This window comes from Pteropus medius, unplaced genomic scaffold (assembly GCF_902729225.1).
Source record: "Pteropus medius unplaced genomic scaffold, Ma_sr-lr_union100, whole genome shotgun sequence".
NCBI classification, from domain to species: Eukaryota; Metazoa; Chordata; class Mammalia; order Chiroptera; family Pteropodidae; genus Pteropus; species Pteropus medius.
Window position 1 is genome coordinate 9,036,982 of NW_024350926.1, and position 144,179 is coordinate 9,181,160.

Genomic DNA, 144,179 nt, shown 5'->3' on the forward strand with positions numbered 1-144,179 from the left:
GCCTTTCTATTTTTACCGTTTAATACTTACTAGATAAATAGCTCGCATAATAAAACTCTTCTATTTTCCTAAGAACGAGCAAAAGTACACAGCTTTGTAATGCTTCCAGTTCTCTTCTTTAGTCTGAGTAACATTTGTAAATTGACCTTGGAAATGGTATTTTTAGTAAAATTTCAAGAAAAGTAAGCTGCATCCTTTGGCTTTTGTAATTATTAAAAACACAGAATGATTAAGTCTGCTTCTTCCAAGAAACTTTACATTACCTATGAGGGTATGGGAATAGCAAACATTCCTACTGGCAATTGAAATTGTTTTTAATGTAAAAAACATGTGCAAATGTCTGTTCTCAAAACACTTCTGAAAAATATGCAAATGTCTTAGGTCTCAAAATATTAAGGTTGTCCATTTCCCTCCTATTTCCCAAATGCCTACTTATTTTCTTTCATGTCTGGGTAATATTCTAAACCTTAGTTTGTTATTAAATTAAATTAAGATCAAAGTTAATTCCCCTTTGTTTCACATTCAGAATCCTATTATGGTACATTCAAATTTAATGTCTTCATATTCAAGGATACAAACAGAACAATGTATGATCCATTTAAGTTTATCTTTTTAGGAAAACAAATTTTTAAAAGCTAGCACTTGATTCAGTGAATACTTGTGCTGTTCATATATTCATAATGATTCTCCGTAAAAATCAGTTTTATGTTATGCATATCTTGCTATAAAGTAATCTTATATACATTATTCTCAAGCTTTGCACTGATTACAACCTTTGATTTAAAAAATAATCATTGTATCATAATCCCAAGGGTTGAAACAAAACTAATTCTAATATGAATGCTTTAAAGAATTTTTTTCTATCAAAACTGGCTAAAAGCAATCAAGCAGATAGTCATTAAAGGATATTTAATTAATTCATTCCCTCCTTTTAATGCATGTGAAATACGTGTTTGATAAACAAAGGAAATCAAATAAAATTATTATTTTATCCTTTGCTTAATTGTTTATGCATGTGAATGGCTCATTGAATTGACTGAAATGATCCGCTTCGTTACACAGCTCACGTATGGGTTTAGCCTTTAGTAATTTAATTTTAAGTACATATCGTCTCGTATAAGAATTTTAACATTTACCATCTATTCAATTCTTACAACCTTCTTGTGAGACAAATAAGAGCATGACTATAAGTTCTTTTGTTAGATGACATCAGAGAAGATAAGTGGACCTATATGAGGTTATACAGCTATTAATGAGAAGCCATTAAATAAACTTCAACTCCCACCTTCTCAGAAGAGCATTTGGTCGATGGGTAGAATTGGACACTGAATAGGAAGTAAAAGCACCTTTATGCTCATGAAAGAGAACAAGAGACTAGGGAATAAAACCAACTTGTCCAATATAAATAGAGCATTGAAAGTTAAAAATTGTAAAATTGACATATAAGAGGAACCAGAAGAAGGAAAGGGTCCTTGGCCCTAGCAAGATTTGACTGATGGTTGATGGCATTAGCATATATAAACATATTGTGTAAAATCCTCTCTCTTTCCCTCTCTCTGTGTTCTGTCTTTTATCTGACTATTCATCCATCTATCATCTATCATCTATCATCATCTCTCTATCTATCCACCCATCTCTTACTTACCTACCTGTCAACCTCCTTTGTCACAGAATTTTTAAACCAGCATTTCCCCTCTTTCTCGGCTCTGTTTGACTTAATAACAAATAACGAAAAAGCTGGTGTAAAAAAGAGGACCGATGGGAGAAAAAGTTGACACAGTCTTGGAAATTGAAAATAAGATCATCAGCCTCTGACTAATAAGGAGAATAAATGTTAATTTTACAAGTTGAATCATAAATTCCCTTCGGTGTGAAGCAAATCGGAAAAAAATGCGATACTTTTAATAGCTTAACCAGCTGTGAACTGAAGTCCATGCAGTACACGCGGAATTTATTTTTTATATTTTTTTCAGCACAAGCAAGGACTTCATTCCCCATATCCACTCATGGCAATTGTTCGGCTCATTTTTGGCAGGTTGTAGACACGATGTTTCCAAGTCACCAAGTGGCTCATCTCATTCATATAATGAAGACTATTAAGCATTCAAAAACAAAATCGCATATCAAATGGATTGAAAAATACAAAGAGTGTAGGATGAAGTGGGAAGCCACTAAATTACTATCCACCAGCTTTTCTATTTATTGCCCATGTGAACTAAATTGAACAATTCCGGTTGTTTTAGGGCTTCTGATAGATACAAGATAACCTTCCTCTCCATCACTCTCTCCAGCTGAATATTTCCTCGTTTTCTACTATCGTTGCTACTGGTGATGGCAGAGGAAAGAAAAGGCCAGTTAATGGCAGTTTTCGAGGCGCCCAAAAGCCCACATCCGGACCCACTGACTTTTTTGTCCACTTGAACTTTTAAACAATTTTTAATAAAATAGCCCTTATTAAAGGTGGTGGAATTAGAGGTCTCAATGATAGAACACTTCAGAAAATAGTTTTTTAGGCATGAGTTATCCTGGTGTTTGATTCATTTCTTCCTATACCTTTGTGCCTGTAACTAGAGACGCAAAGGATTTTGTTTATTTGCTTGCCAGTTTTGGGGAGCAAGAATGTCAATGTTATCGGTCTCTAGTTGCCTCAATTGAAAAACATCATTCTTTTCAACGTACTTGAGTAATTGAGCCTCAAAAAAAGATAAAAAAAGGCATTCTGGGTTGCTAACCTGAATGCATTTTAAGTTGTGGTTAGGACAGTTATTTGGTGTTCTAATTTCCTTGTCATAAGTTTTTAGGGTTTCCTTTGATGATTACACTGGGATAAATAAAAATCAGCCTTAGTATTTTTAAACACATATACCCAAATGACTACTTATTGGTAGCATAAAATTAAAAATTTCATTTTCAGATGAAATTGACATGGATACTCCTTTTTCTCAAGAAACAAAATTCATCTAAAGTAACTAAAAGTGATACTCATGACTTTTTAATTATTTGGATCGTTTTCAATTTAGGCTGGACATTTACAATGAAAGAATTAATTTATTCCTGATCTACATGTATGAGATTAATGTATTTTATTAAATCTCAAAAGTATTATTTATATTTATTTTAATGCTTGCACATCAAAATAAGTAACTGGTAAGGAGAAAACTAAATATTGGAAAGTATAGTGCTTAGGTACTTACTTTTGTCCAAGCTCCCTTTAGGTATAGTATATATCCTAAATGCAATAGAGGGTGAAATAATATATATTTAATAAAGGAAGAAGCTTGGTTTGCATGGTCAAGTGTGAGGAACTATCGCTTAAACATCTAATTTCAGATTCTGTATGTTCCTTGTCTCTTTTACAAATCATGACAGTGATTAATGTGATGATCAATACCTTTTAAAGACGGTGAATATAAACTTAAAGAGATTTAAGTGAACTCTTTAAGGTATTATACTTTATAAGTAGTAAAAATTTACTCTTCTAAAGATGGTAAGAAACTCACAAAGAAAAAAAAATAATAAAGGACTAGACAAGAGAGAGGTTTCCAGAGACGTAAATAGAATGGCCATTTAATTTATTATTCAAACAAGAATATTTTTAAGAACAAAAGGGGAAGCCATTTATAATTACATAGGGACCTAGGTACAAACTGGGACCCTCCTGGGCAAAATAGGACATATTCTAACTCTAGACATAGGACGCCAGAAAGACAAGACATGCCATGATATGAATTTAAATGGGTTCAAAAGAAAACACATCATTTGAGATCAATTAAGTAGTTAATTTGTCTTAATGCAAAATGTGTGTGTGTGTGTGTGTGTGTGTGTGTGTGTGTGTGTGTTTCTCTCTCGAGCTTACCAGGAACTAGATACTTCACTAGTGGTTGAGGTTTTGACAATGACTAAGAAAGACATGGTTCCTATCTTCTTCAGAGATCTTGCAGGCAAATGGGAGGGGCAGGCAAGAGAAGAAGAGACAAGCACAAGTAAGACAATGAAGTAAATACAAAGGTGATACCTCCTATGAAGGAAAGACTGCAACTACATCCCTTTGAAGGAGAGACAATTAAGCCTTTTGTACCCTCATGTTAATAGGTCATTGTCTCAAGTCTGGGAGAGGGGGCGAGTAGGGAAGAAACATCTCCATGGAAGTCTCTTTGGCAAATCCTCCACCAGCAAAAAGATTATGACTCGCTGAAGGCCCAGGTGATGGTTGGCCTTTTTAGCAGTATTTTTAAATCAAGGTGTATACATTGTTTTGTAGACATTATGTTATTGTACACTTAATAGACTATATTATATAGACTAGACTATACTTTACAAGCACTGGGGAAACAAAGGATTCGTGTGATGTTTATTGGGCTAGTTGCTTTACTGCTGGGCTCTGGAATGGAGCCCACAGTATCCCTGATGTGTGCCTGGGCAAGCAGAGCTGAAGGACAGGGGCACCGACACCATTCGCTGCAAGGGTCACATATTCTTGATTATTTATTTTTTTCTTTCAGATCTGCTGTAGAATAAACATATACAGCATTTTTAGTTATGATATTTCATAAAAGTTACCTATAAATGCCGATTTTAGGATGACAGAGCTTTTGAAGGTAGGTATAATTTCTTTTGGGGAGTATGTGATCCATCATTCAATAATGATCTATTGAGAAATTTTTGTACGAGAACCAATGATTGAATATTTTAAGTAATGCAGAGATTTCTTTAAGCATTTTATAACCCGGCTTTGAGACATTTTTTAAGTTATTAATTTTGCACATAATTGGATGTTAAATCAGTATTTGATAAAATTTAGTAGTTTTCTTAAAGAAAGAAAAATCTTTCAAATTTCCATATTGACACAAATTAGTTTTCTTATAATATTTTTAATATGTTCAAACTAAAATTAGGTTTCCGTATACATATAATTGATCAAAATTGAGTGGAAATAGTTATAAAAATGGTCATGATCCACAATGTGTTTATATTAATTTTAAATTATTGTTAGATGTAACCAGAATAACAAAATCATCAAACATCTCTGAACTCCTAGCAGCCTGGAAAAATCTAAATGGAGGAAAAGGAAGTTACTTTACTGCCATAAAAATAAATAAAATAAAAATTCAGGAAAAGAAAAACAATCACACACAAAAGATAGAGACATGCTATAGATGAAGAATGGGCCATTGGGACTAACCGAAGAGAAAGGGGTATAGCTCATGAGGGAAGGGCAGAGCTGGAGACAGGAGTAAGGCATGTTTTGGCAAAATGTAGATCATTCTATTAGAAACTTTGGTTTCAGACTTGTGTGAATATAACTACAGGACCCCCAAATAATAGTACAAATGGTCACTTGATCCTTTGCACACAGTACGTTACACAAATTTATATGAATAACCACAAATCAATATATCCACATTCACATTTACTGAACTTCTGTGTTTGTATAATCTTAGGTAATAAAATACTCTCACTATGTTTTCTCTGAATACGACAGTCCGCTGAGTTCGCATTTGCTTTCTCTTCGAAGATTCTCGACCGGCTACCGATAAGCTAGATCCTTAAACGCTTCCGGATTTTCACTCTTTGGAAAATGCATTCAATTTCTTCCCACTTTTGACACTGACATTAGGTCAGTCCACCTCTGCAAGCATTGTGTTGAAATGGCCGTCTTCATATATTCCTCATTGTTGTTCTTCGGTGAAATTGTCACTTGAGGGTCAAATTAGAGCTCATTCAACCGGAGCCAACGCAGTGACAGTAATCAGCCTCAGGTCATTTCCTCCACTTGAGAATTTTCAGGGCAGGCACTTGTAGGGCATTTCTTACTTTTACAAAGCGTTACTGTCTATTGGTTACATTGTGTAATGATTCTGAGTTCAGGTTTGCAATTTTATAAATTTATAGTTTCTAGTTGTTAGTATTTATTTGTTTTTCACCCTTGACCCCAGGTTTTCTTTGTTACCAAAATATTTATTCTTTTTAATTTTTTTTGGTATTTAATTTTATTGGATCAATTTATTAACCAACTCAGATCATAGCATTTTAGTTCATATATCTTCCTTAATTTAGAACAAGTTTCTCATGAAATTTACCATTGGAGCATGTATGCAAGCATTCTACATAAATATTCCTGGAATAAACATCAGTCTTTTTGTGCATTCTAGAATAGTAAGAGCTAAAGAACACAGTCCTTTGAAATAGATCACTATTAACAATGAAGGGACAGACCTCGTGAGTATAAGAAGTTATTTTTTTAGATTCCTCTTTACATGAAGAACAGAAAACTACGTATATTTTAAAATTTGAAGAATTTAACTCTAAAAAATCTTTTTTAAGGAAAACAATGCTTCAAAATTTTAATCTTATATATGCTTTACCATTTTAAATTTGCACACAACTATGCTGCTTTAAGTCTTCAAGGGCATTATAAATGAGTAATTATTCTATTACTAAGGACAGAATTCATCAACATGGAAATAGATTTTCTTTTTAGACATTTGAAATTCTGAATGTACAGATGAATGGTATCACTTTAGTTCAATGGATTGCAGATATGAACTTCAAAGTTTATATATATTGAATAATTTAGTCCTGACAGTAGCATTGAACATAGTTAATTGATCATAGTTGGGTGCCTGGAAATGATAATTCGTGGTCTATAGTTCATTAATCTGTAAATATGTAGAGACTAAAATATCTGTGTCAGTGGAGAGTTTGATTAAAGACTAAATTAAGAATCTACTCACCATTTCCAGTCCTGGCCTCATGTCCCTCCCTACCCAGCAGAGACACATGGCTGACCCCTTCATTGCTCTCAGGACATTTCCCTGCCCTGCTGTCACTAAACCTCCAGATCGATCTCAAGGTTTCTCTTGAAAAATGCAGGAGTGATGAGGTAGAAAATAACTAGGTAGGTCACCTGGATAGGAGACCATATCCTTCTCAACATTCTACAGGTATCGGAAATATAACAAGCTTAAATCGTAACTCATCACCCTCAGTTCCCCAAATCTACTCCTGTTAAGAAAAGTTCTTAGTACTCCCATGTCCATCGTCGCATTATTTACAATAGCCAAGATGTGAAAGTGACCTAAGTGTCCACTGATAAATGAATGGATAAAGAAGATGTGGTATGTTTGTGTGTGTGTGGGTTCATACACACACACACACATATATGTATATATAATGGAATATTATATAACAGTGAAAAGGAATGAAATCTTGCTGTTTGAAACCATGTGGATGGATCTAGAGGGCATTATGCTTAGTAAAATAAGTCAAACAGAAAAAGATAAATACCATATGATTTTACTTATATGTGGGATCTATGAATGAATGAATGAATGAATGAATAAAACAAAAAGACTCATAGAAATAAAGACCAAAGGGACAGTTGCCAGCGGGGCAGAGGAGGGGGGATGGGTAAAAAAGGTGAAGAGGAGTATAGTCAATAATATTGTGATAAGCTTACACAGCGACGGATGATGACTAGAATTGGTGTGGTGATCCCATTGTAAGGTGTAAAAATGTCCAATCACTATACTACACATGTGAAGTTGATGTAACTAATATAAGATTGTATACCAACTATAATTGAATTAAACAAGCGAAAGATAATAATTCTTAGCTAACCCAAGGCACAATTTTAGGAAATTCTTCAATTCCCTCTCACTCTAGACCCAGAAACAATTCATCGCTTATCCTACTGATTTTAGCTCCTACACACATATCTAAGTGTATGTTCCTTCTCTACCCCACCACCTCGCCCCTCATACCAACACTTTATCATGTCTTGCCTAAACCATTGGGTTTCTGAGTTCACCGCTTTCAGCTTGGTTTTTTTTTTCACAGTTATTAAAGCATTTCAGTTTAAAGTTAAAGCATTTCAACAACTTTCCATTATTCTTAGAATAAATATCAACCTCAGTATGCAAAAATCTATGACTTACTTATAACTTGAATCTGCTTAATTTTTCTACTTAAATCTGCCTCATTTTTCTGCACTGTCTAATAGCATAGTAACAAGAACTCTATGACCTCTTCCATAAATACTATTATTCTATGCTGTTATTTATGTTTTGTCCCATACATAGATTCTCTGCTCCAATACATTTGGGTTAGTTACCAATTAGTAAGGGGTATCTTTGCCTCCAGGTATTTTTCCCCTCACCTCTATATTTGGCATATTTCCTTACTCTATACTCTATCACTCCTTTTCTTCTTAATACTCATCACATTATTCTATCCATCCCAATCGATATTTGTCAAATATATCAGGTCTACTATACTAACGGAATTGAGAAACACTGATAGCCTGTACTTGATACGTTTCCTTTCAACTTGAAGAATGTATGTTGCTTCTCCTTCTAGAGTACAGAGGGAATTCTAATCTTGTGTGTCAGAAGTCATGGGACAACAGGGTACCCGTAGCTGTATCTCTTCGCATTTGGTGGCGTACTTTCTCAATTCCTTTTGTAGTCTCCTAATTTCCTTCAAATGACATTGGTACATGGTTAAGTCACCGAAAGTCAAAGAACAGAAGTAAATTAAAATTTTTCTTTTTTCTTTCTTTCTTTTTTTTTCTTTTTTATGGCAGGCAACTCCCTACCAGAAGGAAAGTTATTATCTGTAAGAAACTTTTTTGTAGCATTTAGATAGTTTTCAGTGCATGTTAAAACATTCATATTGCTCGCTGTCTTCTGAATTAATGTCACTGGTAAAATCTTATGAAACATAGTATCAAATGCTTTGCTAAAATAACGGTATACATGTTACTGCATTTCAATTCACCTGCTAATCTCATAACTCTATTAAAAACACAATCTGTTTTTCCTGGTATAAAGTATTCTTTATAAAAGTCTCCTTTTTATTCTTATGATTACATTAGATTGATATGTTTATAGATATTATCTCTTTATATCTGCTATAATATTATTCTGCTTAAGGTATTTATAAACCATTGCTTTCTGACTTGAAACAGTTTTAGAGATTTTCTTTGAGATTTTAAGTATCTAGATGATTCAGTTGTAATTTTTACAAAGCAATTTTCTTTTAAATTTACCTACTTGTTTTTGTAATTTTTCGCCTATGTTGGTATTTGAAAGATACAAAGTAAATATTTTTTGAGACAAAGTAAATATTTTTTGAGAATAATAAAATGGCATCTATCCTATGACAGTAATGAGTAAATACGCTGGGTATGTTATGCATATAGGAGAGCATCTTTCCTTAAAGAAACAATACAATGCATTATAATTTCTTGCATTCTCTTTTTTCTCATCCTAGTTAGAAAAATCTGTTGTCTAGACTTTTGTTTCACACACTTGCTTAAGTTTTAATTTTATCAATAGCTTTTAACTTGCATATCAAGTCTGTCAAATAGGATAAATGAAAACCTTGCACAGAAAATGGGGGGGAAAAGGTAAGTAAAACATTAAAAAAAAAATTGTGTCACCAGATTTAGAGCATTCCTTGGTGAACGGGACTGTCCAAGTTTCATAGGAGACCTCGAATGTGACAATGATTATACATCACTGATTAGAAATGATGCTTATTAGTGAATGAGCCAATCTATATATAGTTACTATTTCTGTATGCCACTTTAAACATATGACTATCTAATATGACTAATGATGCTATGAACAATTGTCATGTGTCTTATAAAGTCTTGTTTAGATTAAATTTTCCTTGTGAATGGAAGTTTTTAGACAAGAACCTTAGCCCTACGTTTTACTCTCATTCAGGAATTAAGCAGATAGGAAACCATGAAAACATCACTCTCCAGTTCAGACTCATAAGCAGAGCTAGATACATGCAGTAGATGCATGCCCTCATATAATTTCTACTTCTTTTTATAATTTCTACTTCTATAATTTCTATAATTTCTATAATTTCTACTTCTTTTCATAATGGTGGCAAAGTCATCATGTATTAATCTATAACAAATTTGGGGAGTTTTGTTTGGATGATTTAAAAGCATTTTCTTCCAAACTCCTATAAAAATAGAGACTATAAATTGGTTGCCATGAATTGGCCATGGCAGCACTTTTTTTTTTTAATGAAAATTTTCATTGTCAATGGATTTTATGCAGAACCTTTAGAGGGTGTTCAAATTGCCAGCAGTCAATTTAACCATGCTAATCTTTATACCTGAGGGCCTAATTCTTAGAAAAGCACTTGGCATGTTTTCATAGACTACTCATAATAATTACATGGATAAACCGTGGGTTCTAGTTGTCTGTATTATAATCACCTCATTTTATGTTTTGGAAAATGGAAAGAAAAGTTACTTTCCCCAATTACACACCATGTACCCACATACAAATAGCCATAATCTTTTGGAAGAAGGTTCTGAGCATCCAGCTGAAATGAATAAATATTTCTTTATTAAAGATAATATTAAAAATAGAGTGTATACATTTGAACTGAGTCCGGCTATAAACATTGTTCCATTTAACCATTGTATACAATTGTTTATGGTTTTACAAGATATACATAGTTACCATAGCAACAACTCAGAATAAGCATGGAATAAAACTTATTCTACTCCAGCAAAATATGTAGCACACATTATATGTTGAAGTTGAGTTTTTATCTTACTTTCCCAAGAATTGTTCCATAAATCATGGCTGGTCTGTTAAAATTTATTATCTTAAAACGAAAATATAGTCCAATGGTCAAATAGATTAACCAAAAAGAATATACTTAAACCACTTTATACAAATAATGCCCCAAATAGCTGAGGAAAGGTGTTACAATCTATATGATTATGTATTTTTTTCCCTTACTATTCTCTAATTATTGCAATGGAAAATTCAAGTTGCTTCTAGTCTAAACCCTGATTCAGTATCATAAATATGCTTGTTTTCCAGAAGACATAAAAATAGATTTATTATTTAATTTTTTAAATCCATAAAATGTTATTGAGTGTCTATTTTGGTCCAATTGCTATTAAAAGAATAGAGAATTCAGAGAAAAATAAAACTATGTATATGTACTTAAAAAGATAAGGACCTGATCTACCTTATTCATTTTGTTTCTTTTATAAAATAAAAAGATAAACTGCCTCGGAGATATTTCTTGCTTTTCTTAAAAACTTTTTTCTTACTGTCATTTTTTATTTTGTATTAATATACATACATCTCAAAATATTTACTTGTGCATATATATTTAAGAGTATGTTCCTTATTTGGTTAATAATCAAATTTCGTGATAAATTACATTTGCAGATTATAGAACAAGTACATTTACTTTTATGGGACCTAGAAAATATTTCATTGTGGATAATGCATCAGTTCATTACACTAAGATAACAAATCTTTACTTTCATCTAAAGGATACAAGGCACGACACCCACAAAAGAGGTATAAGACATAATCTCTGATCACAAGAATCTTACAAGAAAGCAGGGAAAAATAAGATAACACAATATGCCTACAAATAATAAAAATCTAAAAGCGTGTGTGTTGAGAACTACAGAAATATAATGGGCATAAATGCTATCGGCTAGAAGAAACAGAAGGACTTTTCCCAGAAGATGATGGTAAAAGGCAACAACCTGGTGTTACTGCCCTCGATCTCCAAGAATATGTAGTATTTGGTTGCTTAGTGATTTGTAACTCTAGCTAAACATTAGAATCAACTGGTAAATTAAAAAAAAAAAAGATTCCTAAGATCCATCCCACAACAATGACACCAAGTCTGGAGTCACAAAGAGGTAGTTTTTAAGGTCCTCAGTTCACTCTAAGACACAGACCACGTGGAGAACCACCAAGGTATACACAGAACATAAACACACTCTAGAAGAAACAATATTTGCAAGGAACAGAGAAGGAAAAATTAATACAGCACATTGTGTTAAAAATTAGATGAATTTTGAGGCTGAAGATAGAGTACTAAAATAAATTTATTCAAAAGACCATGGATTTTAAGGGCAGTTGGCAAATAAGGGGAAGAAGATGAAGTAGGAGGAAGAAAAGGAGAAAAGAAAAATTAGTCATATTTCATATCCTCTGTAACATTTTGTTTGCTATTTTATATCTTATATTGTAAGCTGAATCCTAGTGAAATGCTATTTTCATTCAACCTTCTGTATTTAACACTCTCGTGACATTTAATACTTTTTCATATCTCCATAGCATCTGATCCTATGACTAATTGTGACTCATTTATACAATATTCTAGTAACATAGAATGTAAGTATTCTTAAGGAAAAGATAATTCATTCACAGGATATACCTTAGAAGTATCTTAACTGCGTTTTAAATTTTATAGTTTGACATTTCAACGAAGTGGCTAGCAACCTTGGACATGCAGTATTCTCATAGGTTGGCTTTCTTTAGAGTTCTAGAATAGACTGAAAGTAGCCGTGAGGCCTGGCCCTCTTAGAGAAAGATGCAGTGAGCCCTCCCATTTGAAAGCCTCTCAGCGAAGCTCCATTCTGATCAAAAGTCACTTAGTGCTTAGTTAACAACCAGCCAACTTCCTGCTAAACACTGGGTTTTTTGTTTTTGTTTTTTCTTTCGTGGGTGTAAAATACTCAATATGATACATATCATCCAGTTCTGATACTAAAAAGGATGTTCCATGCAAGTTTGTGAAACAGTTAAATGGGCCTTCACAACCTTCCATGAAGCTAATCTGATCTTCAGAGATATCAAAACACTTCAGATTGAAATCAATTCGTGTGACCTTATTTGCTTAAGAACTTTGCTTTTTTTCATACAACATGTACGATGTTGCTTTACTTCTCACTTTAAAATATTTCATTTGAGATCGTGATTACTCTTTGTTAAATAAAATTGGTTTAAGCGTGACACAGTGTGATCTAAACATTAAAAGAGCCATAAATTGACGTTTTCTAAGGGAAAACAACATGTGAGTATTGCATTTCTTAAAATTATGCTCACTCGAATTTGGCGATTATGAGTTTCAATATTTTATATAAATATGTAATTACCTATAATTATATATATAATAGACTTTTAAAAGTACCTTTGAGATAAATAACAACCCTTTAAGATAAAGTGATTTTCACTGTTTTCAGTTCTATTGCTGGGTTTACATAAGAATGTGTCTTTAACTTGAGTGCTAAAAATCATGAAGAGATTGAATTTTCAGTGGAGTTACTGGCAGAGGATATGATACTTTAAGCATTATAGTCAAAGATCCTAAACATAATTTAAACACAAAATCTTTCCTTCCTTGCTTTTCTCTGTCAGTAATAGTTAGTATACATTTTAAAAGAATACGCAATTTGATCAGTTAATTGATTTTTAGGATCTTTAATTTCACCTTTATCCTTACTCTTTCAAAGATTTCCTTCACATTATATACATTTCAACAGCACATAAAAAGGCAACATTTTGCTTATTTTAAAGACAATTATTTCAGTAAAACAGTGTTAAGGCTTTGCAGATCCAGAATCCAAGCCACATGGTATCACTTTGAATCCAATTTAGACAAGTTTCACTAATCTCACCCTGCCTAAAAGAACTATAAATATTAAGCTGTGACTAAAAGCTCTTTGTGATGTTCCTTTCTCCCCTTCAGTTAATTTGCAACAGCTTTTACATCTGGCAGGTGACTCGATCCAGGATCCACCAAATAATTCTCAATTCTTCAAACTCCATACACCTTTTTTTCAGTCATCAATAATCATATTTTGTGTTTACTTTTGGTCTTTTTTTCCAAATATTACCAAGCATGTAAAAAATATCATCCCTTTTCACAATCCCCTGATTTTATTTTTTAGTGTACAATTTTGATTCTTTTCATTTTAGAGATAATAGAATGACAAAATAGCCAAATATCTGTCTCTGTGCTCAGAAGAACAAGGGGCTAAGGGTGACTTTTGACCCCTAGGTAGAATGTTGAGTAACTTTATCTTGGTTGTGCATATGGCAAAAAAAAAGAAAAAGAAAAAAAAAGTAACTGGATATCAGAGAATGTGAGAATGGGCCGTAAGATTCAAAAAGCCATTCACCTTATGTTTTCTGGTTGAATGAATTCTTCTTTAGGCTGGACTATTGGTGAAGATATTTTGTAAAATTAAGTTGCTATGTTTAAATTTCCAATTGCCCTTTTATAAAAGCAGCATTAATTTATGGCATTGGTGCATTAGATTATTATGGGCTTTGCCATTATCATAATCACAATTAATAAAGGTATCACTCTATCATATTTATCCAAACTGTTTTCTACAAACTGCATACAGTGGGTCATTTTTTTCCCATAGTCCATTGATAATTAGGTTGCGGCATTTAGCTTTAAGATGCATGTTTGCATAATTCCTTCCTTCATGTTTACTAGTCAATTCAATTCTTCATCCCTTTCTAAATTGATGCAACTACAATCCAAACAGATAAGCATTTTCACTTTCCTGTCTAAAATCCTGATGTTTCAACAGACTCAAATGTCACAATAACTCCTAACAATATAGGTAAGCTATTCTAAAATGTGTTGCTGATTCCGGTTGATATAAGGTTCACTATTTAATGTTAAAGAATTAAATAGTGAACCTTAATTGTGATCTTTAACAATTCTTGTTAAAGAATTAAATAATGAACCTTAATTGCGATCATTCCTTCATTTTTCAGAAGAATGAGTTACTAATGTAGCATGTTAATATAACTACTGTCCCTGGTAATTCTACCAAAAAAAAAAAAAAATTTAAGGTACAGGTTTTGCTTAGTGGTGACAGTGTAATTTAATAGTAAAACTTTTAATCTTCTTGGTTTTCTTTGTGATATGACTCTGGATTTTTGGAGAAAGCCTCCCTTGATCTATTTCTGGCCATGAAGGCATCTAGATCAGTAGTCCTGGAAAAGAACACCCACATTTTCAGATCTTCAAAAAGCACACATCAGTGTGGTGAAGGCATGCTCTCCAGAAGAACAAAGGAAGGACACTACAGAGAGCACCTGATTGTAGCAGATCAGAGGGACAGCATTTGACCCCAGTTGAAAAAAAAAAAGGGGAAAAAAAAGAAAGAGAAAAGTCGAATAAATAAAAACACCGTGATCAAACTGCAAACGGTTGCCGAGTGATGGATGCGTTCACCGAGTATTTGTTTTGCTGTGTGTTCCCAATGTTTGACATATTCTGAAAGGAGCATAAAATATCCAAAGTTCATCTTTAAGCTATGTAGTTTTGTGACTGCCACAAGGTTTCACTCGCGCCGTTAAATTTACTGAAAGCGTTGAAGGAAAAGAAATCTTGGGGAGCCACAGATGTTTGCAGTTTTCTGTTTGCAGACTCGAAGACTTGCGACTGGCTATTTAACACATATATGACTTAAGTTGATGATTATTTTCATATACGCTTTCAATCAGTATTGCATATAATTAGAAGGAGATTCGTAATTCCTTTGACTTGTTTCGGGTTAGGTCAAATAGTTATGCTCTATATTTTTTACTGGTGATCTTTAAAAAGATTTTCTCCTACGATTTTTTCTACGGTTTCATTTCTCCCATCTCATTAGTCCCTTACTGTCAACCTTAGTTAATATCATTGCTTTGGGGGAAATGTCCTAATTATCTTGTACACAGAACATATTGGATAGGTTAACATTTCGGGTGCACAGTTATAATAGGCTTGAGTATCTATGAAGGCACATTTAATTGCAATGAAAAGTTAAAACCGATCCTTAAATATATTGATCTTTTGATGGACCTCATTTGAAAAATTTGACGCAAATATTTTATACTTTGACATAGGAGGGTCTCCTAATACAAAACAAACCTATTAGAAGAAACACATAAAACTTAGAAACAAAAGGGGAAGATGCCTAACACTGAATTTTCCAGTGAGAACGCTACAAAACTATTCAATATTAGTTAATTTACCAAAATGATTACTTCTTAATATACACAGACATCGATTTGGGAAATCCAGGTTATTAACTGATACATAGTGGTTTAGTGTTGCATATTCGAGTTGATGGTTTATTTCAGTGATTTTCTTTATTTGAATTCACTGGAAACAATTGATTTGAATGAGGCCAGACGACAGATATTTAATGACTCTCCTTATAATCAGAGGCTAGGATTTCCAAATGTCTAGTCAGGGATACAATTAATTTCTTTAACATAAATTTTTAGTTTAATATATATATATATATATATATATATATTATTATTATTATGGAAAGAATTCTTACAAAATAGGTAACTGCCAGTGTTTAAAATTTTAATTTTAAACTGGGACCCTGTGAACTAAAAATAGTTTAGCTCTCAATCTGCGGCATCAGTGAAATAACATGCAAGTATAGTGAGGATGGAAACCTAAGACTCTGAGAACAGAGAAATATAACCAGGGAGCATGTGTTTGACAAAAATCCATAGGAACTAGGGGTTTTACATTTCACTCAATTCCATTATATTCAGTTCAACAAACCTTTGTGAAACACTATACTGTGGGAGATACAAAGGTGGCTGTCAGAGTCACCATTTTTTTAAATTTACCTCTTGCGGACGATATGTGAAGCGGGGAGGGGGTCGGGGGGGGCGGGGAGTAGTGGGAAGTAACAGCTCATCGCTGCATTGCCCACTGGGCCTAAGGAACATGTAGGTACTTTTACTGTATCTTCTCACTACTAAGATATGAGGAAGTCTGGCATCTCTACAACATGAATAGGACAAGTACTTTGAGTAGCTGCCTGCCTGGAATCTGCAATTCAATAGTCTTAGGAAGCGAGGCTAGTAACACAAGTGTTTAAAGCAGCCGGGTAGAAGCCACTATATATGGAAACACTCATTCCTGGTCTTGACTCCTGCCTTGCCCCAAGATGTGAGTTTTGGGGCAAGTCCCTTAAGCTCTTTAGGTCTTGGCTTTCTCACTTGAAGTATAAAAGATGGCTGATATCCAACTGCTTTTGACCTGGAAAATATGCAGTTCCTTTTGGTTCAACTTAGAAAATGAAGAGGTTTAAATTCAAGGTCACTTTCGAGATGATCTTCAGATACTTGAAGAGATTGCATTTGGAGGAGAGTTGAGAGAGCATCAGGTTAAGAGATCATTGAACACAGGTGGAGAATGAAAATGAGAAAGGAGTCTTTGAGAAAAGAACTGGTGAAAATGGAAACCTGAAGTCTTGAAAAATTGGAGAAAATTTTATGAATTCTATAGTCTGGTCTCATAGGGGTATCTCTGGCCTGTATGAACGAGATTCATATAGAAAAAGCAAAAAACAAAAAAACAGGAATAATTATAGAACAAAATCTAAATCGCTTTCACATGGTTCAAATGAAGAGAAGAAAACCTGATTCTAGCAATATCAGCATATAATTCATGATAACTTGGAGCTTAGCTTAGCAGTATGGAACATGAAGAGCGAGGCAGAACTTCTCAAGGGGACTTGTGAGTTCTTCCAATTTGCATATCTCATTGAGAGCTTTAAAAAAATAGAGGTTCTAGTAGATTTGAGTCACTCAAACAACTTGACATAAGTAAGCTCATGCCTTCTTAAAAATGGCACAAAACTAAGGAAAAGTGTATATAGATGAGTCCCCCGTCTCAGTGGGGTGATCTACATAAGATCTAGCTCTAATGAGGTAACATAATTAGCTTCCCCTAGCACAGCAGTCCCCAATGTTTTTGGCACCAGGGACCGGCGCTCCTATGAGAATTTAATGCCTGACGATCTGAGGTGGATCTGAGGCGGTGATGCCAGCACTGGGAGCAGCTGCAAATACAGATGAAGCTTTGCTCACTCTCCTGCTGCTCACCTCCTGCTGTGCAGTCTATGGACTGGTACCGGTCCACAGCCTGGGGGTTGGGGACCTCTGGCTTAGCATAGAGCTTAAACAGCAAGAGTAGAATCTTCAGTGATGAAAAACAATTTTGTTTGCTTTGTTCTTTGACTGTTTTTGATTTAAGCATGTCTAAAACACATTTCGATACAACGGTATAAAACACTTTTTATAAAACAATGTCTTGGCAATGAGAACAAGCCTGTTGGAAATGATAGGAAATTGCAGTCAAGAAATTCCATTCTCTTCTATTACCAGCATAGAGTTGAACCTTGCCTGTTCCTTACAACCTGAGCAGGCATTGCATAGAAACCGTTGCTTGAGACATACTTAAGCATTTGCTTTCGGTAACTTTGCTTTCAGATATTCCATATGCTGGAACGTTTTGATTTTGTCTTGACACAAGTAAAAAGAAAATCCTAAATCAAAGCAGCCCTAGTCCCCCAGTTCTTTGGGGTTCTTACCAATCTGCCTCATCTACAAATAAGAATCGGCTCCCAATGAGATGCGTTCTAGGGTTTAAAAGAGTGTCCCTTGTTTAGGCAGTTGGGAGAGGGTAGGGATGTGATCTGTCAAAAAACATGGGCTTCGTACATTATTATACAAATTTAAAATTTATTCCAGGATCAAAGGAAAGTAGAGGAGAGGGCCATGAAAGCATAAGTAAAGCCAACGACATAATTTTGTCTGCCAGGAAGACCACTGCTAGGAGTATATACAATGGTTTTGATTGAGGTGTAGTAAGGATTAACGTTGAGAATATTTGGGGATATTACAAACAGATTAGCAGAAAAAAAGTCTTTGAATCAATTGCATATAATATGAAAACAAAGGAAGAGAGAAAGCCAGTCATCTGAAGAGCTGTGCAAAGAACACTACAAGTAGATTTAGCATTTTTGAGTAATAGAGTAAAAGCATGGCTACGGATATTAAATGAAGAGAAGAGAAGCAGGCCTCATAAGGAAAACTTAATGAAAGCCTTGCAAAGAGTTCTGAATTTTATTATTTCTTAGACAGAAAGACACGATGGGGCTTTAAGCAGAGAAGTAATACGATCCCATTTGTGTTTCAAGAAAAATGCTCTTCTCTGAGTCAAAGAATGAGAAGACCATGGACCATGGGCGGGAGAGTGAAGGAATGGGCAGAGAGTTTAGGGGCCTTTCAGTGAAGATACTGGCTTGAGTGTAGTTCTGAGAAAACCCAACACTTTGACGCTCTATAGAGCAAGAGAAGTCAGAAGAAGAAATACTCAAAGCTGAGAAGCAGCCAGTGAAGTCATCAAAAAACCACAAGAATGAGGGAAGGACACCAGCGGGGAAAAAAAAGTTTGACTTAAGTGCTTAAAGAAAGGCCTCCCCTTCTCTTTAATTTTATGATTAAAATGTTTTATTTTATTGTTAAAATTCAACCTATATCTGAGAGGCAGAATGCATGAATCCTTAAATCATAACACATTTGTGACAATATAATCACAGGATTTTAGAGCATAATCATACAGAAGGAGCAAAATCCAATACATATTGATGGCTATAACATGAAGCTTAATAGTGTGAGCAGCAGTTTGAGAGCTAAATTGATTCAAAAATTTCCCCAAGCCTCAACGTATTACCATAAACAAGTTATAATTCTTTAAATTGAATCCTTTTTAAAGAACACTATATTGTAAAATAGGGAGGATTGATAACAGCTAAGATTAGCTATGGAAACCAGTGAATCTAGTCTGAACGCCATGCTCCTTATCTCAGAAATGGAGACACAACCCTCCATCTGCAGCACCTCCTGGAGGAATTTCAGTCTCCATGGAGACTGCCTTCATTTCAGTCAGTCAATTAGAGGTGGAAGGTATTCCATTTGCAGTCACCTAAGCCATACAGTCCACCTATTTTTTTTTTTCCTTTCTTTCAGCCAAATGATATCGTCTTATCTAAGAGGGGGAAAAAATCTGAGTATCGTGGTCATTTGATTTGAGCTTGTTCTGTCCTAGTTACTCTTTTTCCTTTGTTTCAAATGGCAGCATTCTCTAAATCAGATAAAGAACTGTGTCATTATGCTATCATCCTTGAAAGCTCCCTAATTGTAGCTTTTCTTCCCAAATCACTGAAATAAAACATCTATTTCTACTCTAAATATTAATTTATTTCCAGTTACACTTATTATTTTATTTACTTAGGTGATAGTACTTTCGACTATTTTTCAGGGGTAACACTATAGCATAGGGAACTATTTTCTAAACAGCAGGACATTTTCACAAAAGACAATGAAAACTATACAGCTTAGAAGTTACCCTTGTTCTTTACTACTTCCATATTTTCCCCCTAAGGACATAAAAGACTGCTGTTATTGCTTTTGTTTTATATTTAGTCACTGCAGAAGAAAAAAAAAGTCACATTGAATGTGATTAGATCTAATTAATTCCTGATTAGAGCAATTACGATTTGTATAAAATGAACAGAGATAACGAAACAATAAAAAACAACATAAAACTATTTAGCAGGAATAATTTACTGCTGAGCTTCTGTTATTATATTTTGCTTTTTATCTTTGTTCTTCAGAAATGTAAAACCTGGTAGTATTTGTTTATAATCAGAAATGTTTGTGGTTGCAGATGACAACAGCCCGATTCAAATAGATGTCAGCTGGAAAAAGAACTTAATGTAGAACTTATCTGGAGAGTTTACGAAGCTGGCTTCAGGCATGGCTGAATCAGGGGCTCTTGTATCACTGAGTCTTCCTTTCTCTATTCGTCTATGCTTCTCCCAAAGTCTTGCTCAAATCTAAGGCAGGTTATTCCCTAGAGTGCCATTATGCCTAAAATCACCTTCAAGCTTACATTTTAAACTTTCAGTGACCGCAAATAGTTTTAGAATATTGTAAAGTACTTTTTAGACTGGTTTACATCATGCATTCAGTCAGTCCTAAAGTAACTACTGTGGCCCTATTTACACGCTGTGGTGATTGTTCCAAGTGGCTTTTATGACTACCTTTGGGGTAGGGGGATAGTCAGCAGATGCAACGTGAATGACATGGACTTAAAAAATAAGAGGAAAGTTTCCTTAAGAGAAGTTGGGTTACTCTTACTAACAGAAGAGGAAATGGGTGAAGAGCAGAGAGAAATTGGAGAGGTTCATGCAAACCTCCCAATTCCTTGACTTTTCTGTTCTCCTAACTTTCCTCTCCATTTGATGTTTTTTTTTATTTATTTTTTATTTTTTTTTTATTTTTTATCTTCAACATGACATTTTATTCCTTAGAAGAGTTCTCCACATGAGATTTTGAATATTCGGTCTTTACACACAACCAACCATCTTCCTAACATTTCCAAACTTCTCACCCTTAACATATTCGTTTTTGTTTCCTCTCCATTCGCTGTCCCCTTCACCAGCTCCCTCGGACCTCATGTACCTTTCTTGGATTCTGAATTCAATCCTATGTCTTAAAGGCCACCAAGAATGCTCTTGCTGGCCTTTAAGACATAGATATTGCAATTCAGAATTTGCGGTCTCATGGTGAACCCTGAGCAAGTCCAGAGAAAGGCAGGAGAGGAGGCTCTTTTATGGACGTGGGAGGGACTGTTGTAAAGGAAGAGTCCATTGGAGGAAACAGAAAGTTCGAAGTAGAGTGACTTTTCATTGGCTGAGTCATGGCAGCTTCCCATTGGCTGAGCTGTTTCTGGTCCTGCTGCGCTGGTGAAGCAGGGTCACCTCCTGTCTGAGATGCAGGGTTTGTCTCTTCCTGTGGTGTCAGCACTGTGGGCTGAGTGACACATGAGTGAGAATTCTCTTGTCTAGCCTTCTGACTCCATTTAAAATGAGGTCTCTGCTTATTAATTTTTACACTCTCAGTGGCATTTTTGGTTTCATTGTCTTCTATTCTTTCCCAATTCCTACCTCTCCAGTCTCAATCAAGATTAGGACATTGGCTTCTCCTGTTTCTCCTCCTGGGTGCTGATCACTACTCAGCTGAAAAAGTTGTTAAAAACACTGCCAGTTTCCCTACGCATGCATGCCAGCCACCTTCGAATGGGTCTTCTCTCCTATTGAGCAATTTTTTTTTTCACTTTTGTTTGGACACTATTTTAAACAATTTATCTTCAAGACACTCCCATGAGCATCCATCTTAGACTAAATTGCAATACAGACATGCAAGTGTTCCAAATCATACGCCCTCAACCTTTTTCCTGCTGATTTCAACAAATAAGCATCTTCAACCAAAAAAGTATTTTTTTCCACCTTTCAAAGGCTGATCCCTCAAAAATATTTTTCTTCTCCTTGTTCTCTTAATGTCACATATTCTCTTACAACTTAAGATCGATTATGTTCCTTTCAGCCTTCAAATTTATCCTCCTATTACTATTCCTTCTATGATCAGACAGTTCTATGGTGAATAGTCTGTAGTTTTTATTTCAATTTCTGACCATGTCTCCTAGTAATGTGACTCTGGTTTCTGTACTTTTTCCTGTAACTACAATTTCCATGCTCCCAATAATGCCTAATGGCAGCAATATTTTCCAATATGCAAAATTCGAAACAACGATTTCATTACTTCTCCATATCAATGATGCTAAACATCAAATGACACGGCAACTCCTGTTAACCATAGGTCTTTAACATATTTGGCGCCTAATATCTTCTCAAATGTGACGTGAGATTTTTTTTTTTTGGCATGTGAATTTTCGCATCGAAGATGCTACTGATATCACAGGGCCTCCCAGGGGAGGGATGGGACAGCCAGAGGACTTGTGCAGAGAACAAGAATGCCATTTGTCAGGGGGAGGCCGCCGATTCTGGGCTGTTTCATGGCAGAATTTGACTTACTAAGATTAATATGGGGAAACATCACAAGAGAGTTCTAGGAAGCTTAGTAGCCCAGGCAAGAGCCAATGAAGCTCAAAGAAGAGTTAATATGGGTGTGATCACAGCACTTCTCTGTACAGCTTTGCTCACCTTGTCTTGCATATCCTATAGGGTGCTTCTAAAACTTTTAAAGGTCAAACAAAGCACTCTTTAATCTGGCCCACACCTATCCACTACTCTTCTTAGCACGATAAAAGACTTTGTGTTTAAATACTAAAGAACTGTTTGTACACCCATGATTATGTTAAGCTCTCGATCCTAATATCCTGCACTTTATGCTTCAACAAGAAGACTTGGTTATATATTCATGGAAAAACTCCTCTGTGCCTTTGCATCTTCTGTTTCTTCTGCCAAAATGTCTGGAAACCTCTGGTTTTTCTTCACGTACTCTTTATTTGTGAGTTATCCCCTCATCTCTTCTAGTTAGATGCAGGTGGTTGGTCTTTGGCGTTCTCTCTAACTATTTGTCTTATCTCTGTTTCGGCTGCATCTATGTGAGCTTTCTACGAAGAGACAAGTTAACTGTCCAGACCTTAGCAATGAATGTGGAGACACCACTGCCTCAGAAACATGACAGAGTAGGCATGAAAAGAGCTGGCTTAGGAATACTTTGTATTTAAGCTAGAAAACCCCTTTTGATGAGCCATCCTGGTACTTCACCATGACTTTGGGAAAGTGGCTTCATATGTATAGCAAACAAAAGAGTTCTGAGACGGACAAATTTGTGTTTTCTTTCTTAAGGCTAGAATCTATTCCCCATTATAAAGAATGAAGATGCCAGAAACTCATTTTCTCACAATCCATTGCAAGTAGGGCATTCACATGTGATCTAATTTTGGTCGATTTGATCTAAAAGGAAGTTTGTTGGAAGGCTCCTCCAAAGGATTTTCTTCCTAACACAAAGACACACAGAGGCACAGGGGCTCATCAACCAGATGTGATTTCGTTTCCATATGATGCTTGAAACTGCTGCAGACACCTTTAACAATGTTTTTAGCGCTAGCCATTTAGAGAATGAAAAGCGGTAAATAGAAAGAGCCCTGTCTCTTTGAGACAGTGTTGAAAAATTGAGCCTACAGTCTTCTTATCAGATGACATGGTAAATAATATTCATTGCTATTTCTAATTATATATTTTGGTGCCCTGTGACAGAAGGTTCTGAATTGATAAGAGCTCTGAGCCATAACATTGGGAATTTAGGCCTAACGAATGTGGGCTGACCAAAACAGATGATAACACTAGTGAGAAAAATTGCTCCTTCTTTAATATTTCCCCATCCCAGGGCCCCAGTCATTAAAGTTGGGTGATGCCTGCGCTATGCCTAATAACTGAAGTGGTCTCTACATTAGACAGTTTTCTGTCTCCATCTCGTGTGTTCCTCCATCATTTAAAAATAACTGAGCAATGAAGAAAAAAAAACATATAAAGCAGCCAAAATACGTATTCTTAGCAGCAAAACTGTAGGGCAGTATCAACAACAGTCAAAGGGAACAGAATTCCTCGCTGATCTGAACATATTTTTGATGTCACCTACCTTGAAGAGACGATAATAAAGTTTGATTGTTTGAATCAAATAAGCATCCCATGGTATGAAAGGTTGAATTGCACAGAAGAAATGATATTAGTTATAATTAATTAATTAAAAATAGTTCTTGAGCATCTATTATGTTATAAGCTTGGCACTAGGTATTATGGATACAAAGGTGAACAAGACAGGCATTTCTTGTCCTCCTGGAACTCATATTTCAGTGGAGTTGGCATTATGGGTGTAGGAAATTGGTGATGACAATAACCATGGGAACAACACAATTTCAGATGGTGATCGCTATGAAGAAACCAAAAGGAGGTAAAGGAATGGGAAGGGCTGGGCTGGAGTCACTTTATTTAGATGTTTGACAGTGGCCTCCCTGAGCAGGTGATACATGCGTTAAGCACTGTGAAGGAACAACCCTTTAAAAAGACTGGGGGAAAAAGGAATTCCAGGCAAAGAAAGGAGTATGTACTGACGCCCTATGGCGAGATTTACTCAGGGTGTTGGAGGGATAGAAAGAAGAATGTAGTGAATAATAATAATAAAAAAAAAACTTATATGATGTCAAGAAAGTAAACATGAACCGTTACGTGAAGTCTCCTAATGCTAATTGATAATGAGTAGTTCAAATTCCATTCTAATTTCTTGGGAAGTCATTGCAGAGTTTTAAGCAGTAGGGAGAAATATTCTGGCTCAGGCTTTGGGAAGAAATCTCTCGCTGCTCCACAAAATACAAACTCGACGGATACTCCTGGGAGAGAGAGGCTCAGAGTGGAAGACAGAAAACATAGCAAAAGCCCAGTTGAGAAATGATGTTGGTTTGAACTTGGGAAGTCAATAGTAGAGATATTCAGTTATTGGATATTTGAAGTAAAACGGAAATAACTGCTGAACAAAAGATGCCAAGTTGAGGCCTGGATGTGGCGGTGGTTGTTTTTATTGTTGTTGTTTATGGACAGATGAAGCCACGTGGCAAAGTCTTGTTACTGTTGTTGAGTGTGTGTGTGTGTGGATGTGTGTGTGTGTATTTTGCATATATGTGTTTAAATACAGTCTCTGACCACTTTGCCTCATTTAGTGACTTTCATGTTGCCCCTGCTAGTTAGGAAGCAGATGAATAAATACCTCATGAAGAGTGGGCAGAGATGGAGTATGGGGTAGGCAGTACTATTTTCCTGAGTTAGTCATTAAGAGCAATTAGAAATGAGCCTGTGAACCCGTCTGAGGATGAACGAAGAAGCCTAGACTTTTAATTTGAGCAACAGGTGATATTATTTGAAATGAGCAGAATGGAGACATCAAGAGTGCTGTTAAACCACATTGAATTTGAAATATTTATCAGACCTATATGTAGTGATAACAAGTTGTCAGTTTGAAATTAAAGTCTGGTCTTCAGGTGAGAGGTAAGGGCTAGAAGGTTGAAGATGCAAATTTGAAAAGCTGTCAGCTCAAGAAGAAACTGACTTTTATAGAAAATAACTTAAATGAAATTATATTTTTTTATATGTTTGTTCTAAGCTTCTTCTCATTCTGGAATATATTACCCAGCCTGAGACACATCTACATAAACAACACATTATTGAACTTCAAAGTGAATTTTTAGTTTAAAACATTTTTTATGTACTAAAATGCATGATGTCTACTAAAAATACTAAGATTCTAAATATGATGACCACTAAAAATTTCAAATAAATAATTTTATTGAGAACATGTATTTAATTCTTAGGACTATAAATACAATGAAAATGTAAATTACATTAGCTATATAATCTTTATATTTCAAGAGTTGAATAGTGTTACCCTTTATTTTGTTTTATGTTATATGAAAGTCTGTATTTCTTCAATTCTATAAATGTAAGCAATAGAATATTCCCATGCTGCTAATGGAGCTTGAAATTAGGGCAGCAGCTTGTGTATTGCCATCATGATGATATCAGCAATTCACATGAAAAATGAAACATAACCAACACAACTTCTACAGCCACAAAGAATAGTCAGCTCTCTACATCTGAATCGGCTGACCATGTACAGTAATGGATGGTGTGGGGCAAGAAAACATCTTTTCAAGGCTTTGCAAAACCAATGGCAAGTTTGTTAACGAAGAACCTCGCAAAGCTTTGCCCACAGTAAAAAATTTCCATTTGACTCCAAAGTCCATAAGGTAAAGTTTAATATAAGTTCTATACATCACTCTAGGAAGTAGAGTTTGGTAATTACGGTATTTGATAAATTCTACTTATAAAAACATTAATTTTTTCCAACAAGAATTACATTTTCATTATGAATTATCAATTGTTCTATATTTAATTCCTAAAAATACATGTGATAACTCAATCTCAACCAAGGTATACTATTGTATACCTATACAACATAAATAATCAAAATTTAAAAAAGTAACCCAATATTCCAGAGCCAAGAAGATCTGTGTTTGACATGAACTGTGTATATGACTTTACATTAAAATTTCTCTAATTTTTAAAGATGCCATTAGTGAAGGTAAGAAACTTTTTTTTTTTTTGATAGAAAAATAAATCTGTTAGGACTATGCCTAAGGTGGTAGGGCATTTCTTCATCAGATATAGAGTATGAGTTTAAGATATTGAAATGGAATTCAGGTCCTGAAGATAGAAAGAGAGAGTCATAGGAAATTCACCTTGAGACTTCCTTTCTGATGCTGTTCAGTCTCTGTCTACATTGCGTAGTGGTTTCATTAATACCTCCCGCCATATCTCTTTCTCTCTCTGTGTCTTCTGTCAGATTAGCAAGATATAATGTCAGAAAAGAATCATCAGATTACTTGGCATTTCAGAATAACATTTCATATTCACAGAATAATTCTCTAATTCCTTGGATAACATAGTGTCCAGAAAATCTACAAGAACTCTGTAAGTGATCTGAAAGTTTAATGATCCTACTTGAAAATCAATTCGAAAGTAAATTCACACATGAAATTTATATAAAATGCAGGTACGAAGTCACTTTCCTTAAATTTTAGATAACAGAATATTTTTAAAGCTGTGACAAATGCTGTATGACAGAAGTTCAGGAAAAAAAGCAAAACTGTACCGTAAATATTGTCCAAATAAATTTTTCCACTTATCAAGCAAGTATTGAAGCAAACATTTTAGAAATGCTAAAGAGGAGATAGCTGCTTTATGGAGAATTTTTATATTGGTAAAGAGTATGATATTGAGAGGTTGTTAAAGTAATCTATGAGCATTTGGCCAAACAATGTGACAGCTGTCATTTGCTTTCTTCGAGAGATCCTTCTTCAGGATTTTTGGTTTCTGTCGATACTTAGGTTAGATTCTGTTCCCTCCTTGCACTTCAGTTACCATATATTTAGTCAATGTGGGCTGTATGTACTAGAATTTAATCTTTTTATTTCGCCTGGGTTGGCTGCTCACCAAAAATGTCTAGCGATACTCCTAGTTGCTTCCCATACCTTGGCTATTGTGAATGATGCCACAATGAACATGGGGTGCAGATATCTCTTTGAGATAGTGATTTCATTTCCTCCTCCAAAAGAGGAATTGCTGCATCCTATGGTAGTTCTATTTTTAATTTTTTAAGAAACCTCCATGCTGTTTTCTATGGTGGTTGCACCAACGTACATTCCCACCAACAGTGCACGAAGGTTTCCTTTCCTCCACATCCTCGCCAGCACTTGTCATCTTGTCTTTTTAATGATAAGCATTCTAACAGGTGTGCGATGATACCTCGTTACGGTTTCATTTGCATTTCCCTGATGATTAGCGATGCTGAGCATCAGTTCAGGTACCCAGTAGCCATTTAAATGTCTTCTTTAGAAAGATATTTATTCAGGTCCTTTACCCATTTTTAAAATTATTATTATTATTTATATATTTTTGCTATTGAGTTGTATGAGCTCTTTATATATTTTGGATATTAACCCCTTATCACATATGTGGTTTGCAAATATTTTCTTCTATTCCATAGACTGCCTTTTCATTACACTGATTATTTCTTTCACTGTGCAGTAGTCTCACTTGTTATTTTTCCTTTTGTGGCTTATGCTTTTGGTGTCATATCCAAAAAATTGTTGCCAACAAAGATCAAAGAGTTTTTTCCTATGTTTTCTTTTATGGTTTCAGGTCTTACGTTTAAATATTTAGTCCAGTTTGAGTTAATTTTTGTGACTGGTATAAGACAAGGGTTCAATTTCATACTTTTTCAATGTGGACCTCTAGTTTCCAAACATTATTTATTTGAGAGACTATTCTTTCCTCACTGAGTATTCCACAGATGACATCCAAATTAAAAAGAAAGAAGTAAAATGGTCTGTTTGCAGATGATATAATCTTATAAACAAAAAGCCATAAAAGACCACCAAAACCCACTAAAACTAATAAATGAATCCAGTGGAGTTGTAGAATACAAATATCAACATACAAAAATCAGGTGCATTTCTATACACTCATAACGAACTACTAAAAAAAAAAATAAAGAAACGATATTATTTACAATAGCATCAAAACAATAAAATATTTAAGAATAAATTTAACCAAGGAAGTGAAACACTCAAATATAGAAAATTATAAAACTTTGATGAAAGAAATTAAAGTCACAAACAAATGGAAAGAAAGCCTGTGTTCATGGGTTGGAAGAATTAATACTGTTAAAATTTCCATACTCCCCAAAGCCTTCTATAGAGTCAATGAAGTCCCCATTAAAAATTCAACAGCTTTTTTCACAGAGATAGAAAAAGCAACCTTAAAATTTATATGAACCACAAAAGACTCCAAGTAACTAAAACAATTTCAATAAGAGCAAGGCCGGGGGCATCGTACTTCCTGATTTCAATTTATATTACAAAGCTATAATAATCAAAACAGTATGTTACTGGTGTAAAAACAGACGCTCAGATCAATGGAACAGAACTGTGACAGCTCAGAAACAAACACATCCACATACAGTCAACTAATCAAGAATACTCAATGGGAAAAGGATAGACTCTTCAATTAAAGGTCTTTTTCTCTGTTTTCTTTATTTTTAGTTTTTCTTTCTGGTTCTCCCTGCTAGCTAATTAGCAGGCATTTAATAAATTCTTCTGGCTTGAGTTAAATAAGTTCCATATGAAAGTGTCAGAAATAAATGCTTACGTTACACAGTAGACCAAGTGTGAGCATTTCTTAATGATAAATCTACCCAGTCTCCAGATGCAAGTTGCTCACCTGGACTTACAGTGATTTGGGTAGAATCATATTAACGGCAACAGTTAAAGTGATAGACTATAAAGTATTTTACCTGTGAAGGCATGACTAATGGCTCTATAAACGTGTTCATCTTTCAAATGACATTTTTCTTCATTTCTGTGAGTCAGGTTAAAGCAATATTCAATACGCATTTTATAAAGTATTTAGAAAAACAAAATTTGTGATCGAGGAAGCGTTTGATTTCCTAAAACACTACTTTGTTCATCAAGGGTCTCCATTCTGTGCTATCATTTTTATTGAATTGTCACTCAAAACACTTAATATACATATATATATATATATACATATATATGTATATATATATATGTATATTTGTTGGTTTTAGTGGAAGAAAAAAGCTCAATTGATTCTGCACCCTTTAAACTCAGAAGATTACAGCAATTACTCCTCAATTTATTACACTATGTAACTCCTTAAATCTTGCCACCTAACCAAACCTTAAAGCTCAAAACCATTATTTCTTTCTCTTTCCTTGAATAATAAAATAACAATAAAATATAAGAGCAAGAATGAATAAGGTAAAATTGGTTATTCAAGATATCTTCTAACATACCTTAGTCAAGGCAAAAGTACTTCTTCCTATTTGCTATTTTACATTATAGAAATTAATCTTCAATGCCTTTCAATATCCTGTTCATTCACATCAGCAAATAGATTTCTAGCCCTGTAACTACTCTAACAAAATTCAATTATAGCTATTTTTATTTGCCATGTAATTTTTTATATATTTTACCTATTTTGTCTTCCTCGTTTATGTTCAACTTAGTTTTTCTCTCTATGATAATTATATAATTTCACTATTTTGACTTTTCTTTCAAGTAGTTTTAATTTCTCATTATTCATCTTATTTTATATATATATTTTCACAGTTGTCTCTCCAAATTGTCATACATATTACATTTTGTATCGCTGCCTTACTTTATCCAGATTGTCTTTTTAGTGTCTTTTTTTTTTTCCTGAAAAGACTTCCTCCCCACATTTTACAATAGTTATTTGCCAACAACTGTGATTATATCTTCATACAGGTATGTAATTTTAAATATAATGTGAGATGAAGAGGTGCAGTCTCTTCTAAAAGCTTGGATTAATGTAGTGGTCGGTAGAGAATCAGTCCTCATGCAAACATCTTACCCAGATAGACTTTTATTCTTTTATTATTTTTTTAATTAAAGTATAGTTGACATTTGATATTATGTTTCAGGCATACAACGTAATGATTCAACGTTTATATACCTCACCAAGTGATCGCCCTAAGTCGAGTAACCATCTGTCACCATAAAAAGCCATTACGATATTATTGACTGTATTCCCTGTGCTGTTCTTTACACCCCAGTCACTTACAGGGGTGGGTTGTGAGGGGACGGGCAAAAAGGGTAAAGAAGATTGAGAGGTACGAATTGCCAGACAGACTCTTTTAAAAGATGGAAGGTAGATCGCTATGTCAGAGAGCTTACCACACAGTAGGATATTGGGAAAGTCCAAATGCAGCATGAGCGCGTTATGTGGGAAATGGACATACTTAACTTAATCTGAATTATCCATTCACTGAGGTTTTTATAAGTGTCCTGTTAACTAATAGCAGGGTTTGATACACTGTGCGTGAGTGATTCCCATCACTCACCTCAACAGCAGTAAATGTATCATGCAGCTTTATAAATTTATATTGTCTGAATCTTAAGGCAGACATGTGGTTATTCAGAATTGGGTAAAGAGTTTTATCAAAGTCTCTAATATCCAAGGTCACTTATGATTTATAGTATGACAAGAAGCAGAATTTGAATATTTTCAAACCTCTTATCAACTCCCCTAACTTTTCAAGGAGATATTGCATATTGCTTTTTCCTCTCCTTTCCTTTTCTGCTCCCCCATCCCTAACTTGCTGCTCGCCCCTCTTTAAAAGACTCTCTGATACTACTTGTATTCCATCGTGCCTTAAAAGTCTAACCAAAAACGAGATGATGATTCTCCTCTCTCTTCTCTCACCTTAATGGTAAATACCTATATTTTACAAGAAACACTGTCACAGGAACACTACTTGTTTCTCATACCGGAGTCCTTGATTGTTTTCTATGTACAACGTTGTCTCTCTCTATGCTGTACTTACACATCCATACAACACAGGCCATCTTATTTCATTTATGATCCAGAGAAAGGAAAGGAACGAGTCAATGGCACAGTTAGAGTGCTGGGGGAAACCGGCTCACAGAATCAATGGGCAGCCAGGCTTCGAGTGTAACCTGTAAAATCTGATAGATAAAGATCAGGAAAGGACAACTAGGTTAGAGAAGGGCCACCTCCTTTAATTGAAGCCAACAACTCATTACCGATAAGATTAAGGTGCCTCCCAGAAGTCATTAATAAATGTAAATGAAGATGGAAATTTTAAAATTTTAATATGAAAAGGGAGTATGTTAAAATGAGAAAGAAGATATAATAACAGGTGCAAACTCCATGATGATGATCATCAAAGAGCCTAGGGGGGAAAACAGAAGTTGAGGAAGAAGAAGAACATATTAATATTTCCCTAGCACCATCCCTAAGATGAGTACCCGCTGGTTCTAAATAACCAGAAGTATCCTCAAATCGGGAGTATCTACTTCATGAGACTACCACAGTTGATTAGAATCGCCCTCATGTCAGTCCTCATAAACTGATTCTTTATTTACCAAGCAACTAAATATTTGGGGGAGAGGGGGGAAGAAAATCTTGAAATAGCTTATCTGAAAAGCAATTCACTGACTGATATTGATGTTTCTTTTAAATGTGCTTAGTGTAGTCAATTCATCACTGACTTTCACTGTATAAATCTGTCGTCTCCTGAATAAATGAACACATGCTTATTTATAGTGAACGTGGTGATCAGGACCCAACCAGAGAGGCTATGTAAGTACAAAGCTGAGACGGAGTGGAAATACAAATTTCTTTTTCTTCTCTGTCAACATTAACTCCATACTTTCTAACACTCAAATGCTGTCTATTTTTAAGTACTTTTTTTTGCCTCAAAAAGATGCTATGAATAGTAAGTAGTATTAGGGATAACAATACCTTGAAATATGTGAAAAACTATATAGAAGCAAGGCATTGTAATTGTTCATATATTTAACATTGGGAAATATAATAAAATTGAGTAACGGCAAATATGCACAATGATGCACAATCTACATATACAGGCGTCTTGAATCTACCCTGGAGTAGCACCCCAGGGAGTTTTGGAACCCTGATCATGAAACTTCACAACATGAAAGAAAACTTGAAGAAATGTAAAGGATTTTTTAGAAAAGAAAGACCACCCTCGATTCTTATCTAAGAGAAGACAAAGGAGGCAGAAGCTTGGAAAATTTAGATTCCCATTAACAAAATGTTCACTAGAGGTTCCGCCTCCTTCCCTTTGTTTCCTGTGCTCTCTGCATTCATCAAGCTCCATGACTCTTCCCTTCATCTTTCTATAAGAGAGTTTAGGGACCATCTCGAATGTATGACCTGTGAATACGATTAACTTATTTCACTCGTTGCTGTATCTGCAGAAACTATTAAATACATTTTTTTAAAGCACAAAGTTCAATTAATATTTGTGAACCGATGCCTAAATCAATCCAGTCATGGTGTCATAGCCAACACCTTTCATTCTGATGCTTTGTAGTCGCTCTTGAAGATCAAAAGAAACAAGCGAACGTGTGTTTGCACAGCGGTTGAGAAAGAAAGATCATGTTGGTTTGTTAGCAAATAAGTGGTCACTTTTTTCCCCCTTATAATCTGTTTTCTCTCCTAAACATCCTTAGTTACCACAGAGTGGGTAAGATAAAGTAGATTATTTAGGTAACGCCACTTATAGATTTATTTTCAATACCATATTTTGCCTTTGAAATAAATTGGTAGGAATAAAATTACAGAATAAAATAACAGCACTTGCATTACATTACTTTCTTTGAATGGAAAGATAACAACGTATCTACACAATTTTATAGATTTATTCTATTTTCTAGAGGCCCAACATTGGGCATGTCATTTAGTTTCATCACTTATAAAATCGGGCTATTAATATGACCTATTTTCCACTGCTGGCAAGTTCATTAAATAAGACGAACTCGGTGCATATAAACCATATCAATCAAGGGTTGGCATGGAGTAAGAACTTAATAACTATTATCCACTCTAGAATTATTTTTTGTATTTGTTTCATAAGATAAAATCAGTTGGACGACAGGATTACTGGTATTGTCTCCATATTTATCGTCTCCATAATCTGTACTTTCTAACTGCACATGGATTATTTTTGTAATAAAAAATGAAGCTATTTTAATTTGGAGACGAATGACTATATTTTGTGAGGTATGCTACTGAATTTTGCGTAGTTACTATTTTACTTGAATGAAGGGTCATTTTTGCTTCCACCATAACCACTATCCTGAACATTAAGCCTTCTCTGTATAAAAGTTGTTCATCTCAGTCTCCTTTGCTTCATTAGAGTTATCACTTAATTTTTTTTCAAAACATCTAAATTTACCAAATTTCTACTGAAGATTTTTGTGAGTAAATACGCAACTTCTATAGGTTACTCTCCTCTTTTGTCCTTGATAATTACTAAACATAGTAATTAGAACATTCACATTTGATGCAAAAGTATTCTATTACTGAATTATGAGCTATCACAGGAGAAATGGACGTAATTACTAAGTTATTTTGAATTCTTGAAGTTCCGTAGCAAAAATAATTGCAGGCCTTTTGGGGGCCAGGACTTCTCATTATCCTTCTTTATATTCCCAGCCTCTAGCGCAGTGCATGATAAATGAAGTATTTAAATAGAATTAGCCAAGAAAGCTCTCATTTCTACGGTGCTTTACAGCAAAATAAGATTGGATGAGTCGAAGGAAAAATGTCAAAATGAAACCATTCATTCATTCCATTTCTCACATATCTTCGTTGTGTCAGAAGTCAGAGGTAGGGTTAGGAACAGAAGTAAAAACAAAAACAAAAACTATATATGCTTCAGTTTGGGGCCTACCACGAAAGGTTTGTGGCATTAAATACTTTAGGAAAAACTAATATAATATAAAGAACATTATATTAGTTCTTCCGAAAGTATTTAAAGATATTTCCTATATAATAGGTGTTGCTGTGTCTCTATTTAAAAAAGAAAAGAAAAAAAAAGGGTAATATAATTGTAGGTGAATTCAGAAATTGATGGAGTAATGACGAGATTTGTACAAAAACCTGTGATTTTGTTTGTATGCGTGGCTGTTTTATCAGGATGGGCCTCATGAGTAACGTTAAGAATTCAGAACGTAGTTTTAAGGGCTTATATATCTCGGGGACTATACAGAAGGGAAAGAAGAAGCCTGGCCTCTCGGATGACGAGTACTGCCCGGCCAGCAAGAGCGAACGACAGGCATTTGCCAGCTCATGATAAACACTGCGAAAGGTCCCCAACTAGCAGTATTGTTTCTTCATGATAAATTCACTCTATCCTTCCTACTCGAGCTTGGGAACATTACCAAACTCAAAGGGAGGATGAGTGGAAGGATCACTCCTGAGCTCCCACCCATTTCCTGTTGCTAAGGAAACCACTCCCTTTGTACATGCTCAGAATAGCAGGTTCCTTTGAATCCTGCCTTTCAAGCTCTATTTTTTTTTTTAAGCGAACGTATAGATATATAACCCATATTTTGAAATGGACACCAATTTATTGTTTGTTTCTACTGTTTGGTGAAGATGTCTCACCAGTTAAAGGATGATTTATACTTGCAGATAAAAATGCTGGAGCAGACAACTTCTTTGGGTTGTTTTCTGTACTGTAAAATCTACAGAGCATTCCAATCCACAAATGAGTCGGTACATCTAAGATATCACTGTGGCCTGTAAATATGTATTGCTTAGCATTGGCTCAAGTAATTTATAATTTTGATATGTGATGGGACTGGGAACAATCATACTTAATTACTCCATAGTGACACTTATTATACATTAAAATAGTTGCTGAGAGATCCTTCGCTGAGACAATATGCATCCTCTTTCTTTCGCGTAAAAATATTGTAAAATTTCCCCAAATTTGCTTGTTTAACATGTTGTGGAAGAACTGGCTCAAATACTAGATTTCAATAAATTGGCTTTCAAAGATAAAAGATGAGAATTAGAGTTCTATTAAACCACAGTGATTGCTGTGTATATTCGCCAGCCATTAGCAACAGCATGTGTGGACACTGGCCATAAATACTGGCTGATTTCATAACTTGGATGGTAAATGCTATAATTATATGTTGTAATTCACATTATACAACTGAGAATCATAGCCCAGTCTGCAGCTTTATTACCACATTCTCATTAATGTCCTGTTTATTTGAGATCTTCCAAAGAATTCCTTTGAGCACCCATCATGATATTTTTAATCGTACTCTTTATATCTCTTCAAAATGTTTTGGTCCTGTCTGACACACTTTGATGTGCATGATGCCCTGAAACCATAGATTACAAACCCAAATTACATCACCGCAAAGTTAAAATGGTTTTGATTACTGTATCTATAAAATAATTTCCTTCACTTCGTTATGTCTATTCAGTGATTATAGCTTCTAATTGTTTCAATTTCAGTTCTAGATAAAAGTATACTCCTAAGCATTGAATTGGCTTATTTAATTGACTTCTACAATTGTGTACTATTATGCTTACTTATTTGACTTGTCTAATGCTTGCATTCTAACAGCCATTGACATAATGCCACATTCCCTGCAGAGACAATATTGTTTTATGCATAAAAAGAAATGTAAAAGCATAAACATGTTTTAATTTCAAGGAGACTATTTCGCTGATAATAAGAATACATAATTTAGTTTGCTCACTGCTTTTCTTACTTTAGTTGTTCAATAAAGATATTCGTTCGGTAATGTTAAGCATTAATTTTAATGTACTAAAATTATATCTTTGTATTCGCCTGTTACAATTTGGGGGCATACACAGGGCTTCACACGGCCGCTTCTTATCAGCTGGTTAAAGAATTGATTTAAAATTTCAATATTTGATACTATTTCATTCCTCAGAGACCCATATCCATTTTTATTTCATTAGTCAGCAGTGTATCGGCAGTTTGATTTTAAAAACAAAACAACCGCTTTGGTTCATCAGTTTTATGTTTTGCCTCTGGTAGTATAATGTTCAATGGCTTTTGTTGGCTTATTGCACTTTAATTAGCATGATGCTGTGTGCCTTTAGTAGCGTGCTGCTACGCTACCCTTAATTGAAATCTTTCTCTTGCGTCTGTGATCACCGTGTCACCTTGATGCCTGGGAGTGCTGTTATTGCGGAGTGCGTGCTGGTGTTGCATTAGCCCTTTGAAGCTGCGGAGTTTGATTAGCAGGATTAGATGAGCTGCTGAAGGGTGTCTGACTCTCAGCTCTAGTGTCTTCAAATGCCTTTTACAAATTACCTACTTACCTTAATACTATAAATATGCAGATACTTAAATACCACTTACTATATAAAGTGAAAATTTATAGTGGAAATTTGATTTAAAGGTCACGGCTTCAGCATGTTTGATAAAAAGGTCATCCCCAATTTTGAACCCAATGGAAAATGGTTTAAAAGCAAGAAAAGGCATATGAAATCTTCTTTCCTTACTATCCCCCGTTGACTGTAGAATATTTACACACCACTTTCTAAGTGGTAGTTCTTTCCTTTTTGGGTTTTCTCTGTGCTTTTTCTAACATACTAGTACATGCTTTTAAGAGTCCTCAGAATGCTCCTAGAGGGTGATGGGATTAAACTTTTTCTACAATTAGGTCAAAAAGAAAATAATCAAAGGTGGAGAACAAACAAACATTTTAACGAACGTGCAGGCTTCCTTTGTCAAAGAAAGAATTTTACAAAAATAAAATTATATTCAAATAGAGAACAAAAAACAAAAATGAAACCAGAAACATCACGCACCTTAAAGGTTGGCACAGAAGTAATCACCAGACAGAAAGCTGAGAGTTTAACCGTGGCTCGCCGCCACGGAGGCTTGGAGGATTATGGAATAAGGAAAGTTTGAAGATTGATGTAAGAAGATTTTCAAAGATACTGGGTCCAGAAACAACTGCTTCCCCTTAAATATTCTTTTTTAAATGGATAGGAAAATATACGGTAGGGAGGAAAATAACGTTGCTAGAGAATTGTCCCCTTTCCTTTAACAAAGCTTAAAGCGGTCAGTATATAATTCGTTACGTTCTGAAGAATTTCCTGGTCAGAGAATTGCTGGGCCATTCCCATGGCCTGCAGGTGACCAATGGGTCCGAAAGGGCTGTCTCTTTAGGGATCTGGGTGGCACCTGGGGTTGGAACTCAAGAGCATGAGTGGCAGGAGAGAATCCTGCAGCAAAGAGCTGGAAATAAATAGACTTACAGTTAACTGTGTTTTCTGATGATATGGCTGTAAATTATTTTCTTCTTCTTTGTGGACAAATCTATAGTGTACAAATTTTCTAAAATGACCAGGAGTATTTTTGTTATCATATTTTTCTTTAAGTTGTTTGAGTCATTCATTAAAATGGGTGGCTCCAGAAGCAAATGCCCCTACATTTTCACTACTAAACTCTTTATACAGAGAAGGTGTCAGCTTTATAAACCAGCTGGTAATCTTAGCTGAAGCATTAGTTTAAAGTTGCATGTATGTGATGTCAGTTAAAATATGTGTGACTTAAATTAAAATTTGATGTTTCAATTGAATGTTTTATAAGCATATTGTGTGGAAAAAAACATTTCCTAATTTAACATGCTAGCCATCATATATACAATTGCAGTGAATTATTTGTGAAAACTGTTAACACTTTTTGATACAACCTTTAGTAGTAATGATAGCGAAGATATTAGTAAATAAAATAATGATGCAGAGAAATCTTGGCCATCTTATCTGGGTGAATGTATACTAAGTTTTTAAAAATGACATAAATTTCTTTATTATAACATAAAATGAAAGATTCATAATATATTACATGTGTATGTGTATATACACGTACATATGTGTGTATAAACACATATAATCTTACAAAATGAAGATATTAGGATAATCAATACAGAAAAACATATTAGGTTGAACTACATGAAACTGTCGTCTTTGTAGATCTATGTGTATATATAGTAGGTTGCGATTTAAAGAAAAATTGGTTTCTGCTTCTACGAAAGAAAGTATAACCCAACATTAAGTTTTAAAGTCTTCACAATATATCTACTAAAATACTGAAGATTATTTCTTGGAAATGAATATTCTGACCAATTTGAATATACTAAAATAAAAATATAGGCTAAATTTAGAAAGTTGTTAAATACTTTCTAATGTTCCCTCAAGTGGAACATTTTCAAATAAGAAGGTAAAGAAGTTTAATTCTTTTTTTATTTGTGTAAACTAATGCTCATTTAACATTTTATGTTGCTGTCTATAACCTTACAAAAATATTAAAACTTACTTCATATGAGTCATGAATCTTCAAATTCTAAAGCGCCAAATTTATGATAAAGAAGCTAGTGTGCCATACTATTTCAAATATCTGAAAAGTCAGAATATTGAACAATATGAAATGTCCTATTTTATCATTTTTTGGCATACGAATACCACAGTTTGCTAACCTAACTGACAGAAACAGTAAGAAGTTTCTGAGCAGGATTAAGGGGCAGGAATTCCAAGTGTATAGGAAATGCGAGAATGTGCCACATGGTTCAAAAATCTTTATATGGTTAATACTGATTGAGTTGCATGAACGTTCCATTCCAATACCTGATCATTTTAAGTTAAAAGTAAAAAAATAAATAAATAAATAAATAAAAACCCAAGACAACTACCAACAAAATCTACACCTTGCCATGTCATATTCAAACCTTAGAAAATCAAGATAAAATATATCTTGAAAGAAGCAAGAGAAAAAGAACAAAATGGAAAGAAGTTCTGCTTTACATAATTTATACTCTAAAAGGTATAAATGGAGATTAAGAACTCAGAATGAGAAAGTTGGACTTGCAAAAGGCTGACAGCGTGTAATGAAAACAATTACTTAAATGGAATACAAAGTTTAAACATATATTTTAATGGCATTATAAGTTGGATGTTAAAGGAATGATTTAATAGGTAACATGTTAGAGGGAGAAAGGAGAAACAGGGCTGTCAACACCCCCAGATTCGATTCACACATTAAAGAAGGAGGGAATTAGAGTAACAAACTAATATCTTCATCTTCTATAAGGGGTTTTAAAATAATTGCATCGTTCTTTACTTAAAAATTAGAGAAATTTCAATTTTTAGAATATTGATTACTTAGTCCTGATTATATAAATGCATGTGTATGGTAGAAAACTTTAAATGGAGACCATTAAAGTGGGGGCGGGGAGGGTTAACAAAACAAAACAAAACACCACGAGCAACCAAAATCCCAGGTCAGAAAAAAAGAGAATGCCAATGTGCATCTTCATTTTTATCCAGCACAAGGACACTTGTACCCACACTTAAGAGAAGTCCCCATACTATATATAGCTTGTTTTCCTCTATCAGTATTTTGTAAACTCTAACTCTATATATATATTGAGTTACATTTTCATATTAATCCAGAATTTAACAGTTATTACTCATATGTAAGCAAAGATTTAAATGTTCTAGATGATTTAATATTTTAAAGGAATTATTTTATAACTTTATAAAAAGCATTTATTTAATAAACATTAGGAGGATGCATTCATGTAATTCAAAAATAAAAATAAGATTTAAAAATAATATTAAGCATATTAAAAGGTCTTTCCTCTTCAAACCTCGTCCTAATTCTATCCATACCCAGACACATACATGTAATTAGACTTTAAGATTGACTAGAAAATGTGAATAATTTCTGAACACATTGGCTTGAACTTCCTTCATAAATGATAGAAGTAAAATATGCATAATTCTGTCCCTGACTGTTAACACTCAAAATTATTTTTTCCATTTTTTTCATATAGTTTCACAGAGAGCATCCTCATTCTGTTTTACAGATGCACAGAATTTCGATTTCGTCGTGTGGTTGCATTTAATTTATTTAACCAGTCCTCTGCTGGAAGACATTTAGGTTGTTTCCAATATTCGTTACTATAAAATGTTGCAGTAAATAACCTTATGTATGCATGATTTTATGTGTGCAAGATGTATACCTACAATTAGATTTGCTGTGTCAAAAATTAAAGACTTATTGTGGTGATGATTTCACAATATATACAAATATTGAATCATTTATCTTACACCTGAAACTAATATCATGTAATATCTCAATCATACCCAATAAAAAGTAAGATATATAAATTTATATTGTGGTAGATTGACCAATTGTCTTGCATAAGTTTGGTGACAGATAATACTCTAATTAGAGATGTCTTGATTTGCTTCATTCTCCAATACAGCGACAGCTCTGTCAGATCTTTGACTTGTTGCCAATTCTGTCTGGTGAAAACTGCCTACTCACTAAATTTTAATTCACGCTTGAACCTATTTCATAACTTTAAAAGCTGTTTGTATTTCCTTTTTTGTGAGTTCTTTATTCATATTATTGTCTTTAGTTTTTGGTCTTTTTCATAGTAGTTGTCAGAAGTCGATAACATATTAAGATTTATTTAAAATATAAATTACAATATCTTCTTTCAGTTCATCAACTGCTTTTTGACATTGTTTATCTTGTTTCAATTTTTTTTTTGCTATGAATATAAGATTTAAAATTTTGTGTAATCATGTATAACATCTGGATTTTGTTAAATTTTTAAAATGGCGATAATAGTTCTTACATTTTTCTAATATAAGTAGGATGCCCTTAGTATAACTTCACTAAATTTGATGTTCGGTTTGAGATTGATACAATTCTATCTTTTATTATATTAAGGAGCTATTTATTATTGTTTTAGTAAGTATGTTTCTTTCATGTACATTGTTGAATTATGTCAACTTGTTTAATTTCTAAAGTGATAGTCATGTACTTTTCATACCTCTTTCTCATTGTGAGGCTTTGTAAGTATTTATAGAAAGACTTAAATATTTTCACACATTTTTCCTCTGAAATTATTTTAATAGCATTACAATTAGCTTTTATTTAATGGCTTAATAGTAATTCTTTGGAAATATGTGATCTTGATCTTTTCAGGTAAGATGGATCCATAATGACTATTTTTAATATTTATATAAATATGTCTGATTTTTATAGTTTTTACAAATTATATTTTCCTAGGAAATTGTCCATGTTATTTTATTTGGATTTTAAGACGTAGCTTGGAAGAGATGAACGAAATTGTTCTTTATAATTTTTAAAATTATTTTTCCATCAATTAAAATTTTTGTACTTGTTCTATTTATTTTTTAGTTCTCATATTTTTTAAAGAATTTTTAAAACAATACAAAATAATTATAAATTGTTTTTGTTTTTTATTCTAATCATTAAATTAATTTCTTTCTTTTATTCTTTATTTTTAGTTCTTACCTCCTCCCTTCTTTTCTCCCTCCCTCCTTCTCTTTCTGTCTTTTTCTTTTTCTTTTCTTTTTTTTTTCTTTTTTCTTTCTCTTCCCTTTTCTTTCTACTGCTAAATATATGACCCTTGTGGCCAGGTTTTTGGTAGTTATTTGCTCATATGTTCCTTTATTTACGGTCAAAATGTATTCTGAAATTGTTTCTTCAAGAAGGGCTAATGGAAACTTCTTGCATTCTTTCATGTTAAAAGCTTATTTTAACCTGGATGCTTGAAGGATAACAGTGCTGAAAACTCCTCGTGTCACACTTTTCATGTCGAAGACTCTTGCAGGTAATATTCCATTGTCTTCTAACACTGAAATTTTCTATGGAGAATTCCGAGATAAACCAGCTATTTTTCTTGCAAAAAAAAAAAAAAGTGATCTGATTTTTTTTTTAAATTTGGGTTACACAAGGAAGTGTGTTTTTATCTTCAAACTCTAAAAACATCTTTAGGATGTAATGTGGTATGAACTATTCTGAGGAAATCTGCCCTGACATATTTTGTTCACTCACAACTTGCATATTCAATTCCTTTTGTTGTTGTTAAGAAATAATTATATTTTCAAATACTCCCTCTCTTCTTTTATTTAGGTTTTTATTTTTTCTGTGGGTGGGACTCCATGACATAAATCTTAAATCTTTTTTGTCTGCTTTATTCATCATTTTTCTCTTTTTATTTTATTTTTATATTTTTAATTTTGCTTTCATTTTTATGCCCTTTTTTTTTCATTTCTATTTGCTACGTTCCTTTACTTTGCTTTTCTCAATATTTATTTTCCCATGGGTGCTTTCGGTTTTCTCTCTCAATCTGTAAAAGGTTTTTTTTTTTTTCTTACTTTTACATCTGAGATTTGGCAGCTTGTGTTTCATCTCTTATCAGTTTACAGATTTATTCACAGAAATTATTGCTGTTTTAAGATTTTAAAAACTTTATTGCAAACTGGTCATAATTTTCATCTGCTTTAGAATAAGAACTTTCTCTGGTAAAAGTCTTACGCTCTTATATTTTGCTGCCCTCCCCCCTCCTTTTTTTTTTTTTTTGACTTTTTATTATAGTATCTTTGTATGAATGGTGTAGAAGATGGAATTCTAAAAAGGCCTTCAGCGACCTGCACCCTTATAAAACTTCTCCTCTTGAGTGCAAAAGGAATCTCTGCCATACCTGTAATCAATAATATCTGGCAAAGATAAAGGGGTTTTGCAGATATAACTAAGCCTCCTGATAGTTGATTTCGAGTCACTTAAAAGAGAAACTAACCTGGGATGACCTAACTGAATGAGTTTTTAGCAGGTGGACTAGGTTCTTAGTGGAGACAGATACTATCCTGCTGCTACCAACACCTGAACTGGCCTTGGGAAAGGGCCCCAATCCTCCAGTGAGACTGCATCGCCGGCTGACACCTAATTTCAGACGGGTTAGAATTAGCTAACCTCTGTCCACACTCCCGAGCAACGGAAATTGTCCAATAACAAATGTAAGTTCTTCTTGCTAAGTTTGTGGAAATTTGTTACGCAGCAATAGAAAACGAATACAAACGGTATGCTTGTTCTGTACATGTTACTTATCATTTAATTTTCCGTACTACATTTCTAAGTTCTTCCTGAAGGCCTTCCTTCTTTTTGAGAAAACATAGACGCGTACTGCTTGTGACCAATATGGCTCACCCCATCGCCCCCTTGGTAGCCTTGAATCTTCTGCGTTTATGAACAATGTTGGCCTCAGAAAAATCTGCCAGCATCTGGCATTTCGCTCCTGGGACTGCATCCATTATCAATCAGTGTGCATAATTTTTACATTTCAAGGGATAGTCTTTTCTTCATAGGAGGTACAAGGTTGCTGCCGTGTTCTGAGGGCTTCCACTAGTGAGCCATGTTGTCACCCTCTACCTTCATTTCTTTATTTCATCCCGTGCCACTGTTTTCTCATCTCGACTAATATTGACCAACTGGAATGGTCCTTAGAGAATATATCTTTCTCCTAAATTAATGTAAATTATAGTTTCCAAGGAGTTCCCTCCGTTACTCGTTTTGTTCTTTGAATGGTGTCCAGAAGAAGAGAGAGCAGCTGATTTATGCAGTTCATACTGACAACCAGTGATCAATGTTTGTTAATAATGATTTTAAGTGAGAATAAACACTCTAATATTTGCTGCTGTACATTTTCACGTATAGTCCATATAAAGTCCTAGCCCTAAAACAGTGCTATGTTTAAATAAACATAATTTCAATAACGGCCAACTTATTGAAGCATGTGTAAATATCTTCTGATGTCTCTTAAGTGGCAGTACATGGCATAGTCTCCTCATTTCATCCCCTTTCCCTGCCTATCTAATACGGGACCTTGCAAATCTCTCTCCTGCAATTCCTCGTCAGCCCATGATCGATTTTGTAATCTATCTATCTATCTATCATCTATCTATCATCTATCTATCTATAATTATCTGCTCCTTGTAATTTTCTCTCCTTTCTAATAATAATAATTATAGACTTCCTGGCATTTCCTGCTCTTCCTCACTGTACATTCCCTTTATTCTACAAAAGAAAGACCAGAAAAAAGAAGAAAAAAAAAAAAGTAGAATTACTCATAATAGTAGGGAGCGAGAGAGAAAAGGCCTAAGAATATTTGTTTATATTTTTATCCATCAAGCATATGTTGCTTGTACACAATCTTTTATTAGGTGTCTGATATATCTACGTGTGTAACATGACTCACTTTCTGGATAGTACCTCCTAGGTGTATATTTTAATCTCTAGTCCCTTTACCATTCTCTATGGCTCTAGAAAGTTTCTCCTTTTTCTCTTTCCTATATTTGCTCCCTCTGTCTCTTTTACCCTCATTTCCAGTTTCATAAGTAATTCTTCACACGTCTTTGGGTTTCTCACCCTTTCACCTCACAGTGCGAAATTACTCTTCCTCCCCTCCCAGAAAATGACTTTTATCTTTCATCTCATACCTTTGGCGTTCATTTCCTGTGGGGTTCCATCACAAACAGGCAGCAGGTGATATTAACTGTTTAAAACCCATGGAGGAAAAAATAAAATAAAATAATAGGCATCCGTTGCCATAGTTGAATGTAGATCTACACATTCACTTCGGGTGCAGTAAATGGTCACAAAGAGAAGTCCATTAGTTTTCTGACGTGATGATTTGCTTTATCCAACGTTAGCATATTAAAAAAACGAGGTAACCTAAAACACACTACTGATTTTCTTTTTTAGGATTTCTAGCTATACTGGCAAGGATCAGACTAACCAGGGTGTGACTTTGAAACAGATAATGTTAGTATCAGGCGACAAATGTTCTAAGTCCCATTTGGAATTTCCATTGGACATGAAAATACCTTTCTAAAACCTTCTTGGTGTCTAGAATCTTTGACTGCTAAAGCAATGTCCTAACACTGCTGGTTTGAGTTTTTTATGGGCCATTAAGTTGAGTGCAAAAGTCATAAATTATCTGTAAAAGCTACCCAAATTATAGCTATCTGTGGTTTTTCGATAAAGGCCAAGAATGTGTTTTAAAAAAGCATACCCCATAGCATGGAAACAGCCAACCATGAAAAATATGCCTACTATCCTACTTGTTTAAAGTTTTCTGAGCCACTTAAATGTTGCCACCGAATTCCTCTTCGACAAGAAATTCCTCCTTCATACAGATTGATGATAAATATTGCCAATATTCTCCTTACTTACATGTTCGAAAGCGTATGCCAGCTAAGAAAGAGAAATCTCTTGTTTTGTTTCGTTTTGGGGTGAACCAGAAAAAGCATTTATAAAAAACAAAACAAAACAATTATTCTTTCAACTTCATAAGACCATAAAACTCCAATCTACCTGAGTTAAACTAATACAGCTGAGTCTCATTAATATGCTTACCCAGAACAGTCAAACATCAAAGACAGAAACATCTGTATTCTAAATCAGACTTTATTTTATTTAAGAAATAAAAATTATGCAGTTCTTTTCATTTTTGAAGTCTAACAAATTTCCTGAGTCCCAATGCTTTGTGAGTTATGGCCACAGCACCGTCAGCTCTGGAGACGGTAGAGAGAGCCGATAGCAGCCTTTCTTTGCTAATTAGAATAAAAGAGAGTAAAAGTATTTGCTGTTTATACTGTACCCTATTTAAAATTGTTTTTCAATAGGCACCCTCCCCTACATGAAGAGGTTTCTAGAGAAGTTTAACATTTAGGATATATCTTACGTAGATTTAAACCAAAGAAAATACACAACTATTAAAGATGTTTAAATAGGATGTTATATATTATTTACTTGCTTTAAATAGTGCATGAAGCAGTGCAGGACAAAATTGTAGTTTTTGCCCCTAATAATTACAGAAAACCATGATTGCTGTGGATCTGAAAACTGTAACCGTTGTCTTCTAACTGATTTTTCAGCAGAGGGATGCTTCTGCTTTTCACAAAGGGAATACTGAATAGATTGGGATCCAGGCTTCGGCTTGAGGGCTCTCGCGCTCATCTGGTGGTTAACTGAAGTGATTTTATAACGTTTATTAGTTAACAAGTCAGTCGACAATGAGAACGATGAGAAAGCTTTGGGAAGAATACTACATTGAGATCAGGGTTATGTAAAGATGGCTGTGATTCTTTCAGGCTCAGTGTCCATTTAATTTCTACGCTTCATGTGGTATCCTCATTTACAAATCATTGTGATTCATCATCCCAGTCGGCAGTGTATCTGATTCAACTAACCCGATGCTTTTTACAGTTACGTTACTTAAGAATGATTTTGTTCGGAAACTTTTCTGTGGTGACCGCGTTTAAAAACTGAGGATGTTGACAAGGAGAGTTTTGGCAGCAGAAAAACAAAGGACTTTATCCTTCGTTTGGTTTCTCGCTCCCATTTGTGAGCATCATGACTTTTTCTTGCTATCTGTGAACTACTTATGCCAAATAATTTGCTTTAATAAACCAAACATTAGGAGATTTGTTTAATAACATATTGTAAATGTGCTCCAGAGCTCGCTGGCAGAGAGGCTGTAATTACATTGTGGTGCAGCTACGTCTCATTGCCTAACATTTCTCCCAAAATGTCGTGCGTAAAACTGCCACTGTTTATTTGCTCACGATTTCGCCCTTCGGCAGGGCCTGTCCGGACCTCTCCTCTTTATGGTTTGGTTGAGGCAGCTAAACTAGCGATGGAGGACCAGCACGGTTTCATTCACACTCTGGTGTCTCAGACCAGATGGCTGCAATGGACGGGGGCTGGCGGGACCTCCTTCTCTCTCTCTTTGTGGACTCTCATTCCGTAAGGCATCTCTTCCACATGTCTCTCATCAGCAAGGTGACCGGGCTTCTTCCCATGACAGCCAGTGTCCCAGATGGAAAAAGGATAACTGGCGGGCCTCCTAGATCTAAGCCTAGAACTGGCAAAACATCACTTCCAGAATGTTCTGTGTCAGAACAAATCGCAGCTCCGCCAAGGTCCAGGGAGAGGGGACACAGAGGCCATCTCTTGTGGGGTGGAGCCTACGAGGATGGGAAAGGTTTCTGGCAGCCTTCTTTGCACAAGAGCCATCACAATTTGCTAAGAAATAGGTTCATATTATTTAGGTTGTTAATTGAGTAGCCTTGGGTAAACCTCTTCCCTCAACTAACCTTCTCAACTACCTAAAATTCTCAACTGCAAAAAGACCGGTTGTTAATTTTTACTTCACGATGTTGTCGTGATAATTAAACGAGATGATGCCCATACAACACTAAATAAACATTGCCAGTCACATTGTATGTTACAATAAATGAGAATTATTATATAATCATAATGTACAATTCCCATTAATCTCCAAACCATTTTAATATAATGCAGATTTATAGAATTCACTGATTTCAGAGAATAGTCTGGCCAAGTGAGATTTCAGTAAATCCAAACTTTTCATTTGTAGCTCTAAAAAGGTCCGTTTGTATAAGGCTTCCCTCTATATTTTATGTAATATCAAGAACAGTAGGGTTGAAAATTGCAGTATGAAACTGGCAGAGACACTGCTACTTAAAATACTTGCCTACACATTGCTTGGGTAGTATAATTGCTAGTATTAAATTCAACCACTAAACTTTTTCTTCCATGGTTAACTATAAAAAGCAGAATTAAGAAGACTCTTTTAAAAAAGACGTCCGGACAGTATTGTAAAACAGAACATAAGAGATCCTATGAGTACTTTTCTACAAACCAACTACTTCTGAATAAATCCATGTCTACAAAAGATGTGAAAATACTCTTCTTACAAGATACACATTACAGCAGAAGACTGAGGTCCCATGAAGTCAGAAAAGAAGGATCCTCCATTGAAATACAAATGTCCATTTTAATCTCAGGATTTTCTACTGTCCTTTTTCCCCTAGGGAGAAGTCAGAACTTTGTTTTCCTATGCCTCAGGGAAAACTAGATTAAAAGCAAAAACTGATAGAGGGTAATCTCTATTCCTGTCTGTTAAAAAAGCCACGTATGGCGAATTTTACGTGGCATGCCTTGAGTGGGAGGAGAGGGAAGAAAATAAGAGTGAGTTGGGAGAGGGTAATATTTTAGCCCAAATCGGGAAGAGGCAATATCTGGATTCTCTTTGCATCTGCACTCAACCCGAGGAGCCAATCTGAAATTCCTACTGAAGAGCAGCCTGAGCAGAGCCGAGAGACTCTGCCCGGTCCTTGTGCGTGTACACTCCAGGACGAGCTGCATTGTGCTCCATGGATAAGGAATAACACTGAGTTTCCTTTAAAGGAGAACTTCTCACGAAGGAAAAGGGACTTGAATACAAATCCAAGGCTTAGATGATTTGGGGCGACGCTGATTTGGGCTCAGCGTAGCTGAGGTTTGAAGCGCCCTCTGCGTACCGGGACGCGTGCGTGGGAAGAATGGCCCTGTATGCGAGCGAGACGGAAGGGCGGAGCATGAGATGCTGAGTCCCCTGCCACTCGCAGGGAGCTGTCCCAGAGGCCACGTGCTGCTGCAGCAACGGGCAGTGCCATTCAAGGCACCAGGTCTCAGCGGCAGTAGTGAGCTTCCAATCAGATTCTCTCTCCCGTCCTAAGTCTCTGCACCAAATCAGCCCACTAATACAATAAAATAAAAATATAACAATGAAAATGTAATCTAAAATTGGTGTATCACATAAAGTGTCAAAATGAACTCTTACTGAGTCCTTATTGATATGTACTAATTTTTATCTTCATTTGAAAGTTGAAGATGCAGATTAAAGAAGTTAGGTCACTAGCTCAAGGGAATACACAATGTGGAAAAGTTAAAATTTGAACCCAGATTTTAAAAACACCATGATCTACCAACTTAGCTACCTTATAACATTTATTAAAAATCATCTGATAATAGACTTGAAAACCGCCTATCGATATCACGTAAAGCAAATAATGAACAAAGTTTTATATTTGATATTGTCTAATATAGGTAAATAGGTATTTGTGTGTATGTGCAAGATGAAACCAAGCATTTTCCTATTAGATCTAACTCTTTATCCTTAGGCAGTAGTACATAGTAGGCACTCAATAAGTATCTGAGTTGTTAAATTAATGTGTATGTAGGATTCTTTGTAACATATAAATAAATACTTCTCTAGCAGATTGGCAGGGAATATGCAACCATGTTCTTATCGGTGTTTATATCAGAGTTATTGAATTATGGAAATTATAAGATAAACACAATAAAATGTAGGTGTACGAATAACATAGGTGTGTGAAGAAAATTCACAAGGCTACTTAAATGTCTGATTTCCACTATGTTTATGCTAGAATAATTTATTGTGGCTGCGACATTCAACATAGCTAATCTGAAATCTCTGATGGGACACATTATTAATTAAACAATGTCAAGCAAGTAATACAGTCTGTCCAAGACAGAATCTTCAACTATAGAATTAGACACTACAGTTGACCTTGCAGTATTTGGGAGAGAATTAGAACTGTGTGTAACAGGCTGGTTACATTGCCTAGTAGAGAGCTAGCTCTCAATAAGTGTCCTCTACTACTGCTACTTATGACAAAAGTTAACTCTTCATACATATGACGTATATGTAGCTATTTACAATAATAATAGATTTGAAGGCCTCCATGAGAAGGACTCTCGTCTTGAGCTAAAGAGTTAATTTTTCATTTTCTTTCAGTATTCAACTACATACTGTTTCTGAATGTGTACTAACTACTGATTCAGTATCCCTCACCAACTGAGAAATCTGAAATAATACACAGTGTTGAGAGTGTATGAAAAAATTATACTACTCTTTGTTAAAAAATACCACTTTAAAATATATTTTATAAGTCCAAAGCCAGAAATAAACATTTATAAAAAGACATGGTCTATTTACATCATCACACGTGGAGTCAATGTCTCCATTTTAATAATTAAAGAGTCAGGTAACTTCATGTGCTCATTTGAATGTTTAGTGTCCTGATCTGACTGTGTTATGATTTAAATATGTGGGGAAACGGTTTATTTTACAGGCACTCATTTAATTCCATCTGACATTTCACATTCCTGTGTATGCAATGCATTGACTTGGACTATGTGATTAATAAACTGTATCTAGTGTTTGCTCTATATCCTATTATTGTTTAAGGCAGAAAAGGAAATTAAATGCCTCAAAACCTTTCACCTTTGTGATTTTGTAACTTATGCTTTAGAAGAGAGTAGGTTTTTGGTTTTTTTTTTTTTTAAGTTTAAACTTAGTTTCTGAACTGCATATCAGCTGCAGCTCACATATCTATTAAGAAATAGAGTAACGTGCTATAGATTAACCAAATGCATATGGAACCCACCCTTTCTGGTAGTTATAAGTTGTAAGTTGCAGTGCTCTGACTTTGAAATTCTAAGATTTCAGGTACAATTGTGCCCTAATTGCAGGATTGTATTGCTTTTTTTTTTTCTTCATTTTAAGCTTCAGGAATAATCAGAGATAATTATACCAAAAAAAAAAAAGGAGACATTCTCTGTTAAAAATATTACCAAATTTTAAACATATGATATGCTTCTTATCCAGATCTATACTCTCAAGTCCTTGAATACTTAAATCAATGAAATGTTAAAGCAGTTACTTGTCTTTTTATGTGTTTTGATTTATAAAAAGCTGCCTTAAATTAAGGAGTGGCATCTTGCCTAAGAAATAAGAAAGATCAGATAAGCTCAATGGGCAGATAATTCAGAGCTGATGAGCTTCAACTGATTAAGAAACAAATAAATAAAACACAATAGCAGTAACCACAACAGCTAAGGATAATAAATCACACTTAAGCACATGGAAGCAAAACACACATTCTAGTCTATTTGTGTAGGTCCATCAATGAAAAGTATATTCTCCAGACTTTGTGTGCAATTGTAAACATCAAAAAAAATCCTGGATTTCAGAAAATTAATCCTTTCTGAGAGTAGTTTTATTAACTGTAGTCCACAGTATGGATTATGAAAAATTGATTTCATGTGTCTCACAGTGACTTTTATAAACTTTAAGAAAGAGCCCAGCAGAGTTAACCAACTCTGCAAAGTGATGAACTGCATCCTAAGTTTCCTTGTCTGGAATGGCCTTCCTCATCTTACTCTTTGTCCCCTCAGAACCCAGGGTCCTGGTAAATAAAGTTCCCCTCCTTCTGTGGGGTTTTCCTCAGTTACACTAACATAGGACTGCCTATTATAGAACTTTCCTGAGACTTTATTACATACATGATGCCTGGGACTCATACATAGTCAGGACTTGATAAATATGTTCCTTTAAGTTTATATGAACAAATATATTTTTGGAATACAGGAAGAAAGTCGTCCTTTATAGAGTCCAAATGCGGTCTTGCTCCGTTACTCCAAAGACTGTCATGTGCCTCTCCTAGAATCTGTGGAAAAGGACTCAATGTCATTTTTGTGGTTTTTCTGCCCAAAATGCATGACCTAAATCTAATAATGAAAAAATATCAGACAAATCCAAATTGAGGGACGTTCTAAAAAATAAATGGCGTGTTCTTTTTGAAAATGTCAAGATCACGAAAGAGAAAAAATTCAAATTAATAGAAAAACTGAGAAACTGATTCTAATTAAAAAATATTAGACATGATAACTGAATGCATCAAGTGACTCTGGATTGGAGTACAGGTCAAGTTAAAAATAAACAAACAAAATTTGTAGTGAGAGAAATTGTGATGTTTGTATCAAGTATAGAGCTTTGCTAATAGTATTGTGTCATGAAAATTTCCTGATTTTAATAATTATAATGTGGCTCTGTAAGGGGATATCATGGGTTTCATAAATAAACCTTAAAGTATTTAAGGTAAAAGCTCATCATATATACAAGGTACTTTCAAATGGTTCAGGAAAAATGTGTCAGGGTGGAGTGTGGAGAGAGACAAAGACAGAAAGATAAAGCAAATCGGTAAATGTTTGTGTTGGGAATCTGGGCAACGGGCATACGAAAATACTTTAAACGAGTTTTTCAATTTTTATTGTCTGAAATTGAATAAATATAGAAATATAAGTAAACGTTGATAAAAGCAAGCTAAGTTTCACTCCCCTCTTTCCTATTTACCACACGTGACTTAAGAAATAAATCGCTCTTCTTAAGGCACTTGACCACTGTCATGTCCCTGCCTCCATTACAACCACCCACAGTCAGATTTACAAATAAAAGACAGGCATGTCAGTACTTGCATGCTTCTATAACTCTGACATTCACGGGGGACCACTATGGGCTGGGCTGTGTGTGCGCATTTGTGCTTGTAAATATGACATGATTCCATAACGGCTCATGAGCTGCACAATTGAGGCTCATTCACTGCACAAAACACAATATTTAATGCTGAGTGATGGCTATTGCTTTGAGGCCCAGGCTGGACATCCTCCAGAAACCTATATTCTGTTTGTTTGCTAATTACCTAAAGAAATATCTAAATCCCATCTATATTCTGTTTTTATTCATTTTAAGCTCAAGAAAAGATGGTCTTCAGAAATCTAGTTACTTTGTTGTATTTAGATTGCGTTCACTGTATATTTGTTAATGTAAAAGCAATATGCCTATGAAAAACGAGTATATAATTTTTCTGGAAAACTACAGTCTTAAAAATTGGAAACAACGAGCTCACCATAAACTAATAAATAATATTTTACTTTGAAAAACAGCTCGGTTGACATTGTTCAGTATGTTTTCCAAGTCTGAAATAATAGATGATATGCTAAAATGTCAGAAATTGAGAAAATTAGAATTTAGGAGCATTTCAGAAGTCACTTTGAAGCAAAGAAAAAAAATTTTATAAAATGAAAATTATTTAGATACTTATTTTTACTAATATATACTTTGCTTAAAGTAAGGTTTACTTTGGTTTGGTTCAGAAGGTTTAGTTCCATACTGACTGCTCTTTTAATGCTTAGTGTACCTTAAATTTAATATTTATTTACAAAGAAGTATAGATTTCTATGTTTCCTAAAGCATGTAAGCAAACCTCATTTAATCATAGAGTCTCATCAGGTGTAAAGGCCTAATATTCCACAGAAATTCTGTTTTTTTGGAATGTTTAATTTTTATGCTTTTTGAAATTGTTTTTTTCTTAATTCTGCATTTTAAATAGCTTTTTTTTTACACAGATATATTTTAAATAATAGGTTTCATGTAATAGTTGCCAATAGCAAGAATAAATTCAACGGTTTATCTCAAGCAGCTTTTTAAAATTGCAGTCCAGTTTTTTATTTCTATACATCCCCAGTCTTCTAAATCTAAGGAGAAACTCATAAAAAAAAACCAAAAAAAAAAACAAAAAAACATTGTCGAAAATCACATTATAGTCTGTTCTCACTTTAGAAAGACCAATTTTTTGAGAAGAGTTCTTCTTTGTAACTTTGAAAAGAACTAAACTCCCAAAGCCAGTGTTATACAGGATAAGAATCAGAAGTGCAAGATCTTCAAACACGTAATCATAAACACTATCATTGATTTTCATTTGAACAATACATACCATTTTATTTTATGAAGCCTATGTTTTGATAATAATTTTCTTTCGGAATACAAAATAAATGCAACTTGCTGAATAAATTCATTTATTTCCATGGAAAAGAATGATGGAGAATATTCAAATACTTCATCTAAAAATGATTCATGAAATATTTGTGCCAAGCCCATTTTTATCACTAGGAATACAGCAGTGAATGAAACAGTCAAACATCTCTGCCACCATGAAACTTACATTCCATGGGAAAAATCCAAAATTAAAAAAAAAAAAAATTAATTACAATAAACATGTTAGATGACAATATGTTACAGAAAAAAAATGCAGGAGAAGAAGATATGGATTAGAGGTCTCAGAGTGTGAAAATTTTCAGTAAGGCTGTGAGCTTGAACCTCATTGAAAAGGTGGGTTTAGCCAAGACCTACAGAAGATAATGTTTTGCAAATATCTTCTCCCATTCTGTTAGTTGCCTCTTTGTTTTTTTGATGATTTCTTCTGCCGTGCAGAAGCTTTTTTAGTTTGATGTAGCCCCATTATTTGAGTTTTGCTTTTACTTCCCCTTCCTTTGATGTTGAATTCATAAAATCCTCTCTAAGACCAAGGTCCATTCGGTTTGGTACCTATGTGTTCTATGCATTTTATTGTTTCAGGTCTTATATTTAGCTATTTGCTCCATTTTGAGTTAATTTTCATGTATGGTGACACATGGAAGTCTAATTTTCCTTTTTTTCAGAGGCCATAACTGGTGTAACTAGTAGCTATTGCAGTAATCCAGGAGAGCAAAAATAATAACATGGTTTGCTGTCGTAGTAGTAGAGGAAGACAAAAGAGCTAAAAACGTGCATGTATTTCATATGTAGAATCAAAAGAATTAGTTGACAGGTTGGATGTGATGTGTAGAAGAGAAGAGCCAAAAATAATCCCAGGTGTGGCCTGAGTAACTGGAGAGGTGGAGTTTCTATTCACTTAATTGAAGGAGAACGAGGGAGAGACAGGTTTAAAGGGAAAAACTGGAAATTCAGTATTGATCATTGCAATTTTGAGATGATTAGATTCCCAAATAGTGATGTCAAGTAGGTAATTAGCTACAACTTAAGAAGTCTAGATATAAACTTGAAAGTTTTCAGCTCTCTGGTATTTAAAGCCACGAGGCAAGACACTACCACCCATTGAGTGTAGATACAAAAGAGAATAAGATGAAAGACTCACTTCCTTCAGTAGAGGAAGAGAAACCAGACAAGGGGACTGGGGAAGAACCAAGAGGAAAATCCACAAACTGGCTTCCTCAAACCCAGTGGAACAAAGCGTTTCTAGGAAAGGAACACGATGATCTTATCTGATAAGGCAGAAGAAAGAAATGAGAGCTGTCCATTTGACTTAACAGCATGGTGGTCACCGGCGATGTAGTGAGAGCAATTTTGGTTCAGGGTTAGGGGAGATATGAGGAATGCGAAAGAGAGAAAAAGGAGGGAGGAAATGTAGACAGGGAGTATTAAAAATGTGTTTTAAGATATTTATTTATGAAAGAGAACAAATGTGGTTACATAATGGAAGTGTATGTGAGTTTGTGTGTGTTTATTAATGACGAAAATTGAGCAAGTTGATTTCCTAGAGCTGAGCTGGAGATGAAGTCATACATGTCATTATGTTATTGGTGGGAACAATTTCCGAAATGCAAAGGGAGGAAAACTGGGCTGAGCAGGGGAGGAGAAAAGTTAGGGTAGGTGTTGACTTGAATACCTCTCGATATCTAACACGACTCAGCTGGATCCCAGTAGCCAGACGAAATACGACTTCTCAAGGTTTTCTGGCCAAGGGTGTAAGAAAGATTTTTATCTACCGGTTCTTATTTCCCATTAGGATGTTTTGATCAAAATTGACTACCTTTACCTAAATTACCTAGGTTATTGATGCAAATGATGATATATTATGTTTTTATACCTGCAGCAGGGTATTTTTTATTTTGTTTATAAAAATCACTTTAGATCACCATCTCGATTTATATATTTGAGTGTAGTATTGGTTTCTGTTTTCCTTCTTTTTCCTTCATAACTAAAATTCTGTTGCTATTGATTTGGTGAAAAATAATCATGCCGACTTTTGTTGTCCTTCACTTCTGATTTGATTACATATTACCAAAATTGTTTCCTAATAATTAAAATGATTTGTATTTGCATCTACAACAACAGATGTTCAAGTTTTACTTGACTGAATAAAGATACTACTGAATGAGATGGGGTGAGTTCCAGCGACACTCACTGATGTCCTATATTATATATTTTGGCATAGTCTGTTCTAAGATTTTAGCTGCATCTTTAGCAAAAACATACTAGTAGAAGGAAATTTATAAAGCTACACTTCTGTCGTTAGATACTATAGGATCGATCTTTGCCATCTTTGCCTGGGATCATGAGGGAACGATTCCCTCCTACTGTGTTTCTAAGGGATGATAATTCAAACCACATAAATCTTAAGATAATGTGACAGAACCAGAGAGGCAAGAATTTCCTCTTGATTTTTCACTCATCGGCTTGAGCTAGTTTTCTCTGCAGTATTTTAGATTTATATTCAACTTAGAAATAGTTGCTGGTTTTCAATATTTTTTTTCAGACATTCCCCTCCCAATGTTTATAGCTTTAAGGCCTCAATGGTTTCATAGTTAATGGTTCACATAATTGAAAAAGCAGGTACTTTTTTTTCTAGGATGTTTTGTACATTTAACAGTGTCCTTTAATCTTCCCTTGTTTGGATAGTACTGTAGCTAAAACGCTACTTAAAGTTACATGAGAGTGTTTCAAATTTTAAAACAAATTTCTCTATGAAAATTCAAAGTATGTTTCACAGTTCACATTGTTACATTCCACACACCCATTAGGTTGTGGTATTTTTTTTAATTACCGTAAAAATAAAAAAAAATATATTTTTTTAATTACCGTAAAAATAAAATCCTAAAATGCAAATTAATATTTAAGTTATAAGAAAGTGTTAATAGTATAAATTATGTCGATACATGGTTATTTTCTATTGCTAGGTGTGATGTTTATACTGTGATATTTCGAACTGGATTTAGCTGCATCCACATACACACAGACCCATCGCAATATGCATATGTGTAAATAAGATAACATAAATGTCTAGCCTTAACATAACAAAAGACTAAAATCTCTTTATTAAAATTAAACAGAAAGTAAATTAAAGTGTACATAATCCTATCATATTTACGTTTTTTTCCTTAAGAAGATGTGTTCTCATCAATTTAAGTTTCAAATTACCAAAAAGAGATGATGGCTTGCTCATACTAAAATAATTAGGACAGCACGACGGCGATCCGTCCCCGCTGGAGACACCAATTCAATTATAATACATGGAACAGTTCCCTCTGTAAGGAACCTAGACACCAGGTAAGGGGCTCCTGCACCCAGGGAGAGCGCAAAACCAATCGCATCAAAGCTGGTAGAAAAATGTGTGGCCCCCTCTTCCCATGGTCCCTCCCACCGGCAGAGCCCACATAATTGGGAAGGAACTTCCAGTTCCCAGCTTCTCCCTGGGAAAAGAAAGAGCACATTGGACTATGTGTCCAACATTCTGTCTTTTCGGGGGGTTGCCTGAGCGACCGATTTCTGTCCCACCTCTCTCACAGTGCCAGTGGGATCCAGCATACTCTAGATGCCTGGAGTCTGCTAAGAACAAAAGAGCCCAGGGGCCTGCTGCTGCTACAGAGGATGTGTGGTACAGCAGACAGGCTGATATGGCTCAGCGCCTTCTCCCCCAGGGAGAAAGAGAAGAAGGGAGCATATGTCCAACATTTCAGCTGTTCAGGGGTCTGCTGGAAGAACTGGCCTTCGTCTCATTTGTCTCAGAGCATGGACAGGATGCTACATGCTCTAGATACTTGGGAACTGATGCTATAGACTGAATGTTTGTGTTCCTCCAAAATTCATATGTTGAAAGCTAATCCTCAACATAATGGTGTTTGGAGGTAGGGCCTTTGAGAAGTGATTAAGCAATGAGGATGGAGCCCTCATGAATGGCATAAGTCCTCTTACAAAGAAGACCTCAGGGAGATCTCTCATTTTCCTTCATGTGAACATACAAGAAGACAGTGGCCATCGACGACCCAGGAAGAGGCTCCTCGGCAGATGTTAAATTTGTCGGGGCCTTGATCTTGGACTTCCCAGACTCCAGAACTGTGAGAAGTAAGTTTGTTGGGTAAGCCCTCAGTCTCTAGTATTTTTTATTACAGCAACTTGAAGGGACTAAACGGTGCTGAGAATGAAAGTAAGCTCGTGTCACGCTGTTCCTTCAGAGAACACGTGGCACAGCAAACAGTTGCTAAGGTAACAAGAAATTAGATGCTCCGGGAGGAAAGAAAATGGCATATCCCTCTAATTAAAAATCTATGCAGAAGATACGGCCACAGAGAAGTTCTGAAAGGCCCCCAGAATCTCTATCCAGGTCTTTCCGTGTACAACACCAGTCCATGAAGACTAGAAGAAGTGGCTGTTTTCTCTAAGATGTGAATATCAACACAAAGTCACAAGGACTACAAAAACAAGGAAAAATGACCCAATCAAAGAAACAAAATAAATCTCCAAAAACAGACTTAAAATAAACAGAGGTACGTAAGTTATGTGACAAAGAACTCAAAATAAGTCCAAAAGATTCTCGACAAACTCAGAAAATCAATGAATGAATAAAGAAATTCTTCAAAAAAGAAATACTAAATATAAAAAACAACCAAGCAGGAATTTTGGAAGAATGTAATAACTAAACTTAAAAAAAAAAAAATCACTAAAGGGGTTCCGCAGCATATATTATCAAGCAAAAGAAAGAATCAGCAAATTTGAAGACAGTCATTTGAAATTATCCTTTCGAGCTACAAAAAGAAAATAAGAAGGAAAGAGAAGAAAGCCTAAGAGACTTGTGGGATACCATAAAAAAAGATCAATACATGCATTGTGGAAGTCACAGAAGGAGAAGAGAAAGATAAAGGAGAAAAAAAAGCTTATTTAAACAAATAATGGCAAAGATTTGCCAAGCCTGGGAAAGGAAAAGACATCCAAATTCAAGAAGCCTAATATATATTAAATAGGATAAAATCAAGGAAATCATACACAAATTTTCAAAAGTTAAAAGCAGAGAATTTTAAAAGTCACTAGAGAAAAATGACTCATCACAAACAAGGGAATGCCCATAAGACTATCAGTGGATTCCTCAGGAGAAACCTTGAAGGGGTGGGATGATATAGTCACCTATAATAGATACACAAAAACGGGAATCAAATCATGCCACTATAAAAAAAAATCAAAGAAACACAAAGGAAGACAGCAAGAGAGACATAAGAGCTATAAGACAGAAAATCACTAACAAAATGGCCTTAATAAGTGATTACCTATCAATAACTACATTAAATATAAAAGGATTAAACTCTTCAATCTAAAGACAGAGTGGCTAAATAAATTTAAAAATAGAACAAGATTTGAACCATATACTGCTTTACAAGGGGCTCAATTTAGATTTACATACATGGGCTGAAAGCTAAATGATATTTTATACAAATAGTAATCAAAAGAGAGAAGGAATGGCCATACGTATGTCAGACAAAATAGGATTTAAGTCAAAAACTGCCACAAGATAAAGAAAGACATTATATAATGATAAAATGTTCAATTCACCAGCAAGACAAAACCATTATAAACATATATGCACCCAAAATTAGAGCCCCCAAATATTTAAAGGAATCATTGGCAGAAATGAAAAGAAAAACACACAACACAATGATAGTAGGAGATGTCAATACTCCATTTCCAATAATGGATAGAACATCCAGACAGAAGATCAACAAGGAAAGAGAAGACTAGTACAGTAATATAGACCAAACAATCCACAGAGACAAATACATAAACTATACGCAACAGCAGCAGAATAAATATTCTTCCCCAAAACATACAGAATATTCTCTAGCATACATTAGGTTAGGTCACAAAACAAGTGTTAACAAGTTTAGAAATATTGAAGTTTCTTCTCAACCACAATAGAATGAATTTGAAATGAATAGAAGGAAATATGAAAAAAATTCACAAATATGTGAAAATAAAACAGCATACCTATAAACAACCAATTGGACAAAAATATACCAAAAGAATGTTTATAAAATATCTTGAGACAAAGAAAAACAGAAACACAATATAGCAAAACTTCCGGGATGCAGCAAAAGTAGTACTAGGAGGAAAGTTTACAGCAAAAATACCTAAATTAATAAAGAAGAAAGACATCAAATAAACAACCTAAATATATCTCACAAGCAACCTGAAAAGAATAAAGTTACCCCAGAGTTAGTAGAAAGAAGAAAATAATAATGATTCCAGAAGAAATAAACAAAGCAAATAAAAGGAGAAAATAGATAAAAATGAACAAAACTACAAGTGTTTTTTACAAAGTCAACAAAATTGGAAAACCTTTAGCTAGTCTAAGAAAAAAGAAAAATCAAATAAATAAGGTCAGAAATGAAAAAGGAGACTTCACAACTAACGTGACACAAATAAAAAGGATCATAAGACACTGTTATGAACAATAATACATCAACAAATTGCATAACCTACAGGAAATCAATAAATTCCTAGAGATATGCATCCTGATGAGACCATATTATGAAGAAAGACAAAATCCGAGCAGTCTTGTAACTATTAATGAGATTGAATCAGTAATTAAAACCCTCCCCAAAAGAAAAGCACAGGACCAGACAGCTTCATTGATGAATTCAACTGAGTAGAGAAGAATTAATGCCGTCCCTTCTTAAACTCTTCCAAAAAAAGAAAAAAAAAAAAGAAAAATTAAGTGGAGGAAACACTTTCAAACTCATTCTATGAGGCCAGCATTATTCTAATACCAAAGCCAAAAAAAGACACCCAAAGAAAAGAAAACTACAAACCAATATCCATAAAATAAATCCAAAACTCTTTAACAAAATGTTAACAAAGCAAAGTCAACAGCATATTAAAAGGATCATATACCATGTAGGATTTATGCTAGTGAGATTTATTCCTGGGACACAAACATGGTTCAATACCAATTAATATGATATACCACATTAAGAGAGCAAAGAATTAAAAATCACATGATCATCTCAACAGATGCAGAAAAAGCATTTGGAAACATTCCATATTCTTTCATGTTAAAAACATTCAACAATGAAGAATAAACGGAAATTATCTCAACATCGTAAAGGCTGTATATGAAAAGCCAACAGGTAATACTATATTCAGTGGTAGAAAACTGAATAAATTTCCTCTAAGACAAAGAACAAAACAAGGATGCCAACTCTCTGTGCTTCTATTCAACACAGTACTGGAAGTTCGACAGAATGATTAGGCAAGAAAAAGAAATAAGCATATTCAAATCAGAAAGACAGAAGTCAAATGATCTCTGTTCTCAGATAACATGATAATCGGTAGAAAACTCTAAGATTATACACACACACACACACACACACACAAACTATTAGAACTAATAGACAAAATGCAGCAAAATTGCAGGATATAAAGCAACGTACAAAAATCAGTAGCTAAAAAAAAAAATCAGTAGCGTTGTTAAGACTAACAATGAACAGTCTGAAAAGGAACTTAAGAAAATCCTATTTACGATAGCATTAAAACAAATAAAATATTTAGGAATAAATTTAACCAAGAAGGCGAAAGATTTATACACTGGTCTCTACGAAACATTTTAAAAATTAAAGAAGACGCAAATAAATGGAAAGATATTCCATATTCATAGATTGAAAGAATTAATATTGTTGAAATGCCATACCCAAAGCCATCTAAGATTCAACGAAATCCATATACCAATCTCATTCTAATGACACTTTTTGCAGAAATAGAAAAAGTAGTCATAAAACGTACATTGAAACTCAAAGGACTCTCAATAGCCAAATAACCTTGAGAAAGAAGAACAAAGTAGAGGCATCATATTTCCTAATTTTTAAATGTATCATAAAGCGATAGTAATCAAAACAGTATGGTACTGACATGAAGACAAACATATAGACCAATGAAACATTATTGAGTGCCCCCCACACACAGTCAACTGATCTTTGACAAGGGTGTTAAGAATACACAATAGAAAAAGAGTAATCTCCTCAACAAATGATATTGAAAAAAACGTATATCCATGTGCGAAAGATTGGAATTGAATCCTTATCTTGCACTGTACACAAAAAAATCAATTCGAAAATAATGAAGAACATAAACATAAGACCTAAAAATGTGAAACTAGAATAAAACTAAGTGAAACCTCATGACAGTGGTCTTGGCAATTATTTCTTGGATATGACACCAAAGCACAGACAATAAAACCAAAAAAATAGACAAGTGGGATTAAATCAACTAACAGCAAAGGAGGTAATTAACAGAGTGAAAAGACAATCTATAGAATGGGAGAAACATTTGCAAACCATACATTTAATAAGGATTTAACGTGCAAAAAGATTAAAAATGGGCTATGAAACTGAATAGACATTTCTCAAAAGAAATTATACGACTGACCAACAGGTTATGAAAATGTGCTCATCACTAATCATGAAGAAAATGTAAATCAAAACGACAATGAGATATCACCTTACATTTGTTAGGCCGTTATCAAAAGAATCAGAATATAACAAGTGTTGGTGAGGACATTAAAAAAACTGAAGCCATTGTGCACTATTGGTGGGAATGTAAAACGGTACCATTTCTATGAAAACCAATATGGAGCTTCCGCAACAAATTAAAAAGAGGATTACCATGTGATCTCAATAATCCCACTACTAGGTATTTATCCAAAATAATTGAAGTAAGAACCTCGAAGAGAGATATCTGTACTCTTACGTTCATTGTAGCATTATTCACAGTAGCCAAGATGTGAGAACAACCTAAACGCTCACCTGTGGATAAACGGATAACGAAAATGTGTAATAGCATACAATGGAATATCATTCAGCCTTAAAAAAGAAAAAAAATTTCCTGTTATTTGCTGCAACTTGAGGACATTCTGCTAAGTGAAATAAGAGAGTCAGAGAGAGACAACTATTTCACGATTCCAGTAACAGGAGGTATCTAAAATAGTTAAACTCATTAAAGCCAAAAGCAAAGCCATGGTCCCAGGGATTGGAGGGCTGGGGAGATGGGGATTCCTGTTCACCGGCTACAAAGTTTTAGTCGCATGAGAGGATAAGGTTCTAGAGATCTGCTGTCTACCTTTGTGCTTATCGTTACAATAGCGTAGTGTTCAGTTAAGTTTGCTAAGAAGGTGGAACGCATGTTATGTGTGTTCACCACAATTTAAAAAATCTACATTAACTTATAGTCAGCAGATAACAGGCTTGTTTTTGCTTATGTTATTGGAAAGAAAAAGATTGGAAGATGAGTGATGAGAGCATCTGGGAGAGGATTTTTAACAGTCTTTTCAGAATGAGCAATAAAAAAATAATTAGAAGGAAATAAATCGCACAAAAACACTACCACTGTGCTGAACATAAATCAATTTTTCATGGTGTTTGCAAGTCTTTGGTGCTTCCAATCCTTCAGTTTTAGTCCAATATCATTGTTAATCAACCTAAACAGACTATTGTTCAAAATAAATAGATATGAAGAATTTTAACATTATATTCAAAATTGGATTGACCTCATAACTTTAAAAAAGAATTTTTTTTACTCTAACTATAATACTATTCTTTCAAAAAAGAGATGGCCATAATGCATGCTTAGTTGGAACCACATATTTAGACTTAAGAAAAATGTATCCGCAGAGATTCATTTTAACTTAGCCTATGTGTAAGTCACTTTTGTACAACAGAACTTCGGAATATTGCTGCTGACCATCTTGGCTCTTGTTCTCGGCAGACCATGCCCGGTCTATTAAAGCGGAATCCGGTTGGCATATGAGAACTGCTGCCCCCAGTCAGGTGACCAGATGGCTAACAGACCACCTTTTCTGTTATCCCTGCTGCTTTCCTGCCTGGATTCTAACTCTCCTCCACCACCCCTCCTTTCTCATGGAAAGACAGTGGAGTTTGTTGTCACATCCGCTGATGTGGGGAACGGTGAATCCGCAGGTTCCCTAAGCTCATTTCCACTCCCGGTTTGCTGGTCCTGACGTTCAGCTGTGTTCCAACTACTCTTTGTCCATTCCCGTTACCTGAGACAGTTCTTGTACTTCCTGCAGAGTTGTATCCACATTTTTGGATAAAGTCCTTTCAACTACATGCTTCGGCTTTCCTTAGTGCTTAGCGCCATGTCACCATTCACATGGAGTTATAACTTGTGTCTTCTTCAAACTCCAATGGAAGAAGTCAGCTTTTACTCTGTGTGTGTATGTGGATAATGCACATGTGTCTTGATAAACTGTGACATGCTGCTCTCAAGGTCCCAGACATCCTGCTCCTTTTACTTAGAGATTTGTAATAAACTTCTAATACTACTTATGAAAATCAAAATCTTGTCCATTCAGCATATGTTTCTTAAAGCTTTAAATAGCAAGAATCCATAATGATTTATAGGTTTTAGAAGAATTGAAAATTTGGGCACAATAGTATCAGCAGAACGCTTTCATCAGAAGTAGTTGCCATTGGCCATATTACAGCTGCGTCTGGAGTGACCTCAAAAGTCCTTCCTCTCGTTGCATTCACCAGAAACTGTAGATCATTCCAGGATATGAAAACAGAAAATCTACTATTTCTAGCTCCTTGCGAATGTAAAAGTATAGTAATTGGCTTTATATTTTTCAGTAGTAGAGTTCAAATACCAGCGATTCCAATTCACTTTGCACCACCCAAATGAGTTAGCCTGTGTGGGAACAGGGCTTTGCCTGAGCTACCTACACCTGCTGAAGCCAAAGTGGGGAAGGTAGCCTTTCTGACAATAATGCAGAAACCGAGACTAGGTAACTCTACCTATTCTGAAAAAAAAAAACCCAAAAACTGCTGACCTTAGAATCTCCTTAGAAAACCAGAAAAGAGTGGCCAGGAGAACTGTGTGAGGGTATTTTATGTCTCAATCATTCAAACAGAAGAAAAATCCCGATGGAAAGCAACTGATAGAAAAAGAGAAAGAATCCCAAGTCTGATTTTAAAGGTGATAAAAAGGAAAAGGGATACAAAGAAGAAAAAAAAAATTCTCAGTGGAGTTGAGATAATGATAATAAAGTCTGATACGGCTCTCATATTTAACGCTGAGTATTTTGAAACTTCATCTTGAAAAAAAATCTGTAAGTACTTACAGTGAGGCAATCACAGATACACACCGACTCTTTAAGATTCTTTAATTACAAGAAAGCTGTGGTTGCTGGTTAAATTTGGAGATGTGTTCATCCGTCCCAACTGAAAAGATTGCATTTGTCAGTTGCCACCAGGCAGCGTCACAGGCAAAGATAGTCGCTAATCAATTTGTTACTACACACACATAGAATTTATTATTATTCAAAATAGTTTAGAGAATAGTCGTTGGTTATAAAACTTCGTTTTCTACTGATACATCACAACATGCAGTAGTAGCTTGGTCAATACTTTCTAAGAATATGCAGATATCCGATGACTATGCATGTGTTAAAGCCTCTTGTTTGCATTTCTCTTACATATAGACTTTCTTCGAGTCTCATTCTCATCTCTCCTAACCACGATTCATGCTGTAGGCACGTGCTACTTAAAATACACGTTTTCATTTTCTTAACACACTCGGCGCATTTTTTTGTGCATCACATGCCCAGCTTCCATTCTTTTACCATCTGGGCTGCTGAAGCTGAGTCTCTCTTCCCTCTTTTTAAGTAACGATGAACTATCTTTTAAAGGCAACGGACTTAGAATATCACTGGATGTGCTACCAGCTGCTTTGTCTCCACTTTGGGCTTTTGTCCTAGGTGAGACTTATGAATTATTAAAACATCACTTATGATAAAGCACGGATTAAACATGTTCCTCATGATTTTGGAAAAATGGAATTTTAAAAGCAGTATTAAAACTCAAACTAAAATTTAAGAATCAAAACTGGTACATGGCACCTACTACTTTGTGGGGAAAAAAGCCTCAAAAATTTTCATATGGTCGATGTGAATTCTACAATCCTTCTTCATCAGCCTCTTTACATATGTCCATCAAAGTACTTAGGTCATGCGGTGAGACAGCCTGCCAAAACATTCCCTAGCATGAAGCCAAAACAAAAGATGCTTCTAGCGTCGATCCAGGTCTTACATGTCGTGGGCCATCGGCAGGGTAAACTAGTCGACGGTCCATGATCGCCGTAATCGAAAAAAACAAACACGACATAACACAACGCATCACAACAAAAAATGTAGCTCAGACCTAGAGTAAATGGGCATCGATTTCTAATGTCCCCATAAATTGCCACTACCCGATCTGAGGCGTTGTGTGTTTGAGTGGACTTGGCCACTGGTGTCAGAGGAAAAGCAGCACGCGGCACTCACAGCAGGCTGTCATCCAGGCCACTGTGGTTTAGCAAGGACATGGAATGGCCCCACCTCTCTTACTGCCGTTTGAAAACTGTGGGGTGACAACTATCCCTTCTCCACCCATTCTGAAGCACTTAAAAAAAGTATTTTGTGAACTTTTACATTTTTTATCGTTGCTTCATATAAAGCCACACTCTTCATAACTCCCAAGGTAGAGTATTTCTTATTTCTATACTTCTGCATACCTAACTGATACTGTATATCTTTGTTTAGAAGCTATGGCTTCTATTAAATTTAATTACTTACCCCTGTGGCTTTAAATTGAGGGTGGCTATAAAACAAAGACGGCTTCTATTAAATTTAATTACTTTCCCCTGCAGCTTGCATAGGAAGGGTGGCTTCTATTAAAAATGGCATGGTATAGGTGTGGCTGCTAGTCAAAGATGCTTCTAAATGAAGATATACAGTCTGTAGTAATAATTAATCAAAGGAGAAGATGTTAGGTATAGAAACAGGATTGCATGATAAATGCCGATTCTGAAATTTATTAAAGTAATCTTAGCTCTGAAAGAATTTTCATAATTTATGTTGTTCTGCTTTCCTTAATAAAAAATATAGGTTACATCTGCACATACTATATAGGATATATTAATGTTCCATTGAGAAAGGTAAATATTTTCAAACATCGCACTTTATCAGATAAAGAGTAAGGCTCTGATGCTTTTAACTGACTTTTCCCTTTTGATAGTAGCTGAATAAAGAAAATGGCTTACAGATTTGGCTATGTATATAGTTTGAAAGTAACAACTGAAAAATGATGTTCGTAATCTGAATTGCAATGAAACCAATTATCTGTACTGTGCTTGTCCGCATGGGAATTCTCCTAAAGGTTTAGTATTTCTTAAAAGAAATTAAAAACAGCTGTAAAAATACCATAAAACAAAAATAGCAGCTGCAAAAGAGATTAACATTCCTAAATTTCATTTGAACCTGATATGTTATTTTTCCAACAGCAACATATATATTCTGATTTTTAAATCTATCTTTATGAAATTTTACCTTAAAGAAAAGGACTACTGAATGCATTTTTGATATTACCCGTCTTTAATATTCACATGAATTTTATAAAACCTTCTGCCTTAAGATGATGGTATTATTATTCTATCTTGTTTAGTAATTCTCAAATATGAGCTATCATTATAGAATAATCTAAAGTCATTTAAGATAAAACATTACTGAGTAAGCAAATTATAGCAAAGTATGCGCCTCTCTCTCTCCCCACCTTTTTTTTTTTCTTCTCATTATTTAAATCTGTCAACTGCCTTTCCCACTGAATCAGGAAGACCAAGGGCCTTTTAAAAATTTTATACAGTGTCTGCTTTCCAATTAAGCAAACAACCACAGAGGCAAGTATATCTGAGGTTTTCCATGTATATATACATAGATGCGTGTATGCATATATATTAAAACAAAATACAATTTATAAAACAGATCTGGAGGTGGTGACAGTATAAAACAGTTAGTTTTGCTGTGCTGTTCAAAACATATGGCAGCAACTTTTCTAGACTTGTGCCAGATGGAGGCTTTTAATCGATCCAGTCTGTTAGACCGTATGTTATTTCTCCATTAAAAGGGGTTCCACCTTCCCAATTTATAAATAAATTGCTAAATTTTTAAGTGCAAGGAGTACTCTGCAACATAGAAATTAAAAAATGGAGAACCTTTATTTTTAAAAAGACAAGAAATTATTAGAGATTAAAAATATCTGAAAGTCATATTTGTATGTTTTTAGCATGACTCTTGTCAGCTCTTCAGAGTTAACATACATTCGACATAGTTTATGTGTCTTATTTGTTTGTTTGTTTGTTTTCGTTGGCTTAGGAGCCAAATTCTTTCAGACAGGAGTATTATACTCGAAAAACGCTCTAGTAAATATTGCCAATATTTACTGAGTCAATTAAACCATTAAAATTGGTAAAAATTTCAGTAATTGCTTAGAATTTTCAAAGGTAAAAAAAATCACTTTCCAATTGGATTTCATTTAAACATATTTCCAAATTTTCTATACCATTTTAAAATCTTTTTTCCCTAAATAAAGGTTTAAATCAGACTGACTGCCATTTAAAAGTATGTAAAGAGACTAAATCAGGTGTAAGATAAAAGCTTTTATATATATATTAATATGTGAAAGGCAAATTTAATGGAAAGATAGTGCTGTTATAAACCATAAATAATTGCAGTTTGTTTTATCTTAAATATGTTAACAAAGCCAATTCTCTCTCTCTCTCTCTCTCTCACACACACACACACACACACACACACACACAATAACTTAAAAAAAATATGTGAGGAGCTGAGAAATGAGAATATAACATTTTGGAATAGTTTACTGCTATAGTTCTTTTGTTATAAATATTATTTGTGACATAGGTTCAGATTTTGAAGTAAACTAAGATATATGCATAGCAGAAATCAAATGAAAGCAACTAGTCTCTGGAGAAATATGCAACCCTTTTTGAGAACCCAGCTCTAATGTACACTAGTACTTAACATATTCACAGCTTATAACAACTTATGAAATGGGTGAATGTTAAAACAAAATATCAACCAGATCTATTGTCTCAGGCATGTTTATTTATGACTACTTTCTTTTGAAAGAAACCAGGAGTATGATAATGGTCGCACACAGACTAAATAGGATGTGTTTTCATGAGCAGTAATCCCATATAAGAACAAGAGAGAAAAGCTGTATTTTTCCAATATAATACTACAAGGGCAAATGACAGCCTTACCTGATGGCTGATATCTTTTATAGTACAACTGTGACATATTTTATGCATCACAAAGAATGATCAAAGAAGTCTCTAGAGGCTCTCTGTCATGGAATGTGGCCCCACAGCCCTGTCTGCCTTTAAATCAGGCAATAATGTACCTTTAAAATAAGTTGGGCTTGCCTTTCAGAGTGATGATTATTTTGGATATATTTGAGCATGATTTTGATTTCTCTTTCAGTTATGTGAGTTCTAAAATTATATGCATGTTTCATTTGGTTGTGAAATGATAAGTGACTAAAATAAACATGAGATTGTATATTTTTAAAAGTCCATGTTTAACATATAGTTCTGCTTGTTTTTACTGCCTTTGTAATATCATGTAGTTTAGAAAAGAAAATGCAATTCAGAAACAAAACCATTCCCATTTGTTTCCCATTAAAACATATTAATAAAATAACTTCAACATAGTTTTGTTCTTACATAGAAAATTTTGCGTTGCAGCTATTTTTTTTTTTTATCAAACTTAAATGACTATTTAGATTTTCTGTACAAATTGAAAATAAATTGGAAACTTTTGGCAATCACCCAGTTAATTTTAGCACAGAGCCTCCAATCTTATAATATCTGGATAATTTCCAAAAATACTATTTTCCTAATATTTTCAAAGGTTTTGATGAAAATGTCTTGTTATTCGGACTTATCTAGATAATTAAATTTTCCTTTCTTTTTGGAGTTTGTCTCCACACATAACAAAAGACCGCAAAAAAAGAGATCTTTTAATTCCATTCGACCCTACTAGGTAGTCATGGTGAGTATTTTGCTAGAAATACATGTTTTTAAACAAACAAACAAGTAAACAAAACCTGATTATGATTATTGGTTAATAATCTCCATTAATGAGAGAAGGCCATCAGTTGCATATATCAGTCAACTACGTTTTGTCTCAACGATAGAACTATATTTGCAAAGAATTACCACTGGCTATATGACAAGACTTTCATTGAGATTTTCATTTAGTGATAGAATCTGTTAAATCACTTATACTGATCTTCAGAAATACACTGGGCCAACCAAGAAATTACGAACTCAATTAGTCTTACTTGCAAAACCACTCAAAACATTTGCCCTAAAGTGAGTGTGTAGTCAAAGAATATCTTTTATTTCTAAAAAACGCCCATACCCAATTTCAGGTAAATGTACCCTGTAATCTATTTTATCTAAAAAGTCATTAATCTTATTGCCTTTGCAGCCTTTTAGTACTATTTATAATTACATTAAAATTGTAATTCTATTTGCTCTTAGTTCAGTTAAATATATAGTTTATATTTGAGTTTGTTGTAATGTTGGCACATTAATGGTCGTATATAAAGTTAGTTTCCTTACAATTAATTATTTATGAAAATTAATTGTAATTTGTCAGAGTATATAATTTTTAACTATTTCCCACTGCACCTGAAACCAATAAAATGCTATAAAAATGTAGTAGAAAAAATGTATTTTTATAAGAAACTTATTCCTTCGGCTTTTCGGAGTCATGAAGTGTACATCGGCTCCTGATTTTACAAGATTACCAGTTTATGTGTCCAGACTTTTCTGAGATTTAACTTATTTTAAAGTTAATATTTCTGACAATGTTTCATTTTGAACTCGGTAAAATGTCATTCTTTACAGCGTATATAAATGCTTTGAAAACTGTAAGATATTAAAGATATGTATGATTATTATTTGCATTTGGTAATCATAAAAATATCTTTTTATACATATGACAAATTCTTTAGCACTATATATCTTTTTCAAAATCCTATTAAAATGAAAGAAGCTCAAACTAATAATTATGAAATGCTATCTTACTAAGTGAAAATTTCAGAATCAATATTTTAATTATATCATGTCTCTTTGTTTATATGGAGTCCAGAAGAACAGTGTGGGAAAAAAGTTAAATATTTTAGGAAGCACATTTTTGTATATTACATTACTTTTAGAGAGAAAACAAAGCAGATAAAATAATTTACTTCGAGGATCTTCCAAGTCATTAGCTACTTTATGTATAATTTAATATCTATAGTTTCTATAGTTTCACATACCTTTTATTTCAACATTTACAAAATGAAATTTGATCAAATATTTGCGATCTCTTCCACCTCTAGAATTGAGGGCTTTAGTTTGGGAAGGAAACCTAGAGTTCATCTTTAGTTTATTTTTTTTTTTTACTTGTTTCTTTATTTTATTATTTATTATCATTTATGCCTACCTAGGTAGTCTCCCATCCAAGTACTAACCAGGCCTGACCCTGCTTAGCTTCCGAGATCAGACGGGATTGGGTGTGTTCAGGGTGGCTTGGCCGTAGACCATGAACTGTGGCTCCATTGGGGTGTGAACCCAGGACCTTGTGCGTGTAAAGCAGACGTGCTAACCACTACACTATGGTACCACATCCTCATCTCTACTTTAAAATCTCAAACAGTATATTAATCCTCTTACCAAAATATTAAAATCTTATATTTATGCATACATTTACAGATCACAAAATTCTTCAGCATGTGTTATCTTAGATCAATCATATGATAGTTCCCCCGAGCGGGTCCCATTATGCTTTCATAAGATAATGACGAAACTGAGACTGAATGAGCCGCTTTTCTCTTTAATATCTCCAGGAAGTGGCCAAATGGGAAATAGAAGCCAGGTCTATTTCAAATGTAATATTGTGTGCTGCCTTCCATAGTCCTCCTTAAATACCCTTGAAAAGTAATAATTCAGCTTTTGAGTGACAAGGAGCTCATTACAGTCTAAGTCAACCTATTTCTTTTTGAGGTTGCCTTGTAATAAAGCAATATAATATTTAATAAATACTTTATATTGTTCTAAATATGGCTCCTTGTTATATGCAGTGCTGTTCTGCCTCTGAATTTGCACCATGCAGTGAACTTCTCAAGGGGAGGGACTACAATGTACATTTCTGCATCTTCAGTAACAAGCACAGTGACTGCAACATAGTAGATGCTCAATAAACACTTGTTGCATATGTTGCTTTTGATTTTTGAAAGTGATCCTGTCCAAAAACTGTTGTAAGTTTGTGGAAGTGTTATGTCTGTTTGCAGATGAAACTTTCCCAGCCATCTCAGCATGGGTTTAAATAGCCTTGTTCACAGATACGCTGTCAGCACTCAGAACAGTATCTGCACGTAGCTGGCGTGCTCCTATATACGTGCACTGTATAAAGGTGTGGAATGAATAAACCATAATTAATAAAACTGTTTTCAGACAATTCATTAAATTTGGATAACTCTTGCCAGCATACATTCAAGGTTGTCAAAGTCCCAAAGAAAACATGCTACCCGACACTAAATATAAGAAGCACAACCTCTCTAAGTATCTCTGAAAGAAGTAATTTTACCTGGCACGTGTACTTTGATTCAAAATAATCTAGTCATAAAGAATTTTTTTAAAACAACTCATCTATATAAATCCAAGACATCTATATTAGAATATCATAAAATAAGTTTGAAATTAAACTAAAATCACTAGGAAACATAGAAACTAAATAATTTAAGGAAAAAAAAAAAAAACTAATCCAGAGAATTTTTTTGTCGGTGTGTATGTTTTCGCTTTAAATTATAAAGAAGTTTAAAATTAGCAATGTGGGCAAATGAAATTATTTTATTTGATAATTTGATAACCCGCATGATCCAAGAGGTTTAACTTCAAAGCAATGATTATTCAAATCTCATGTGAAAATTTGTTTCACTTATACCTCCTTTCTTTCAATTTCTTGTATGTGGAGTTATTATAGTGATTATGTGTTCATATTATATTTGGAATTATCCTGCTTAATTCAACATTTCTCTAATATTGGGTATATTACTATCATTTCATTTTCAAAGCACAATATTTCTCACTCAGTGGCCTATGTCAAAAACAAATAATTTTCTGTAAGTATCATATAAGGCCCATAAATAGATTTTTACATAATTTGTTCCTAAAAGCTCAGAAAATATATTTATAAGATAGAAGAATGGCTCTTAAGGAGTCATTTTAACTCTACTCTAACCCGATACTTAAAAGAAACAGGAAATCCTAAATAAATCCAAAATTAATGTGCAAATGCAAATCGAAATTATTCTTTTTTATAAATAATGAATTAAAATACCATGGCAACACCAAAACATTTCCTGTATTTAAAGTCGTCACAGAGTTGAATCCAAGAATTAATATGTTTCAAGGTTATTTAATAAGAAAAACTAAACCTTTAATATTGGACGTATCCGTTACAGCAAGTACAAGTCCCAGAACTTGAGTCAAGGCCAAGAATTACGGGTTCCTGTGTAGGAAGAAGAGCTGAATTGAAATCTCCTTACTTGGAACCTTTGCTGTATTTAGCCAGAGTAAAATGAGAGATGAAGACAATTATCAAGGTAATTCAATAAAAAGCAAGCGAGTAAACAAATACACATAATCGTGGTTATTCATAAACTTTAGGAGGCCATGTTTTTGTCTGTGTTTAGAAAGAGCATGTTTGCACTCAATAAACTTAAACAAACAATCAGAAAAGAACGAAAGCAACAGGGGAAGGGGTTAAATTTGCAAAAAGAGATCCAGACTCACTTTCCAAACCTCATTCAAACGGCTGTTTCAGGATATTATTTTGGCCTTTTAAAAATAATTTTTCAGACGTAGTGGTCCAAGTTGAGTGATTAAGCTCAAGTTCTTACTTTGTCTTATCCTGACAAGTGACATATGTATCTATGTATGTATTTTTTATAAAACTTGAATGAAAAGTGAATAAGTTTGTTTACCCAGAATATTTATTTTCCTAATGTCTTATAGATATGGCTAAATATCTAGAAAAAAAATTGACAGAATACTCTAGTAGTGAGGCTTCAAAGAAACGGGCACGCACATAGAGTGCTGATGAGTGAGAATAACTGGGTGGATCTCAATTATATTATGCTGAGTGAAAAAAGTCAGTTATATATTATATATTTCCATTTATATTACATGCTAAAAAAAAGATAAAATTATAGTGAAGGAATACAAAGGAATGGTTGCCTAGGGTCTGAGATGGAGAGAGTGTAAATAAGGCTATTATGGGAGAGCTCGTGGGGGTGACGCGACTCATCTGTATTCTGAATTCGGAGGTAGTGCCACAAACTTATCCTTCGGTTAAAACTCATTATTATGTGTATATAAATACACACACACACACACACACACGCTGGACATCAATTAAAGTTGATAGGCCTGAGTGAGTGGGTATGGTTTGGATCAAGACAAGAGACAAAATGAAACATCTTAACTTCTATCATTTAATATTGTTTTGATTTTGAGCCATGTGATTGAATTATCTATTTGAAAAATACAATTAAATTACAAAAGAAAAATTAGATCCTTGGCTGGCTGCTTCCATCCCCTCCCACAGGGTAATAAATTATTTGCTTAATACTTCTTAATTCAGTAGGTACAATACTGAATTAAGTAGATAAGTATATACAAATTCGATTGGACTTAATTTTTTTATCAATCTTATTTCTTCCTATCCTATGTACAGCTGCAGGTAGAACACCCTGCCCAGTAAGCATCCATGGCTCTTTCTTCTAGAATCAATTCCTCTTTCAACTGAATCAGGTGCTTTGAAATAAAATTGGGAGGAAAATGGGATTCTGTTTCTTTGTTAAAACACTGATACCCACATGTTTTGTCTTAGTCTCTACCTAAACTTCAGTTGACTGTTTTGTAAATACATCTGTGTTTTGCAGTATGCAATAGTAATACGTTACAGAATTCAATGGTAGCAACAAAGCTGCTTTATCTAAACAATGGGAAATTACTGATTATTTTTCCACTCACTTGACCTACTTGATTGCTTTAGTCTTGCCTATACTATCCAAATGTGAAACTTATCAAAAAGAACCTATTCATTTCCATTGGCATTCATCTTTGGCATTTTCTCTGAAAATCAAGGAAGCTAACATCAGTACCCGGAACACTACGAGCTTGTTTCCCCACGCGTTTTCACAGCTAGCACCACTAAATGTGAACTACTATTTGCTCCTTCGATATTTAAAATGCAAAATTTTCATTCATCGATTGATTGATTTTAGCCAAGGCAATGTTTGAAGGAACCTATTGATTCCTACCGTCAACTGTCTTTTTTTGGTTGTTTGCTTCAACCCCTTCTGGAGAACAAACACCTTTCTGTCCACTTGGAAGAAAGACTCTCAACCCTTTCAAATACCAATGAAGAAGCAAAGGGCATTGGGACTTGATGTCGAATTTCCAATCTGAAAGACCACAATACCAAAAAAACCCAAACTAATTTAGTTAAGGAAACCAGTAGGTTTACTCCACAAAGCCAACCTCTTGAGTGCTGCAGCTACATTATTATTTTAGGTTTGGGTCTTCAAGCTTTCCAGAATATTCTGGGGTAAAAATTGCAGTTTGGAGATTCCCGTGTCTGGCTTGTCTCTTGCTTACTAAGGATTTGTAAAAATCAACATAACCGAAGCCCTTGTAGAGGAAAATAAAACAATATGGTATGAATCCAGTTTCCGGCGTCCAAATAAGCTACCACTTAAAACCATAATACAGAATGACTTAAATACATGCTGTATTAATTTATCCTTAACCACCTTAGCCAAACGGCCCCCATAATGCTCTTCATGACTAGGATCAAACAGCTGGGGAGTTTTTCATAATTTTGTATTCTGTGGCACTGTACTAATAAACAACCCCTTCGATATATTATATTAACAAGTCAGAATAGGCAAGAAGGATGCTGACAGAGTGATAGAGAAGCCACTCATCAGTATTTTCTTAAACCAAACAGACTCTTGAAAAGCATCGCCCCCAACCCCTGGGTAGAATGATAGTAACGTGCTGGATTGTGTATGAGGTCTTATTACAGAGACGTCAGTTTTAGTTTGAAACATAAACATATTTTTATTCATATATTGGTACTTACTGTGATCAATGATAGTGTATCTAGTATACTAGGATTTGTTTTTGATCAGTAGAAAAACAATTATTCATAAAACTCAAAATAGAGGCAAAGTTGTGAAGGAGAAGAAAAGAGTTATAGGTTTCTTACAGGGAAGGTAATTTTAATATAGACGAGATTGGTCCAAGTTCTGCTGTTTGGATTGATAGATTATCTAGCAGAACTATCATTTCAATAATCTCAATGACAATATAGCACTGGATACTTGGTACGGTATTATAAATTAAATTTACTGCAAATGTTATTGCAGAGAATATGGAAGGAGATCTATTATTTGTGTTTGTGAAAGTTTAGATAGGAAAAAATTTAAGATTCTTTGACAAATCATAACAGAAATGATCTATATGATATGGCTGTATTGCCAGCTGTCAAAATTTTACTGTAGTCATTACTCCTTCATCAGTGTCCTTGAATTATAGTGACATGATTCCACTTGTAAGAAAAAAATATCGTATTAATCAACTCGAACGTTCCCCTCGTAAGGTGGTGCTTTGCTGTGTTTGGCAAGGTTGGATATAGGTAACTTTTTAGAGAAATGTATTAGCTTCTGTTTTTTTTGTCTACTATTGAGAACTTGTAGTTGGTACAATATAAGGTTGCTAGTAATCCCTGGATACTGATAATAAAACTGTAATTATAGCAGATGGAATTACATTTATCATTACAATTTTAACATGCACAATATATTCTTACTAACTCATCAACTACTCTTTTATTCGTATCTCAAAACCTATATGTGATATAGCTAAAATATAATTTCATATCTATTAACTATCAATCATCTATCTATCTATCTATCTATCTATCTATCTATCTATCTATCATCTATCATCTATCTATCTTCTTGCTTACCCAATTAGCCTTACCTAAAATAAAATTAAGATCAGGGTGTACTTCTCAAGTATAATTTTTACCCTCAGAACATTCATTCTGCTTCACTGTTACATTTTATATGTCTTACCTGCTAATTTGTAAGCCTCACAAGAGGCAAGTACCCTGAGCATTCAGCACACTGTGTGAAACAATAAGAAATAAATCAGAGATAGTCACACTACCATCTTCACTTTTCTCTACATCTCCCATTGGATGCACTCATATACACCAACGAAAAACCATCCTTTCTGCTAGGCGATAAACAACAAAGCTACAACCACACCGTAGTAAATGCTAAGGTTAACTGAGAGTTTAAGATACACCTGGTACTCTTTCGAGAGTTTTAATCTTCCTAGCCACCCTACTAGCAGATACTATCATTGTGCCTGTGTGAAAATGAGGAAACTTAGGCACAGGAATTAAGAAAAATATCCCAGATAAGAGAGATGGAAGAGCCAGGATTCAACAGGGACAAAGTGGGAAAGAAAGTGTGTGCACATCACAAATGCTACATAATGCTTCTAGTTACTAATATATCCAGCACCATAAGATGCTGCATGCTTAAAGAAACGCTACGGTGGACCTCATAATGGAGAATCCTGTAGTTATACCCCAGCAGCCACCCCACTGGAAGGTTATCTCAATCAGGTTTTCCTTTCACCATTGTGAGGTTCCCCCGGATGTTTCACAGACTTAGAAAAATGCATCAGTAAAATATCAGGTTTTAAGAAACATCTTTGATGATGTCAGTGTGATGTAAGCACTTGTACCAGAGAATTCCGTGTATACACAGTGCTGCTCAAGGGAGAAAAATAATCTCATTTCTCAAATAAGAAATGTCACGCTTCTCTCCTACATTGCTGACGATGGAACTTAAAACACATTTGAAGACAGTAATAATAATTAGAAATTTTTATATGAAATATGTCCCCCAAACTTCTATCCACATGCCCGTCCCCGCCCCCCCCTCCACACACACACTAGATTGTGGGACAAATTTTAAGATACAGGAGGGATAAATTTGGGAAAAGGAGAAAGAATAAAAACTCTCAGGGCTACTGATGAGTGGAAGTTAATGGAAATCAGGGATCAGAGAACTGAATCCATCATTATGGAAGTTCGAAATATCTTATCGGCAACCCTTGGGAACAGGTGACTTTGGGGGTTTAGAATTTGTTCAGGTTTTAGGATGAAAATATCCAACAATGAACAAAGCATTAGAACTGAGTCTGGGGCAGCACATTCTGATGAAACATCAGTATTTCCATAGTAAATACACATTTATATGAGTAGAGTAAGGACAGTGAGGTACAGTCACATTTTTGCTCCTAAAGGAGTTATTTCCAAACTTATTAAACTTAAATTTTTCAGAGTTTTATTTATTTTCGAATTGATACTGTCCAATATTTCTTTGACAACCTGCTTTAATTCTACCACATTTGAATCAATGTAGGGTTTTTTACTTTTATGACTTTCATGTGGACTTTTTCTTCCAATCTTTAAAAATTACTACGGTTGCTAAGAAATACTTCTTTTAACCCTTTTAATCATTCGTCATAAGTTATAACCTTTCTCATCTTTTGGGCTCCAATAAATGGAATTATACATTGTTCTAATCTTAGAGACGTTTACAGACTTCCCTTTCCATCCAATCTTAATCCTTTTTAGGAAGGACAATCCTAAGGAACATAAAACTAGAGACCAAGCTATCCTAAATTAAAAGGTGACATTTGGAGAAGGGAATGATATTATTCAGTGACCTAATAATAGTAGAATCACAAAAAGGAAAGTATAGATCAAAAACTGTTTAAAAATTCAAGTTTTATATTCTTTTTTATCCAATTGCTTTATCTCCAGCAGGTAATTCAATTATACTTTTGACATAGTTTACGTTTTTGGTAAATGATTACCATAAACAATTTTCTAAATTTTGATTTGAGCTTAATGTTTATACATTCATGCGTGTATGCGCGTGTGTGTGTGTGTGTGTGCGTGTGTGTGTTTACCTAACAGAAAAAGGAAAAAGATGAGATTGATTAGACTGATAAACGTAGTAGTTTCTGGAGCTTACGATTTGTACATAAATTAAAATGCCCTATTTCTTTTCATGCAAAATTTTAAGGGGGTGAGCGCTCTCTTTTGTTTACCTAAAAGTGCAAAAATGTTGCTTGTCATTCCTGCCCTGAACACCTAACATAGCTCTTGTCCACCTAAATCTTCAGCCACATGTCCTTCCTTCACAGCCCAACTAAACAGAAGAATCCAGATAAGACTTAGGACTTTGTGACACTTAGAAGCTCTTGTGAGGGGTAACTAAACAACAACTACCATTACAAACATGTAATTATATCGTACAAAGGAGTTAATACACATTAATATCCAAGAACATTTCTCATATGTAAAAGGATACACGTTTGCAGTATAAATTAAGATAGATATTATAAATCATATGCTCTTCCATTGGGTAACATGTACGGAGATATAACATGCAGAACATTATTTCTTAACTCTGACTTTATGACAGACTTTTGAATATTCAACTATCCCAGAACTTGTAAAATCTCCAAAAGCATCTTTGTAAATGCATTTCGGTTAGAAAATTATTTATGTTCTAATGAGTACTGTGTGGAGATAACATGTCAAAAATTAGACACATAAGTATAAAGAGGTGTGAAAGCTCCCTAAATATTGAAAATCATTACTTGGCCATGACTCTAATTCATAACACTGAATAGCAAGTAAGTGAATGTTTAATAACATAGCACATAGTTTTCTATATGGTTCTCCCACTGTGAATATTAAACGACTTAATAAACAACATTAGAATTTGGTTTAGAAAAGAAACCAAGAGCAGTGGTCCATTGGAACAAAAAGTTATGAAGACAAATGCCGAAAGATTTCTGCATTTCTATTGAGAATTAAAATATTTACAAATAAAAAAAATCATTTGGCACTTCAAAGACATATACTAACTTTCGTATTACTTTTCTCACAGCTCGTAACTTGGAATATTGTCTGCAGATTACGTAGGGCAGGGTTATTTCTCCTTTTTTAATTTAAGAAAAAGAAGTGCAGAAAAATACCATTGATTATTAGACTTTATGAGCTGATGAAGGTTACACTCAATAGCTCTATTTGGGGGGAGGGTAGTGCCTTTATGCTTTTATGCTTCATTTGGTCTTAGGTCTATTTTATAAAACATTAACGTGGCTATTCTAGTTCGCTTTTTTGGTTTTGTTTTTTTAAAGACTGTTTTTTTTTTAGATCCGTTATAGGTTCACAGCAAAATCGAGCAGGAAGTACAGAGATTACTCATAGACCCTCTGCCTTCACGTGTAGCCTCCTGCATTTTCAACATCCCACATCGGAGTGGTCCATTTGTAACAACTGATGAACTCGTATCCACACCCATCAATCACCCCAAATCCATAGTTTGCCTTTCAGTTCCCTCTTGGTTTTTTACATTTGTTTGGACAAATGTACAGTGTATAATGACATGCATCCCTCATTTCCGTATCACACAAAAAGAGTTTTACTGCCCCCCAAAATCCTCTCTGCTGCATCTCGGTAAATAGCTCTGAATACCCAGGGGCTTGGCCCAGACCACAGAAAAAGGTTCCTAAGGCACTCATGTGAGTAGAATGCTGTCATGTTATCTTAAAGTTTGATTTTTTACATAAAAGAATATTCGTTTTAGAAAAATAAATGTCTAGTTATAGTACAGAAAACTCTACCATGTGGTGACGTAGACAGCATCTGGAAAAAAAAAAAGAGTAATTTATAAAATAAAGTTGAGGCTGAAGGCCTCAGGGAGATTGATTTTTGACATTTTGGTTAGAAGTACACTATTTGTTTGCATTACTACTGGTCAGTGGCTAAACCCAAAAAAGTGAAATCAGTAATAGCAAGTCCTACAATCTGGCGACATTTCTATGATAAATACTCCCTCGTTTTGTGTATGAACTTAAAAGCAGTACATTTCCTCCTTATTTCCTGGCCCTTTGACTCTGCCGAGGGTTAACGCCCCATGCGCTTGGCGGCCATCACGTGGATGGGCTCCTCCTCCCGCTTCCACTGAGGGCTCCAACACCTGTCAAAGGTCATCCTTGTGGAATTCTCGGGGAGCTGTTTCTCGTCCTGTTTTCTCCTCAAAGTGGTGGTATCTTTTCAACATTTTAAAAGAATTCTCTACATATTCACTCCCCAAATATTTATGGAGCATCTCCCTTGTGCTCGGCGCCATCCTAACACTTTAGAATGGACCAGTGAACGAGGCTCTGCGCCGAGCTCCCCGGCGCCTGCGCCCCACTCCGCTGTCCCCTACAGCTCGACTCCAAACAGACTCATTCTTTACGCACGCCCTGCGGTCTCACCTGTCCCACTGCCTTTGCACGACGTTCTTACTTTTCTGTCACTATCTGGTCCTGCTTTGCCCCGACACCTACCTCCTGTCCTGGACCACACTTCCTCCGGGAACTCTTTTCTCGTCTTCAGATCTCACAGAGGCCTGCGGGTCCTTTTTGGAACCTTATGTCCGTGGTGAATTTATCTTCATTTGTGTGATGATCTGCTTAACAAGTAGTGCCCGCGCCAGACTGTGAACTCTGCGATGACAGGGGAGTGTCCCTGGATTCGCTTTCACGTCCTAATGCCTAGCACTGTGAGCGGCTGACCCCAAAGCTGCAATAAGGCCCGCTTTAGACCGTCAGAGGACTTGACGGTTGCAGCAGAAAAATGAAACACTTCCAAAACCAAAATTAAATATTTATGGGACTTTAAAAAGTCATTCTTAAAGTTTTACCTTTGGCAAAGCATACAATGAAGACGGCTTCTGACCGGAATCTTTCTAGGATTTTTTTTTTTTTTTTGTACGTTAACGAAATTTTATTCAGAACTCAGAAAAATATCTAAAGTTATTTTATTGAATTGACTCGTTAACATTGTGAACTAAGGTTGTTTCCTTCAATAGAATTAATTTTATTTCATCCCGAAACCTAGTATCATAAATGAGTATGCTACTTGGTAGTTGAATACTTGTAGGATTTTTCCAGTTGTTGAGACACATTCTTTTTTTCAAAAGACCTCATAATTCAATGTAAAATTTAACTGCATCGGTTAATGTTATGCCATGAAAAAGAGTTCATATGTCTAAAACACTGTAATTTTTAAAATTCCCTCTATAAATTACTAAGTCCTGATTTTGGTTCTGAAAATGTGGTTGTGGGAGAATCTAGAAAATAACATTGCAAATTTCAAGTTTATCCTACAGAACGGAAGTAGTTAAAAGCAATACTCGTGTATAGGACACTAAGGAATATCCGGAAGCTTAAATGTTTCACGGAAGTGATGGGGAGCGACACTGAGAAAAAGCCACTGTGTTTACCAACAAGTTATAGGTAAACACTTCAGAGAGTAGTTTTCAAGTAGATAGAAGGAAAGAAACAAAATACCTGGTCTTAAGAGAGATGGGTTTTGAAAAAGTGTAGTCACGAAGTGTAAATTTCAGATTTCAAGAGTGGGAAGCGAGAGCAAGTTGAGAGAATTTGAACGAGAGTCAAGTAGTTTTATTTGAAACAAGGAACTAAAAAATAATAATAATAATAAAACCAAAACATTAAAAAGAGAGGCGTCTTATTGCCAGTACAAGATCCTTAACAAAAGAGCAAGGCTTGAGGTCTGAGTACAATGGAGGATATGGTTTTATAAAATGGGAAAGAATGTTTAGTTCTCAAGACTTGAGAGGTGAATGACCTGGCAGATGTGGAAATATTTATTTGCTGAAGTGAGAGCAGAACTCTGTGATACTTTGCTGCCCTGTTCTTCACAACCCCCAATATGCTTTTATTATCATTCTGAGGTCCTTTAAATCTCCGTTTACTAACCATCTCCACATATCTTCGTGAATGTGGAGCAGAATAAACCAAGATTCCAGAAATAAATTGAGGTCCTTTCAAACTAACCACATTGCCTTTGCTATTTCCCTTCCCCGGCTCTCTGTTCCATTACGTTTGTTTACATATTGTCCTAAAGACCACCAACCATGAACTTTCATTTCTCACAGTTCTTGCACTTAGAGCTGACCACCGAACAATGCAGAAGTTAGAGGTGCCGGCCCACACAGTCAAAACTCCGCATATAATTTTTGAGTACCCAGCCGTTCCTCACTGCCTGTGGGGGACTGGTTCCGGGTCCTCCCCACAACCAAACCCTCGGATGCTCAAGTGCTTTATACACGGATGCATAGTTTGCCCTCTGCATCCACAGATTCCCAGCTGCGGTTCAAATTACTACTGCTTTCAATCTGCAGTTGGTTGATTCCACGGATGCAAAATCTCGAGATAGGGAGAACTGACTGCATTTCTTGTTAAAAATATGCACATAAGTGAAACCATGAAGTTCTAGGGTCAACTCTAATTTTCTCCTTCCTCCCATCATAGCAGAAGAATATTCTTTCAAGGAATAATCTCGTCACCAGTTCTTTGAAGCCCAGACCTTATTTCTTTGTTTATTTTCCTTTTCTGCGTATTTCCATTCTCTCATGGGCTCCTTCTTTGCAAACATTAAACCCTCTAATCATCTCATGCACACAGGGGTGATGTGTGTATACACAAAGCACACACTTACACACATTCTCCGACTCCTGTAACCCCACTCAGTCGTTCTCTTTCCCTTCAAGTTAGGCGGCATGAGCAAGTCTTACGGTCCTTGACTCTGCTTCCTCAAGTTTACTTACTTCTTAGTCACCAGTGATCTGGACTCTTGCCCTAGATATCAACTAGAAGTGCTTTCCTTAAAGTAATTTGGCATCTTCTTATTGGTCAGAACTATTAAAGACATTCTGATATTTATTTTCATTGATCTCAAAGCAACATCTGACCCCATATTCTGCCGTGATGAAACTCTTAGGAGTCTCCTGCCCCCACCCCCACTGTCGGTCTCTGCATCCTTCTTATGGATTCTTCTCTATTCTCCAAATAGTTTTATCTATACCAAAGACTACAGCCCTGAGCTCTCTGCAGAAGATGCCAACAGTTACAGTCCCAATCTAGCCCCTTCCATTGAATAGACACCTCCTTCAGAATATTCTAGTTCTTCAAGTGAAAAACTGAAAAGTGAAGTCACTTTTGCATAGGGAGGCCTCTGTTAGTGGTCTCTCTCCAGGTAGATTAGATCTCTATTCCTTGCCATCAAGCCCAAATTCTCGATTCCGTTTTTGTTTTGCTTTTTCATACTCTTCCCACCAATATGTCATTAGCCATGAAATCCATCTGACTGTGCATAATAATAGATTTAAAATAAAATCCTCCTTTTCTATGTATTTGATACTTACAGACTTATGCATAACTGACCTTCTCTATGGTGTATTTTCTCCTTTACCAATTTCACTGTTTTCAGTTCAGACTTTAATCGCTTCTTCCACAGAATATTTTAGTAGCTTCCTAAATAATGCTTCTTCCTGCTAGGTGTGGCTCCTCCAAAATACTCTGCCAGAGAAATCTTTCTAATACAAAATTACAATCATGCGATTTGTTGTTTATGAGTCTTTAAATTATGCACAAACGCTTATTTTTTCGAATGTCTGATCTATGGCTATTTTTTCTTTCCCATACCATGGACTTCTACAGCAGTATTGGGTAGCATGTTATGGCTCTATATAAACAGAGGTAAAAATAGGTCCATGATATGTTAACAGCAACAGTAAAAAGGAGGCCCTGAAATAGTCTCTGGAACAAGATTCTATTTTTTAAATGCAAAGCCAGATATACATATGTGATACGTACGCCGATATATAAATATGTGTTTATATACATATACGTGTTTCTATATTTATGTAACATAGCTTGTCTAACTCTCCATCTTTCACTCACCTTTCTGCCTACAGCAGGCTCTCTAACGCATCTGCACATCCCTTAGATTTCCTGACATGTACTTTTACCTGAGCCTAAAGTCATAGGAAGTGCAAAGATACTTCTTCCGCCCCTACTGATGTCAAATGGCCCACCAGGTCCTAGTAATTCTGCATTTTAAAAATATATTTAAAAACTAGTTCCTTTCCTTCTATCATAATTTTTAACGTTAGCCCTGCTGTGCAGTTTTCCTTACTTTTCTGTCCAAACATGTCATATGTTTTTCTATTTGTTCCCATAATTCCCAGGCTTTCTCTGTCACATCACCTATCATGTAGTCTCTTCATTTTTGTTGATTTTGTTTGTTTGTTTTTCCTTTACTAGCTGTAAGGAACTTGACACCATTGGCTGCATCTGATAATGGGGCTAAATTCAGCATGGTGTCTAGTACGTGGAAAGCGTTTAATCATCTTTTGTAGAAACATTAATAAAACACACGATACTGGGCACATGGCGATTACTCATAGAAATGACACTGAATGAATGTTTTAATAAATGCTTTTTGGTTTTAAGTAAATTCATGATATATAATAATTGCAGTATGTACAAAGTTAAAGCTGTAATTATTTAAAATCTATTGGCAGGACAACAGAGAAAATGTGATGCTGTTGCTTCATGTAAAAGTTACTTAGAGTAGTAAGAAAGTGATCGGATGAGAAGAAAGTTGGCTGCTTCTGCTGAGGAAGAGGGTAGAGTACAAAACCTCATGTATTTGCGTCACCCAGTGGCAAAGACGCCAGACACGGCGTGGCAGGGGAGAGACTGAAAGCAATATATACCAACGACTCTCAGGAGGGGACTGGTGGATGCAAAGGAATCCATACTTTAAAAATATGGACATATCCCGTCTCTGTTTCTCTCACCAGTCTAGTCCATTTGTGTCTCTAGTTTCTAAGTCAATAGAAAGTCTCCTATTTATTACTTCAAAGTTTCCATTTTTAGGTTAAGTTCTGTAATAAAAAAAAAAAAATGCATTCTTCTTACAAACACCAGATCAAATAAACTGACCACAAAAGTAAAACAAGGACATCATAGTAGGCTTGCTGTAAAGATTGAAATGGCTGAGGGAAGAGGCGGTAGGGTTGCGCCCTGTGCTGAAGGAGACTAGGAAGGTGAGCAGAGTGATACTCGGTGAGAGTGGAGTGTGTAGGCGACTCTAGGATGGGAGCACTCAGTCATTCATTCATATAATGAGCCTCGATTATGCACCATACTATGGTAAGCCTGGGAGGTCAGCAGTGAATCAAGGAGGCAGATCGGCCACTTCTGTGGGGTCCACAGGAAAACAGACCTGAAATGTGCATGGTGGGGGCCAGTGTGAACATTTAGAGGTTCGAATTTCGCCTATACCTATTTTTAATAATATAGACAATATTAAAAACATAAATGTGTCTAACCAGCATGGATCATATAATGGTGATATGTAAATTACATTGCCCACATATAAGTATATTAAAAAACACATTCCCTAAATTGAGGGGGGGTTTCAGATTAGAAAATAAGACATGTAATATGGTCAAAGTTTAATAAGAGTGACAAAATTTATGTATGTAATATATATATATATATATATATATATATATATATATATATACGCACTTTGTATACAACGTATGTTGTTATGGCATGTGTGTTACCAATAATACTTATGTGTGATTAATTATACCTAGAAAAAGTGTGGAAGATTATACTTCAAAATGTTGCAGTAGATGTTATCTGTGATTCTTTTTCTTGTAGTTTATCTCACACAAGATTTTTAAAAAACGAACACATCTTTCTTGTAAAGTCATTACAAAAATAAGTCTGCAGATGACCAGTTTCTGTTAGATAGCGAGTGAATATTGTATTTATCAAAGTGGTCTTGCCTCCAAAACCGTTAGAAACTTCTGTAATCGAGTCGTATCAATTCATGGTGTTTATTCCTCATGACGTTGCTGAGGATTATGACTTTTACAAAGTGGAGTATGGTAAAAAGAGGAATTCATTGGCTTCCACTTAACTGATGTTCTAACACTTAGTCCTTCCTTATTTACAAAGCACATAATTTCCAAGTTTTCTTATAATCGCACACGTTAAAGTAAAATTGCAATGTTATAGCTAAAATTTGTTTACAAGGCTACTATAGGAAACATGAGAGAATTTTGAAAGGAATGAGTTACCGAGAAGGAACTGGCTATATAAGTTCAAAGTGTTTCTTCTTATATTAGGTGGATTTAAAGGAGGAAAATATGGGTTTGGCATGCTCTCTCGAACAATTGTTCAAATGTCTTGGGTTTGGCAAAGTTAAAACTGCATTTTCCCATTCCCTTTTTTCTTGTAATTTACAAAACCATGTATATTTCAAGGGAAATTTAATCCATATGTTCTGATTCATTTGCACTTAACTTGTCATAAGGTTGTTCATGAAAGTCGTCTCGTGTCCAAGAAAGTTTGTGAGATTATTTTTAATAAGTCCCCCTTCCCTGCCTGTTCTAAGAAGCTGCATTTTGGCATTAGGTAGCCAAATGGGAACCATAAAAGGTTGAAATTTGAAATGTATGAATTTCAAATGAATTCATACTTGGCCAACATTTCTGTCCTATTTATGTGTGTGTTGTAATAGGGATGCTAATAGTATCGTGCTGAAGACTAAGTGTCGAGACTACACGGCTTTTGTTGTTTTAAAATCAGTTCTTAGGAATACTTTTAAAAGAGTATTTTTTTTTTTTTGTATTTCATAAATACGTTCTCCCAAATAAGAAGTGTGACATCTCCATAGAGACAATATTATATTTCTACTAAGACAAATTAAAGAGCAGATGCTAGATTTATGAGAACTTTTGTCAGCTATCATTCTTTAGAGCTGAAAGGCAGCCACCAATAATGAGTCTAACACAAAGGGAGACAGAACGGTGACTCAAAGAATAACACCTTCTACAAGTCGTAATTGCTTATCCTGGGCAGGGTTACTTTCTATGTCTCTCCGATAAGGCAAGAAGGATCTTAAAAGATTTCAAATCAAATTGTACACAGGCATTCGAATGCTCATATCACACACTTCAGATATCTATTTTTTAATTTAAATAAATTGTTAGGAACTATAGATTGTCGTTTTTATCACCAGTGCTTCTAAGTATTCTTCCAGCTACAGAATACGAGACTTGTGCATTGTGGCTGAACAAGCCCCAGCACCCCAGGTATTTCAAGGATGTATTAGGAATGGTAATATGAAAAGCAGAAGGAACTGCACACTGTTTAAGAGATTGGACGCCATTAAAAACTCCCCAGGACGAGCGAACGAAGGTCCAGAGTGAGACTAAGATGGTGAAAGCTCAGGTTTTAAAGCAAACCTAACATTTCGGCCCGTGTCTATTTAAATTGATGTAAGATTGCCTGTCCCCAGGGAGAGTGGATGCTGTGCTGTGAACAATTTTAGAGCAGAAACATTGTACAGTCTCCAGTAAATGTTTATGTGCACATCTGGATATATGCAGAAAGCGAATGTAATTAATGTACTATGTAAAATAAATAACCATATTTGAAATATCACTCTTTGATTCTGGGTGAGTGAGTTTGTGGTTTCAAAATTAGGGTCTCAATAAGACATATGCGCATTTACAAACACACACACACCCTATTCCACAAACCACCAACCCCAGTAATAAGTGAGGAATTTAGGCCCTTGGACCAGCTTGAGGCTGTTGATTAATTTCATCTGGCCTGTCATACATATTTCTAAAAGGAGAAACTTACCATGTACCATTTGAACATATTTTCAAAATCTTGTAGTAATTACTAATTACAAGAAAGATAACATTCTACATATCATATCATTTATATAAACAAGTTCGTTTTATGGATGGAATAGTGTCTCATTTAGCAATGATTCTTCTGATAACTTTGTTTGACCATTTTTCATTCAACTTTATATGTCTATGTATTTATCATCTTTCTATCTGTCTGTCGTCTGTCTATCTATCTATCTATCTATCTATCTATCTATCTATCTATCTACCTACCTACCTACCTACCTACCTACCTACCTATCATCTACCTAAAAACCTACCTGTCCCAATTATTTTTTTTAGAGTACTAACATTGTGCCAAGAATATCGTTAGACTTTAGGGTGGGAACCAGATAGGATTCATTACAGACTATGCAATCCCAGTGTTGAGGATGATGTTGGTAACTCGTTCTCTGAGAGCTCCGGTTGACTCATGTTTGAAGCATTGACCACCAAGACAAATCAAGAACTGACTTTATCCTGGAATCCAGAAAAGGTCTTCATGGAGGACGGGTTGTTTAACTGAGTGTGGTGGTTTCATTGCATTCACTGGATCATTAGTTCCGTGATAGAAAAGTGACGTCTCGCTCTCTCCAGAGGATAGTTATGAGTTAGTCTTCCCGGTCCCATCTTCGCTGCATCCTTGGACTCTGGCTTGCTTCCTACTGCATGATACTGAAACAGCTTTCTTTTAGGAAATTTTCATTCTGTTGGCCTTGGGGACTAGAAAAGAGTCCCAAAGCTATGCCAAACTAAGGTATACTTTCTTTTCTCTTGCAGACACCTGAGATATAGAAATCTCTCCATTATCCAGCAGGATTCCCCGCAGTTCAGCTGCATAGGAAACAGGACCCAGCAGAGGCCACCTTATCCTGCTTTCCATTCCTGGAGCATCCACATCCACGACTGATCAGGGAAAATAGAGTCACGCCCACACTCCAAACAATGACATATTTAAATGTATCCACTCCGTCATTTAAGTGTTCAAAAAAAATCAAAATTATCTACTATATGTTTGGCAATGTGAGAGGATTAAACATACAAAGATAAGCCTCCTGTCACCTAGATTACACATTTTTGTTTTTTAACAGCCCATTCATTATTTTTATACCAAAAAACGTACCATATTAACTCAAGGTTATTTTCATAGTTTCATACCTGTAAACTGTGCTGAAAAGAAAAAGTTTGTCTCTGGCTTATTTACCAAAACATATATGTTTCCTTGTGTCTAAACGTATTCTCTCCAAAGCAGAATGTTTCGTGGGTAGGTTCCAATATTTTCTGAATACTCTGAAAATTCCTTCTTATTCAAGGCTGAATTTTTGAGGGTTTGGTGCAAAATATGCCGTCGATGAGAATTAAAAGGGCATTAACACACTGTTGGTATCTATTATAAATTATGTACAACTGTGTACATAGGCAATCATTTTACGTTAATGGAATTATTAGACTAAAATAAATATGAAAAATCTGCCCATTTAATCACTGCCTTTTCCTGACCCCTACTCACTTCATAAATACTTCTTTTTTGAGAATTATCACATTGCATGACTGTTAGTATTTTGTGTATCTTTCTCTAACTAGCTAGACGATGAGGACAAGGGTCTTATTCATCCCTACGTGGCCACTCCTTGGTGTAGAGCCGGGCACAGTATACACTCATTAAGTCTTTGTGAAGCTAGCGTGTTGTTGACACATGTCTTGGATTCATCTGTCATTATCACTCTCGAACACCTGCCCATCACCCTGTCCTGACAATAAAAAAGCACATTCAAAATTAGTGACATCCCAGAAGAAGGTCTATGATTTCCACATTTTGTTCGAACAGTTTAAAATTTAAGTCCCTATTTGTTCAATGTTTGAAATCAATTTAAACACACTCATAGTAAAAACCCATCAATAAATTCCATATATTTTACTTCTGGTCTTTGCACGGTGGGTGGGTGGTTTTCACTGTCTGCTGAAATATGTCAGTGGATGGTCTAGAGATAGAATCTTTCTCTTAACCTTGCAGAGCCAGACTTATGGTAACTTAATCCCACAGTTAAAAAGCATTTAAACTTTGCGCGTGGGTGTGTATATGTGTGTGCACTTGCAAAGAAATTCTGCCGACTACTCAACTGCACAGGTAATTCAAGTTCTCTGATTTCAATAGAAGTTAAAGGAGTATGACATTATAAGAATATTTATGGCAAAGACCTTTTGGTGATTTTTTTTCTGTCAAAATGTGTTTGCTTTTTCAAATTCCTTTCTAGTGAAGAACTGGGTTATAAATGTAAAAGCAGGAAAATGGAATTCGTGATGAAATAAGGCTAGAGAAAAAGAGACTTAGAGTCAAAATGGCATTAGGTCTTCTTAAACACCAGGGTTGTATATTTATTTATTAATCAAGATAGAGAAAAAGTAAAAGCTCAAGTTCATACAATAATTGGATCAATTTGGATTTTTTAAAAAATGTTACCAAAAACAAGTACTAGCTACTTTATTTGTTTTTATATTTCTGCCTGATTTACCAGATTTGGCATTCATTATTTACCATATTTTTTGAATTACGATCTGGCATATTAGGTATATCTCTTGCTTCTGAGAGAGCCTGAATATGTAGGAATAAAAAAAAAAAAGGTAATTTTAAAAGTTAAAGAAATAAAGTTAGGAAAACCACGTCGAGAAAAAAAATCTTATTAAAGCCCAGATGTCACTGAACGTCCCCACTTACTAATAATTCATGCCTAATTTTATTAGAAGTACAAATAATGCCTGGAAAGGGTTGTAGGGCTCTTAACATAGCTTCTAAAATTCAGGGTGGGTACCAGGTAATTATAGAAAGATACAGAAACAAAATCCGAATGCTCGGTCCTTGAACTGAGGCTTTTTGCCTGTTCACTCATGCATCTCAAATGTCTAGAACAGTGTCTGGCACATTACAGCACTCAATAAAGATTTATTGATTAGTAGCTTCCACACAGTGTTAGGGCTCAAATGTGGTTGACCCCTAGCTATGGCATCAATATCGAGAATCTATATATTCATATATTATTTCTGTAAATAAAAATGTATCTTTAATTCTTTCGAAGTCAGGATACTTATAAGAAATTCTACATATATTGCTTCTCTCTTTTTATTGCTTCAGTACTTTCTTTAGGTGATAAAAAATACCCCAATCTGTAGGAACGCTCATAACGGCTCTCTAGAACGGCAAAGCCCACTCACGATCTCCACACTGATGGAAATGTTCCATAAGCTGTTTCATCCAGTAACAACAGCCACCAGCCATGTGTGACTACTGAGTAGCTGAAATGTCACTAGTGCAACTGAGAAAATACGTCATTAATATGATTAATATAACCTAATTTAACTTAAATTTAAAAAGTCATGTGTCTGAAGCCATTCCGTCAGACAGCACAGCTCTAGAAAAACATCCGAAGAAAAAGCTATTTGACGTTCCTGTTTGTATTTCTCGAGCCCAGTGTGTTGCCTGTCTCCTCCTTTTCCATTCCACCTCGGTAAATACGAAGAAAATTATTTGTGCAAAATATGTATATAAAGTCTGGTCACATGATCTTTCAGGAACGTGAGGCTTTCCTCACGCTCACCGCTCTCAAAACCTCGCTCCACTCACATCTTACAAAAGCACACTGTTCAAATACGCAGGCAGATGTGATAAGTACAGAGAGAATCACAGCATAGCTAAGACTCCCGTTACCCATATTATACTTTTTCGAATAGATTCTGGTTTATGAAAACATCAATGCGCCTGATACATTTTTATTATCTAAAATTCTTGATTCTTCGAAACCAGCCATAATAAGTAACCACTTCAGTAATTTACATATCAGTTTTTTTCCTTGTTTAGTGGAAGATTTGGCTCTGGAAAAGAGCCCTAGAAAAAGTTTTAAAAAATAAGACGGAATGACATGCTTTTATAGTCAATGTTCTATCAACCCTGTTATGCCACACTCATCACTGTTCCTATGAGAAGCTCTATGGCTGTCAATGCTACAGACAATGGCAATAAAGAAATAGGACTTTTAATAAACAAACTGTCACTTTTCACTGGACAGAATTAATTACTGCTACCCACAATAACTAGAACGCATTGTTGGACACGATTGGCCAGCTTCTCCTAGAATTTCATTCACTGCATGGCAAGAATATCATCTTGGACAGAAAAGCTATCGGCACAACGCCCTGCCAAAAACGCTAAGGTATCTTTCTGTTTTTATTAGCCTGGCTTCTCTAACAAGTCCCTATAAATTCTGTGCCTTTCCAGAGCCACAAAGAACTGGGAAATAGATTATTTTCAGGGTTTGTGTTTCTTTATGCAGGCTTTCGTGGAGAAGCTGGATAATGATTCTTGAACGAGGCCCACAGTGTAACAATAGCAGAGATGATATTATAAAGAGTGAACTTACTATTCAGCTTCTAGCTGTCAGTAAATTGGACCTATTTTCTGGGGATAAAACTGATTACTTTGAAAGCAAAATAAGGATTTTCCTCCTGATGCATTGGTATATGTGGGATTTCTTTGTATTTTGAAGAGATTTGTGGTTGCCTCTATTGTAGGCAATATTTATTACATACACATTCAAGCTGTTTTTTCTCTATGTTTCAAACATGACATGTTGATAACTGCTACAGAAGAGTTTTAAAAAAATATGTGGTTCTGGTCAGCTTGTTCACGCACTGTTTTGATTAATATAACAATTTCTATAAATAATTCAAATATCTAAGGCCAAATTTAATGAAAATCCTGTCCAATTTTCTTATAGACAGAGCTTTTACATTTTTAGAGGCTCTCTGGTTTTTTGTTAAATGGAGGTCAGATAATTTTTTTCCCTTGCCAAATCCGGTCCTTGCGTAGTTCCATGGTTATTTCTTAAAGAACCAGATAGGTTCCTAATTAGAGATACTACAGTCCTTTGGGGGCGAGGGACTAAATGGTAAAGGGAAGACCCTTTGTAATATCAAGCTACTTAAAAAATTTAGTAACATTCATCTGAAACATGGCATTTACCAGCTCAAAGATCACAATGATTCTTGGCCTATTTTACTGCTTAGGTCTCAGTGGTTAGGAAAACGAAACGTATTATCAATACCGAGAATATAATAAATGGGAATTTCATAAACCAGCTATCATAGCCTTAAACCAGAAGCCAACCACTGTCATCGTTTTTCCTTCTTTCAATTCCCGAAAGACTCAGAGGTGTCATGTCACCCAAAGCCAGGCAGAAAGGAGAACTCCTGGAGTCCACGTCCTTTTCGCCCTGCCTGCCAAGAAGTACTTGGAGGTGGTCTCCGCCTTTGCTTCTGCCTCGGGGGAACTGCTCATCAATTTTTGACCAAGAGGATAAAGAGGACCCAGGCTGCAAACGTCTCTTGGGCACGATCATTGTCTGGTTTGGGCGACAGATGGGCATGTCCTTAACATTATCGGGGAATTCTTGATTTCATTTTCTACGGCTCAGAGCTCCAGGTGTTTTAAGACTTTATAAAGGAAAAGCATTATTTTATGTTTTATGTACTTTTTATGTATCTTCAAATATTTTCAAATTTTTTGGAGAGCAATTCGCTCCAACAAAGGTCATAAATATATCCGTCATTATATATAATGTAGAATTAAGTTCTAGAAAGGCTCTAAAATACACAATAATATACACGGTACTTGCTTATCTATGTCTTTAATTCAAAGAATTAAACTTTTAAAAAGCCCTTTTTTGGTAACTTTATAAATAAAATTATGTTTGTTCTTACTTTATTTATATGTTATATTTGTCGATGATTTGTTTCATTTTTCTCTTTTTTTCTCTTCCGGCTTGCTAATAATCCCCATTATCTGTTTTCAGTTGAGATGTTTAGTTTTATTCATTCATAAGAGCTGGTCGTATACATGGCCATTAACTCCTTTTCTGCCATATTTCCTGAGTACTTTTTCCAAGTTTCTTTGACTTTATAATTTATTTTGATATTTTCTGAAGTAATAAAAATGTACACTTTTAAGTGTCAAATTTATTAGTCCTAACATTTTTTAAGAGTCCTTACACTGTTTTAAGACATAGCTCTATATTTTACTTTTTTTAAAATTTAACTTTTGATATAAATTAATATAATTAATTTTGGTGTAGGGTGTCAGGTTTGAATCTTTGTCTATTAATTTAAAGAAATTAACCCAATATCAAGACACAAGTAAATGATATTCTCCTGACTGATTTGAATTTCATATTCATGATATCAAAGATATTACTAACATTAGCAAAATACAATTATTTTAAAATCTGTAGCATTTTAACATCTGCTATAATGTCAGGACATAGCATAATATGGCTTTCTATATTTTCTAGGCTATTTCTCCTAGTTATGTTTTAAATTGAATTTTAGGGTGGTTTTGGTCAACTTTACATATTTCTATTTCAAATATTTATTTGAACAAAATTAATATCTTGATACTATTCAGCTTTCACAACCAGACACAAGGTGTGTCTTCTTTCTTTTTGCTCATCTTTCACTTCGAAAGAGTTTCTGGTTATCTTCAGTCAGTTCTAGAAAAGAGTGTTTCCTGGGTCAATTTTAAAGATTTATATTTAGCTAAAAAATCACTCATTTCCTCAGGATTGATCCCACACTTTATTTCATAACTTATGACATTCAGAGTATCTGCGGCTATATTTCCAATTCCTGATTTTGCATATATGCAGGTTTTTTATATTTATTAAAATTGTGATATACTTGCTTTTTAATGCTTAACTTTAATTTCCACTTCTAAATTTACTTTTCTCTTCCCTACAGTTTTCCTCATTTTGCTTATTTCCATACTCATATATACAAAGGTAAAACTGAGTTAATGTGAATCTTGATGTTTGCCTCAGAGCAGAAGAAGGCAAAGAAGTCCCATCCTGAACAGTGAGAAGAGCAGGAGTAAGTGGATCAATCTGACTTGGGGGGACTCTGGGCCAGATGCCAGAGAGAGCACAGCGGAGAGAGGCTCACTCAGGAGATGAATCCAGAATTCAGAAATTTAACAAGAAGCAAGAAACATGAGCTCCCGAGCACACATTTTTAACAACAGCTATTATTTCACAAGATGTATATAATAATAAATATAATAAGAGTCGCGTCGTTTCTGTTTAAAAATTGGATTCCTGTTAGTTCATATAATAGTTAATAGCATTATTTTAACATGTTTTAATTCATAATCATAATCTCAAATGTATTTCGTTCATTTTTCCTGTCCTGGGAAACGACGTTCCTTCACTTATTCATGGGATCTAATGGTAAATTATGTGATTTTATTTATCCTTTGCTTTCTGAAGTAAAATCTCTGTGACTTAGGTGGAAAGATTTTTAAAAAGTAAATGCTGCGAACTGGAAAACGTATCGTGCTTATCTGTAAGTATTTTGTAATAAAAAAGAATGCATATTTAATGCTACAATAATTTTATTATAAAGGAATTTCTTTCCTTTGTGTGCGTTCTACAAATAGGCTTACTTTTTTAAATGCAATGTCTATAAAAAAAATGTAAGAGGGCTAACAGATACTGACATTCGTCTCCTAAAGACAGAGACATCCTGTCACTATTTTGGTTTATACATCAAAAAAGTAGGAGTGGAAATAATTATTCTGGAGCCTCCGGCCCCCCTTTACTGGCCTGTGTATTCAAGCCGACTGAAACTTTTGAAGCTATTTCAGACTGAGTCACACTGGGAGATTCTTTGAGTTTCCTCGTCCTCCTGGATGCCACCTTTTTTCATTTCGCTTTTGGTTCTTTATCTGTGCATTTTCATCCATTTGCGAATATCTCCATATTCTCTTTGTGCTAGCTGCTCTTTCTTTTTTCTTTTTTTTTAAGTGAAAAAGAAGCTTGCTCTTAATTTTTATCCTTGGTTAACACATCCTTTTGCCAATGCCCTTGCATAGATAAAGTGTATATTCAGAAATATTCCCAATGAAATATTATTCAGCTATTTTATTGTTTCGGATATTATTTAAGGAGTGACGACTATGTGCTGGGTATAATACTAGATATTTTCATAGCGTGACAATGCTGTGAGGTAGGAGGCTTTTGAGGAAATAGACAAAGGCTGGAATCTGCTGCCTCGCCTACTCCCTGACCTACGGCAAGTCCTTCAACATTGTTGAGTTTTACTTTCTGAATACGGGAAAAGGAGATTATAATGACCTCTTTCTTAGAGATTTCTTTTGAGAATTAAAAGAGGGAAAAACTGGCAAAGCACTTAGCCCATCTTGCCTAAAACAATCCCAATAAATTTTGGTCATTATTGTTATTAATACTCCCGTTTTTTCAAATGAAGGTGAGGTAATAGATGTCGAGTAATTTACCAAAGTTTATATAGCTGACGTGAGGTTTCATCAGCTTATGAACCTCTCTTAGTCACGGGGAGAAAGACAAGTTCTCCTTTCCTAAATCCTAATGGCAATTTCTAGGGGAGCAACATAAGAAATAGGGACACAGTCTGAAATCTTGAAATATGGGTTTCCGCGAAGAAAACTCTTATTAATGTTTGCTAGTGTATCTCTTGTGTTTGGAGACAGGAGTTAAACATTTCATGATTCTGAGAAATTGTATGAGAATCATAACAGATGCTGGACAGATATCATTAAATAAGGATGGAGAAATACTCAGTGGCTTGGGGAATTGCAAGCACACGACTAACCTTAGCGACAGCATCTTCAATGCAATGGCACAGAAGCACATCCAAGGGAGTTTAGTTATCAATGACAGATGAGGAAGTGGAGGACAAGCATAGACACAGTTCTTTCAACAAGCTCTATGGTGATTAAGAGAAGGGATTAGCTAGAGAAAAGTACGTTTATTTTTTAAGGTAGTACGTGTGGACTTTTCTTATCTAAAAGACACAGTGGAGTGTGGCTCTTGCTGCAGAAAGTGATTCTTTATGGCAACTACTCAAAGGTCAAATTAAGAACAAAAAGAAAAAGGTAAGAAATAGTCCATCTTTTTTTTTTTTTTTGTATTTAGAATAATAACCTGCCAACACTCTCTAAATTTTGAAGATGAGAATCAAATGGAGGTTCGTCCCATGCAAAACTTCTGCAAACTTGTCATTCTTTAAAATTAATTTTATAATTGTCATATCAGTACAAATTTAATATACTTTTCCCTACAACTTATTAGTTGCATTGAATTTATACTTTTTTATTGGAATGAATTGTGTTATGCTCCTCTGTTTAAGGCATTATGATATGTGAATAGTTTAGTTAAAAACGTGTTAAAATAGATAGCCAGGAATATAAAGAGTTTAGGGATAGAGGATTGTGTTAACTATTTTCTTTCACCATTTACTCATGTATGGAGTCTGTATTTTACTCTTGTTGACAGTGATACGGTTTACTAGGATATCAAGGAACTGAGGAACATGAGAAGAGTGTGATATTGAGAACCAGAAAAAGAGGTATCTTGATCCAATAACTTGGAAGCTATTTATATTACTGAAAATGTTTGTTGGAAAAAATGTTTCCTGGTGCTGTGAGAAGAATGAATTAGTCAATATCCTGCTATTTTATTGCTATGACACCAAACTTCTTTAGAATTTTTCATTAATATGGTTTAGCTTCACGTCTGAAAGAAGAACCATATCCTGCACAACATGGCATTAAAGAAAAAGACCTCATTTTCTTGCAACATACCACTAGCTATTGCAAATTCTGCTCACATCTTTGCCAGTTTGTGATGGGGATATACTCCTGGGGGCCTTGGAATGGACTGCACATTTCTCTAAAGTATAGTTTTACTCATGGTATAATTCAGTGGTATCACTGGAATCGCAGTAAACAGTATATTGGACTAAATCTCAAATAACTTGCAATAAGTCAATATTGGGAAACGGGAAAAACATTTTTTATTACCAATTCTTTGGCAATACTGAATTTTTGTTTGAGTAAATAGCTCTAATTAAACTGGGACCCCATAGACCCTCTATCAGAATCTATAAAATATTGCACAATTTTCTAAAATTTTCTATACATCTGGTCAACTTTCCTTTAGGGTCCCATTGCCCGGGTCGGGACGAATATTCCATTTTTCGGTGAACTCTGTCTCCATTTTTGTCTGGCTAAAATAGTTGCTTAGAGGTGATTACTTAAGGGTTCACCCCTTCTGCTTCTACTTTTTCAGAGGGTATGTGCCTACAGGGAAAAGCATGCACATTCTCCAGGTATGAGGAGACAGGTATGACAGTCATGCCCTTCCTCAGCTCCTTACTTGGTCTTCTAGTGACTTATATGATTGTCCTGGTCGACTGGAATCTCTTTGCTTAACTAACCCTTACTTGGGCTTTTCCTGGCACTGCCAGTCCTTAGAGGTTGGCTGCAACATCCAGCACTTGAGTTTTGTTTAGATTCTCTCTGTGGTCCTCCCCATAATAAGGCAACACCAGATGCTAGACAGAGATCACTTGGCGGGAGGTCATCTGTCACTTGGGCCCTCTCTATCCCCTATAGAAAGAAGAGGCGATTTCTATTATAAACATCCCTGCCTTTTTCTCCCCCGAAAAGGAGTCATCCCGGTCTAAAAACAATCTTCCCTTTTCTTGTGCTAAGAGTTCCTTTTCTCCACTCTTCTTTCTATAAAAATCTCCCATTTTTACCTTCCCTGCCCCTGCACATCCTCTCGCTCATCTCATCTGGCTGACTTAAGTATCAATTACATTATTTACCTTTTCCCTAAACTCCAGACCCTTGAATGTAACTGCGTATTTATCACTTCCAATTAACGAGTATTAGTCATCTCAGATGTAACGTGTCCAAAAGAGGCCTCCCCTCTCCCCTCCTCCCGAAGGCTTCTTCATTTCAATTAATTGCAACTTAATTTTTCAAGTGGCTCTTGCCAAAAATCACAGGGTAATCTTAGATGTCTCTTTTTCTCTCATGTCCTATAGTAAATCCATCAGCAAACGTTCCCATACCTAACTTAAAAATATATCCAGAATATAATCTCTCTTTACTAATTGCATCACTAACACCCACAGCTAAGCCTTCAGATAATAAAGAGAGATATTTATCTTACGATCTTTCTCTTTCTTCTGGAGTATATGGCCTTTGGGGGTAGGGACTTTTACCCATTATTTTTCTACTGTCAAATCTCAGATTTTGTGTATATAGCATGCATTCAATAAATATTTGTTGCGTGAACGAGTTAATAAATGAATGGATATATGGCAAATATCAGGAAAAGTAAGACTTCATTTTCTTTTCAATATTCTCTTCTCAAATCCTTATCAAAGGAAATATCACTTATTGTATGTGTGTGTGTTTTAAGTCTTTATTTTGAAGAGCAGTTTTAGGTTCACAGTAGAATTAAAAGAAGGTACGAAGATTTGTCACAACCCCAAGCCCTCACACATGCACGGCCTCCCACTTTGTCCACAGCCCGCACCAGGAGGTACACTGGTTACAAGTGATCAACCTGCACTGACACATCAGCCAAAAACCCACAGTTTACAGTAGGGTTCATGCTTAGTGTACAGTGCATGGGTTTATATAAATGGATAATGACATGTTATACACTTTTGTATAACGTGTATAAAGATTGCTCGGTCGTTGTTTATTTTATTTTCTTCCAATAATGCTCAGTTTAGTTGAATATACATGGACCAAATGAATCAAATATAAATCGAGTTTAAAATGTAAGCAAACGGAAATCGTGTTTCACAGTTTGCAGATCATTCATGGAAAACTTCAATTTACATTGAACAGCTCCGATGAGAAAGGACAAATTGACTAAACTAAATAGGAAATTTCTGTCTCATTTGGATCTGGTCTTGCTGTGTAGATACAAATATATATATATATATATATATATATATATATATATATATATATATATATATATTAAGTCATCATCACTTTACATTCCACTATTGACAAGCCAACAAATAAGAACTCATCTGCAAAATTTCAGACTTTTCATATAATATCCTTACCAACGGGTTGAATTTAGAATTTAGAACTATCTCCACAGGGGCTGAGAAGCGTAATACTTAGCAATTGTACTAATGTCATTAAGTGTTTGTAAGCATCTTGCAGGCTTGCCATCCCTGCTCTTTAGCAAGTCTTTCTCGACTAGATATTGTTAGCACGAGCAAAGGAAAGTAGACACAGCAAAGATGCAAATCTGCGTGCTTGGGCTTTTTGTTATGGCTTCTTGTTTTATCTTTTCTTGCTGGAGAAAAGCGTTTCAAAAGTGAGAAAAATATATTGCTGGGTGAATTATTTTACAAATAATTCTCCATTAATTAAATAAGGTGGGTTTTTTTGTTTTTTTAATTTTGGTTCCTTGGGGCATCAATTTGAGATTACTTTTCTCAATAGCGAGATATCTGAAGTAATAGGGACCTGAGGCTATAAGTTTTCCTGTGTAGAAACAAGGCTGAGAATAGTCTATAATGAGGGATAAAGACTCACCTCTAATTGACATCACACACAAATAATGCATTAGGGAAGTATGTTTATCTTTTCCCCTTTGCTTGAAAAATAAAATGCTTGCCTAAAAACATTTAACTAAGACCTATATATCCACTGGGAAACTAGCACATCATTTAATTTCAAATTTTGTATTGACTTGTAAAATGTTTCTGAGCTAGCAATACCAATTAAGAGTAACATGGATTCAATACAGGTGTTTTTCATATGAGGTGTTTTTGAAGGAAGTTTCTCCAAACCACACTATTCACGACCACCCAAGACGACTACAGAACTAGTTAGTTAGTTACACCTGACCCTTTACCAGACTGCATAGCAAGTCTCTCGTAACAGTTTTGAATGAGCAACCAGAGAATATGTTGAGACCAAACATAAAATGAAAAGAAGACAAGGAACAATTAGTCTAGCGTGGTGGAAACATATATTTCCTTGGCTCATTGTTGGGCCATATCCTAAAAGTGTGTTAAGCCTAGTGAAATTGAAATGGGCCCTAAGAGACCACAAGACACTTGATGAGGGGCAGCGGATTGACCCATGAGTGAAATTTTGAGAATTTTTTTTTCAAATTTTATAGTTTCCCAGAGAAAACAAGAAAGTTTCTTATTAAAGTCCAAACATTGAGATGAAAGGCAGGCCAGAATTGTCCTTTCTGTTCCTGAGAAGGCTGAGCAGATTGCGAGGTTATTAGAGATGGCGTGTGGGTCCTTAGTAGTCCCCAAGGAGTGGGGCCTCCCAGGTACGTTCTCTCACATGCTACTTTGTCTCTCGATCTTACCGATTGTGGTGCATAGCAGATGAGCATGCAGGATGCATGACGGGGAGACTCGCTGTCTACAGTCCCTCCTTATTGCACTGGTAACCCAGTTAGAAGCATAAAGTGGAACCGAATAAGGCAGCTCTTCGTTAACCCCTTGGCGTTTAGCAATTCCATTTCCTTAGACAAGAATGGCACAAACACTAAGCAAAAACGCATGTTAGGACCATAGGTAAAATTGTTTATTTAGGTGATGTAAGCCAATAACACTGTCTTTAAAAATATACATTTCTCAAATCCACTTTTATGCTACTAATGTCAGATGTTATATTACTCAGGATTTTATAGAGAGATTTGTTTATATCTATATACATTTGTATATCTGGTCTCTTTCCTCTCAGAGTTTAAATTTAAGTTGGAACAGGGGCGGAGGGAGAGAGACAGAGAGAGACAGAAAGAGATCAAAACATTAAGTTCCAGTTTTAAACAAAAATAATGTCTAATAAGAGATAAAGCCTCAAAATACTTATTTTTTCTCTGTTTCTCTCTCTCTCTCTCTCACACACACACACACACACACACACACACACACCACCACATGAACATGGAGGCCAAAATGGAATGATGGATCTAAAGTACGGGAACACCAAGGATTCGTGTCAGCTCCCAAAACCTGGGAGAGGGGAATGAAGCAGATCCTCTCTCAGAGGCTCCAGGAGGAACTAACACTGGTGACACTCGCGTCTCAGACTTCTGGCCTGCAGAACTGTGACAACACATTTCTGTTGCTGTCCCAGTATTAATTGTAACCGTATTAGCCGCAGAGCTTAAGTTTGTGCTTCCCATGGGTACTGCCTGCCATCTACCAGAATGATGCTGAGGTCAAGAGTAATGACCCCATTTCGGAGCAGTACCTATTTTCATAAATAATTCTAGTGTTGAGCTCATGGGGACACTCAGTTCTAGTTATCAATATCGTTTGTTGAACTATTTCCTACACAACGGATTAAGTTGAAAAGAAGAAACTTGTGAGTCATTGTGTTGTTCACTTCTGCATTTATTTGGTGATTAATGTAAAGATTCAGAGTTTTTAAATAAGGTTACCTTGAATATGGCCTTTTCCTCAGTATTGGAAGATATGACCAATTGAGACGTTAGCTCTTGCAAAATTGATGTCATTTTTATGGTCTTCCCATGAGCTCTACTCTCAGAGTTGTAGGATTTTGAGAAGTGCATGATGGAAGAACACAAGGGGTCACACATGAAGCCCACATGCTTTTCCAGATGAGGAAACTGAAGCTTCCCCACACGGCAAACTGAAACAGGGAGGGTGCCGTGCCCCCCGTCACCAGGCTGCCCAGCCCATTAACACCGCACTTCATGGACCGAATTTCATACCCAGAAGGTAGAAGTTTCCCCAGTTCTTTCGGTTTAATACGTTAGCATCAATGAATATCATTTTAAAGTAAGACCTGAAACTAAGATGAGTATTAGCTATACATTAAAGAAGAATGGGATGTTTTCATGAAAACGTGTCTGCTGTATGGATTTATTTTGTTTTATTTAGTATCTGATTTCCCCTCCCCTCTCCCCAAAAAATCAGTTTTATTAAATGAGAGGAAAAAGTCCTCTTCTGTGCTTTGTACGTTCTGGAAAATAAACGTGGAACTGTCATTTGAATCATCATCATGTCTAAATATCTCATTCTCTAAGGCTGTCTGTACCTAACGAGATACAGATATTATGAGAACAATGAAAAGCTCTAATTAAGGAGTTCGAGGCTTCCACTACTTAGTATGAAATCTAGAGGTCAACAAGGCCTACGTTCCTACGTTTCCAGGACAATTAAAAATTGTCCTGGAAAATAAAATTGTTTTTAAATGTTAAAAACAACCTCAAAATATATTTAACGCATAAGAGCATTTGACCTCCGACTGTGTTGCTTTGAAAAGGACACGGTTCACCTGAAATCCCTTAGTCTGTGTTCACCTGGGAAGAAATGCCACAGAGCTGACAGCCAGGGACAATCTCTCTACCAGTTTAAAGGGCAGTAAAGAAACGCTTCACATTTTAGCACGAGGGAAAATGTATATATGTACCTAACATGTAAGGATTTCAAAATATAATCGACTGCATCTGAGTTTTTAAAATATGGTGTAAATTTTAAAGAAAAATTACAATGTTGGTGCAATGCTCTATTCCCTAGAAATTGTTTAAGAAAGTATCAAGTGACTTAACAACAAACTTATGATTTCACCTACAAAATGCTCTTTGTGTACTGGAATCGCTATGAATTTCCAGATTCACAGTGAGTGTCGTCAAGATGTTACCATTTTTCTTTCCTTACTTTTAAATACCATATTCCCAAGGGGCAGGATCACAAGGACATCTTGCATTTCTAATCTTAATATTTTATATAAAAGAAACCACTTTCATTCCCATCAGAGCACTTAACAGACTAACAAAGAGTATCCTGTATCATCTTTTACAATTGCAGTTATACGCGAGTTATGTACAGATGTGAGGGACGAGGCTTTCTAAAAAAAAAAAATGAGCAGCTATGCCAGAATTCTAAAATATCTAGACAAAACACAGTTTTTATTGTATAGAACCACAATATTTCTTTGTCTAAAAACAGACGATAGGAGCAATCCTTGACAGTGACAGTACATGAAAAGAAACCACAGGAGCATAGAGACACTATAAAAAGATCTAGAAGGAAGCCATTATGCTGTTGAGGGAATAAGAAATTTAAGTCAGAGAGTTGTGAAATGTTCTCATTATAGGTCATCTCGGTAATTATCTGACATCTACAGACAGAGTCACTTCTTAATCAAAAGAATGAATCATTACTCACATCGATTCAGACCATGATCTTTGAAATAATGAGTCTGGTAACTCAAGTGTAAATTTAAAGGCAACTCCAACAACTTTTTGCTAAAGTTTTATACTAAATAGTAAATATCATTTTACGTTTTTGATGATTAAATTAAAATAAAGCCGTAACTGAGAAGGAAATTGTGACAGTGGCATCTGCTTTTTAAGACCTAAAAATAACTGAGGTTGCTAATATTTGCAATGCCAAGGACATCGTTTAATTATTATGAAGTAAGACATAGAATGACTCTCTCCTAAGAATGCTATAGACATGAAATGTAGAATACAGGATTTCATTGGCCTAAAGAGTAATTTGCTGTTTTAAAACTATCTCAGAATTAAGAGGCTTGATGATAGTAAATGACTAGCCAGTTTGGCAAAGAAAAATACAACTATATCCATTTTACATTAAATTCAATTTAACATTAGTTGAGCTCTGACAGGATCCAAAGCTATGATGGATGTAATCTGTAGGCAATGCACTCTTAGTCAAAAACAGACATTTAACGACAAGGAGGGTGTGTGGATGCCACAGCTGGATCCACACCCCAGAGCAGCTCTTTCCTGGGAAAACAGTCTCAGTCTCCTGAAGCAGTGAGTCTGCCTGGGGTTCCATGATGCTCAGGATTCAAATTCAACCCAAGACTATCGGTTTTATTCACGTGAAGGAGAAACTGTCGCACCTTTGTTTTCTTCCAACAGTTACTACCTGTGAGATTGGGGAAGTTACCTGTACCTCCACGCTCTCCTTAGTAGAGATAACGTTTGTACTATTGCTCAGCTTTTTGAGATGAATAAATGAATGAAGTGCTCAAAAATGTCAAATCATCATCACTGGTTTATCTGGGAAGCACCTGGTATACTATATCATGTGAACCTCCTCAAATTATATATCACATTGTAAATCCCACTTGGTTTTTTGGTATATAGTGTTGAGGAATGTATAAAAAATGAATTTAATTTGTTATTAAAAAAAAAAAGAAGTGCCTTTTTCAGTCTGCCTGTTGGATCAATGTAAGTATTCATCGTGATAATTTGGGTTACACAGTTGACAGCATCCTTTAATGTAACCAATATATAATTGCTAAATAACCTTGAGATATTTCAGCCAGGCACTTCACTTAATACAGTTTAAGATCAGGCTATAGGGAATGAACAGGCAGGCCAGAAACACTTTTGGAAATAAATAGAATGTGATTTTTGTTTTCCATAAACCGATGCCAAAAGAGTACCAAAAGGGTTTTTTGCAAAATTTTTTTTTGTGACAAAAAATGTATTTAATGGGAGTTTCATTAGACCCAAATTTTCCAAAGAAAGCAGTTATGATCTATCAAGTAAACAATGCATAATAAGTGCTGAAACATCTTGTAAGTCATTCCATTTCCTAAAGGCTCTTATTTATTATACTGTAAAGCTTATTTTGTTACATATCTTTACTTTCTCTTTAATATTGCTTTTTCCATTTTAGGATTTTTATAGGAGTCTGGATTGTTCTAAACCAAAATAATATATCAAGATAATATTTGAAATCTCACTTTAATTAATTCTAGAGAGATAATTATTTGAATATTTTCCCCAAATTGGGATATTCATCATCTTTTAGATAAAACGTTGCAAATATAGAGACCAGTTATTTTATTAAGATATATTGTACTGTTAGAAATAATCTGTAAGTTAGAAAAACTTAAGGGAATTAAAAGACTTTTCAAAGAGTCAATAAATATCATTGGGGGCAAGTCTTATGCTTTTTCCATGAATTTATGGGAAAATGGTGAATCTTTGATGAAATGCAAGATGGTAGGAAAAGATACTCATAAAAACTGGAAAAGCTAAGAACTTTCAGCTAGCTTGAAAAAAACATATGCCATAGGTGAAATAATAAGAATTTAAAGCCATAAGGTCTAGCTTTCGAATGACATGGCTGTACCTCCCGAGCAGAAAAGGAGAGGGCTTAGGGCTGTGAACACACGAGCTTTTTTTCCTCCCTTCCCAATTAAGTATCCGTTAGTTATAGAGATCTATGTCTAAAATTTTATCTTAAATCGCTTACAGGAGCCTGCTTTGTTTTGCTTCCCAGTGTCTCCACTTATATCAGATGCAATTAGATAGCCAAGATGGATCTTTAACCCAGATTCTGTGCAGAATAACATATTCTCTGATGTTGTAATCATCCTTAAGCTTTTATTTTCATTTAGAATAGGGGGAAACTGTACTTTGCAGTCTTCCTAATCTTATCAGCGAGAGGTAGAGTCTCATGTTGCTGAAGAGGGGGTCGATGTAGCTGTGTCTGATCCTGGCATCGCCACCTTCACACTGAAAACATATACTGGGCAGGCTCATCTCTCTGTCCATCAGCTCTGTCTCCTAAAACGGGATGTTAATTTGTAATGTATGGGGTTGGTAGAAGTTCCAGACGAGTTTCTAAATTTTTGGTTTTCAGTCCAATGTGCAGTTGATTAGTTGCTGGAGGCTCAGTGTAGACTAGCTTGAAAGATAGAATGCTGAGGAAGCCCAGTCTTGGGGAGACCCCACACCTTTGTGAATTTTCTTCTGGGCACCCTACCAGGTTCCCACTATAAATATCAGAGAAACATTCCTTTGTGCTTGAAGGTGAGGAAGGGAAAAGTGACTATATTGAAATATATCCAGAGCATTCTGTTTTCTGTAGCAAGGCCTGCCCTCAGGAGAAACTGAGACTTAATCATAAGACTATAGAATGTCATCGCCCTCCTCCCCCCGCCATATCAATAGGGCTCCTGTATAATAACCAGGAGATTACAGGTAAAAGAGCCTCTAAGAAAACCCCCAAACAACAGGGCTGAGGGAGGGGGCAGAAATAAGGAGACTGGAAGAAATCTTAACGTGTGACACCACAGCCACAGGAAACAGTGAACACAGCTTAACTCTTAGCCAGATGAACGTAAGGCCTCACGAAAGGCCTACCTAACTCTGTTCCTTTCTACTCAATACATCATTGTTCAGCTTTCAACAAAAATTTTACAATTCATGCTAAAAGACAGAAAACATAGTTTGAAAAGACAAAGTAAGCATGCTGAGTCATAAACAGACTCAGACATGGCGGAAATTTGGGTATTATCAGACAGAGAATTTAAATAACTATCCTTAATATGCTAAGGGCTCTAATGAAAAAAGTGGACACCATGCAAGAACAGATGAGTAAAGAGAGATTTGGAAACTAAGAAATAATTAAAATGAAATATTATTCGTTAAGAAGAAAACTGTAACACAATGAAGAATGCTTTTAAAGGGCTCATCATTAGACTGCATACAGCTGAGGGAAAAAAAGATGAGTGAATCTGAAGATATGTCCAAAGAAACTTTAAAAACTGAAATGCAAAGAGAAAAAAATATGGAACGAAATATCCAAGAACTGTGGGGCAATTACAAAAGGTACAATATACAACTAACAAAACTACTAGAAGGTGCAGAATGAGGGGGAGAAGCGAGAGAATTATTTATAGTAACTATAGTTGAGTTACCCTGAGAGAAAGCTCAGAAAACACCAAATATAATATGTACCAAAAAGTTTCTACCTAAGTGTAAAGGCTTGTCTTCAGAAAGCGTGAAAGAAAGGAGGGTGGGGAGGCAAACATTTAAAGTGTTGGGAGAAAAAAAATACACCAACCTGGAATTCCACATCCAGTGAATTGTTATTCGGAAGCAGAGAATCAAGGACTTTCTCAGGAAAAAAGAAAAGTGCTTCTGTGTGTTTAAAGTGTACGGCGAATATATGGCATGACTCTGAGTTATCGTTCAAGAGATGGTGGCTATTTGTAACAATAAATAGAAAAACTCGAGCTATCATATTTAGAGTAATCATGTGCCAAGTACTGTACTATGTACTTCTGTATAACTTTTACTTAAGCCTCATCAAACCTTCTTACAGTAAACTGAAACGAAAAAAAAGTGAACTCAAGTTAAAAAATTTCAATAAAAAACAGAAAATTTAGAGGAAATCCCATTCTCAAAAGGTATAGTGAAAACTCATAAATTGGAGAATAAGAGATATTTAGTTGATATTAACTAGCTATAGAGCAGATAAGTATATTCATAGGTTCTAAAATAAATGTTATAACACCATGTTTAATAACTTTTTCTTGAAATATACATATTCATATAAAAAAGGAATGCTGTCGAATCAACATTCATTGATGGCCAAATACTATAATTTTATTTATCTTAAACCTGACTGCACATTTAATGTTTTGACATCAACCTCTCGCCTTTTCAACCCTGGATCTTCAACTGAACCCCATAAATCAGAAAATTATTTGAGCGTCATATCTCAGTTCTCCCAAGAATGATGCAGTTCTAGATGTGTAGGGGAGAAATTAATTCATGGCATTCAGTGGATGTCTCGGAGCACTAAAGGTTCATTCTCTCAGGGTAACTCAGTCAAAAGCCTGTGCCCACACCCTTAAACCAGAGTCTCTAGAAGTGAGACTTAGGCGTCATGTTTCTTAATATGTAATTTGTTATTTTTATTTTATAGGATCTTCATAAGTTCCTTATGGAAGAAAAAACAAATTCATAGTAGGTTTTCTAATACGACAGCTAGCAGAGAAAATCAACAGATGTAAAACATAGGTAAATGATCACCCAGATGAAGAAATTGTGATGCTGGTTCCATGTCTGTCCTCAAGGGAAGTCTTGAATGACAGGGGGAGGATAATAATGAGTAAAATAGTTCATAATTCCATTTAGAATTAGTAATAAACGTAAAGTTCATTCGTGATAATGACATTGTTGTACAATGAATTGAAAAACTCCAAAACTTTCTTGTCTAAGAAAATGACAGGTAAAATAAATGTTTCCAAAAGAGGCATTCTCATTTACAATGTGGGGTGGATGTAAGTTATGAATTCACCTCTTCTATCCAAATGGAAGGGCTGTCTGGCTCATTGCTTCTTGTGAAGATAATCTAACAAAAGCTACCAACTCCTCATCAGGACACTATATTTTGCATGCATTTCCTGAATTTCTCTGACTTATTGAAGTCCATATATGGACTCCACATGAAAAATTCCTGCTAGTTTTGTTACAAGTATAAGTTACTCAAAGTGTTTGCTTTATGACTATTATTTTAAATTATGGCTATTATTTTAAATATTTTGACATGTTTATCATATTTATTAGTAATTAGCATGAAAATTTATAAATATCCAGATTTTATTCTATTAAATCAAGATCTCTTAGGGCTTATTATGTCTGATATTTTTCTAAATGGTTTTCAAATAAGCACGTGTGTCTTATTTCTATATTTGTACTTAGTAAGATTTTTCAGAACTCTGTGCATAATATCCAGTTAAAGACACAAATGATGATAAACTCAGATTAATTTATCTGTCTGACATTAATACCAAACTGTGGAAAAAGTTAGTCAGATATATTATCTGACCCATTTAGATATAGACTTCATAATAGTACATTTATTTATTTGAGCCTTTGGGCATAAATGTTTCATTGTAATTACTCAAAATGACAATATTTCTAAAAATGGCCTTAATCATTTTAAGCAGTTAAAATGTTATAAGTAGATATTTATGTGTATGTGTGTAAATAGACAGAGTTATTTTTTTATCAACTAGTCTTTTGAAATTATTTTCTGAATGACATACAAAGCAGGTAAAGTTAATTATAGAATATCTTTTGAACAATGCCTCCTTTAATTTCTTACATGTTATGCCAGTTTGCAGAAATTGTCTCAAAAATACTATATTGTATAGTGTATTTTAATGAGTGGCAGGCACTATGGTTTAGGATTTAAGAAAATAAATATATTTATTTTCAGAATTTTTTATTAAAACATGATATCCAACTATATAAAGAAGAATTACAATAAAATATAAGAAGCTAGTTCAATTCTTCCCAATCTTCTTACATTAACAATAAAATAATAGGGGAAGACTTTCAAATTGGCTGCAGAAACACAAATGCAAACTACCCCTCCATGAAATGAAAAAGATAACTGGCAAAAATTGTCAAAATCCACTCAAGAAATTAACAAAAGACTTAGCACAATCTGAGGAGCATTAATTCAGGAGAACAGCTGAAGCCCCATCGGATGGCAGGGATCTGGCCTATTCCTAGCTTCCTCTCCCAGGCTGAGTAGTAGCCTTAAAAATTAGCAGGCTTGCAACTGCAGTACCTGTGACAAGGTATAGTCTTGCAGCCAGAGGAGAGGGAACATTAGATTTGGAGCTCCTCCAAAAGTCCAACCCTGAGAACGCGGTCATTATTTGACCTGACCAAGAACTCACTTCATGGGAAAGCTCTATCCCCAAGGTATTTGTCATAACAAAACGGTGGCAGTTGTTTAACCGCACAGTTGCATGAAGCACTAGGTTAAAAAAGAGCCTCATCAAAAACGTAAAAGGAAGATCTAGGGGAAAAGATACATAAGAGGGCTTTAAAAGTTCTGAAATATCACCGAGCATCTTGGGGAACATGCACATGGACACGGTCAGAACTGGGAGGACTCAGGTCTGTCGTCTCTGGCTCACCTCAAGGATCTGAGTGAGCAGAAAGCGAAAGCGAAGGCAGAGCTGTAAGCCGCCCCGCTGCTGAAGGCATACCGAAATACACACACGCTGAGCCAGCCCTTTCCCAAAGAGTGGAGGACTTACTGATTCAAAAATGTAAAGAAATCTCTGACCAGTCATTAGCTGAGCATTAAATTAAGTGAGCAGAGACCTCCGTAGCTACAAAAGAAATATAAACTTTATAGAATCGGTACAGGGAGGTCACTAAAAATAAATAAATAAATAAATAAATAAATGAAATACATAAATACATAAAATAAAAATAAATAGCAAAAACAATAAACCTCGAGGAGGGGAAATATATGATTTCAGGAGCTGTCACCTTATACTTTCTAAAATGTCTAGTTTTCCACAAAACATTTTGATAGGAAATGACACAGGAATGAACAGTCTATACAGTGTGAGGCGTGGGAAGCAATCATTAGAAACTAATCCTTAGAGGACACAGATGTTGGACTTACTAGACAAAGAATTTAAATCAGCTATTAAAAATCTGTTCACGGATCTAAAGGCAGCTATCTCTAAATAATTCAAGGAAAGTGTGATAATGACGTCACCAAATCAAGAATACCATCGATACAAAGGTAGGAATTTTAAAAAGAGCTAAGTAGAGATTCTGAAATCGCAAAGAATGATAACTGAAAGGAAAATTTCATTAGAGGGCTTCGACGTTCTGCTTGACTTATCAGTAAGCACAGAGGCGAGGAGACAGTGAGATGATACATCAGTGTGCCCAAAGAAAGTCTGTCCATCACATACTTTATGTCAAACAAAATTGTTACTAAAAATTGAATGAGGAATGAACACATTCTCAGATGAAAATCAAGAGAATTTTCTGGTAGCAGGACTGCTCTACAAGAAAAACTAAAGAGAGTCTTTCATGCACAAATAAAAAGATACCAGATATTAACTTAAATCCTTAAGAAAAAATAAAGAACACTATTCAAGACTGTTAAATGTTAGAGTATAAATGTATTTTTTCACAACTGTTTTTTATACCTGATTTAAGAAATAATGGCATAAAGCAATAATTACAAGATGGTGTTGACGGACTTATAATGTATAAATGTGTAATATGGCAAGAATAATAAAATAAAATGGTGGTGTCTATGCTCCCACATGTCACTAATCTCATCAAAGATGTACTTTGGTAGAAACAATTTGATGTTCAAAAAAACTTGAGGCTTTCCTAGACATTTATTTTTTAAAAAATAGGAAGTGATGTTTTCCAAACAGTAAATTAACCACAAACTTAACATATTGGAATTAAGTAAGAAATTCAGACATCACAAATCTTGGTTAGGTTTTTGTTGTTGTTGTTGTTGTTGTTGTTGTTGTTGTTGTTTTAGAAAAACAAACTGTCTAATCTTCACTTTCTTAGTAGCTTTTCTAAAATAAATACATAAAATAAACCATACCCATTCTATCTATAAATCAGCGCTTCGCCTGTTGAACAAAAGAATTATCTTCTTAACATTTAGTCAGAGGAATATTAAAGAATGAATTTGATATGTTTATTCTAAAGGCCTATGTGCCTTTAGATTTATAAAACAGAAATCTTCCTTGGTAGGAATCTTTTAACCCATCTTTATATATTGTGAGTTGTTCATCTAAAACCTAGAAGGTTTTAAAATTTCATTTGGCGAACATTTACTGAATATCATATACATACACTCCTATGCAATATGAACATGTATGAGACATTAAACTTACTTACAAAATATATCATCATATATGTGTGCCATTTATAAAATAAAATTGGAATCCATTAAAAAGCTTCCACTTCTCTCTGGGAGATCAGGGAAACACTCACAAATCTAGTAAATGTTGAATAAGTAGGAATTTTGCCTTCATAGATGACTATGTAAAACCAGAGAAAGCATTAGAAATGGAGGCAACATTTTACATATTACTGGTATGCATATATACTATAGTGTTAGCAATTTTTCTGTTTTATCATTTGAGTATTAATTATGAGCAAGGTGGCAAACTAAATTTATTGAATACTTGCTATACGCTAGTTTGTTTAAGACATTTCTAAATAAATAAAAGAATGAACAAATAGCATTGTTTTATTTCATTTGTGAGATAAATCTTATTGATTCCAAATTCAGTTCTGTTTTAATTAAGGCGGGTTGATTTACATGAGGTTGTGGAAATTCATGTTCCATCAAGAGCAATAAATAAATGTATGTTTCCGTGAAACAGCGTCTAGACTGCTTGGAGGAACAGAGAGAATATGGTCAGGTTTCCTGCAAGTAAATTCTGATTGATCTGTGTAATTGTTTTTTCTATGCTGGGTAACCAATTACCAAACACACAGTGGCTTAAGCAACACTTATCAGGTAGCTCAGTTTCCTGAGTCAGAAGTCCAGGCATAGCATGACTAGTTCTCTGTTCATCTGCTTTCAGCCTGAAATCAAGGTGCTGGCCACACTTGGTTATTGTCTGGAGGCTCTTAGGATGTATCCATCTCCAAGTGAGTTCAGGTTCCTGGCAAAGTTTGGTCCCTTGTGGTAGGATCGAGGTCCCCATTTAATTGCTGTCTGCTTTGGGTGACTCTAAATTCACTGAGGCCACTCAGGTCCTTGCCACATGACCCTCTGTATCTTCAAAGACAAATGAGAAGTTTTCTTCCTTTCGCATCTCCTCACGCTGTTAGTCTCTCTCACTTTGGATTGTGGGCTTCAGTAAGACACCTGTCCTTTTTCGGGGCTCACTCGATGAGGTCAGCCTCACTGAAGATAATCTCCCGTTATGAAAATGAACTGTGCTAAATAACAACCTCAGCCCAGGAGTGAAATTCATCACATTCACAGATCCAGAGATTATACAGTATGTACCAAAGTCGGACGAGGACCTTGGAAGACTAGATTGAAATTCTGCGGACCACACCCTATGACTTTGTGCTACTCCATTAAGCTCAGAGCTAATTTTCCTGTAAATATGGAAATATTTACTTCATAGAGTAGCTATGTGTGTTCCCAAGTGGTAATATGTGAAAGTATATAACACTTATCTGGAAAATAATAATCATTCAATAAGTGTTAACAATTATTTTACTAGTTTAAGGGTTTGTTTCATTAGAAAATAAACAGTAAACAATGTAACGTCTTAACCATGAGAGTTCATCTAAATATTTTATTACACATATTTTGTGAGCCAAAGAGGAAGGAAAAATTTGATGCAGCTGGTAGCTTTGGTTAAAAATAATCTGCATGATTTAATCATTCTTAAATTTTTCTAAGAATTATGCATCTGGATTGGAATGAGAAATAAATAAAAATATAAAAATTTCCACACTCATTTTAATCATCCTCATGAGATTCTAGTCTAATTCTAATTCCAGCCATTATAATTTCTCATTAAACTAAATAGTGTTCTATCTGTACCATAATTGAACATATTCTTAATGAGAAAGTAGTAATCATTGAATTCACCATTTACACACTGAATGTGGGCTGGATGTTATTCTTCATTCTGCTTGCTAAACCAGGCTACTATTACTGGGTTGGCTACTATTGAGAAATTTTGCATTTGATTTCAAACAAGTCAGTGAAACAAATATGATCTATTAAAATACCCATATGCCTGTTAAAATTTCAGGGTGGAGCACATGGTAAAAATCCTACTTGTTTAAAAAATATATAATTATTTTTACATCAGAATGATATAGGGGTACAGAGTTAGAGGATTTGGACACAATAACAGATAGTTTCAACATGAAAATATGCTCTTAGTGCTGAAAAGTCTACAACTTAACGATGTGGGAGAGAGAGAAAGGACATTTAAATGTTATGAAGAGAGGGTCACATCTTTATAACAACAAATATTAATAGCTTAAAAAATTAAACAATTCTGAAAGGAGGATTTTAGAAGAGCTGAAAGCAAAATGCCAAGTGATTTAGGATTCCGAAACTGCTCTTTTCCAGTTTAAGTAGTCAGTTTGTTACATCTGAAATGGGTACAGTAAATAAACTCCTCTGCTTTACTCTTCATGGGGAAGTAATTTTTTCAAGCTTATTAAGGTAGTATCTGTAAGGATTCTAAATGTGATTAATCTGCTTAGAATGAAATTCTTTGAAAAGGAAATTTTTATAGTATATATAGTGTGAAAAATCAAATATATAAGGTATCTGCTATTTAAAAAAAAAATGGATTCCAAATGTTGAGAGTGTAGCTCAGATTCAAGACCAGATGAACTAGAGCAATTTGACCAGTCCTGTACTTCTTTGGGTTTCATTTATTTTTTTTTACATTTACAAATTAGCAGTGTGCTTTCTTCACAAGATAGGTGAGGATCAAAATGAGACAAGCATGATAAGATTGTAAAGACTTTACATAAAGTTTACATAGCTTTTTATAATGTATTAAAACAAAATCATATTACGAAAATATTATCAGTACAAAACTGATATGTCTTACAGATCGACTAGATCTGACCCACAGGTAATGAGACGAGAGATAATTATACTGTATTTCATCTTCAAATAGCTTTACCATTATATAACTGTAATGTATATATCATAAATATTGAGTTTCCCTCTTTCTTTTTTCCTATTCGCCCCTGCTTCTTACTGGAATAAATAATAATAGGAATAGATGGTTTTAATTTTTCTCAAATGTTTCCAAAAACTATAGTTCAAGAGGAAAGAACTAGACATAATCACATAAAAAGTGAATGGAATCTTTTGTTGCTTTAGAGAGCTTGGGTCAAGCATTTCTCAGAGAATCCAAAGCAAAGAAACCTACTGCCAAACAAATTAGCCCTCATTAGCTTTATCTTCTTCCTAGCCATACAAAACTCTGTGCCTCGTGCTCTTATTGAAAATTCAGAATATATAATTACTTAAAATTTTACTAGAACAAACATGGCTGGCTTAATTAATGTAAACAGAAACACTAGATGTTACATAATAGTAGCATTCGCTCGTATATTGTAAAAACACATTTTTTTTGTCGGTAAAGATGAATATTTTAAATGGATCAAAATGCAACAATACTTAAGATTAAAGAAAGATAATTATGTATGTTTAGAATGAGAAATTAGTGGTACCTTAATCACAGCCCAATCCAAAAACGACTAAAGATTATTTTCAAATATGGCAAGAGTTATCTTTGACCTCCAGAACCCGCCATGTAAACATCTTGATTTAAACAAGAATCTTTTCGTTGGTGACTAAAATAGGTTTCTACAATGTTAGTTCTTAATTAAATGGCCTGCAGAACAGATCTGTCCTGTCACCGGGTTGTCAGAGTTTTGGTTAAAAGAAGAAATGGTATTTCATTAAATACCCAAGATTAATTTTGCCATCACGTCACATCTAATGTGGAAGCTCTTACACTAATCATCCCCTTTAAGCTGACGTGCTATAGGGCTGTTCTGAAAATATGTGCAAGGAACAAAAGATTAGTTTTTCCTGAAAGGTTTCACGGCTCTTCCTTTCTTCCCAATAGGACATATTACTTGGAATCACTGTATACTATCCCTGAATAGAATTGTCCAGGACACAAAATTTGCTTTTAGTCCTCTCCTTTCTTTGTGGCGGGTCCCACGTCTACTTAGAAGATTCAACAGCAGCCACCCAGTGACCACCTGGCACAAGGAGCATGAGTACTACACTCAGATGTACCTGATCGGTCTGCTTTGTGCCTTTAATTTGGGCAAGTTACTCACACCCTCGGAGCCTCAGTTTCCTCACCCACTAAATGACATAACCTGTAAAATTATTCAGTGGATTAAGTGAGACACTCGATACATTGGGGATATAGGAAATAGCCATTGAAAGGTCGCGATTATAAGAAATCTTCTCAGGCTGCCCTTGTGCTTTTTTACCCTTCTGTGGTTGCCTGCTACTCAGACAAGTTTGTGGTCATGAATTTTTCCTAGTCCTCAGAATTTTCACTAATTTACCGCATTCCAAATCACTCTTTTATTCTGCCTTAAGTTAATCAATTAATGGGACCGGGTAAGAAAATGATTCCCAGGTAATCCAAATGAAATTCAACAGCTTCTTTCTGGATATAATTCCCCCACTTTGTTAGATCATGCAAATATGATAGAAACACCTTCAGTTTCTGGTTAGCTTTGTGTGCGCCAGGGACCGTGCCTGAGGCTGCGAGTACATCATTTTATTCAACCCTAAAGGCAACTCTGAAAGGTCGGTATCATTTTCCTGTTTACAAGGGAGAAATGGAGACTCTATGGGGCTAAGTGATTGTCCCAAGTCACCCACCTGGTGAGCAGTGGGTCCAATATTGAGACTTACATTCTTAACAATCAGTATGTTAGGATTAAAGATTAAAATGACCAAAATGGCGGTCTCCACAGGAGAGAACCGTTGTATGTCTGCATTTGGAGACAGTGGAGAATTTGTTAACTGACAGATCACCATCTCCCAGGCCGTGGTCTGAGTCACAAGATATGCAAGATTTTTTAAATCTTCAGAGCTTTCAATGTATTTTAATACATATTTATTTTAACAGCACATTAAATTCATGATTTCATAGTACTTCCTAAGGCCAGGCTAAGTAAAAATGTGTATAACTTAAAAAATTAAATAATAATACAGGTGGCCAACAAATATTACAAAGTTTTGAAGGTAGTAAGGAAATTTCTAATATTAAGAATTACTTCCCCAATCCTCTCTACTATATAGTACTGGGGTAGATATAAGCAGAAATGGTTAGAGGCAAATTTGGTTTTAAATTATTGTTTCTCTTTCTAATTGTGTAGTAAAAGAATCACTATCTTAGGTCACATAGTGACGGTATTTCTCCCTTTTTTCTCACAAAAACTCAGTCTTCTGTTTTTATCTGCCTCATATGATGATGCTTTTTCTTTATGATACCTGAATTTGAACTTGTAGCCTCTCAGCCGTGGGGCTCCCTACACATTGTTCGAAGAAAACGTCACCTTGATTATCTAGCGTTTCACCTATCTCAACAAAACTAATATTTCATCTTCTCTCCTTTCATGGTCTCAGAAAACATTACCATTTTATGACTTCCTACACTTTCAAATCATTGAAAGCTTTTTCCAAGTCAAAATTATCTTTCTAATATTTTAATCTTTAGTCCTAACACAGTGCCTGACACATAGTCAGTTTCTTATGAAAAGAAAGGGAGTAGCAGATTCCAGCTCAGTTTTAGTGTCCATGACACTCAGGCTTGTTTCCTGGATGGTGTGGAACTAATTTTCAGTGTAAAAATCATAAATAATAGGAAGAAGATACAAGAGACAAATTCCTGAGTGATTCAATGTCAGGGTCAAGCACATTTGTCTGTATGGAGAAGTTTGGAAGATGGGAAAACATAAACCAAGGGGAAGAGAAAAGGAGAAAGCATCCAACAAAAAGAGGTCTGGAAAGGGAGATAGTGAAAGGGACCTGAGCTGGGACTATAGCCCCAAACGCGTTCTCTTGGGAACCTGTCTCCTCACATTGCATCTGCGATGGGGCTGTTAAGTGTTCCAACAATCTGACATCATACATGAATCCCGAAGTGAATTTGTCTGGCATCCTCAATTTCATTAATGCGCACACAACAGAGGAGGCGATCTTGCTTGATGATTTACGGGCTCAGCAGAAGGGTTGTGAGCACCAGCACGCACTTTTGATTATATGCTAAAGATTGTGTCATTTACCCCACTGATGAAATGTGGGAAAGATGCGACAGAAGATGTATATCATTCCGATTATTCCCAGACAGACTTCCTCTTGGGTTTGCTGCTAATAGAGAAGATGAATACAGAAGCAGTTGACTGGACTCACACAGTAGGCTCTCTGAACCAGGAATGAGAGCTACAGTCCTGATAGCACACAGTCAGTCTCTGGTTGATTTGGCCTTAGTATTGTGTAAATACAATAAGCATGGGATTTTTCCAGTGTTTGAAAGCTTCTGTTTTCACTTATTAGACTTCGGTAGTCCATTGAAGCCAAGATAACAGTATCAGCAAAACAAGGTTGTTCTGTATACAGAAGCCTCCTAATTTGTTTTTTAATTCCAGGAAGAAAAAATGACATTCCAATAGTGATATTATAGTGTTTGGTACTAGAGTGGGCAATGCTTTGTAGCACAGAGTCAACTCTGAATTGAGCTCATGAGCAGTCTCTTTCTCTCCTCCTAGGATCTTAATGTTAGTATAAAGGCATGTTGTCTTTTGCTAAGTGAAATAACCTAGGAAACCAGCAGAGAAATCCACTGCAGACGTAGCCTCAAAGCTAAGGGCAAACCTGGACGTGACTCTAAGCATGCTTGGTGTCTTTGTTCATTTTTACAATTTACTTTCATCATTTAAAACCATTCAATTTAGGTAGAAGACCTTGATTATAATGCATGTTTCTTTGAGAAACTCTTTGGCCACTTTTAGGATTTTTCTACTTAGACTTCGATCTTTTAAGCTCTTTTAACCTTTAAACATTGGCTGCCCAGAGTTACCCTGTACTCATAAGGGACATTTCCAAAGCCCTTAATCTCTTGCATTTATCTGCATAATATCTTCCAGTTTTCAAAGTGCTTCAAATTCACTGTTTCAGGTCATTTCCCAATAACCTGTGTTGTAAACATAGGATTTACGGTAATCCTCATTCTACGGGTGAGGAAACAGTTTCCATAAGGTCGATTTGCTGGTTGCTGTCAAAGTTAGGTTTTGAACCAAAACAATTTCACTTTTCTTGCCCATTACTAATACCCTTTGTCTTCTATGCATAAATAGACGTAAGAAGCTAATAATGAGATATGTAAAAGGAAATTCAATTGATCTGGCATTTGGGGAATCTTTAGTGATAATCAACAGAACAACATCAATTCATCGGAGATCCTGTATGGGTCAAGAAGTGTGGACACCTCCTTTATATCTGACAAGGTGCCATGGTTTTCTTGACCTGGACAACACTTTATGTAATTATCGAGTGTTGGTGTTCACCATCGCAATGTGATGGGTGACGTACACTCAGGTAACATGGCAGGCTTGGGTCTACAACTTCTCATTGGTAGCTCTGTTTGAAACCCTAACAGTGAGCGTCTCACTTCAATGCCACATTTTTGGCCTGGTGAGAATCGGAGCTTCAACACTGTCTCTTAAAGATTCACGTCAACTTAGAATCTCAGATTATGGCCCTATTTGGAACTAACGTTTTTACAGATGCAATCATTTAAGAATCTTCAATTAATATCACACTAGATTTGGAGTCATCCCTAAATGCAATGACAGACGTCTTTATGAGAAGAGGAGCGGGAGACACACACAGAGATGGAGGCCCTGTGAAGAAAGATGTGTGGATAAGTGTGGCAGAGCCACAAGCCAGAGAATGAAGGACAGAGGCATCCAGAAGCTAGAGAGAGGGAAGGGATGGCTCCTCCTTAGAGCCTTCGGAGGGAACACAGCCTTGCTGACACTTTGATTTTGGACTTCTGGCCTCCTTGACTGTGAGAAAATACAAATAACTTCCTAGTGTTTTAAGCCACCAACTTCGTGGTAATTTGTTACAGTAACCCCAGTTAACTAAGACAGTAGTCAAACTGTTCTGGACAAGACAGCTCTCTTCCGGTTCCTGGTGTTATGTCAGGAGCTCAGGTCCAGTTCACGATGACACATGAGGTTCTACTCTTGGCCACGTGTAGCCACTACAAGTTTAAAAACAGACATATCTGCTCATGTATTTCCCATGGGTTGTTTTAGCTTGAATCCACTCTCTCTCTCTCTCTCTCTCTCTCTCTCTCTCTCTTTTCCCCTCTGTCGTATCCAATCCAGGATTTCTATGTGTTCACATGCTGGACGTGAGGTACAGGCAAACCTTCTGCCAAGCCCTCCTTCACTGTCTTCCACTAGCCATGTATCCCGGCTAGACAACATTAAATTAAAAAAAAAAAAAAATCCCAACTTAGGCAAGGGGCTGGACGAAATTCAATTAATAGATAAATGTGAAAATCTTTTCTTAGATGAAAATGAAAAGGATACTTTCTCAAACATCTTTTTCCCTTGGTGACCTAAAATTGTTTTCCATTGCAATAAAATTTCTCGATTTTCGCAATGTCTTAAAACACAATTGAAATACATTTTGTGGAGGTACAACTCATAGTACCTTAAAAAACGCCCATATTTTCCAAAGGACTGTAGTATGTATTTAGGTGGCCCTGTAAACAGTGACAATTTACTGTTAACATTTATGTTATTTATGTCTTTAGTATCTATTCTCTGTATGCTTTTAAATCACAAGTATCAGTTCTTCTTTTTTTGAATAAAAGAAGGAATATGTTTTGTATTTTAATATTTTCTTCCTTTATATTTCCCAAGTCTCTTGTCTATGGAAAGCCAACGCAGAATTATTTGAATTTAAACAGTATAAAGCAGCTGTGCTAATGAAAGCATTTGTTTTCATTTATTTTATGTGCACATACCTAAAGAATTATGCAACAGCTATACATTTATAAATCCAGTGAATGGATATCATAAATAAACACAGAAATAGACTTCAGTGAAAAACCAGAATTTGCAGTTAAAGGAGAAATATAAACTATACAAATAGACAGAAAATTCCAGCTCTGTGAAATTTTGGGGGGCAACAATATATCATCACTTAATTTTAGTTTGACATCATTTTCTACTTAATATCTTATACCTGAACTTCTTTGCCATTTGGAACAGCGCAATATTGAGTATTTGAATACTGGTTGAGTTAGAATATGGCCAATGAGCTATATAAGTTATAGTTGAAAAAGGTCAATTTAAAAATGATATGATCTGGTCATAGTCATTTAATTTGTACAAAAGAGTTAGTATAGACAATCATTCATAATATTACTTGGAAAAAGAGAAGATATATAGATAGTAGAACCAACGTTAATAATTTTGAATAGAACATATTCCAAAGTTTTTTCTCCCAAGATAACTTTTACCTTGATAATTTAACAAAATTTAAAATGTTAAGTGGCAACTTTCAGTTTCAGTTCTGACATCTAAAGAGCTTTAAACTCATAACTGCCATCCTTACAATAAAAAAAAATAAACCAACTGAAAAGCAGTGAATTTTCTTGGACCCATCAGAAAACAGAGATTTCAGGGCAAACCACCTCCCCAAACACTAGGGAGACAGGTGATTCTACAGAGTCATCTGGAACAGAAGCCACTGGAGTCAAAACCAATAAGAACACATAAATTTTGACAAATCAACAAACTGGTGGAGACAAGGTGAGGACTAACATGAGAATGAGAAACTCACGGAGTCTGAAGTCTAATAGAATCCTTATACTTTTGTGGGGTTTACCTACAGTAACCCCTTCAGGTTCTTATGGTTAAGATCCAAGAAAGATCTAATTGTCGTTCTAGCTGGGAGCAAAAACTAATTATCATGAAATACAACCAGAACAGTCTCCACAAGAAAAGCCAACTCCACAAGAGGGGGAAAAAAAAAAAAAAAAGACTGCACCAAATTCTTATTACAGAAGGGCACAGCTGCCACTCCAGCCATATCCTTTTTTCTGTCTCAGCAAATAGTGGTAGAAATGCTAAACCACTGAAGATACATTTGTGAAAGTCGATGCCTGGACACACAGGGCCACTAAAAGACTGAGATTTAATTTTAAGGTCATAGATCACTCCCCTTCCTGTACCTTACCACCATGCCAATGAGACTCTAGTATAAAGAGGGTGGCTTACAACCCAGGCAGCTGCAGAACACAGACACTATGCGAGGAGGGGCTCAGTTCCTTACTGTGATTACATGTGGCTTCCTAATTCTGGGAGTGTGTGGGCAGTTAAAGTCCACATATAGACACATTGGGTCACTGAGCTCCCATGAGTTGTTCTGGCATCAATGCATTCCATCCTCTAGGTTTGAAGTTCCTCCTCCTTTCTGGCATCCGCCAATTTTACCTTTTTTCTTGAGACCAGTAATATATTTATATATTTTGTCATAGTAAAGCCAAACTCAAAGAAGACAAAACAAGGACTCTGTAGGAAATTCAAGCCTACTGTCTACAGCTGCAGTAAACATGAGACATACCCCAACTCCTAGCCAGGTTCACAGGAAAAAAAATAACTGATAATAAAAGAAACAGAACAGGAAATCCAACAACTATGGGGGTAATTCCAAAAGATATAACCCATACCCAAGAACTTCCCGAAATTAATCAGACACAAAAACACTGACCCACAAACTGAGAGGACACCAGTCAGGAGGTCAAAATAAATACAGTTGATTTTCAACCTTCAAGAGACCAAAGACAAAGAAAAAGTCTTGCAATAATCTGGGGCAAAAAAGGGGATCTTATCTATAGAAAAACAGGGTAAGAATTACAACAGACTTCTCATTAGTAAACATGAGAGAAAAAAAAGAGTCGAATGAAATAGTTAATGTATTCAAAAAAGATAAATAATCTAGACTTTTATGTCTAGTCAAATCATCCTTTAAAGCAAAGGAGGAATAAAGACTTTTTCACACAAAGATAGAGACCTCAATGGCAACAGACCTCCTTGCAAGAAATGTGAAAATAAATTCTCAGGGAGAAAGAAAATAAAATAAGTTGAAAACTAAGACCGATATAGAGAAAGGAAAAAATATTAGAGAAGGAACAAATGAAGTAAAAAACAATTAGATTTTTTTCCCTCTTAATTAATTTAAAAGATAGCAAAATTGATAAGTGAAGTAAATAACAGCAATGTCATGAAGGATGGAAAGGAGTAATTGGGAATACTCCATTATAGGGCTCCTACACACATGTAGAATATGGTATTACCTGATGGCAGACTAATAATTCTTAGAAATGTATATTGAAGCTCTAGGCAAACACTAAAATTTTTTTGTTATACTAGGAGAGGAGATAAAAAGCAGTCATGTAAAATACTCAATTAAAAACAGGAAAGCAGAGAAAAAAAGTAGAAAAAAAGGAAAGTAAATAACAACCCAGGGAAGAGGAAAGAGTTACAAGCCTGGTATGTATTAATCCACTGATAGCAATGATCACTTTAAATGTGAATTATCTAAATATGCCAACTTAAAAGTATTAAGAGCTAAAACTAGATTAGCAAGTCTACAAAAAAAAAATAGAGATAGAAAAGACCAAAACACAAAGATGTGTCATGTTAAGAAATCTACTTTATTTATTTATTTATTTATTTATTTATTTATTTATTTATTTATTTTTTCTAGGCTAGACAACCCTTGGTTGACCTCACAGATTGCAAGGACCTTGTCAGCTTACAATCCCTTATTTTTTTTGCCTACAGCACCTGGTCTTCCTAGGTGGTCTCCCATCCAAGTACTAACCAGGCCCGGCCCTGCTTAGCTTCCGAGATCAGACAGGATCAGGCTTGTTCAAGGAAATCTACTTTAAATATAAAGACTGATAGGTCAAATGTAAAGGGAGGGGTAAGGGTCATATTACCACTAATGAAGAGGTAGTTGGAGCAGCTATACAAAGAGACTCGTCGGGGGTAAACAAGTGCTTTACACAATGATAAAGGAGACACTCCTACAAGAACACGGCAATTCCAAATGTGTGTGCACCTCACTACTGAGTGTCAAAATATGTGGTGCAAAAAATGAAAGGAGAGACGAATCCGCTGTATGGGTTTGGGACTTCGGCATCCTCTTGGTAGTAACGAATCAAGGAGGCAGACTGTCAGTAAGTACATAGTTGACTCAACAGTGCTATTAACTTGGTCTCATTGACCTTATGAAATGCTGCATCTGGCAACAGTAGAATACATATTCCAAGAAAAATAAGAAAGCTCACATGGTACAGTCACCATAATAGACCACATCTTGGATATAAAACACACCTGAAAAAATGTAAATGAACACAAATCATATAAAGGATCTTCTCAGACCACTATGTAATTAAACACAAATCGTTAAAGCAAAGATAACTGGAAAATCTCTAAGTATTTAGAAATCAAACGCACTTCTAAATAACTCATGTATCATATGAGAAGTCTCAAGAAAAGTTAGAAATTATTTTGAACTAACTGAAAATGAAAATACGACATGAAAATTTATGGAATGAGCAATAGCAGTGCTTATTGGAGAATTCACAACATTACATGCTTATAATAGAAAAGATAGAATGATCCATAATCAAAATGTAAGCTTCCTCTTTAGGAAATTAGGAAAAGAAGAATAACATAAGCCTAAAGTAAATAGAAGTAAATAAATAAAGAAATTAGAGGAGAAATCAATAAAATTAGAAACCAGAAAACAATTAGAAAAACATCAAAAGCTTGTTCTTTAAAAAGATAAATAAAATTGATAACTCTCTAGCCAGGCTAACCAAAAAATAAAAGAGAAAAAAGATTCACTAATATAAAAAATAATAGAAGAGCCATAACTATGGGTCCCATGGACACGAAATAAGATAATAAGACTGAGCATGTTCGATGGACTAGTTTCCGTCATAGACTCTCAATGTCTACTTCAGGTATTCCTTCAAGCAAAGTCAGGCATTGATTGACAAGGAAGTGTGGGAGTGGTTTAGCAGAAGTCAATTCAAGATAGGTGAAGCAGAGCCTCCCAGAAGACAATTATAAAAGAAACTAGAATGATGGTTTAAGTGAAAAAATAAGTTATAACTATGAGAAAATAAAGAGTGTCCTGAGAACAGTTGAAATCCTGTTAATTACAGCTGTCCTTAATACATATCTTTATTCTAGGGATTAGAAAAAGGGAGAGAGGAAGAAGAATACAATGAAAGAAGAAAGTAGAAAGAAGGAAGACCCGTGAGAGGAGATAAGAGAAGAGAAAAGGAGAAATATATGAGTAAAAATATTATAGATCTATTTTGTTGAACTACAGTCGTTTGTGCATAAACAACGTGCTCTAAGAATGTGCAGAGGGGAACATAAAGGCAAGGGCAAGGGAATAATTATCGCTAAGACAACCATGTGGTTTTGATACCACAGAGCAAAGAATGTCTGTGGGGGAGAGAGGAAATTGTAACTCACTCTCACAATATGGATGTTGATATGAATTAACGTATCACTTCAGCTGAAATGCTCACTCTTTTTTTACCTCCCAGTCTCTTCTCAACCACTGAAACCGCTCTTGTCACTGCTGCCAAAAACAGCCCCATCTTGCCAAGTCCAATATTTTAGTCTCAGTATTCACATTACTCCATTCTACAGAAGCAATTGATAAAACCGGTCACATCTTTTTCAAAACCCTTCGTTGCATGACTTTCAGGATATTATATTTACTTGAATCGTATTCCATCTCCAGCTATGTCTTCTCGCCTTCATTTGATAATTTTCATAATTTTCTCTACTTCTCCCCTAGGCTTTGGCCTAATATACCCAACTAGGCGTTTGACATATTTCTACATGGATGTTTAGTAAGAATATCAAGTTTAACATATCTAAAACAAAATGATTTTCAATCCCCACTACTGGATTAGCCACTCAGGCCAAAATTCATTTATATACATATATTTATATATAAACATATACAAATAAATAAATATATATATATAAACATATATAAATAAATAAAAATATATATATATATATATATATATATATATATATATATATATATATATATATATATATTTATATTTTCCTCTTGGGAGCCATATCAGTTATAAATCCTATCAGCTCCACTTCCAATATGGAATCAAAATGCAACCTGTTCTTATCATTTCTACTGGCCCAGTGTTGTTCAAGCCATATTATCTCTCCCTTGGTGAAGCAGTAGTCTTTATTCCCCAAAGAGCAGTAATACAATCCTTTAGAACACAATAAGAGAATATGCCTCTTCTCTGTTCAACATTTTTCAGTGGGGTTTCTGGTTCTGCGTGTCAAGAGCTTGGAAGACACAGGTGCATCCAAATAACAAGAAAAAGCTGAATGAATCGAAAACCCCATAATATATCATGGATGAATAAGAGAGAGGAAGACAGAAGCCAAACAGCTACACAAGAGTGGAGAGAAAGATTGGTGAACATAGTCACTACAACTTACCAGGAGAGAAACTCACACGAAGAACTGTCCATGGGAACAATGCCAGGGTGCAAAAACCTGAGCTACAAATATCTGGAGGCTCGGTGTGGACAACTCTGGGTGTTAAAAACTACAGGAGGATGAGACGTAAGGGGATAAACAAGAACAACAAATAGAAAACAATAATGGGTATGGGAATATTAATCCAATTACATCAATAATTACTTTGAATATCAATCATCTAAATGTACTAATTAAATGTTGGAGATTGATGGAATGGATCAAAATCAATAACCAAACATATATTCTACAAAAAAACCCACTTTGAATATAAAGATGCTTGTAGATGAAAAGTTATTGGCGGAGGAAAACTTATCATGCTAACGCTAATCAAAAGAAAGCAGGACTAGCTATAGTAATTTCAGACAGAACAGATTTCAAAGCAAGGAAACTTATAAATGATAAATAAGGGCATTAAATAATGATAAAGGGATCAATTCTCCAAGAAGACAGAACAATCTTTAATGTATATACACCTAACAACAGCATCAAACATTGTGAGGTAAAAATTAATAGAATTGCAGAGAGAAATAGATGAATCTACTATAATAGTCGAAGATTTCAACACCTCTCTATCAGAAATGGGCAGATCCAGGCTGGCAAATATCAGTAAGGACATAGTTGAACTCAAAAACACCATTAATCAACTGGATATAACTGACATCAATAAACTGCTTAACGCAACAACAGCAGAATACACAATGCTCTCAAGCACATGTGGCATATTTGCCAAGATACACTACATCTTGGGCCATAAAACACACTTAAACGAATTTCAAAGAATAGAAATCATACAACGTCTGCTCTCAGATCACAATGAAATAAAACCAGAAATGAATAGCAGAAAGATAATCGAAAAATTCCAAAATATGTGAAGATTTAACAACACACTTCTAAAAGACATGCGTCATAGAAAAATGTCTCAAAAGAAATTTTTAAAATATTTCATACACAGGATACAAAATTAACAAATAAAAATCCATTGTGTTTCTATATACTAAAAATAAAATTTCAGAAAAATAAATAAAACGTTCCTTTTGCAACTGCGACAAAGAGAATGAAATATCTAGGAACAAACTTGAAAAAGGATGTGAAGGACCTATATACTGAAAACTACAAGACATTTTTAAAAGAAATTGAAGAAGATACAATGAAGTGGAAAGATCTTCTGTGTTCATGGATTGGAAGAATCAACGTAATCAAAATGGTCATATTACCTAAAGCAAAATATAGATTTAATGCAATCCCCATCAAAACCCAATGGCATTTATTAAATAAATAGAACAAAAAATCATCAGATTTGTATAGAATCATGAAAGACTCCAAATAGCGAAAGCAATCTTGAGAAAAAGAACAAGGCCAGAGGTATCACACTGCCTGTCTTCAAATTATACTACAAAGTGATGATAATCAAAACAGCATGGTATTGTCAGGGAAAAATAAAAAATAGAAAAACAGACACACAGACCAATGACACAGAATTGGGAGCCCAGAAATAAACCCACATATATGAGGGCAAATAATTTTTGACAAAAGAGCCAAAAACATACAATGGAGAAAAGAAAGCCTCCTCAATAAATGGTGCTGGGAAAATTGGAAAGCCACCTGCAAAAGAATGAAACTAGACTGCTGTCATCACACAACAAAATTAACCCAAAATGGATCAAAGACCTGAAACAATAAATTGCATAGAAGAAAACATATATTCTAAACTTATGGACCTTGGATTTAGAGATGATTTTATGAATTAGACCTCAAAAGCAAGGGGAGTAAATGCAAAAATAAATGAATGGGAGTATGTCAAACTAAAAAGCTCTGCAGAGCAAAAGAAACTATCAACAAAAAAAGAGGCAACCAACTGAATGGAAGAAGATATTTGCAAACAACACCTCCAATAAGGGGCTATTATCCAAATGTATAACAAATTCATAAAACAAACAAACAAACAAAAAACAACCTAATTAAAAAATGAGGAGAGGACCTGAACAGACACTTCTCCCAAGAAGACATACATATGGCTAAAACACATAGGAGAAGATGCTCAACTTCATTAGCTATTAGTGAAATGCAAATCAAAACCATGATGAGATACAATCTTGCACCTATTAGAATGGCTATCATCAACAAGACATGCAATAACAAATGTTGGAGAAGTTGTGGGGAAAAGGAACCCTCATACACGGCTGGTGGGAATGTAAATTGGTACAGCCACAGTGGAAAACTGTATGGAATCTCTTCAAAAAATTAAGACTAGAATTACTATATGACCCCGCAATCCTTCTTCTGGATATCTACCCCAAAATTTTGAAAATATTTATCCATAAAGATATATGCTCCCAATGTTCATTGCAGCATTATTCACCAGGTCTAAGACAGGGAAACAACCAAAGTGCCCTTCAATAGATGATTGGATAAAGAAGATGTGGTACATATGTACAGTGAAACGTGATTCAGGCATAAGGAAAGATGAAACACTGACATTTGTGACATCACAGATGGATCTCGAGATAATTATGCTAAGCAAAATAAGTCAGGCAGAAAAAGTTGAGAACCATATGATTTTTTTCATATGTGGGATATAAAACCGAAAGCAACAAACAAACAAGACAAACAAAAACTCATAGACCGACAACAGACGGAAAACGGGGAGAGAAGGAAGTAAATGAGGATAAGGGGGTTCAAATACATGGTGACGGAAGGAGATTCGACTGGTTGGTGAGTACACAATGCATTATACAAATATCGTATCAGAGAATTGTACACTCGAAACCTATATAATTTTATTAACCAATGTCACACCAATACATTAAAAAAACTAAATGAAAAATGAAATAATAACATCAAAATTTGTAGGATGCAGCACAAGCAGTGGTTAGAGAGAAATGCAAACCACTGAATACATGCATTAGAAAACAAAAAATATCTAAAACCAATGATCTAAGTTTTTTACCTTAGGAAACTGAAAAAAGAATAGCAAATTAAATTCGAAGGCAGCAGAGAAAAATAAATAATAAAAATTAGAGCAGAAATCAATGCTACTGGACATAGGAAATCAAAAAGAAAAAACCTCAATGAAACCAAAAGCTGGTTCTTTGAAAGGATCAATCAAGTAAAACCAATAAGCCTCTAGCCAGAGTTACCAAAAGAAAAAAAAAAAAATAGACTGCTAAGATTATATATGAAAGAGGGCCATCACTATAGATCCCAGAGACATTAAATGAAACACAAAGGGGTAAGGTGAACAATTCAATACCCACAAATCTCATAACCTAAAAATGTATACAAGAAGAAAGAAAATTTAAATAGGCATATATCTATTAAATAAATTCAATTAAACGTTCATAAATTTTCAAAATAGAAAGATCAGATTCTGATGGATTTACCGGTGAATTCTATGACGCATTATAGAAGAAATTATACAATTCTCTACAATCTCTTTCTGGACATAGAAGCAAAGGGAATACTTCCTGTCTCATTCTATTAGGCCAGCATTACCCTATACCTAAACCAGGTAAAAACAACACAGAAAAGAAAACTATGGATTAATAGCTGTCATGCACATAGATGCAAAAATCCACATGATATTAGCAAATCCGATCCAACAATGTACAAAACTAATGATATACTATGACTAAGTAGGATATTATCAACGTATCTGAGTCAACATTAGAAAACATGTCAGAACCAATCCAAACTATGTAGTATGATGCAAACTATGCACCAGACATGGAATTTCCTGTCTTTTGAAGCCTGTTCTCCAGATCTACCCTCCAGAGGGTGACCACAGGAGCGGGGAGCTATCCTTTTCTTTTCATTATGCACAGGCATTAAAACTGAATGGACATTGGTGAAATTCATAAAAACAGATAGAATACATTCAAATAAGTAACACATTGCAGATCATTTGTTCACACCCATGTGGAATATTTCCCCACGCCCTCATTATATATTATAACCTTAGTTTGCTCTCGGATAAAAGAACTTACACCAGCTAATAGAGAACACCAGAAATTATGCATGCACTAATAATGCTCACCTTCTATTATGTTTGAATCTAGGTAAAATTATAATCCATGAGGTTTTCCAATATTCTTAAACATTTAACAATGTAATTTTTTTTCTTAAGCAAAATTAACTCTTCACAACTCATAAAGAGCTCCCAACTAAAATACACTTAAGATATTCACAAACTGTTATGTTGGTATTTCTCTATGGCTGTTCAGATTTGCACACACAGAACCAGAGCTTCCGTAGCACCACCACGCATTGTATGTAAGATGTTATTCATGGTGTGTTTTTTTCTGTTATTTTGCATAGCATTATTTGTGAGAATAATGTTTTGGCCTAAGGAGGAATATTGTAATGGAATGTACAGCACTGTAGTTTTGGTATGGGGCTATGGTACTATGGTTTAATCTTTTAAAATTACCTTGGCAGTGAAGTTAACAGAGCTAATGTAAGAGAGAGAGAAAGAGAGACAGACAGACAGACAGACTAACAGAGGGAGGGAAAGAAAGAGAGAGAGAGAGAGAGGGAGAGAAATTTTGAGAACATAATATTTTATTTTTAAAATCTGAGACTCATTTTATTAATAGATATAAATGAACTAGCTGTTAAAAAATTACTTGCCCTTCTAAGTAGTATATGTCTTTTACATATATTACCCATAGATTAAAATTACATCATAGGGTATAAAATGAATGGTAAAAATCAAATGATTACTTTTTTGTGAGATAATTCCACTTTTCTGATATATATTTTTGTAAGTCTAATGATTAGAATTATAGAATGCCAATTCTAAAAAGATATTATCGGTAAAGAAATTATAAACTACTACATTTTAATTTTACCAGTCTCCAAACTTATTATGTATATTTTCATATACAAACATTTATATTAATGTATATGTAGAAGTTTCAGTACTGCATAACTCTTCTCTATTAATAATTATCCTTCTGTCCTACTGCTTATTATATTTATCTGTTCCCATTGTCTCTGGTAAATTGCCTCTGCTCAATGATGGAATAATTGCATACATATTAGTTGAAAGAACATGTATCAGGCTCAAGAGTCAAAATCCTTTAACTAAATTGGCTCAAGCTCCAACATTTTAACATTTAATTATTAAGAATACACACACAAATACACACACAATACACACATATACACAGAAGGTCTGGCAAAGTGATTTTTCGTACAAAAATTAAATGTCTCAAAATCTTGGTATATTTTAACAAGGAGTGTATACGATTCTGCTTTTGCTTTATATCAAAATGACACAGGTGCATTGGCTTGTTGTAAAGATAAATTGTGCCCGAATGCATTTTTGCAATAACAATTTCAACTCATTTATGAAATGATACATTTCCAGAATGTATTCTCCTACACGTTTGCATAAACCCACTGAATATATGGTTCACCACTTCTCCCAACACATTTGCAATATCTGCATTTTCTTTGGGTTCAGTTCTTAGCCTAGGCCTACTGCTTCCATGTGAAATGTGCTGTTTGAAGTCAATGCGTGCTCTGCATGTGGCAGAGACTCATGGTGTGTGGAGAGAGACAAAAATTGCAAATGTGGTTCTGAAACATCATAAAAACATACTTATTCAAAAATTTAAACAACTAAGCTTACAGCTGATATAAATATACTGTGAAACTTCAGACATGACTTGATTCTTTGTTTTACTTGGGGTTATTAGTTTTAATATCTTTAAAATGCAGACTTGTAAATGCCGGCAGCAACTTCAGTGGGATCTCACGTCCTTATATGAGACTACACAAGCAGCAATATTTTAGTCCATCACACAACCTCCAGCCTGTTATGTCTCCAAATATCTAAGCATTTCCTCTTATATCCATCGTTTTTTTTCTGTCTACTCATGTATTCTGTTATTGCTCCTCTCCTGAGCATTCCACTCTAGGCTACCTACCTCTCCATCTGTCTTCTTTTTACAGAAAACCTCCCGGAAGACAGCATAACCCATACCAATGGAGCCCCTTCTCCCATCTTCTTGAACCCGCTCCCATCAGACTGTCAACGCTACCAGTCCACGTGTCATTAACAGGATCTGCAGTGACTTTGACACAGCATACCAAGTCCTCAATTAATTACCATCCCTTGACTTAGTTGATCAACCACTCCTCCATGAAACACTTCTCGACATGGCTGTTCCTCTCCACATTTCTCCCACTCCTGGACCAGTCTGGACACACTTTCCCTGTGCTGGTTTCTCCTCAGCTCCCTGGTCTTGGACCTTAGATCGCTTCTTTAATTCCACCCACATTTATTCCCTGGAAAGTCTTGCACAGTCTTACGCTTTAAACACTGCTTGACACAGATTATTCCCTAATTTTATTTCTAGGCCCGATCGCTCCCATGAACTCCAGATTGGAGTAGCCAGCAGTCTGGGAGACATGTTAACTGAACAGCTCAGAACCGAAGCCCTGGTCTTCCTCTAACCCACCTAGCTCTTTTCTCATTTACCTGACTCAGGTAAAGAAACGGCAGCATTCTTCCAAATGGTCCGGCCTCAAATCTTAAGGCTCACGATGAACCCATTGTCTCCCATCCCCCATTCCATCCTCGGGCAATATCAGAGCTCTGCCTTCACCACAAACCCACACGCAGACACCTTCACACCGTCATGGCAACCGCTCTACTCCAAACTACCATCATCTCTTGCTTGCTTTTTTATCATTGTCTACTTACTGTACTTCTTGATTCCATGACTGCTGCCCCTTCGTCTATTTTCCACACAGCTGTCAGAACGATCCTGTTAAGGAAAACAAAAAAGCATGTCAGCCCTGTCATCAGAATCCTCTAATTAATACACGCTGTCCTTGCGAGGGCCTACCTGGTCCCACATCATCTATTTGTCCAGGTGCCTCTGGGACCCGCTATCCCACCAACCTCATCTCTGCTCACCCCATTCCCCCCAGCCTGTCTGGTCCCCGGCTTTTTGAACACGTCTGTCAAGCACCTGCCTCGACTTGCGGACTTTCTATCTCCTTTGCCTGGAATAGTTTTCCCCGACACATGTACACAGTTCGCTTCTTCAATTATTGTATTTATTTATGTATCACCTCTTCTGCATGGCCTTTTTGGTACCTTATTTAAATTTCACCTGCCCTTTCCTTCAGCATAATGCTTCAACATTGTCCTTCTCTGTTTTGTCTCCCCTTTGCATTTCAGATACACATACACACACTCACTCACACAAACATACCTATATTCAGATACATGAGATTTAATGCATAATATATAATAAATAATAACATTGTATATGTATATGTTATACCTTTAATTTGTATATCATTTTTTTATTCATAGTCTTCCCATATCTGATCTAAGTTATATGAGAACAGATTTTTATCACTCATATTCACAGCTGTATTCTTATCATATAAAACAGTGCCTGATACATGATATAGTCTCAATAAGTACTTGCTGAATGAATAAAAGAACTTCCGATTCGATCAAATTCCTGAGCACATAACTTTACTTTGTAAACTACTTGATTAGAAAGTACTGAGCAATAGAGAGGTTGTCTTCGGCCATTTTATTCTTTCTTTAAGACAACATTTGCTCATGTTGGAAATAATCTTCTTGTTAACCCTATCCAAACAATTACTGAAGTTTAGTAAAAACTGTATTGTCCAATGTTATTGGAGCAGTAGGTAGTCAGTTTAGAAAAGGTCAATTAAAGCAGCAAAACATAAAAATGATACATATATACATTAGACCATGTGTTTTAATTGAAAACATACATATATGCATTGATTTGTCAATCTTTTGATATAAGAGCACTGTTTTCTTTTAGTATAGTTCCACTTATTCTCATTTTTGAGCTGTCATTCTTGTATAAACTATCAATGATGTATTAACCATGAGTATTATTCCCATTTTCTTTAAAGTGGAACAAGAACTTAGAAACATATACAGCAATTTTAGTACTTTCTGATATTTTCAGTCTTTTATTGATCTTTTTATCCACATCTAATTTGACGGTAATAATTTTTGAGTTATTAACCTTTGTTGAATTATTTAAAACCATTCAACTTCAGTTTCAAACATCCAACTCAAATTTCATATTCATGTAACATCGGTCTATTAAACATTCAATTAAATTAGGTAATTGGATAACCAGTAAAACTGTTATAAAAAGATTAGATATACAGCCTACTTTTAGTAAGCATTAAGTTTCAGGATGCCCAGGCAAAGAAGAAATTAGCCAACACCTTCTGGACCTGAAGCACATCAAGGCCATGAATCAGAATGCACAAAAGGGGGAGCGCAGAATGCCAGAGTCTATTAGAAAGGGGTTTAGTTGAAAGACTATCTACTTAAAGTAATTAACACACATATTTATTATTTGACAATGTATTTCTCTTTACCCTACTTATAACCATGAGATAGGTGCGTTTTACAAAATGGGAAAGGAAAGAGTGTTTCAGAGCTATGGGCACCCTCTGCACTGTGTTTGATGACTGAGTGGCAGGGTCAACTCTAAAACAGATTCAAGAAATAGTCATTGATAAGTCAATGACAACTAAGCCTTTGTCTGTTAATCCTAACCTATCTTGGAAATCCAGCATTCATATATTCATAGTATGTCTTTTGACATTCTCTCTACATGATCTCTAACAGTTGTATCAAAACTGGAATTTAGACTCTGGTGGTCACAATAATCCAAACAAGAAAACCCCAAGGGGCAGCCGAATTTCCAAAGGAACCGAGCAAAACGGGACATGGCAATTAAACTTCCCCCAATACAGACACTGTATTTCCAATACTAAAATATTTGAAAGTGTACTTATTTTTAAAAATAAGGGTGATAATTCTTCCACAGCTCAAGTGGGAATAACCGATGAAAAAAAATCATCACCCAAATTTAAATATTTGGAAATTAAAAGCTCAGACTTGAGTTTTAGTGCAATTTCTCTAACAGCAGATTGCATCTGTAAAAACTCACTGTGCGATTAGAAAGAAGTAATATGGTATTTCTGTATAGGTATACAAATCAATGTACATTCAAATATTCTCTGCATCATCTACATGGGCAGAAAATAAATCGCAGACTGATTTAACTCTGGAGGTCATTGTCTTAGGGTTCGGTGATGGTTCGGCAATTGCACAGATGCTGGATGTGCACAAGAAGAAAAGAGGAAGAGCCCTTTGGGAACTTGGGTACAAGCAATACCACCTCCACGAAAACATAAGCTTGATAATGCAGCCTTCGATCTCAGGGTTTCTCAAAGCATGGTTCAAGTGGCATCCGTTATAATCACATATGTACTCTTTAAAAACACAGCTTCTCTGCTTCCATTCATTCTTCTGAATCAGAATCTTCAAGGAGTAAATCTAGAAATCTGCATTTTTAACAAGCTACGCAGATGATTTTTTTATGTAAAGGAAGTTTAAAAATCTCGACCCAATCAGCCAAGTTCAAGGATTAAATGTACTTTTATAACAGAAGACATTTTGAAAAAAAGAGCCAGAGAAAGAAGTGTTTTTCTCTGTTAATGCAACTTGGAATGAAGGATATGCTGTAACAATGACTTTTTAAACTCTTTTCATTATGTGAAAAGCTAGAAAAAATTTTCATTCAACATGGGAGAGAAAGGACTTAACAGAGGCTTGCATGAGAAGATGTCAAGGAAAAAATAACCAAGAGAAAAGATTTTAAGCATTATAAAAATGAAATTTGATAAAATGGAAAGATTTTAATTAAATATGCTAATGTATAAATAATTGAAATAACTTTAATGAATGAAGCAATAGAGATACACATTTAACTATACTGTTACAGGGAACATAAAATTTAAAAAAAAGAAAAAAACAAATAGCACATTAAGTTTTTAATTTACATCTTTGTTTTTGGTTTATACATTTTCTAACATATATTTCTAGAAAAATAACTATTTAGATTGCAAAATAAAAAATAAAGAAGAGGTTGTCATGATAATGGGAAAGAAGATTAATAGTAGACCACGAAGATTCTTGGAGAAGAGATTTCAAAGTTACGGGAATGGAATAAAAATAGTCAAGGAAAATAACATATAAACTAAAATGCAAATTAATTTATATGTACATAGACTTTATATGGAAAAAAAGGAACAGTAAAAAAGACATGTATCCATGAAAAAATGGGAAAATTTTACACACTGCGTTATTTATTTTCTAACTATACCATTCAGTATTAAGTTCCTAAATTATTGCCTTGAACTCTTCTAATACTAAAGAATAAAAGCATACATTAGAGATTTTTACATCTCCATATCAAACTCCTAACGTATTTGTTCAAGAAATATTTTTTAAAAGCATCGAAGTGATGCAAATGAATTCCATATGGTATGCTTACATATGCTAAAAGCAAACTTTATTTTTCTAATCTAAGGAAACATCTGCACTTTATAACACATTTTTGGGTGTGTGTGATAGTCTGTTTTTTCGTACAAAATGGTTAGGCCACCATAATGCTCTTTTTTTCTTCAATAGCAGAATGCATTTCCAACTATTTTAATTAACCTAAAATTGATAGCTTGTTTTTTGTCCTTTTTAATGTTTATGCCTGATTATTTTTCCAATAATACTTGAAGATCAGCATGCTGCAGGGCAAAAGGAGGCTAGAGGAAATTAGCTGTCACCCACAGCCGAGGAATCTGTTTTTATAAGCAAAAAGGGCTACATTGGTCATGTATATAGATCATGTAATCTCTATTAAAAACTAGACATCTTACACAGATTTTCCATGTTGGTAAAAAAATCAAAATTTACGTGCTTTTTAACATTACACGAAACTTCCATTTTGTGCTATTTAAATAAGCAAATTATGATGAAATGTGAGGGAATCAAAGCACTGTCTTAACAAATGAAGCATTTTTAACCCAGTTTTATTTAGATGGTTAATCTTCCATTTTGGTAAATATTTTCTAATTAGAAATATTATACGTTTTATTATGCTAATGAAAATATATTTGTTTTTTAAAAAAACACTTCAATTGCTATTTTTCTTAGAGAGAGATTATATTACACACAGTTATTGAGAAAATCTCTAGACTGTTTTCATTTTACTATCACGAATGTCCTTAAAATTTCAGTGAGTACAATGAGGCTTACAATTTTTAGCCTAGTGAGTTACAAAGCTATGGTCTGTGCTCCACCAAACGGAATAGAATGGCTGGATATGAGATGACTTCAGGCTGATCCTATCTGTTGATGTGGTTGCTTTGCTTTGGGTCTTCATTCCAATAAAGTCCCTGGGAGGCAGCTGATTATGTTGTCTGCACTGGTTCTTTAGAAATATGTTGCTCAAATATTAATATGGCTTTGTATGTGTCCGTTAAAAAAAAAATTTAAAAAACGATTTGCTCCTAAGCGTTAAAGCTTTCATTCGTCAGTCCAGCATTATAAATAACAAAAACAAAATCAGAGTACAAAGATTGTGTCTGTGTGTGTATAATAGAAAGTTCACTGCCACTTTCTCTCTCTCTCTCTCTCACACACACACACACACACGCTCCCACATTCAAATCTCACAGATCATGCTAGGAGATGGGAGCCAACATGTCCAGCTATCAGAAGTGATTAAGCCTTTCCACTTATGCAGCAAACCTCAATCACGTTATCACATTCTACCTAGAAGCTGTGGCACTCACTTTAGGTGTGATGAAAATATGCATCTATATTTAGCTAATTTTGGTAAGAGGCGAGGAAGGTGACATTTTACATTAGGAAAAAAAGCTATTTCCATGATACATCCATTCCTGGACTGAGTCAGGCACTGCATTTAATCGTTTCTTTGACGCTGAGGACCGAGCCCCTACAACACTTTCTTTTCCTGATTATCACTTTAGTAGATTGCTGGATTACTTTCCACTGATTAAAAATGGCTATTTCTTACACAACTTGCTTCCTATAGTGTCAGTCGATATTTAAAAGCAATAGGTGATCCATCTCCCTTTCATGTTTCTATAATGTTTGGAAATTTTGCATGATTTTTTTAAGGCAGAAACGCTCTCTTCACCATATCTTCTTGTTTTCAGGCTTCGATACACTGCTCAGCAGCTTTAAGAGAATAATGTGAATTCTATAGTAGCACTTTCTTCACTAGTCCACCAAAGAAACTACTTCCTGGCAGCTAGACTCGTCTCCTTGCTTTTGTTTTTTTTTTTTGTTTTTTTTTTTTTTTTTTTTTTTTTTTTTTTTAGGTTTTAAGGTGGCTTACTCAGACGAATAACCACGGCCAGGACAAATACTACTACTATACTACTATCCAGGACTATTGTCCTGGAAAATTTAGTTTAAATACACCTACTATCAGCACTCCTTATACCTGTGACTTAAGAAAAATACACTTTTCACTAGAGCCTTGATGTCAAAATGACCATTTATTTATAAAATGTTATTTAAATATTTATGAATTTCATGGCATATGCATGGCAAAATAATAAAAACTATAAATTCATAATTATATTTCATGAAAAAATATGCATACCTTTAAGCATTTGACTTCAGGAGGGATACATTTCAAATCAATATTAAATACAATGGTCACTTTTCATATAAAAACACATTTTGGTGATGATAGTTACACATGAATTCATGAAGTTAACACCCTGACACAAGCAACAAACTCGAGGCTGCAGGTCACTAAAGGTTCAGAGAATAACCCATGTGAGTCTCAAAAAAAAAATCAGTATTTTAAATTGCTTAAATCATAGTTCTTTATAAAACCACTATATTGAAAAGTAATATATTTGAGAAGGTACTAGAATTAAGAAAAACCTGAAAACACACACCAAGCACATATATTTATATGTTGAATGCGGCATGTTGAAGAAAAAAGTAAAAAAAAAACAAAAAAAACAAAAAAAAATGTGAACAGGAATAAAAAAAACTATATGATGTTTGGCATCTGATATTAAGGGAGCATGTAATGCTCTTCTAAGTCTATGAAAAAACAAGCACTCACAGAGGAACTCTAAAGAGTAAGATCAAAAGAGATCGACTATAGAACATATTTGATCAGGGAACCTCCTGGGAATAAAAAATAAAAATAGCCCAGGAATGTACTGAACTGATTTAAACTTTTTACCACAGTGACTTGTTATTTGCCCATGGGATAGACGGATTTCCATCAGGTCACGCAGGGAAGTGCCAAGGACGAGCTACCTCAGTGGTCACTTATGCGATCTTCAAGGATGAAATATCAACAGAGATGAACAATTCCCAAATCTAGATAAAAGCCTTCCCCAGTGACCCTCTTGAACAAACTAAGTGGTTCAGAGAAAGCCGTGCGATCCAGGAGAATTTCCTTAGACTAGAGAAATGTCTATAACCACTGAAGTTTTATAGAATGGCTTACTTGTTTTTGATTACAGCACTGATTGCTTGATGGACTTAAAGAATCATATTAAAGTGAAATGATTATTGTTATCAGTATTGCTAATTTTACAAATCACTGAGTACCTTACTATGAGCACATAGTATAAGCTAGGCATACAGTTATTATTTGACTTAATTCTCACAATAACCCTACAACTCGTTGGAGTAATGAATTAGTGTTGATAAGAAGTAGGGGGAGATGCCCAGGGAGGCATTATAAACAGAGAGAAAATAAGAGCAAAAGTGTATGCTGAGACAGAGTAAATGACAGCATGGTACATTCAGAAAATTCTGAGAACTTGATCATAAAATAACAGAAGGATGGGTGGAGGAGAAGGAGGCAGGAGCAAAGGGCAGAGCTTTCGTCCAAAGGTTAAATCAAGAATATTGTACCCATGACAAGGATGACAATTGCTATCCTATATTTAATATACATCCACTGAATAATACTGAGCAAAACAGAGCATGATCATAATTTTCTTTAATAATGTTAATTCTAATAATGTTTGAGGAGAGATGAAATGGTGAGACTAGAAGTAGACAGAACAATTAAATATTATTCAAGTAATCAGGCTGACCAGATCTCAGATTAAATTAGTGTTGTGGGAGACAGATGGAGGAGAAAGAGAGCGTATTTATAAAACCTGGAATCTACAGGATTTGGCACATGATTCAATGTGACAGGACAAGAAAAGAATGAAGTCTAGGACGGCTTCTAGATTATTAAGTCATTTGCGAAGACCAAACCCTGGAAAATAATCTTTGAGCTAAATCTGAAACTTTTCGAGAGGGTTCTGAATCTAAGTCATATACACTCCTATATTAAAACCAAAACAAATAAGAAAAGGCCAGCTTTTTCTCAGTTCAATGTACAGCAGGGGTAAGTAAAATGTTGAATAATCCTGAAACTCAAGGGTTTTTAATCAGGGTCGGGTATTTCCTTCTGTCCTGTCTCCTCTGTTTCTATTCTAGCCAGAGTAGCAGCTCTTAGCATCGAGAGGCTAAAAAATGCCATTTGTAAATTACGCTAGTTCGGAAGCATCAAAAAAGATTATACTGAAAGATGATAATGAACACTGCGGCTTCCATCACATTGTCATTTTGCTCCTGGAGGCCATAAGTTTAGTTTAGTAATTTCCCAGTGGAGAGGAGGAAAGGGAGCTGAAGACACTCTCACCTCAGCCTGGAAATCTGCTTTTGTAATACTGGATACGGAAGCAGTTAGAATATAGAGTTGAGACCCTTTCTAGGAGCTAGCATCTCCTGAGAGCCTTTTATCTCTTCCCAGGCAAATGGAGCTAAACAGGGTGCTCCATTACAGGGTTCCTGTTTGCACACTAGACAATGCCTTTGCCATGATGACGATAGGAGAACGTGTTTTATTAATGAGTGCGTGTGTGTGTGTGTGTGTGTGTGTGTGTGTGTGTGTGTGTGTGTGTTTGGTGCATTTTGTGTATGGGGCAAATAGGAGCATTGCCAGAATTAATATTATAACAGCCTGTATCAGATTGGGTGTAACTATTACCCACAGTCTCTTAAATGGCATTTTTACCCTAGAGAATCACTATTTCAGTTTCGTATTAGGCTAGCTTGTGACATACAAGATAGAATACAATCGAAATTTGTTTTGAAAACGATTGGTGTTTTCTCTTGAAAACCAATAACATTTAAAGTTAACCTGCATAAATTTGGAAAAATATTCCATATCGATTAGATTATTTTGGCTTGGATTCAAAATAAAAAGTAGATATATAGATAAGAATGCAAATCAGTTAACAAAATTGAAAAAAGTCTAAAGTTGAAAGACTTGAATTATGTATATACTCCCCTTAAATGCGTATATCTATCTAGAAATGTTTTGCTCAAACTTGAGCCTGAATTGAATTAGAATTCAGCTATAGCTTTTGGAATAGGAGTATCAATGATAATACTATATATTTTAGTGAAAAGTTGGAAGGATTCAACAAATCTGGGAATGATTAGGCTTCCTTCAGGAACACATATTTCAAGTTTTTGTGGACTCAGGAAAAACAAGCCTTTTAAGGGCAGGAACTGTGTTTTACTCATATTTGAATCTCCAAATGTAAATATAGGTCTGACTGAATCAAAATTAAAAAAACAGATGAATTAACGATTAAACGAGGAATATATATATATTATATATATCAGATTGTAGAAGAATGTACATTTATTAAGCTCCTACTGTGTTCCATACATTATGCTAGATATTTGCACGCAATAATTTATGATATATCATCCATAGAATGTGTTCATTATCTTACTGGGCGCTATCGGAAATATGGGTGTATTTTCAAGAGAAAATGAAGGTATGATTTTTGCTACTTTATAGCTTGCAAACATGTTGAACAAATGAAATGCACAATGATGAGAAAGCTAGGGGACACGATAGTTGGTTGAAAAGCATTGGCAGATGATGAGTGACTTGTATGTGTCAGACACAGCATTGTCATTTCTCAGTCCACTGAATAGAGCCATTGGTGAACAGCTACATGGACAGGAATATAATATAGTTCCTATATTTAATAGGAACTAATTATTTTAATCCAATGTGAACAAAAGCAAATGTGTGTTTATTCGGGAACAAGAAGTTTAAATGTGAAAGTGTCTTGGTGCTCTTTTCCCCATTTGGCTAGTTGATGGTCACCAAGATCACACTGTAAGTCTCAAAATGATCTCACACCTCACACCTTCCATTCGCATGGAGACCTGATTGAGTCTGTGGTTAAGGATCAACTTGAAAACGTGGGCATTTATTCGTGTAATTAATGAGCAAGGTACAAACGTCTATTGATTTTGATCCCTTACACCATGGTGGTGCTATTTGTTATAGCAGTTGTATCATTGATTGGTGTGTGTGTGTGTGTGTGTGTGTGCGCGCACGCACGCGCGTGTGTGTGCTGGCTGGTGGAGGAAGGACTTGTGCAGTTTCACCATGAAAGGACTGAGGAAGAATTTCACCATCCGTCTGGATGGTACGTACACCATAAAATAGGAAGCCATCACAGGCACTTGAGTGAAAAATTACATGGAGCAAGAAATATCTTAGGCGTGTTGATTTAACAATATCGTGAAAGTAGCCTTAAAATGGGACAGAGATAATTGAATAAAGAAATGACTTCCAGTTACAAAGTAGACGCAAACAAGAGCAGCTTTAAATCCCAGGGCAGCGGTTGCAAATTCTTTTCGTGCCCTGGACAGCAATGTCACTGTATGGAACAGGACAACTGAGTAGATGCTGAATAGAAAATAGTGGGAATATCTGTCCTACCTAAAGATGGTCCGATTAAATTTAAAAAAAAAAAAAAAATCTGTCTGCATGGCCCATAATCCATCAGTCTGGCTATCCACTTTAATAAATACAATAATTATTTTCATATATATTTCTGAGTGGAGAAAGAGAGGGAGAATCTACTTGTGCCAAGCCCTACAGAGTGTGAAAAATATGAAAGAGAATATACATATATAATATATGATAGGTAAATGCGTAATACATGATATATACGCATATATATGGTTTCTATTTTGACTCTTACTTTTCCATGACAAACCTGAAGATTTGAAAGGTGAAAAGGCTCTGCTAAAGTTCTACAGTAAGTAAAGAGCAGA